The 115,575-nt window shown below is 46.7% G+C and overlaps 3 protein-coding genes and 2 pseudogenes across 3 annotated transcripts; 4 read left to right on the forward strand and 1 right to left on the reverse strand.

Moving 5' to 3' along the window:
* Positions 1-9,445: 9,445 nt before the first annotated feature.
* On the reverse strand, positions 9,446-13,307 carry LOC149330992 (uncharacterized). The gene is made up of 3 exons (XM_089560040.1): positions 12,306-13,307; positions 10,217-10,306; positions 9,446-9,529 (listed from the first exon to the last, which is right to left on the reverse strand). The coding sequence occupies exons 1-3, from the start codon at positions 13,305-13,307 to the stop codon at positions 9,446-9,448; spliced, it is 1,176 nt and encodes a 391-aa protein (XP_089416166.1).
* A 6,575-nt stretch (positions 13,308-19,882) lies between these two features.
* Positions 19,883-36,503, forward strand: LOC149330993 (venom metalloproteinase antarease-like TpachMP_B). The gene is made up of 10 exons (XM_089559537.1): positions 19,883-20,030; positions 26,553-26,677; positions 28,442-28,513; positions 28,567-28,697; positions 30,134-30,180; positions 30,964-31,072; positions 31,402-31,530; positions 34,050-34,200; positions 34,903-35,025; positions 36,477-36,503. The coding sequence occupies exons 1-10, from the start codon at positions 19,883-19,885 to the stop codon at positions 36,501-36,503; spliced, it is 1,062 nt and encodes a 353-aa protein (XP_089415663.1).
* A 2,601-nt stretch (positions 36,504-39,104) lies between these two features.
* Positions 39,105-88,878, forward strand: LOC149330994 (uncharacterized; annotated as a pseudogene).
* LOC149330995 (venom metalloproteinase BumaMPs1-like) lies at positions 52,618-67,426 on the forward strand. The gene is made up of 14 exons (XM_089560041.1): positions 52,618-52,675; positions 54,172-54,362; positions 54,780-54,875; positions 55,572-55,704; positions 57,328-57,363; positions 57,559-57,680; positions 59,647-59,718; positions 59,778-59,908; positions 60,234-60,283; positions 61,925-62,033; positions 62,406-62,546; positions 65,211-65,361; positions 65,855-65,980; positions 67,400-67,426. The coding sequence occupies exons 1-14, from the start codon at positions 52,618-52,620 to the stop codon at positions 67,424-67,426; spliced, it is 1,443 nt and encodes a 480-aa protein (XP_089416167.1).
* A 130-nt stretch (positions 88,879-89,008) lies between the features above and the next one.
* Positions 89,009-95,386, forward strand: LOC149330996 (uncharacterized; annotated as a pseudogene).
* Positions 95,387-115,575: the final 20,189 nt, after the last annotated feature.

Consider the following 115,575-nt stretch of genomic DNA (forward strand, 5'->3'; position numbering starts at 1 on the left):
GCTGTGGGCTTCAGAGGTAAAGAATTGCCTTAGGCATCCATACGCATTACATGTGTCATTTGGCTGCTAGTATACTCTTAGAAAAGGTCTGATCGCGTTTAGCTAGGTGCTGTCTGCAAAACATATGAAAGCAAAACACACCACTGATGTCTGGTAGCCCTACATTTGTTGCGAATTCGCTGTACTGGCATCAAACAATGACGTTGAAATATACAATGCTTACTGTGAATTCATAATTTAAGACGTGAAATTTTAGCACCGAAATTCAGTGCAGGAAACGTGAGAAACATACCTTTAACCCTGCAGCAGACCGCCTCTCGAAGATTCAGCGCTGCCGTCAATTGGAACGCTGTCGTCAACAGCTTCCTAAAAAAAAACCCGTTAAATTATATTAAAACTACGTAAATGATTCGGGTTTTTCTCGCCTTAGTGATATACCAAATTTCACTATTTCGATTGCACGAAACTAGTGGAAGCTCGCCGCCTGTGTCGAAAGTCCTCAGCTGTCTCCCGTCCAACAAGTAGTCCTTTCACATTTGCAGTCATGCAAAATAGATATCCTGCGATATCGTACGATGCCCCGCAGGCTCCTTTCTAGGTACTCGAGTTGTCATGATATGTTCCTCGTTCGGCAGTTGGCTTATCTCTATTCTAGGTAAACGATTGCATTCTCTAGTGCGACTCACTTATTATCGCGGAATTCACTTATATTCAGAGGCGTAGCCTACCACCTGAACAGTACCAAACAATTCAATCAAACTGCAGCACCTGTAAGTGTAGATGACAATTTCTTAGTGCCACTCAGATAATTGGATGCGCTCGGATGAGCTGGCTACGAAAATTTTTACGCTTTCATGACCAGCGAGACCTGATTCAATACATGTGTTAGCACGGCATCTCCTGCTCTTCTCGGTAAAGAGGCCCGATTTCTCTGTCGAAGATACGAACTACTGCTCTTGAATGCCTCTCTGTCCGTGATGTGATATCTTTCTGGTATTGGCCAGCGATGCTGCCTCCTACGTTTTCCTCGTATGACGTTAGCACCGTTTATTTGTACGCATTCGTCACTGCTCCTTTACTTCATTCCCCACTGCCGCTCTTTGAGGCCAGTTTGAAGATTGACTGTCGATGATCGTGTAACAGATCATGTGACCACAACATGAAGGTGCCTCCTGCTGCTTTTGTCATCGTCAGGTGGGGCGCGCTTTTGTCCCTGCTCAAGGGACCACGCGCGGCTGTTCCCTGTGACTCGGGAGAACATCACCTGGACACATCCCGAGCCTCGCACCTCGTGCAACCCTCGTTGTCACCGAGTGGGGTGCGTGGTCGTAAGAACGCCGCCTAATGTTTCGATACGCCTATCGGACCCTCTCTGAGTTTTTTTGTTTGAAGGGGGAAAATGACGCAGTAGCTGGCTCACATCACGGTGGACACCCCACCGCGCCATGAGGGAAAGGATAGAGGGTGGAGTGAGAAGAATTAGGCAGTGGCTTAGCACTGGTTAAGCCTGGACATACAAGCTTGAAGCTGCAGTTGTGCTTGGTTTGATGCCATGGCTGTCGCAGTTGAGGCACAATGCACTGGGAGCACCAAGAGTGGTGGTGCTTGCGACTGAGAGAAGGATGAAAAGAAAAGTGCACGGGCCTGCCTACTGGCTCCAGCCGAGCCGCCACCACTGCCACGGGCAGATAGAAGAGAGTTGAAAGATAAGGGGAAAGCGAAAAAGAGAGAAAAGACACGCGTCGCAACAACCACGCCCGCCGAAGCGGACGCTGGCTGAAAAAACAGATAGGCGGCCGTAGCCCTCACTCGATAACGGTGGAGGCCTGTACGGAGGCGGAGGGGGAGACGCGCGTGTAGTGAATACGGTGCTGTCTTAGAAGGTTGCCTTAGAGACATGTACTGTGGTGTCCATTCCTTTCGGGTGTACGCCAAGATATGAGAGACAGGCATTTGCTTTCCTTAAAACCAATTTTCATTTCGTTTCATTTTCCTTAAGGCCCTTACGCCGCGGCTCGGGTATCCACCGAGATATGAGAGAGACAGGCTTCGTTTCCTTTGCTTAACACCAATTTTATTTTCATTTTTCTTCTCTTACGGCACGGTTCGGGTATCCACCGAGATATGAGAGTTTCCTGGCGCACTGTTTGTCTTTTATTTTTTATTTGTGCCGCGTCTGACGTCATTCGGTTTCGAGCATGGGCAGCTGTGGCAAATCTTTGCTCCGACGGCTCACGCGAAGCGCGGCTGTGGTGTGGGTAGTGATGTTTTTCGCTTCAAAAAGGAAGAAAGGGGTGTCGTAGTGGAGGCTCCGGAATAACTTCGACCACCTGGGGATCTTTAACGAGCACCGACATCGCACAGCACACAGGCGCCTTTTGCGTTTCGCCGCCATCGAAACGCGGCCGCCGCGGCCGGGTTCGTTCAACGAAAGGTCAGTAGTTCTAAGAAGCTGCCCACCGAGATACAACTAAACTATGAAATGTTCTTTCACTCCCGCCTTCCTCTCTTCGCTTACGGCGTGGTTCAGGTGTCCACCAAGATACGTAAGACAGATACTACGCCATTTCCTTTCCTCAAAAAAAAAAAAGATGATGGAACCGAACGCATCAGTTCAACTTCCAACGCACCAAAGAAGCTTGTCATGTGGAAGAGAGTAATAAAGGTCCTGAACTCACAGAGAAACTGTCAATTATCTTAATTCCACTTTCATTTCATGGGGTAAAAGTAATTTTATTCAGAAAAGCCGAGTGTGCATCGGTTCTTTCATTGCTCCAATCCTAAACGATACCGACCTGATATCTACCGGCTGGTCGATGAGCAGCTTTCTTCATCAGCTGCTGTAAAGGTCTTCAGACTCGTCGATGACTACCGACTACAAGGACTACAAGGATGACAACAAGGATTCGTCGACTGTTTGCGCTGACCTACCCGTCTTTCCATCAGCAAGAATAAAATAGCGCTGTAAGAGCAGCTCAAGATTAACTTTCTTGCGCCTTCTACTGCTCGCCAATTCAGTTTTCTTACCCACTTTGACCTCTGAGTCTCCCATCTGTGCAGCTGTAACGTGGCTGAGTCCGTTCGAATATCTGCATGCTGCAATAAGGAGCGCACAGTGTCTTTAACAGTTCCCGACAAATAATTAGTACTTCTACAGGCCAACCTTTCATGACTGCGAGTCAGATTCAATAGGTTTGGTTTGGTTTATGGGGTTTAACGTCCCAAAGCGACTAAAGCTATGAATGTAGCTTGCGAGGGTGGAAGAGCGGGCTAGTTGGTAGTTCATCTTGAGGAAAACACAGCGCACTCCTAAGACACGGACAAAGAAAGGCAAGACGATACAGCGCTGACTTCAGCTGATTATTTTATTGTGGAGCAACATATATATACGTTCAAAAAGTGGGCGGGAAGACATGAGTAACATCTGCTGTGTTTGCACGCGACCGAAAGATAACAAACTACAATTGAAAACAACATGAGGGCAAGGGTGACCCTTGGAGGCAACAAAAAATGAAAACTAGACAAGATAAAGAGACAAGTGTAGGGGCGATTAAACGGATCACGCTTAAAAGGATGACGCTTAAAAGGATGACGCGATGGAGCACTCAAATAATGTTTCTAACACCGTCAAGAAAAACCTGGGTGTTCACTGTTTAAAGTGTCCCTCCGGTTCCTGCGAGCCTTTCCTTCATGACTGCTCGGTCATCGCGAGAAACGCGCATCAATCCACGCGCGAAATTATAGAAGCTGCCCACATTCTAAAGCTAGGTGAAGATTGTGTTAGCACACCCTCGATAGCGGTAACGAAACGTGAGTTAGATTATTTGAGCCAGGCATAAAGCAACTTTAATGTGTAGGATTCAGAAATACGTCTTTTAGCCTTTTTTACCTTTTGGACAAGGTTGTTTTCTGTCTTCTGCTTTTAACGACCCTTTTGGTTCTTTTATCGGTTTTAAAAATTTTGTTAATGGTCTTTTCGACCTTTTAGTGCATTTTTTTCACTTGTTGTCATCTCCTAGTGTTTTTTTGTCTCTTGTACTGCCTGCTTGAGTCATCCTTTTAAGCGTGATCCGTTTAATCGCCCCTCCACTTGTCTTTTTATCTTGTCTAGTTTTAATTTTTTGTTGCCTCCAAGGCTCACCCTTGCCCTCATGTTGTTTTCAATTGTAGTTTATCTTTCGGTCGCGTGCAAACACAGCAGATGTTACTCATGTCTTCCCGCCCACTTTTCGAACGTATATATATATGTTGCTCCACATTAAAATAACCAGTTGAAGTCAGCGCTGTATCGTCTTGCCTTTCTTTGTCCGTGTCTTAGGAGTGCGCTGTGTTTTTCCTCAAGATAAGGCTATGAGAGACGCCGTAGTGGAGGGCTCCGGAAATTTCGACCACCTGGGGTTCTTTAACGTGCACTGACATCGCACAGTACACAGGCTTCTAGAATTTCTCCTCCAGAGAAATTCAACCGCCGCGGCCGAGATCGAACCTGCGTCTTTCGGGTCAGCAGCCGAGCACCATAACCACTAAGCCACCGCGGCGGCTCATATTCAATAGGATATAAATTTATTGCCGCTGACCAATCCAGCAGATGAAGGTGATGATTCGGAACACTTATAGGCTCCTTCCTCACATCAATATCATGCATCGCAAACAGAGGAGGTAGAACGCAAAATTACATATAGTTCCTCACGCTTGTCACGGTGCCCTGAACGACCATTAGTCAATGTTGCTTTGGCGACATGTCTGCATTGCTTCTCAAAGTATTGTGCAAGGAAATTCCATCCGTTTGCGACATCCGTCTACTATGATGCTCATATGCAACCGAGTGTACTCTAACCACAACTTGCACAATCTATTTAATCCAGAGGGCATGAGGTCTGCTTTTTAATCAGAAAAGGATGGGTATCGACATATTAGTAATCCATCGTTGCACGGAAAACCGAACACAATGTCTAACAAACCATATACTAGTTTGTTATGACAAATGCTTTCGGAGCGAAATCTTTCGACTCTGCAGAAAGGAAAAAAAAAAATACTATGGGGGCACTTTGGTAGACTAAAGTGCGCTAGGCGAAAGCCTTTGTCGCGCTACTTCTACGAACCACCTGGCGCGGAATCGCTGCACCGCTTGGGAGCCATCCTATTCCACTAGCTGCCGCACACCGACTGACGACGGAACAGCGCTCGCCGCCGCCGCGCCGACAACTCCACCTGTCGACGAAGATGGCGTCTCCTTTTGGCAGCTGCGCTCATCGATGAGTCACCCCAGGCGCTGGATGTAACGCCGGACGGACGGACGGGAGAATGAGCCATTAAAGGCTTTCGCCTTAAAAAGCTGAGGAGGAAGGTAAAGCACTGTTGGTTCTTCAACGGTTTTGTACTGTAATGGTCACGGGCTGGACTACAGCTGCGATTGCGAACAAAACAAGGTCATTGTCACTTTACCGATGGCATAGAAGTGGTCAAGTTTCTATAGCAATGGGATCGAATTTCTATTCGTCTGTGCCTCTGACAGTTTGCCCCTGATCATAACTTTTTGTGTGGCATGTATCCATGGGTCTAATGAATTAACGGCGCCATTTTCAGCATCACCCTAGCCTTGGTGGAAGTGTAATAGATAAAAAATCAAACAAAAAATGTGTACTGTTAACGCTCAGAGCATAACAGAGAGGACACATACGTAGCAAAGTAGGGAACGGTACCGTAATCATTTTATGGAGCCCCGGGGGCTGCCGCTCACTGCTCAGCACCTATTCAAGAAAGTTGAACGCACTCCTCTGAGGGTCTTCGACTGTTTTATTGAGGGCGCACAATATTTACCACAGACTTCCAGCAATCGACACATCGTGGACCATGTCGAGCACATCATTGGTAAAGACTCGTCTCATCTTCAGCAAGCCATAAGGTCGCTGTGTACGCCGTCTGCGAACATATATCACAAGAGTTTTGGAGGAATCCGTTGGTGCGCATAACTAACCCACTCTGGACATGGTATCCCTCCTTTCTTCTGGTTTACACGCTGTGATAATTCCGTTTTGTTGAATACAGATGTCTGCATTCTTGTGTCCATTTTTTAATAGACTTTACTGCCCTGAAAATGCAAGAAGCTTCGCAACGCGAAGACTTGCCAACAACGCGCTGACCACCTACGAACGCTTGTGCACAGTCGAACACTTCTGGCTTTCACGTGTTTACATGATAGGTGCTTTAGATTCCCGCGCTTGGCGCTTGGCGGCGTTCAGGCGCGGCAAAGAGGTAATTCTTAGCAACCGGAGTTCCATATAGGAACTGCGGTTGCTAAGAATAACCTCTTTCCTTCCTCTCCCCTCTTCTTTTCCTTAGGAATGGTCCTGAGTTCCTGTATAAAGTACTTCAGTACTTCCAGAGCTTCGGCGCGGCTTATCTTTACTTTGGCTCCGATTTATGCTTTTCTTTTAAACTAACTGCCCCGTCAGATCATTTCGCCTAACATGTAAAACCAGTTTTATGAAGGATTTGTTCGTCAGGAATAAATTAGGCTCGAGTGCCTACAGCATTATTCAAACCGAAAGAAAAAAGCTTGCAGTGTACTCTGTGCCCTCCATAGAATATTTTGGTTTTATTCGTGACTGATCTTTCTCCCGAGTTGCAGGCTTTCAGAACAAGACCGCGGGATATTAGCGAAGGCAGCCTTTTGGCGCGCTCTTCACGTCAAGTTGTTTGTCGCAAGATAGCTGATTGTCCGAGTATAAATGGAATTTTCGGAACAACGGACGCGGGAAAGTTGAAGTTGTACATAGTAATCTGAAATCTGCTTAGCATTACGTAACCTCCCCTCAGTGTAGAGACAGATCTTCGCCCGGATCCCCCAGGTTAGTAGACACCGCTATTAACTTCGACATGGGGATCACGGAGTCTTTTTAATGCGTTAGCATTAGAAGGGTATGAGCAAGCCGAATTGGTTGCCCCCCTCATGCGCGGCGTGTCTCGTATTTGGCAACCTGCTTACCGTGGTAGATGCCAGCCTGCCCACCGGAACAGGAGGAGACTACGCACCGTGGCAGGCGGCAGTTCAGTTAGTTAGTGTTCGCAAGTCTTTGCTCGGGAAGAGCAACATGAGTTTCGTAAGACCCACCGTCTTTGGAACAGCCACCTGCACGGGCAGTGGCGCATCGCTTAACCGCTACACCACTGCATCATGGGTGCTGTGAGGACTCCTAAAGATCTGTGAATGTAGAGTAGAGAAGGATCAATGCCGCACTTATGGGCATCAACCCATCCACGCTGTCGCCTCATAACCTTGAGGCGGGGCTACAACAGGATCACCAGCCACAGAAAATGATAGCGCATTCAAATGATTTACCGATGATCGCCTAAGAGTTCTCCGATATGAAAGTCACTAGTTTCAGTCGAGTGGCAAGAGAATTTTAAACGCAATTTTCTGGGCAAGAGGAATGACTTTGTGTAGTGTGAATATCAATATATACAGAAAGAGCTACAAAATCGAATTTGCCTTAGAACAATATTTGATGGATTTCTTACACGGATCCCTGTGCAAAGAATTGCGCTGAGCGAGCGCACCCAAAGACTTCTTTACGCGAATTATTTGATGTAAGGCTTGGGATTTTACTTCTAACTTACCTATAACTGCTCTGTAGAGATGTCTGCGATGCGATTCAGTAATCTGTGCCGTTTTTTTTTTATTTAAATCTTCAATAGCTCCTCGTAACTACTGCTCCTAGCCAGTGCCGTGCAGTTAAAAATGATTCATGCTCAAAGCAACAACAAATATGGCCTGAGATTTTTATCGGTGGTTTGGCTGCATTTAAGCCTATAACAGCGTGTAACACACCGGGCGGCGGGCAGCAAACTTTATAAGGAAGCAAACATAACCAAACCCCCAGGCCGTGATTGGTGCGAGATGATGTGGTTAGGTTACACAGCTAACTTATGCTTGGAGCTATATGCTTACTATATTCCGCCTTAGAGTTCTATTAACTTCCTAACTGCTTACTTTGAGGCGGCACGCATTCAGATCAGTGTGCTAACATCCAAGATTGCAGTTCTTTTGGACGCTGGTACACATAACGTAGGCGCGCAAAAGTGCAAGGGAACAAAATAGAACTTAACAAAAAAAGGATACCACCCTCCAGCGGCTGTCTGCACAAGCGAACTATATATTCAGCGTCGGGATTCTCCGTGAGACTTGATGCTGGGGGGTCTGTCAAGCATTATAGCCCTCGTGCGTCCATTTGAGCAGCCAGAAGTTCACCACGTTGAAGACTTTACTGTGAAAGTTAGGCATATTAGCTTTGCGACGTGATCAAGTAGCGCCACTGCTACACTCGCTATGTCCAGCATTCTTGGATAAAATAGTTGATTATTGTAGTATTGCTAGGTACTGCTAAAAAGAAGTGTTCAAAGTAATGGTCCATTCCTACGGTAGTCAGCAATATCGTTCCTTTAAGATATTTCCATCCATCGCATCGTGCAGTTATAACTGCCCTGGAAAACCAATGGTGCGCGGTTTGAACGATAGCAAGAACATTAGCAGCAAAAATTGCAAGCCTGTCGAGGAGAGACCTGCGGATAGATTGATTATAGAGAAATCTTACAATATATGACAGAATTGCTCTCATAAAATCTTTCCCTTTGAAAAATTCTTTTTTTCCAGGATTTTCGGGTATGTGCAAGTATAAAGACAGTTAGTTGGCGCTCTGTGGTGTTATTCTACGTTTTGTCCTTGTCTGCCGCGCCGAAGCATTTCTTGAAATAAGCAGTATTGGCATTGCAGGGCGATCAATTCAGGCACTTTTCTGATCACAGTGTACCATGGGAGTAGCTGAATTTTTTTATTGTAGAGCCAGCGTCAATATGTCATCGTTAGCTTTTAAGATATTGCGGTATTGTTTCTTCATTAAATATGCATGACAGGGAGAAAATTGTAGCTTTCGGTGATCCCGAAAATTTCGGAATGTCGAAGAAAGCGGCAACTTGTGATAAGAAATTAATTCAATTAATTGATGAATGAGCGTATAATTACACTACCACTTCAGACACATTTGAATAACCATATTTTCTCTTCTGACAATTTTGTTCAATATGGGGCTGTTAGGAAGCGCATCATTGCGTGTCTAACTGAAGAAAATCTTGCGCGAAAATTGGGGTATTCACATGTCAACACTTTTTGCAGAAAAAAACGATATTGCGATAGAAACAAGGAGTAGGCAGAATTTTATTTTGTCGCTTACTGTGTCTTCAACAGTGTTTTCGTCTCGTAACGTAGAAAACATGTCTTGTTTGTCTTGTCATACATGTCTTGTCATAGAAAACGTTTGTTGCTGTCTTGTGTTCAAGCTGTAGAGAGCGTTACAGAAAAGTCTTTATTTTCTTTAAAGCAAACTTTATTGTCATTTCAGCAATGCGAACCCCATCAACGAATCTATCCTTGAGTGCTTGAGGTTCATCATAGATGTCCACAATACGGAGCTTCAGACTTGCGGCCAGTCTGGACGAGAAGAAGTGAGTACGTCATCACGACGCCCACGAACTGCGAAGAACCATAAAAAATGAACATGAGATGGGGCAGTGCTAAAGCCAAATGCGTTGAGTACGCAAAGATACAAATGTTTACAGAGAGAAGACAAACCCCAGTGTCTCTCTGTGCCTCTCCAGAAACACTTCAACTCAGCCATGCCGTTAGGAAAGGGTGATGGCGGCAGTCATAGGAAACGGATACAAATTGGCGCCAAAGTGTGCAGCTCAGGATTATTTTCGACTACCCGAAGTCATTTAACATGTGCAGGCATGCGACATCACACGGGGCCTTTTTCGAGTTTGTCCTTCAATGAAATGAGTCCGCGGCGGCCAGGAATACATTCCGGCAACCCTTGATCAAGAAATGAATGACGTGAGCTCTGAGCTGCAATGGTGGATTGCTTTGTGTGACAGCAAGAAGCATTTCTCCTGGCAGTAAAAGTCGTGCTTTCTTCAGCGTTATATTAAGATACCGGTCCATTGAAACTGCAACCGTCGTCAGAGCAGCACAATAATTGCACAGGCTGCTGGACTTGAGACTTATTGACTGCGACTACAACAAAATTGTTGCATGGCCAACAACGGTTAGTTTGAGGTGTATGGGGCTGCACCGCGGAGCGAATATCTGCAATGTCTTCACCGTGCATGATGGATACTTATGCGGGCGAAAACTGTGAAGTGCTGAGAGCAACCCGCTTACTGAGGTCAGCATTGGTTTGTCGACTTTGAAGAACCCCGAGCCCGTGAAGCAGAGTTGATCTTCGTCAATTGTCAAGGCAAAGAGTTCGATCTGGAAGAGTCACCCCGGAAATAAGGGTCATATAGATAGTGCAAGCAGTTACAGAAGAACCTTCGGTCATGCCGAAGGAAAGCCTCACGCATAAAATAAAGCTTAAAGTTACGCTGCTTACATCTAAGAAGCACAGGTTGTAGACTGCAAAGTACGCTATGTCATACAAAGCGAAATCGATCTTTCTTTAGCTATCGTGCTTTCATAGCAGTAATTTATGACAAAATTTGTCTAAATTTTTTGTCTCCGCTGTGTTTCTTTGACGGTCAATTGATGGTAGCAGAAATTGAGTTGAAATATTAATGGCTTTTTATTCTTTTTAATGCCGGTTTTTTCACAAACCTCTTTGCTTCATATTTGCCCTTTTTGATGTATAGAGAAAGAAGAATGGAAAGGCAGGAATATTAACTAGGCGACGCCCAGTATGCTACCATACAAAGGAGAAGAAGCTGAAGAACAGGAGGGTGAAAAAGAAAGGGTAGAGGGCAGTGAGCGATCATTTTTCAAGTGACCGTAGGGCGTAACTAATAGCGTATACAGACACGCACTGAAAGTTTATAACCTTGAACTCATGCGCATACAGTGGCCCTTTATCCGCAACCTTACCCTGATCCAGAAAGGGAAATAACTTGAAGAATAATGTAGTGGAGCGCATATGGTAGGTTCTCTCAGATCAATGTCGGTTTACCAATATCGCTCAAGAGAAAACTATAGAACAGTATACAACCTTACCGGTACTCACCTATGGGGCAGAAACGTGGAGGCTAACAAAGAGGGTTCAGCTTAAGTTAAGAACAACGCAGCGAGCTGTGGAAAGGAAAATGATAGGTGTAACGTTAAGAGATCGCAAGTGGGCAGAATGTGCGAAAGAACAAACGCGGGTTAATGGCATGCTAGTCGAAATCAAGAGGAAGATAGGGGCTTGGGCACGGTATGTAATGCGCAGGCATAATAACCGCTATTCCTTAAGGGTAATGGAATGGATTTCAAGAGAAGGCAAGCGTGGCAGGGAGCGACAGAAAGTTAACTGGGCGGATGACATTATAAGAAGTTTGCGGGGATGCGGTGGCCACAGCTGGGACATGGGAGAGGCTTTTGCACTGCCCTGGGCGCAATCAGGTTGATGATGATTGTGATGCGTCCATTGGGAACCTGCTCAATTCCAAAGTTGCTCTCGAAAATTTTCGCGTGCTGAGACTTTGCTGAATCGAACTGCAGCTTCTGCCTATGCATCACATCATTCACATCTACTCAGCTTTTAAACATGATTTGCACTGAAAATGGATGTTACTAACGGAAAAAAAAGAGCCTCGGAATATATTTAGTGTCAACCTATAAAAGGCGTCAAGCCTTGGCTCCCTTTCATGGCAAATAAGGAATAAATAGTGTTAATTGCGCGTGGATAAGACAAACTACATCTAAAAAGCACGCCAGAATTCGTGCATGATTAATCAGTAATGCATGGCGGATGTTCCAGCGCTATTAAATGCGCACTAGGTAGGATGAATGCGCTCTGGAACCCGAAGAGTGGTCGTCGTTCTTTACCAGATTGTACAGTCAGGCCGGAATGAAACGCGAACAGAGCATGTCAAGAAAACAAAATATTTTACCTGCCTACTTTCAGCCGAAGTGTACAACTAGCCTGATTCATGTGTCTTGGTAAAGGGCCCACTGAAATGCATAATCGAAAATAGGTTGTAAAGGAATATTTCGCTGCAAAGCAGAAATGTGACATATGCGTGTTCTCGTTTCATTCCGGCCTGACTGTACATAACTAAACCCCACCGTGTCGCGCTGTTCGTATAGAAGATACAGATAAGCACCTGACGGCACGGCTACATACGACTGACCATAAGCTCGCTTTCCGACACAGAAATTTCGGCATACCGTGTGCATCTACGATGAATGGCACCAAAGGAAGACCTGCATACGGCCGGCGCATTTTCTGCTTTGATACGACTTGTCGAAGCTGGCGACAGATTTAAGGAGCCTCCCTTACCTGTAGGCACACACTCTTAGGAAGAGTAAGCGGGGATGCAGATTCCAGTACTGCTTTCAAGTTGACGGCTTCCGCTCGAATGTCTCCTGCTGAAAGCGATACGTCCACTACCGGCATGGCGGTGAAGACCGCGTACAGCACAGTGAAGGAAAGCTTGTCCCAGGATGTTTCAGCGGCAAATAGAGCGTACACGACAACGCAGACTGTCATCGCCGAAAATAGGAAGTTTACGACCACAGCGAAACGGAGGCACTTATCAACCTGCCGCACTATGTCCGTGACGACCGCGAAACCTGAACGAAGCTTTTCGATCGCCCGCGTCATGTCTTTTGCTCTCACCGGCGGGTGAGTACTGCAGAGTACGTGCCTGACACTCTCGGTTTGGAACTTAGTGAAGCGGGAAAGCACAACGCAGAAATACTTCTCGATAAGCAGAACCAGACTGCCTATGACTCCGTAGTACGCAGTGAAGACTATGGCTAGTACATTAAGGCAGAATGCCACTGCGCCCGGCAAGTTTCTGGTCACCTCCGCGATTGCAAAGCCACGGCACAGTGATACAGCTAGCGCGGTCACTGTGAAGAAGGCGATTCTGCAATTCCTCTTGATCCAGAAGTATTCGTCATCCTGGAGGCGGAAGTTGATTGCAAGTTCCAACCGTTTGACCGCCCTGAGTGCTTCGACAATTGTGGGAGTGTTGAAGTTGAGCACAAGGAAGTTCACCAGCACTTTGGTCGCTACGATGAGGTGGAGAAGATTGTACAGGCTCTCGAAGAAGCTCGGAGCACTGTTCATCAATTGTAGGATGCGCTGAATGACCATGAAGGATTCGTACGTGAAAATAGCTACCGTCATGCCAACAACGTAGGCAGCGTACGAGGTGCTGAAGTCCACCTCGTAGCTTTCGAAAGCGCCGTCCCAGGCACGGGAGACGAAGAAACAACAGAAAACTCGCGCAACGCGTGCATGAAGGCGGAATCTCTCTTCGGCAAAGGAACCCATCTATATGAAGCACCGGGCGATGCCAAAGGAGCGTGAAATGTTTAAAGAGGCCTTTTGTTCAGCTTTGATAGTCCACGCAATGCATACAGCTGTTGCGTATTCTGGGGCACCCACAAAACAGCTGGTCGTCTCTACTCAGTAAAATATTATCTCGTTCAGTTGCAAGACGCACAGCTGTTATAGTTTGATGACCGGAAGCCCCTACGGTATGGTTGTGTCGCGATAAATATCCCACGTCGACGATTATTCCTTGGCGCGAAAGTCTGAAGGAAGTGTGAGTACAGGGTTGCAATTTTGCTGCTAACTGTGCACTGCTAGTAGCTGAGTCCGATATTTTTCTGCGACGCGGTTGTAGATCGGGCGCATTTCTATGCGGATCGATACGAATGTCGGAGCAGCCGCTATAAATCAAGAAGATGTAGTTACCACGTCCCAGCAATCCATTTTGAGGTGATTCGTGAGAAAGTTGTCAGCCGAGACAGTTGATAGAACGAGATAGAAGAAAAGTCCATCCATTTTGATGTACAGGATGTCACAGAAACTACCACAATGTTGCATTATACCATGCAGCACTGAGTAGGCTATGAAAACGACGAATGTTTTTATAAAGCCCCGTGCGAACTAACTGCCAATATCAATGAATTCGACTACTCCTTGCTCGAAGTATCCTAGTAGAACTAAGCTTGAAAAAAAGAGACGGCGCCAAGCCTTGAGATTTGAATCGAGTAATGACAGCCACAAACCGGCGAACTCGTAATCTAGAAAAGTTGCTTTAGAAGAGAAGTTATATTTTAGAGCGCAGCAATTTTCCTCTAGAGCGCAACTCTCAAAGCCTGAATCGCACATAGGAATGCAGGTAACAAATTCCAGTATATTATTTTTTGTTCTTGCTGAGGCTCACAATTTTAAGGCAGTTACGTGCTGAAATTGCGCTAAACTAATTGTTACTGAGTTTTTTGTTTCACCAATAAATCCCACCATGATGTTCTTTACCTATTTGCATGTCTGTTTATTATGTGTATGAACGAATTAACTAAACTGCTCTCAAAGCAATGTTCCGAAGCGACGCTCATTGAACAGTTTCTCACTTTGCCCTGCCCCGCAATAGGCAAGCTGTCTCTTCATTTTTCGTAGCAGTGCACAAAACTGGGGCTCTCAAGTGCAACCAACGCGAACTCGTTCCTAACACGAATGGCGTTGAGACGGCGACGGAACTACGCGACTTCTTTCTAGGTGACGTGAGTGGCACGCCACGGCACTCACTGGCCGCATATGTTTTTCAGTCCCGGACTGTCCGGGACTACTTGCGGATTTGAGTCCGGTATTTGTTTTTCTCGGGCAGCCCGAAAGCTCCGCCCACCCGCCTGCGCCGCCATGGCAACGCGTTCGTTTTTCGCCTATGGCAGTTCGCGGGCTACTTGGGGCTGCTGGAAGGCAGCAGACGACAGCTGCACGCCGCGCTGCCAGCCATATTGAGTTAGACTATGTGTGCATTTTGTGCACTTTTCGTGTTCCCGGAGGACGACATTGTGCGTTAAACCTTCACATGAGGTCCTCAGGTGCTCTCTGAGCCACCGTACGACTCTGTTCCTGCATCTTCGTTCTATTTTCTTGAAATCCACCGCACACGGACGCGCATTCGGAGCTGCGAGCGCGTATTGTTTGCTCGTGGCGTCAAGAGGTTCCTGTTCGCTTGTTTTGCGACATGCTGTCTGCGCGCTGACCTGAAAGCATCGCAGGTGAACCACTCGTATACTGCAGCAGCTATAGCGCTTGTAACCAACATTTTTGCCAAGGCTTTCGTCTGTCTGCCCATCCGCGACGAGTTGGACTACTTTGTGCGAACTTCGCCGCAAGCAGTAGCGGCGAGCATACCTCCGAAGCTGAGTTCTGTAATGCACTTACGCTAAGCTAACAGTACGGTCTTAAAATCGACTCAGTAACATGATCGAGCGCACGGCGTTGCTTCGGCGTCGTGGTGGCCGTGGCTTGCGTCGTCTGCTAGCAGATGACAGCTTCCTGGTACGGTAACCGAGGGGGAGCCCGGCTCTGGCGCCGAGTTCGCAAGCAGCCTATGGCAAGTAGTTCATGTTACCATGACGCTGTTTCCTGTCAGAGCGGAAGCCGAGACCTGTCAGCAAGTAGTCCGGGACTGGAAAAGCAAATGCGGCCACAGCCTCTCTGGGGGAGCGCTTTCTCGCATTCACGCAAAATGACAAAGCACTGGGTGCGAAATGGCCTGATCACTCGTCGTAAGTTCTGCTTCGCTGCCATAATTTCATGCGGCAGATTTATTTACTATCACACTTTACCAGGTACACTAACTCTTGTTAACCCTGCTTTTTACTTTTTTTGTTTGCCCTAAGCGCAGTACACTGCTCATAATGTTTATTTTCATAGACCGGTAGCCTCGGGACGAAGCTAGAAAGGGGCGCGAGCTGTGCCAACTTCGTGTTGAATGTCTGGTTCCCGCGATAATAAAACTGCAACGCGCTGCACGAGCGTGCGAGGCTGCAACCGCCAGAGAAAGGCGGAAAAGCGCCCCCTTCACGAACGCGCTGGATACGCGACGATCGGACACATTGGAAAAAGCAGTAAAATAGAACTGCGCGCCAGCCATCGTCACCCGCCATAAACATACTGAGAGCATGCGCAACTGGAGGTTAACGCTTCTTGGAGCGAGCGTTAGTTTAAACCACACTATCCGTCGTTCGCGTTAAACGTGCGGGCGGCTGTACACAAGAAGAAAATGCCAGGACGATGCTAAACACAAGTTTTTTAATAGTTTTGAGGAACGCCGAAGCAGAAGGATAACCAAGCGCACAACGGGATCACACTGCCTCCGTGTTCCAGCGTCGTATTCTGTTCTCTGTTTGGGTACGCGGTCTTTTTTCGTTTGCTCCCTCTTTTTTCTCTTGAGTATATGCACAAACTGGCCGAAAAACCCATACTTCTGCAACTTTATCATTTTCTATTAGAAAGCAGGTACATGACATCATTCCTATGCCAACTGGACGCGACAAGGCTGCTTTCGAACATTCGTGATCTTGCACGACAGCTTCTCCAGTGTTCATCCCTGGTCCCGCGTAGTAGGCACGCTATCTGGAAACCACCCAGCATTTTATACAGAGTGCAGCCGATAACTAGTCTGTAAATGACTATTGCCGAATGCGCTTGTGCCTACTGCTACCCCCGAATTATTTCTTGGTGGGACACAAGTTTGCCCAAAAAGCGCTTCTTTTCAGCCATACGTAATCCCGCCGACAGGAACCTATGCCTGTATCGTTGCCTGTCGTCACCATCACGTAGCAGTGCAAACGGCAGTGACATAGCGGTGTGGCCTGACGATGAGGCAGGCAATGACGAGGCAACTTCCCTTGCGGTGCGTAATTTAACAATAAACGACGCCATACACCCCATGCAGAGTAACGGATAGAAGCGCGTAGTGACAGTTTGAGCGCCATAGCAAGTTTATTGAACAATTTTTAATAAAGTCATCATCATCACCATCAGCCTGACTACACCCACTGCAGGGCAAAGGTCTCTCCCATGTCTCTCCAATTAACCCTGTCCTTTGCCAGTTGCGGCCAATGTATCCCCGCAAACTTCTTAATCTCATCCGCCCACCTAACTTTCTGCCGTGCCCTTCTACGTTTGTTAATAAAGTAACAAGGGCTAGATCGGCATACGTAAGCAGTAATATAGTTTGGTTTGTGGAGGTTTAACGTCCCAAAGCGACGTCCCTATGAAGGACACCGTAGTGAAGGGCTCCGGAAATTTCGACCACCTATGGTGAACTGACATCGTACGTAGGCCGTAATTGTACGTGGGCCTCTACAATTTAAATTGAAAAAGAACAGTCGCAAAAGACAAGGGACAAGAGAAGGAATGTTCACGCCCCAACGACGGGACTATCAACTGAAATTTATTAGAAAATGCATAGTCCCAGCAAGGCCAGCAGAGCATGCGCAACAGCAGCATCACAAATCACAGTTCAAAAAAGACACAAGATATCAGCTCTACCGTGACCGAACTAAAAAAGCGAATTCTTGCTCGAAAGCAAGAGCGAGAAATCTTGGAAGCGTACCATATCAGTATGTATTTTCTAATAAATTTCAACTGATTGTTGAGGCGTGAAAACTCCTTCTCTTGTCCCTTCTCTTTATTGACTGTTTTTTTTTTAATTTACAATGTACCCACTTGCCCGCATTTCTACCCTTCTGCTCTACAATTTCGCCTCCATCGAATTTGTTCCACCTCGGCCGGGACCAGCAGCTGAGCGCCATAACCACTGAGCTACCATGGCGGCGTAAGCAGTAATATCAAGTTTTTTCATCCAAAACGCTCCTAAATACAACCACTATAGTGAACATCTGTTGCCGTCGCTCATGTATGGAGAATTCTTTGTTCGCTTGTCTTTATAGGCTCAGCGCTCATGTATTCGCTAGTTTAAGCTTCTCCTATTTCGTCCCAGCACTGCCAAGTTCAGGAGCAACCACGCCGTCATGTCCGTGCATTGTATCTCTTTGTGGAGTGGAGAGTTGTGCTTGTTGGTGAAAGATCATACTAGGGAAGAGCGCTAACACAGGACGGAGCGAGACACACCGCCTGTGTTCTGTTCTCGCTCCGTCCAGTGTTAGCGCTGTTCCCAATATGATAGCTGTTTGTGTTTGTCACAGTTTTAAGGAGTGAAACCCTTATAAGGATGCGGTGTGGAGGATTATGGCGTAGGAGTTGCTCGTTGCTGTAGACGTTTTGCCCATTGCACTAGCTAGTTTTGAGCTCCGCACTTGAGCTCCGCTTTAGCAGTATGACACGGTAGCTTTAATAGATTAACGCCCAATTGTGCGGATTGGTCATCCTCGACTTTGCATTCAGAGATCCCTGGGAGTCCTCATAACACTCCAGGCGCATTGGTGCAGAGGTCGCTATCGGTGGGTCTTGTGCGGCCAGGGTTGCTGTCTCCGCGCAACCTCTCGCGACCAGTCATCAATTTCAGTGCCACCTGCCACGGTGGTCAGTTTGCTCACAATCCGATGGGCAGGTTGTGATGACGCAGCAAGGTCATGTGACCTAGGTTGGCAATCTGGGGATTCATCGCTCACAACGCCGACACGGACGATGACACCGGATTTTCTACACAGCGGAAGCCTTAAGGCTAGTCGCGTTAATATATGCAGATATATGCAGTTCAGTAGCTTTGTGTCGTGTTATGGTCGTTCGTCGCCCCAGTCAAAGAAGGTCACGGGGATCATTCAGGAGACGAATGCACGAGAAAGGGGAGATTCCAAGGCCCGCACGCATGCGGTACAGTGGCGACGCGAGGCACGGCGGCGTCCAGCGCGACTCGACAGTACAGCTTCCTAAAAGTTGATAACGAGGATGCAGTTGTCTGGCGCATATCGTGGTGATTATGCCGCTGGTCCGAAGAACAGATCGGTGTCCCCACACTCGGAGCCTCCGAGACGGCGGCCGACAGCAGACGTCGACCAGCAAGGTGGTGATCTGAAGTAGTGCACTGCACGGGCTCGGGCCAGCCCGAAAGCCCGGGCCCGGCCCGGCCCGCGGGCCGGGTCGGGCCGGGACATGATTTGTTTTGCCGGGCCTGGGCCGGGCCTGAAGTTGCGGGCCCGGGCCTGGCTCGGGCTTAAAGCTGCGGGCCCGAGCCGGGCTTGGGTCCGTACAGAAACGGCTGGTGTCCGACCTTTCATTCACTATTGCAGAGTGAAGTACACAACTGCGGCATTGAAGCAGCGACACGGATGAGCTATGAGTTTTAGTACGCGCTAAGAAAAAAACTAAGCTTTATTCATTGACTGATTTATTTTCTTATTTCCACACCGCGTTGCAGTAAGAGTGAAATTCATCCGGCCTTAATTGGCCATTGATCGTTCGTCATCCCAAAACATACCTATACACTATGAGAAATGCATTCGGGAAGAACGTATTAGCTTAGGTCGCTTATATTCTTCAATTGCATTCCGTGAAATACTCAAGCCTTTCAGCTTGTCGTTTCTATGTTCGGCTATGAGCTCAACCTGTGAGCTTGCGCTCACTAAAAAAATGTCATCCTACTGCTTGCTAGGCAGCTTTAATATTGTGACGAAGGGAATGGGTTTATTTACAGGATGAACGGGGATATGGGAGCAAACAGTGAAACGGTGAACGGTCAGCGTCGAGCCAGTCCCAGTCTCGAGTACGCGCCCCTTCGTCGTCCTCTTCTCCTCCGCTGCGCCCTTCGTCTTCTTCACTTGCTCCGAAGCGCGGCCCGGCGTAAGTTGCGTAGCAGCCCGGCATAAGTTCCGTAACACTTCTCCCCGGGCAGACGAAGCTCGGCCCCGAGCGAGTTAGGACCTAGGATGGCAGCGCTTCAGTCGAGCCACGTGAGCGACCTGTGTCTTTCGTGAGCGGCGATTCGCCGAGGTCACTTTCGCGATAACATAGGTGACTTCACTCAGCCGGCTGATAATGACAAAGGGCCCGGCGTACTTCCAAAGGAATTTCTGGTACAGGCCCCGACGGCGTAATGGTGTCCAAAGCCAAACGAGATCTCCGGGTGCGTAGGTCACTGCCATATGCGCATCGTCATACCGAGCCTTGGCGCGGCCTTGAGCTGTGATGGTTCGCAGACGAGCAAGTCGACGGGCTTCCTCAGCACGGCAGAGGTGTTGCGAGAGTGTGATGTCCTCATGTCCGGAGAATGGCAGAATAGTGTCCAAGAAGGTCCGCGGGAGGCGTGCGTAGAGCAGGAAGAAAGGGGAGAATCCCGGCATAAGTTCCGTAACAATATTTATACTTCGTGGGCGGTAGAATATAACTGATTAAAATCATGAGGGAACGCAAAGTGGACTACTACGAGTGTATGCGGCCCTTTTTTTTAGCACTCGGAACTTCCGAGTTTATCGTTGCCCACCTGCACGAGATCACTCTCCAAATGACGGGCCCGGTGAGCACTACTCTTAACCACTTCCTACTGGGTTAAAAAGAACAAACTTTCTGGAAGCCAAACTGTGGTTTCAGAACCTTTGTCAGCCAGTTCCTTATCGGTGTAGTAGTAGTCTACTTGCTCAGAGTGAGCAGTATACCTCAAGCGTTACTGTGAAACGGGCCGGGCCGGGCCCGGGCTGGGCTTCACTCCGGGATTCACGGGCCGGGCCGGGCTTGCAAGAGCGATAATTTAGCGGGCCCGGGCCGGGCCCGGGCTTAAAGCCGCGGGCCTGGGCCGGGCTCGGGCTTGAGGTCACGGGCCCGGGCCGGGCTCGGGCTTGAGGTCACGGGCCCGGCCCGGGCTCGGGCCTCAGATTGAGGCCCGTGCAGTGCTCTAATCTGAAGCCGTAACTTCACTGCAGCCCGACACAGTACCCCTCGGTTCCTGCGAAGCAGTCTCAGCGGCACCCTCAATTCTCCATCACAAGCACGCACCGCGTAGTCTTCGTGTTCCCACGCCGACCCGCTCCAGCTGCGCCACCACAACGCCTGTCTAAGTTTATGGTTTATTGGGGTTTAATGTCCCAAAGCGACTGAGGCTATGAGGGACGCCGTAGTGGAGGGCTCCGGAAATTTCGACCACCTGGGGTTCTTTAACGTGCACTGACATCGCACAGTACACGGGCCGCTAGAACTTCGCCTCCATCCAAATTCCACCGCCGCTGCCGGGATCGAACCCGCGTCTTTCGGGTCAGGAGCCGAGCACCATGCCTAAGTCTGTTTATTCGCTAGCAGTCATGAATTATGGAATCTAGCACTTATTAGCCCAAGTAAACGTTTAAAGACCTCTAGGCATTCATAAACGTAAATGTTTTCTTAAAGGTTTTAACCATTTTTTTAATCAAAATCCGCTACCATTTATGTCAGTTGAACAGCGTGCGAAAAGGCAAACCTATTAACTGCTGCAAAAGGGTACTTAAGTTCACAGCGGGGAAGACACATGCGCAGTGCAGGATTCAAGCATTGATTAAGCGACGTCGCACAAAGACAGGCGGGCGCCTTCAAGACAGTGGAGTAAACTCGTCTGATTACACCCTTAGCGCGGATTGGAAATGACTATCACTGTGTGCTTTGTGTTGACCCAACTCGTTGCATCGACACTCGGTAAGCAACTGAATGCTCGCCACAAGCAGCAGCATTATTCCATTTTCAAGTCAAAGGAAAACATATTGCTATGCTGGGCGGATTTGCATGCTCGTTTATGCCTGTCACGTGAACATCGCACCCATCTCCTTGTGGTCATGACATGCTGGCCACTGCGAGTGCTCTAGCTGGACTCAAGGCGGAAAGCTGGGCTAGTTGGTTTGACATAGTTAATTAAAAGACTAGCGCATAAAACTAGGACAAAGACAGAGAAGGAGACAGGACGAGCGCTCGTCCTGTCTCCTTCTCTGTCTTTGTCCTAGTTTTATGCGCTAGTCTTTTAATTAACTATCTAGCTGGACGTTCCAGAAACCTCGCGTGGTTCCTTACCAAAGGCTCTACGTCTTCACGTTTTTTTTTTCATCTATTCATTCATTTCATTCATTTTTTCATCAGTATTTCACCTCTATATAAGCGACGTTGAGAAATGAAGCTTTACCGAGGGTTACAAAGGATTATGCATACGTTGGCAGGAGCCATGTTTACTCATGGTTTATCAATTCATATCTGCCGCACAAAAATTCCTTCTTCGGTTTCAGACTTTCCTGCCCGTGGCGCGGTCAGAGCTTCAGATCACTTGGCCAAGGAAAGGCTATCCTCACGAAACATCCTATATCGTTATCTCGTTATCGTGAAACAGTCATTGTTCGTGTAAAGCGCGTTGTAGGGAAAAACTGTATAGAAAAAAATCCTGAATAATGGTGGAGCGAAACGTTTGCCACCTCTCTACAACAAATTGTACTTGTGCAGTCTCCGCATTTTTTGATTAAAGGATGAATCATTTCCAAGTGGCTGTATCACCTTCTCTTTTGTTATCTGAAATGTAGTCATCAAAAGGATTATCACGAGATTTTAGTGATGAACGGAAGCGGGTAAAATACTAGCCATAAAAGCATTTTTATTTCATCGCTATCGTCATAAGCTTAGCTGCGCCCACTGAAAGGCAAAAGCCTCGCTCATATCCCTCCAATTTACACTGGCCTATGCTAGCTGCTTCGATCTTATCGCATTTTATTTGCTGGGTTTTTTTTTTCAGTTCTTTGCCAACTAGATGATGCTGAGGACTTCGTAACAGTTTACCCTCAGGTGCTGGAAAGCCGTCAAGACAGCTCTGAAAAAGTTGTGTTTGTTGAAGACGGGAACACGCTTAACTTGAGAAAAGCTTCAGTTCTAGCGGACAGTGTCTTACTTCGAGATGTGATGGAAGACCGGATCGTCGAACGCCGCGTGAGTGAATGCCACTTTCCTTTGGTTAAGCTTTGTCTCTGATGCTGCTCATGCCCGGGTCCCTTGCCTGCTTGAAATCCTTTGCGCCAGTACAACTACTCTAGAGAAAGCACTGAGAGATTTAAAAGTAAAGTTCTTTGGCACACCCACATAGTGCAAAGTTCAGGGTAGTACATAGTGCAGGGTGCCTGAAGGTGCAACGCCTTCGTGATTGCCTATGATAACTATCGCACCCACGCTCCATTCCCGACCGGCAGTTTAGGGTTTTGTATGGTCCATTAACGTTTGGTTTGGTTTGGTTTGGTTTGGTTTGGTTTGGTTTGGTTTGGTTTGGTTTGGTTTGGTTTGGTTTGGTTTGGTTTGGTTTATTGGGGTTTAACGTCCCAAAGCAACTCAGGCTATGAGAGACGCCGTAGTGAAGGGCTCCGGAAATTTCGACCACCTGGGGTTCTTTAACGTGCACTGACATCGCACAGCACACGGACCTCTGGAATTTCGCCTTCATCGAAATTCGGCCGCCGCGGCCAGGATCGGACCCGCGTCTTTCGGGTCAGTAGCCGAGGGTCCATTAAGGATCGACTTCAGCCCGTGAGGTGGGCAAGACCACATAGGTGCCGCAGTTTAAGGCCAGTCAGTTGCTCTGGTTACCCGCAATGGCTAATATTTCTCGAGAAGCTGCTGCAAAACTATACTGTCACGTGGGAGAGGTGCCGCTAGGTGTCCATCGGTGGTACAAGAGATACATGGTTTCCCCTGGAATGTTGTTCGGCTTCTTCAAGGTGAAATGCTTTGGTAATGGGTGTTCTACCCAACCTTGAGTTGATGAAAACACTTTTTTACCGTGGGGCTCTTTGACCACAGATGCTTTTGCGCCCTAAAAATGCATATCACCATCGTCATCAATACTGATATTATCAGCTTTTTTTTCTAGGTCGGTGGTGCGCACTACGAGAGGAACTTGTATGAGGACACAAGCAAGCAAGCATCCTTGCTCCTGGAGCCTCAAGGACACTCTGGATACGCCATTGTGAGTACGCCATTGCTTTATATACGATGAGAAAATGCCGCATGTTAGACTGAATTAAATTCGAGCGGCATTCTGTTCGGCAGCATCGCACGGAGACGATGCGCAAGAAGAGAAGAGCACGGAAGGAATGCTGGCTAGTAGCTGACTCTTTATTTGCGAGCAAATGATCTCCGCCCGATTGGTAAGACCAACAAGCCCAAACCAGTATTATAATGATTGCGAACTGACTATTCAAGTTGCTAACTGAACTGAAGCATTATAACGTCTTATGCAACAAATATTAAAACATCTTATCTCAATCTAATTTTATTAGTCAGTAAAACCAATTTCTCCTTTCAAGCAAGTTTCAAACTAAATTTCAGAGCATCGAGCCAAATGAAAATTCTCTAAATACAGCTCCGTACTTGGGTGCCCTCAGTTTCTGTCATTATTTTTTTGCTTCAGTCTCTGAAAGGAGCAATGAAACTTCGTATCAGCGCCCATTTACAGCCGATCTCACAAGCAGACATCAAAACTGCAGGTGCGTGATATTCTCCACGCCTTCATGACGCCGGTAGGACACTGCCAGTAAGACTGAACGGAGCTTGAGGTAGAAGACCGCTCCATAAGTCTCTAAAACCACGCCGCTGTGCAGACCGAGCCTGAGCAGCAGACATCTGACATTTCAGACCTTTCCCTCCCTCCTCGACTGAACCCTAAACCAAGCGTTACATTAAACCGACTGTTACAAAGGTTGCAGCAATTACGTTTTTCTCTCAGTAAAATAGCTACTATTGGAGCTTTATATATGTCTCCGGTAATTTAGGTGATAATATAGTTATGTTTGTTTGTTTGTTGGGTTTTATGGCACATAGGCAACGGAGGCCATCATGCGCCAAGCTCGGGGTATAATATATAATATAATTATATATTATAAATATAATTATGGAGTAAAGCTGCGAATTCTTGGTACCTGACCTTTGCTGTTTCCGTGAAAATCGTGCAGAGAGCCTTTGGATCGAAAGGACAGAACATATATGCCTCAGCGAGGTTAAAATAATTAAATAAAACAGTACTCTTTCGTAAACAAAGCTTTCGTTTCGGTTCCTGCAGACTGTGATGTTGAAAGCCAGCGCACATAACTAGCCGTAACTGATGTGCACTCACAGCGACGGACGAAGTGTTTGCCACAGCAGGTAGCTTGTGATGCTTCTGCGTATTTGCCTCCAACGCCATGGCTGAAATATACAGTTTAGGTTCAAAATAGTGCTTCAATAAGTTTTTTTTTTTTAGCACTCTGGGTCACATATGCAGTTGTCTAGTTCCCATGAGCATGCGGAGTAAAATGTATTGCGCATTGACATCTGCGACCACCAACAATGTTGTTTGTATTGTATCGACAAAGTGCATCAGTTCTATAGTTAAGAAGTTCCCTTTACGTTCCATTCAAAACCTTTTATATGTCGACATGTGAGTACTATGCAAGCATGCTTTACAATACAACCCAAGGCATGAAATGCGGTCGTAATTCTTCAGAGAGGACTAGTGAATTTCACTCATCAAATTGAACCTGTCGCAAGCTTGGAAAAATCTTCATCAAATGGAAAGGCTCACAGATTATCCAGGATTGCCACTGGACCTGCAGCCTGTGGGAATGAAGAGGTAGTCGGTAAGTCCAGAGCTTTAACGCATATATATATATATATATATATATATATATATATATATATATATATATATATATATATATATATATATATATAACGCAGTTTTATACTTTGCTGTTTTACCGGTAGCTTGTTTTGTTTTGTTGTTTTTTTTCGAACAACACTGGCGCATTTACCAGCGGCGACGCAATGCAGCGAAAGCGTTGTCTAAGGGGGCGTTACTATGAGCAGTCGGGCAGCGTTTGAACTGCGCCTGAAGCGGCAGATGTGTCTTTTTTTTTTCTCCAGACGTCATGAAACGCGGAGCTTTCCCAGAGTATTTATACAACCCAGCCTTCATGCATTTCTAAAGCAACAATGCCTCCGCTAAAAATGTTTTTACCCGCAACGGTGTTAAGTAGGTCGGAATACAATGCTTTTTTCCGATTATAAACGAATAACGAAGAGTGCCTGCAGAGGGCTCAGTTATCGCAAAAAGTAAAAATTGAGCAATATTCCAACCAGCTTTTAGCAGCTTTAGCGAAAGACAGTTGGTTGTAGCAAACGTGGCAAATTAACGCACAGAAACTTCTTTTTCTTGTTAAGACATATATACTTGCTTACATAATGGCTTCTCTCTGCAGCACCTATAACAGCAACAGCGAGAGCACTTTATTAATAAGACAGGTTTTCTCAAGCGTTCGGAACCACTCCTGTGAAAACTCTCCGACACCACCAACGAACGTGTGAATGTTCTTTTGTAACTAATAGAAGCATCTGTATGTTTCAGAGGAGGAGCATCTAGAAGATCCTGAACCTCGTAAAGGAGGTAAGAAAGTGTGTCATACTGAAGACTGTGTGAGCAGTCTAGATGCAGCGAAACGTTATGTGTGAACGCCTACCTCTTTTACGGGAGAGGATAAGGCGCTCGTCGGGCCACTTGGCTGTCTCGCCATGTCATGCAAGACCAGATGACGTCATCACTGATAATTTCTCATATGATGATGTCATCACTTATACGTGATGCGTGGTCATCATAAGCATAAAATCTCATGATTCGTCGTGACTTAGCGAGCGTGACGTCACATACCACACCACGTCACCAAACCGGAACTATTCCGACAATGCTTCGACAGGCTCTTTTTGCAGTCGCAATCCAGGCTAGGCAATTTCTATGCATCGGCTAATCCTTGGTGTGCGTGTTCTTTTTCTTTGTTTGTTTGTTTTTTTTTGCAGACTCCAAAGCTCCTCCAGCAAAGTATGAGCTAGAGTTGTACTTCATCGGGGATTTCAACCACACCATTTATTTCAACAACCAAACGGAAGACCGTGTCGCATATGTAACAATATTTTTGCATTCGGTGAGTGCAACATTATCGCCTTGTTCAACGAATATTCAGGCGAGGTTGGCAACAACGTGTCGACCACACTGAAGACCTCAGCGGACTGTACGGCAGACATTTTTAATACATCGCTTATACTGGTTATTTTGTTTGCTACTGTCGTCACCATGCTTTCTTACGATGCTTCCAAACAAATCCTAATCGTCTTGTGTCTATTCTGTGGTCAAAAAGCGCTTAAAATGGCATACTAGGTCAATCGTAGTGATAAAAAAAGGTGCTTCTTTTTGTTTTATCAGGGCAATACACTTCAGCCATATTCGGGCATCCTTACAGGGCGTAGCTTCAGTTACTTACACCGCTGCCTCGCAAGAATACATTTATACACCTATATGCACTTGTTCCGTACATATCATTTCGCCTGATCTTGGTCATATTTAGAGCAGCAAGAAAGATTCATTTCGGGGTTTCAGCGCAACACCGCCTAATGTGCCACTTCAGATGCGCCTCATGTGGGATCAAACGAAACACGGACGCATACTTCAACTATTTGCCATTTCAGGATAAGAAGGGCCCAAATTCACACCGCGCTGATAGTTTTTTCCTCCACAAGTATGTCATACCACCACCTGCAGCCCCCACAGTGGCTCGGTGGTTACGGTGTTCGGCTGCCGACCCAAATAGCGCGGGTTTGACCTAACACAAGTTCGCATTTAGACGTAGGCGAAATGTTAGAGGCCTGTCTACTCTGCGGTGTCACTCCTCGTTAAATACCACCGCCGGTCAAAATTATCTGGAGCCCTCCGCAATGACGTCCCTCATAGCCCGACTCGCGTTGGAACATTAAACTCCATAAGAGCATAAAAAAAAACCCTATACCGCCCCCTGCATTCAATGACCGGCAGCGTGACAGGGCTTCACTATGTGCATATTGTTGATTAGCAGAGAGCAGGTACGCGTTTTTAGTTTCTTATAGCAGCGTTTAAAGACCGTCGTTGGGAACAAGAATTGTACACACATCCAGGCACTTGTCTGGAGCGCTCGAAGTGCCCTCTCTGTCGCGCTTTTGTGACATTCGTGGCTACGGCTGGGCTCAATGTCTCTTTTTGAGACACAAGAAGTGAACCAGAGTCCATGCCAATGTGAATGAACGATAAGGCAATGTTCCAAAGCTTAAGTCACTTGTAATTGGTGCCAGTGTGCTCCGGAGAGCGCCGTTAGAGCCCTATAATCGAGTGTGTTTACGCCCGTCTTCCGAACGGCAGTGGTCTTGATGTGGCCTGTGTACATAAGGTGCCACTACCACACAGTGGTTGCTGAAAGTGCACTGCAAGGTTAGAGTGGCCTATAGCTTGGAGTACCCGCACTGCTAGGCGGAGAAATTTCCGACAGGCCTTTGTAAGGCTAATCCCGCATGAATATTTATGCCACCACTACTACCACCTCCCTCTTGCTGAACCTTCTGCAAGAAGACAGCGCTTCACAGGTTTACTCAGTTTTTTAATATTTCGACACATCGTGAACACACTATGCCGAATTTGCTAATAATTTATCGTTCGTATATTTATTCAGTTATTCAGCGTTATCTTCTCCTCTAGTCTTTTTAAACTTGTGGACTTCAGTAAAGTAACACGAAGCTTTTTGTATAATATCCATGTCCCTCTGGTATAAAAATTGGGGTGAGCTCTTATCTGTGCTTTCTTTATCTTAAAGAGATATTGCCTCTTTCTGATAAAAAGGTCCGAGTGAAGGTTCAGTCTTATATGTTGTGCTTCTAATTCCCAGGTTGGCCTGCGCTTAGCCCAGCTTGATCCGCCTATCGCTGTAGTTGTGACTGCGATCCAAGGAAGCTTTACGGTAAGTTGGACTGTGATAACCGGTCCCTTTTGATAATGAGGCTGTTCTTCCAGGACAACGAATCTTACGTAGACCTGTACGAAGGCGGTCGCCTCGATGCCAGTGGAACTCTGAAAAAATTAGTCAAGCACTTTAATAAGGACACCAACATGAAGAATGCAGACGCTATCCTCATGGCAGCGGGGTAAGAGTAACTCTTTCTTGGTGACGATAAATACGACAACTGGTGAGCCCCGCAACATACTACAGCATGCCAATTCCTTAGATGATTCAAGGGGGCAGCATCTGCCTAAGCATTGTAACACTTGCAAGCATGATGACAAAGATTGTAATCCGCTTTTCGACAGGACTAAGGTAATCGGACGCTCGAGGGATAAGAAAGAAAGTGAAACTATCGAAGCCTTGGAAATCGCGAGATTAGGGCCTCACAAATGTGTTAGCGATGATTCAGTACGCCTGTGCCGTAAGGAGTTGGAGTTCCTTGATTTCACGAGATGAGTGTGGCTTTTGTTTTGGTGGTTGGTGCGCATGCGCTTTGCTGTTGATGGAAAGAGAAGTTGGTGGAATAAATCACTTGTTAGTCTGCGTTTGTCCCGTGTGGTTCTCTTTCTCTTGTCCCGTCCTTTTTGCGCAGTTTTATTTGTTCTCAAAACATAATTGCTAACCGACATTAGCATCTAGCATACATTTAGTGCAGTCATGAACGCATTGTTTAACCCTTTGATACCGAAAATTTTACTTCGTTGTTTAAGCAGCTGTAAACCTGGGCGATAATTTGCAATGGATAAATACATACAAATATGGTGGCAGAAAAAATCTCTATATTTGAAACTTTTGCTGTGACGCTATTCTCCTCACGAGTTTTTCTCTGTCCTCTTTAATCTCCCTTACACAAGCCACTGCTAGGCTATCTAGATGCAATATTCAGCCTTTTTGTTCTCGTACACAATCTTCCTCCTCGGACCGAAGGCCCTATTTAACCCCTGGAAATGACCAACGCATTGCCCAGATGCAAACTAGTCCTGTTGCCTTAACACTTTGGCTGGCGGACCAAGGCACACCTCCTGACTAGTTTTGAAATACCTCACATCCTTATCACCGGTTGGTATTCGGGCTTTGTACGCTGCTCGTGTCTTGCTTTAACAAACTTCCACCTCAGACGCTTCGGCTAGCCGGCACACACGCACGCACCGATCGAACTTGTAGCCTGTCATGGTGTGCTTGGCCGTCGGTAACCTGCAATTTCAGTGCTGCAACATTTTTTATTGTTTGCTGGGGGCCGAAATTTCCTTGAGGGAGATCACGGGAACTGGACAAAGCTCTTCGGCCTCCACGCCAGTTGGAAGCGCGCGTTTTTAGACTGCGGGGGGGGGGGGCACTATACACATTTTGACGGCAACAGCGCCTTCGTTCTTAATAAGCGAGAGTTCGTTATAACTGCAGCCATTATAATTGGGCTCGAGTGCATTCTATTTGCTGCTCCAAGGAATGCTGGGCAAAAGGGGTAGGTGGACTCCTAATTATTGTGTTTGATTTACGGCGTGTATTAACATAGTGTATTTTCGTGTGTGCCATGTTCACGTATGTGCACATGCCTCATATTATCTGTATTTTTTCAAGGCGTCATCTGGTACATTTAGCAGGAGGGAAGGTCTCAAGTTTGCAAGGTACGTCCTATTCAGGAACGCATTCATTACAACTGTGTAAGTACGTCTATATTGTATTTAATTACTTCTTAAACATAAATCCATGCGAACTATTGGTCGCGAATTCTGGGCATGAAATTAAAGCTGCTGCAGCAGAGCTCTTGCTCGACACGCCATAGGCGCCGTTGCTCAGGCAAAAGGTACCTGTGTCCCCGTGCAACTACACGCACATGAAATGCCCTCGCTTTTGAAATGTAACAAATGATTTCTTTTTTTTTATGTAAAAGCTCGTCTTTCGCTCCATGCGCATGCAGTTTAACGCTGCCGCAGAGCACTGTAATCAGGAGGTGGTGCTCCGATAAATATTCAAGTCACCATGCCATGCAGTTAACGTAATGTCGTAACGTAACGTGATGTGTTTCGACATGTATTTGAAGCTTCTCTCGCAATGCCTGTGCACATCACATGGACGTCGTGAGTCACATAGAAATCCGCTGGTTAGGACCATTCTTGCTAGATACCTGCAGGTAAGAAAGATAGAAGGGTCCTCCGGCGTGGTCCGCGATTAAAAACACCAGTGCAGCAAGCCGGCGCCATTCTTAATCGCAGAAAGACCAGAGGCATCTAGCTGTGCCAAGAGTCGCACCAGAAACCTGATTGCGAGGTGGTTGTTCGACCGTCGCTGAAAACTGAGATATTGGAAGTTGGTATTTGAAATGTTTTCAGGCTGAAACTTTGTCAAGCTGAAGCGCTCTCAGTTGAAGCTAGTCTATTAGCGCTGAATAAACCACGTATAACACGCAGGGCGTGCCTTCATCGGACAAGCCTGCAGGCCGAACAAGACCTCAATTGCTCAAGACCAGCCTGGCAAGTTCAATGGAATAAACACCGCTGCCCACGAAATTGGACATCTGTAAGTGCACTCGCACGTTATGTTGAAACCTTCACCAAGAAGGCTCACCACTTTCTTATCTACTAAGGCATAGGAGGAGGAGGAATAAGAGGAAAGGCGGGGGGTTAACCGAAAGCATAAGAAGTTGCCAGCACATACGACCTTCTTACTACTACTTTCGACTACTACTATTACTATTACTACTATTATTACTATCACTACTGCTACTACTACTACTACTTTTCGATGAAATAGGAATTATTAACGAAAAATGGCCACCTCACGTTTCTTTGTTATTATTTCAGTTCTGTACAAAACCCATCGTCGATAATGATTAACTTGCCTTGCAGACTGGGTGCTTACCATGATGGCGATAAGCTGGCACGGAATTGCTCCACGAACGACCGGTACATGATGAGCAAGTTCGGCGGCTTCAACTTTTCGGAGTGCAGCAGGAGGCTGATCGCTGACTTTGTGACGTAAGACCTATAACAGGAATATATTTACGTCTCAGGAAAAATAACTGTTCCATGACTAGATGCGTTGCTGAGAAAGAAGTAAAAGCGACATCAAGTTCACACGCAGCGCTCACTGAGGTTCTTGAGAAAGCCGGTGGGGATGGTGGTGAAAACATTTATTTAGAAGGGACAGGAGGTATGTTTGGATCAGCCCGTAAAGGACCGATCCTTAGAACCACGAGGTGGAGGTCCGTGGTATGAGACCCCAGTGGCGGTAGCCACCGCCCGGGCGCGCCCGACTAAGGCTTGTTGGGCCTGTGAGTCGTGGCAGCCGAGCAGGGTCGCCTCCCAGTCCTCCCGGGTTGGGTTGGGTTGCGTATGGGGGAACTGGCCGGGTTGGAAGGGCAGGCCCACACCATGTGGTAGGTGTCCGAAGACACCGCACTGCAGTGCGGGCACCTGCCGCTAAAGAAGGGGTCAAAATGTTTTAGTGCTGCCGGGCACAGCAATGTATTGGTGAAGAGGCGGAGAAGGAGCCGCTCATCCGCCTTCTTCAGGCCTTTACAAGGGCGAGGGTAAAGGCGATGACTATCTTGATATTAGGTTGTAATATCTTTAAACGTATAGACCGAATTAAAATCTGGTTTCTGATCGGGTGGGGAGGAGAAAACAGCCCGGTGAGAGAGCGCGCGGGCGGCTGCGTCTGGTGCCTCGTTTCCTGCCAACCCCTGATGAGCAGGGGCGCATATAAGGTAACAATGTGCGGGGTCCGTATCCCGTATGCTGTAGAAAGCCGAAGAAGTCAAGAGACTTCACATTTATCGTCACCAAGAAGCGGCTGTGTGCTGCTCCGTCTAGCAACAAAAGCGAAGTACCCAGGCGAAGAAAGGAACCTGTAGCTCAACTCCTGTGTTGTAGTTTACCTCCAATGTTTCGCCTTTTTCTCGTTCGCCATGCTGGCTCCCTCTGCACAAAGGATAAAATCAGGTTTCTACAATCGAGAATGTTCTTTAATTGAAAGTGTTTACACCCGAATGAAGGCTGTTAACACTGGAGAAATTATCATCATCAGCTAAACTTATTTCCCTTTAAGAAAAACGTATTTCACAATTATCTCTAGTTAGCCTTGCTCAGCGGCATTCCCGATCATCTTATCACAGCTCATAATCACTTCTTCCCAAGAGACTGTCCACCTGAATCGAGTTACAGGTTCTTCACCTTTTTTTTTTTTTTTAGGTTCATGTGACTTGGCGCTGGAAGCCATAGCAGACAACCCATTTTCGATGCCGGTAGATGAACACACACAGTTTTTCAGCAGAACAAGCAGCTCGACTTCATACAGAAACTTCAAAAACGATTCTAACAGGATCAGCAGAACAAGAAACAAAACATTAAAAACACAGCTGCCATAGCTGGCGGTATTTCATACGCCGAGGTTCGTCCACATCGCTCCTCGAAGCTTTGGCAAACACCGAATGATAAAGCACAGCACACGCTCTCCTATAGATGTGCGTGGCTGAAATACTCACAAGCTAAAAAACTAATTTCCGTCTGTTAGCCTCCGTCGCCGTTGCGTCGCCCGCCTGAGGGTGGGCGAAAACTAAGCCACTCCAGTTCACAGACGAAGGCTAGGCGATGTCGCTCAGGCTGTCGACAACCGGTCAGATGAGACGCACACCGCTCGGAAAAGAGCACGACAGAACGGGCACGAAAAAAATGTATAAGAGCACAGCTAGCACACGGGCTGGTAACGGCCTTTCTCTGGTGCTTATCTTATGCCTTGTATAGCGTCCTCCCCAGTGTACTGGAACTTAATGTCACTCCTCGATATATACTTAATAGGCCGCCGGGGAAGAGGGTCATAGGCTGCGCACCAGAAGGCGCAAGCGGTTGCTGCCCCTGTCGACAGCAGTATTTTTTGTTTAGTTTGTCTGGCTGGTGCTCCTGAAACGCTTTGCGCAAAATGGTACGGCCTAACAGCAGGATCCTCCCACGTCTTTCTGGCTTGGAATTGATTCTTTAAACATAACAGACGTGTCTAGATTGCGACCGAGAATTTTATGTCGTCGCACCAGATATTTGTTTAGTGTTTTGTGGCATACACAGATTTCTGGATTATTGCGCTGTCTGCTGTAGTAGCGACACAAGTGCGGAAAAATGCCGCAGAAAAATACACAGAAAAATGTTTTTACGACAGGTCGACCAAACATTCTGACGTATTTAGGGCTCGATTCTGTCCTATTTTTCGAGTGGGAGACCAGTCTGTATCATAAAAAAGGAACAAGTAGTGTGGTTACTTTATTTTCAGGTCATTAGGAGCATACAAATACTCCGCCTGCACTTCTATAAAAGCATGGCACTCCCGCCTCACGAAATGAACACTTCGCTACAGTCAAAGGTCATTGCGTGCTGAGCGAAAGCTTAACTTAGTAGCACGTGTGTCATATATTTTAATGGTCAAAACCAACTCGATGTGAAGTCCTTAAAACCCAGAGATTTCTGCAACATATATACTTGCTTCGTCTCTTGTTTTCTCAAAGGTGGCCTTACTCTCGCTGCCTGAAGAGCCGAGCAAAGTGCAGCATCATTTCAGTGCCTAACAAAGCGGTGATGCTTCCCGGTGATGTGATGGATGGAGACGCCTTCTGCAAGAAAAACTACCCTACATACAAAAGCGCTACTTACATTAAGGTGAGGCGACTTTTAGCTATTGTCCAACGTAGCTGGAATAGCGTCTGCGTTGCAGTTTAAGCTCAAAGTTCCCCAAGCCGACAGCTTGCCTTTCAAATCTCAAGAAACGCAAAGTAAACCGACCTTAGGCAAGGCACAGACAGGAGAGGTGCTCGCTTCATGTCTTTCGCTCTATGTGTTTGTTAAATTTTGTGCAGACACCAAATTTCGAACGCAAACGAAATACCCGATTTATTTTACGAGAGGAAGGAGAAGTCCTCTAGCAAGTTTCAGTCGCAGGCGTTGAGTAGAACATAATTTAATATGATTTTCAATCTTGTCCGAGGAGCCGCTCAACATTTCCAGCCATATAGAATGACGTTAACGTACACTTGCAGTCAAGCTGCATCTGCAAACCGGCACACATCACCAGTTGAGCACATTTCAGAGTTGAGATTTATCTGGGCTTCTTATATATGGTTTAAAACACCTGGTTAAGCAAATTGCCGGCCGAGATGTCATTTCTTTATCACTCTCACCAAAAGCGCTCCATTGGCTCCTTCCACAGTGCAACATCCGAGGTTTTCTTGCGACCCACGATCTGCGAAAATTAGTGCTCATATTTTCTTTCCTGTGCTCTCTGTTAGCATTAGCGTTATTTTCAAACATTTTGTATAACTAATTAACACCATCTGTGTAATACTGCATTTTGTTTCCTTGCAGGTGGAGTCAGACCTAAGGCAATGTCGATTTCGTTGCTTGTTGGTGCCTGAAAACAAGAAGGCAAAAAATGTGACGGCTTTCGCGCTAGACGGAACACCCTGCAACACATCTGACCCCAAGAAGGTAGATAGGCGCGTGACGTTTAACATCCCTCATGACGTCACTGCATGCTGGCCACTCAGAGTGGAGCGGTTACGCCAAAATCACCGCCGTCGCCGCAGAGCCGCAGATGTGCCCTTAAGAGGCTGCTTGAGTTGAGATACATATGAACAAAGCCACCCTAGAGCGATTAAAACCAAGGAAATTTTTTTACAGAAAAGATAGGGGCTTAAAGTAGTTAAACCGAGTAGACTTGCGTAAGCAGGTGTTCATTCTTCAAGTGGAGGGGGCACTTAAACTCCGCCTTAGGGGTGTGGCATGATATCTTTAGTGGGTTAATGCCCATGTATGCTGAATTGGTAATCCCTACTTAAGATTCACAGATGGCGCCAAGTCCTCATTACCACTACCAGCGCAGTGGCGCAGCGGGTAAGTGACGCGCCACTGTACTGGCAGGTGGCTGTATCTATCCGAGCCACCCGTCGGGATTTTGCGACCCATGTTGCTCTTCCCTACCAACCTCTCGTGCAGATGGCACGACGCTCATCCGAACTTACCCGAGCCTACCCGAGTTACTACTCGAGCTTACCCGAGTAACTCGTGTAAGCTCGGGTAGTATGGATGGTTGGATGGATAGGAGCGCCCCCTTTGAAACGGGATGGTGGCAATTGCCACCATGCTCAGCTTTTATTTCTTTATTACTTTTTGTTTACTGTCTTGGCAATTCTCATTAAGAATCGCCATCATCTTTACCTACGGTTTCCTAGAATTCTAACCTTATGCCACATCTCTGCAACACGGGTTGCTAGGCGCCATCTATTGGAGCGCAGCTGAAGCAGTTGCTAGGCAACGGCGACTTAAGGTCGTTTGGTAGCCGCACCGCCACGAGCATACGCGACGAGCCGACCTGGGCTCCAGCAGTGTTGCTTTCGCAACAGAAGCATTGCGATCGATCTTTTTAGGCGATAACATAGAAGCCTCACCGCGGAAAAATCATGGCATGCTGTGACGTCACCAGTGATGTACACAGATCATCAGTGACTTCACTGAACCAGGTGAGTCTGTGGAGAGCCTTCTGCCAATCATGGCGGGTTGAGAACAGCAACCTGGTCTAAAAAGTCCGGCAGTCATTCCACACAATGCAGCAACAGCTTCGAATGCTATCGCACTGACAGCACATAATGGCATTAGGTATCCCTGAGTTCTGCTATTGTTCGTCCGAAAGAGAAAGGAAGAGATGTAGGAAGAGAAGAAAATCACGGTGCTTCTCTGAGAGGCAATAAAAAAGATTTAGCAATATTTTTAAGCTTTCCCTGGTATACAAGACTGTTTGCTTTCATGGGCCGCATTCCGCTTTGCGAAGACATAAGAAAACAGTGCTTTGCTTCGCGCACAGTGCGGCTGACGGCGTCACATATCTGAAAAATCACTAACAAGTAAAGCGAACTACACTATCAATCTTTCCTTTATTCCAGGTATGCAGGAACAGCATCTGCGTATGACCAAGGATCATCATTATTGCACCGTAGGCATCTTACATGCACTGGCAACACTTTAGCTTGGCCTATTCCCCACAATATATATTTTCTTCATCTAAATGTTTTCGTGCACAAAACCTACATCGCTTTGTTCTGTAATAAACTTTATTCCACTAAACAGTGAAACCACTGAATGAATCTCTGGAAATTGTCTGTATAGCTCGGTGATAGTCGTTCCTTTGATTTGAAGATCTCCTTGCCACGTATTTGTAGGCTGTGTTACAAAAACGTAACTTCAGGAGAACTTATGAATCATCACTTTACATAAAGCGCAGCATAGTGCCTATATAGAAGCCTATCTAAGGTCTCTCTGTGTGCTAAGGGGCTGGATTTAAAAGCGGATGCTTCTATGCATTCTTCCGTGATTTCGTGTCGCTACTCATATGGATAGCCGATTGCTTAAAGGAGCATCGAAGCACTTTTGGTGAAAATCGAGGCTTGCAGCAGTGCCCTACAGCTTTTCATGTTGCGTACTCGAATATCGAACTGACATTAGGCAAAGAGAAGCATGAGGGATCTATTTTCGCAGAAATGTGCGGCCGGCGCGGCGGGGCAGACCGTGAGTCGCATCGCCGCATGTGATAATAAGGTAATAAGGTATGCTGAATTGTCCACCGGGGGCGCTTGTGTGCGTGCTTGGAGTTGTGTAGGTATGTGTGTGTATGTGTGTGTGTCCATGCATTCGTGCGTGTGTGGGGTGGTAAGGGGGGGGGGGGGGGTCATATGTGTGCGTGCGTGCATCCGTGTGCGCGTGAGTGCATGTGTTGCAAAAACGTGGCAAGAGAACGTTTTTCGTAGCTCGAATCATATCCGTATCAGGAGGAACACCTGTGGAGTAGACGACTTGGCCAATATGGTGATCTGGCATCGCACGAAATGACACTTTGAGTAGTTGAGCAGGAAAGCCGGCATGACGCAAGAGTGAAAGAATCTTGGAAAGGTCAGCGAGGCGAGGTGAAAAGGAGAACGAAAAGACACTGGTGTCATCAAGATAGCACAGGCATGTGGACCCGTTAAAAGCTTGAAAAAGGGCATCCATCATGCATTCTAAGGTGGCTGGCGCGTTGCATAAGCCGAAAGGGATAACTTAAATGGATACACGGCATCAGATGTTACAAATGCTGCTTTCTCATGGCCTTGTTCATCCACTGCTATTCGCCAATAGCCGAAGGGCAGGTTGACTGAGGAAAAAATTTGTCACAATACAGACAATCGAGGGCGTCGTCGATTCGTGGCAGCGGCTTCACGTCTTTTTTTGGTTATCTTATTGAGGGGTCCATAATAAACTCAGAAACGCCAAGAGTCGTTTTTTTTTCCTTCACAAGGACGCGATACGAAGCCCCTGACTATTTGAGGGTTCAATAGTGTTCTTGGCAAGTGTTTTCGCAACCTCGGCTTTTATAACATGGCGCTCAGAGTGGGGCATATAATAGTCGCCAGCGTCTCTCAGACACACCGTTTTTCCACGTAAAAAAAACTGAAAAAACCCGTCAGCAAGACACAGACGGCTCAATGAACAGGCCATTCCTGATCCTATCAGGTATTCATACAGACAAAATATCAACGATAGTGATTAAGGCTCCTATAAGGAGTTGTCTGTTGGATAACTTGGTTCAGCATTCTTTTAAATTCAAACGACAGGAGAATACACGGGACAAGCGTAGCGCTTGAATCGTAATAGCGCTTGTGCTTTCCAGTCCAGTCGTCTCTTGTCTTCTCCTGCCCTTCGAATTCCCAGAATAGCTTCTTGTTATGTCCTCAATGATTTCGTATGAAAATCTTAAGGAAAGCAAGCCGCCGTTGTGGAGACGACATATTTAAGATGACCGTTGAGGCAACACTGAAAACACGAAGTGTTCGTATCTTGGCTGCCGTTATGTAATCGCGCTTCTTGACTGTACAACTGCTTGGTACTGCCGCATGTTGTAAGTAGTTAAACAAAAAAAATAGTTAGCGAACGGGATAAGCAGCCCGACTACACTTCGCCCTAGCGCCGCCTCGTATCAAGAGAGTTACGTACTGCCCAAGCACATCTAGCTATTTTTCCCAGGAAAACCCTTAATCAGTTCTCAAGCATGATCATGGAAAGTAAAGCTTCTTGTTAAGCGGCGGTTATAGGAGAACTGAAAAGGCTGTTACGGAGGTTTTCGGACAGGGACGCAGACGGGCGCACAGTTATTGCTCCATACACAGCGCGTGTCTATGGTCTTTTTACGTCAGCGTTAAAATAACAGCGAGGCCTCTAATTTACATGCATTTCCTGTGATATTTTTCTATGATTCCGACCCCTAATTTATAGCTGGAGAGAGCGGTAGTAATTGCAGTTGAATACTCACCGGCAGAGTAAACTCATAAGTCTTAGGGGCCTGCGCTTTGTGTTCCGCAATAAAAAAAAAACATGTGTAGAGCAGACAAAAATAAGACAAAAGGATGAGCATAGTTGAGGCCTTTCAGACCTGCATCATTATTTGACTTAGTTACGACTTCTACGAAGGTAAGCACGCAGATGCAGCTGTTTGAAGGTAGTGTATTTCCGTTCTGTCAGAAGTTCGCACATAATGGATGATGGTACTGGCGTCGGCCCAGTTCTGCGAATTCATCAACGCCGATAACTCCGGCACCTCGTCCAAGTACCAGGTCTATGAACCCCTCGTGCCAGTCGGTCGGCTTCCGCTGGAACACAGCAGTGACGAAGTCTCGCAGCAGACATTCGCCGAAGTCACCGGAGAGCTGACTTCTGGGGCTTTTTGCGTGCTAAAATTTATTTATTTATTTATTTATTTATTTATTTATTTATTTATTTATTTATTTATTTATTTATTTATTTATTTATTTATTTATTTATTTATTTATTTATTTATTTATTTATTTATTTATTTATTTATTTATTTATTTACAAGATACTGCCCGTCTCAGTTTGAGGCCATGGGCAGGAGGGGGCATATCAATAATACGTCAAGGAAATGCACATAACAAAAGCATCTCAAGAATTCAAGTGAGAAGGAGAGAAGAAATCAAGCAGTAATAATAGTAACGGAAAGTAAAGCGCGACAGAAACAACAAGGCACGTACACAGCATCACGATGCAACCACGCATGCTCAGTCACTTGAGCAAGAAACGAAATATACAGACAATGAAAACGATCACGCATATGAAACACTCAAGGCATTGCGTACAACGACATGATGGTACTACAAGTTTTCTGTGTACTACAAGTTATCTGTATACTACAAGTTATGCACTTTTTTTAAAATGCAGTGGCAGTTACTCTTGCGTGATTCTTTGAAAACTTTCCACATGCGTACGGTTACCGCCCATAAAAAATGTCTGCTCCCATTGAGCCTGAAGCAGAGAATAAGAAAGCAAAGTTATTGATCAAGAGACTGATATTGTAGAGCTACTCCGTTGGATGGATGCCTAACAAAGGTGCAACTACAGTCAACGCCCGCATATATAAGAACAGTCACTCACAGACGTGAGCAATCTGTGCAGCTTGTAAGAGAGTTCGGCAGCTTTAGTCCGAAGCAGTATGTATGCGCTAGGATGGACGCTAATTACAGAGTCTAGCCTCTTGTCTGAACTACGCTCCACTTGAGGGATTATTCTCCTGAACCATTCGACTACCATCTTTAAACGTGACACCGTTGAGGAGCCCGTATCTCAGAAAAGTAGGCGTCGTCGTTGGCGTCGTTGGCCGTGCGCAAACAATGCACGAAAAAAATCCTCAGAGAAGCAGCCACCTAGGTCAAAAGTGGGCCACCTAGGTCACGTGACTTTGTAGCGTCATCACTACCTACCCATCGGACTGTGAGCAAACCGACCACCGTGACAGGCGGTAGTTAATGATTGGTTGCGAGAGTTTGCTAGAGAAGAGCAACTTGGGGCGCACAGGACCCACCGGGGGGCAGCACGTGCCATCGCAGGGCAGTGGTCCATCGCTTAATCGCTGCACCACTGCGCCAGGAGGGGTACGAGGACTCCAAGCGATCTATGAATGCGAAGTCTAGAATTATCAATTCCGAGAAAATGGTCATTAATCCATTAACACTACCGTGTCAGACCCTTAAGGTGGAGCTTAAGTGTCCCCTCCAATTTGTTTTTCGCTAAGACTAACTGACCAATACTGTCTCACGCTGTGGTTGAACGCTATCTTCGTTATCTTAGCGAGTAGAGACTCTGCCTCGGTGTGTCAACAGCCTCAGAATCCAGCTAGAGGCCAAAGTGTGGATCCTCGTGTACTGTAACTTTCTGCACTCACGGCCATGTGGTAGGGCCAGCCGCCGCCATGATATGTGTATTCTCCGGCTCCTGCCAGTTCTTCGCAACAAGAAAGGGTCTGGAATGTTCTAACATATGTTTTCTGTTGGATGAAACATGCGGCATATAAAAATATCTGCCTGACTTCAACCGATTTCCTAGAACTATACGTGTCATATGCATGCACATTTCGAACCCACATTGATGCCCTTTTGAGGTTCGGCTAAGCATCACCAAATTCCACAGGAGCATTGTCAATGACAGCAAATTGTATTCTGCAGTAGATGCGTACAAAGCGCCAAGAAATATGGCGTAGATGCGAGCGCCTACTCATCTCCGTCATGAGGCATACGGCTGGAGCTAAATTCTAGAGCTCGGTTTTATCGCATTAAACTGACCACTGGTGCACCATCCGCCCTACACTGGATCACATTTTTATTAGCATGTGATTCTGGAGAATACGTTACCAACACAAAAAGGAGAAGCGTAAACCACCCATGCATACACATTTGCCTTTAAAAGCGCCATTCACTCCCAGAGTGTTGTCGAAGGCGATGGCGAAATAAAGCGCTGATGGCTGCTAATTGCGAACGAGTTTGTGCATCTAAGTGTATTTGGAAATGTAACCATCATAATTATACCTGTGGTCGGTCACAAGTGTACCAGGCTTACCCTGTTAATGCAGTGTATGCATCGATTTATGGAATGCATCATTCGATATATCTGCTTTCGTGCCGCGTACTTTAGTCTGACAGTTGTAACCGTTCGAATCGATGTTTTTCGCTGCCGCTATTTGATTCCGCCCCATTGGGGTTGAAGTCATGTTTCAATAGAACGGAAATATCAATCGCTGCCAAAAGATAATAGCCACCCATTTCCGACTTTGGGCAACCAAGGTGAACAGACTAAAACATGTGTCGACGTAGAAAGATTGATGCCGAATTCAGGCAATTAATCAGCCGCCGTGTTATTGCTGCGACAAGGTTATAATTCTGAACTCATGTATTCGTTTCTGGGCTTAATATACCTACAGAACATTGAATTTTTGACGGCATTCAACTTTTTGTGGTATGCGCGTTTCCTCCCCAGACAGGTGTGAGATTGCCTCGGCGCTTGCTTATAGAACAGCGCCAACGCGGATTCATCCCAGTGCGAGGTGGCGGTGTTTCCCCCAAAGAGTATGGATTTTGCACAGGCAGTTTTGTTGCTATTAAACGGAGCGGTGGCATTAGCCTCGTCTTCAGGCTTCCCCGAACGGCGAAGTGATCTTCAACAGTACCAAGACATAAGCAAGGTACGCGCTAGGGTGCTGATTAATAATTATCAAACCTATTGACAATGAAGAGCCGCTAGAAATGTTATTTACTGAAGCTGTGAATGTGGCGTACTCTGAAGTTATAATTGTGTCACTTTCAGCCCTATATTTGCCCGGAGATTTGTCTGCGGCGTTTTTACGTTTCATGCCTTTTTTCACCTCAGTTCAAATTTTTTTAGGCTGTTCGGAAAAAAACAAGCTTCTGTACCGTGTAGTCAATAAAGGAGAGATTATGGCATGCTATGAACTAAATATTGCTGACAGTTAAATTTGGGCATGAATAGATTTTCATATTGTTCCAGATCATTGTGCAAGCTTTATTTGGTACGTTATGTTTTTTTTTTTCAATGCGCAGTGCTTCCCAGATATCGGAAAGGTGTACATGATGTACAGGAACTTCTACTCAGACGAAATGTTCGGCGGAGCGGCGAAATGTGTCAGCTTTGAGCGACACGGCACTTATAAAAATTTTAGCACACCAGCCACCTACTCTTACGGCAAGAACGGTTCAACGTAAGAAGCTTCACACTTCCTACGAATAGAATACCCCTGAAGTGAGTTATTTCGCTATTAGACTAAATATTCACAGGCTTGTTGATCCCACATGTTGAGAATTGTAAAAAAGGAAACACTGCTGACGAAATTTTCCAGCAAACTTTGCATACAATGAAATTCATGTTCCGTCTTCGGTCATGCCGGGTAATTTCTGAAGCGCTAATTGTTGTTTATTTAGAGGCTTCACACAATTTTTACGTTTAAGAAGTAAAAATGAATTCACCATAAGTTAACGGAATTTGCAAGCCTACATTGTAGGTTGAAATTGCTGTTTCTGACCTCTTCCAGGAGCGGCCTCGTCAGCCTTGCATCTTCGCCATGCTACACGGGGAAAAACGAGGCCGCTTTTCAACCAGAAAACGGTAGGTATAGAAAAAGATGTAGTACGGAGAGCAGCCTTGGAAATTTTGTCGACCATGTTCTAAAAATGTCTTGCTACTAACAAGTGGCCAGAATTGGTGCCGATGTTTATGCGGTACCCCAGGGGCTCCAATATCCGAGTTTTTTCACATGGGATTACTGTGCAACCTGACGTTCAAAGATGCTTTTGACATCTGACTGTCTCACCAGCCGCCCGTGGTATTTATGTGGAGCGGGGTGTCCTCTTCTATCGGACTCCTCTACTATATGTCTCACCAGCCGAGCACTCGACACAGCTCTTGCTCGTGCGAGTTTCTTCAGTTTCCTCGAGCAAGCCATGACCATGAAGTTTGACCGCCAGTGACTCATCACAACGCCTTACCATCGTAGCCAGTGGATACAGTGCTTATTTAAGAGACAGTGAAAGCAAACTTAACCTATAGACAGAGTTCAACGTTCTATTAACACAAAGCCTGCTCTCATAGAAAAAAAAAGGCGTTTCATAAGCTAGAAAAGACAAAAAAAAAGAAAGAACGAAATACAGGTGGCTCTATCACCGGCCAATTTTGGAAGTAAAATTCTGTAAACGCAAATCTCAGAGGCTCCGTTACACCGCCATTCACTTCAAAATGGTGGCAGCGTGTCCTTTTCGGTAAGACGTCGCAAGTTTGAATCGACTGGTGGGAAGTTTTTAAATCAAATTTTCTAGCCGATAACTGGACGTTTTCCTGCCTGACAAACGAGGACACTGCTAGCAATACGTAGAGAATCAATTTTTTCTGAGAATAATAACTGATCACATTGTCCTCTGCGTCCATTTAATAATGGAAGTCCATAACATACCTTGTTAAAGATGAATGCATGCGGAATGGTTTACCTCCTTTTTACTGCGATTGCAGTATCAGTGGCACTTGGCGAAAGCGCCGGTGTTTTCTGTGTGAACCGTCCATAAGTACCACCCACCAGACACGTCTCCACTGCACCCCGTACAAACCTACCCTCCAGAAACGCCACCCACCTGCCTCCACCCTCCACTAGAATGCCACGCACTGCAAGCCCATCCAGCAGCGCAACTAAACTCGACTGCAAAATCGATTACAAACACGCAGTGGGAAAGTAAGCTGCCTTCCAGAAGCGCCACCCCTCAGCCACCTCCCCTCCCCATCCCTCCAGCTACGGGGCTGCCCACCCACCCTACCTACACCCTCGACTAACCTCGCCACCCCACTTCCACTCAACCCCACCGTCCAGAAGAAAATACGTTGCGTGCGTGAAGCCTCAGCTTATAGCATGAGCATTCGTTAGAGTAAACGCACGAACGTTGACACCTAGGGTAAATCCAACTGCTTTCGCAGCTTTCTCGCATCAAGGTTTATGGTCACACTTTCAGTATATTTAATGCACTCGTAACGGTAAGTACAGTCTTTGTCAAAAGTAACCAGGCTGCATGGTTTGCTTGTCACTCGTATTGTAGAGTCATCACAGCTTCCCTAAAGATCAAAAAGTTCTTTGAAGGTGGCAAGAGGGGTTCTTCTTACCATACAGAGATTTAGAGCTTGAGGGCTGGCATAAGAGCTTTAATATACGACTGAGAAGCAAAACGTGCAGCCTGGTTACTTTTGACAAAGACTGTACGTTCCACAGTGTAGTTAAAGACAAATTGACCAGCATACTTAAAGGTGACATCGACATCATGGAAGTACTTTGAAGCGATCACAGCGTGCATCAGGCAGCTTAAGTTGAGGCATCGTGCAGTAGTTTAGGGATCAAGTCAACGTGGCCCCGCTGTAATGTGCCGTTCCTCGCGGGTGGTGCATGCATTTTCAGCTTCGAAACCCTTGTTTGGAATTGCAAGAATAAGGAATAGACCAGGTTAGTGAAAGAACTAGCCCTCTACAGCCAAGGAAATACACCTTCGACGAAACGTAAGCATAGATGACGCGTAGAAAACCGAATCATTATACATAAGCTCGCTCCCCATTACAGGTTACTCCGATTCTAGACGCGTATCGCTGACACTCGGAAACGAAAAGGGTGAAGGCGGTCTTCACAAAACGCCAAATGTGGTACACAAGAATCCCGGATCCCTCCAATGTGCATAATCAGGGCTTTTCTGGTACTCGCTAAGTAGCAGAGGCGGAGCAGTGAGCCATGTCACCCCGGGAGTAAAGTGGTTTTGAGCTGGCACTGCAGTCTGGGACTAGCTAAGCATTCTAGGTTGAGAGGCAAAGGGAGCCCCGGAATTTGAGTGTTGTCAGGGTAGCATCCAGAGAATTTGCAGCTGAGGTGGCCGAGATGGGAAGTGAATTCCATACCCCGCCAGGAAGTGTTATCTTTTCCACAGAAAGAATGGTTGGGCAAGGACATGTGTTGCATCGGTTGAGCACCGGCTCTCTAAAGACCACTTTGCGTCGATCCTGAGTGCGTTTAATTGCGTTTGAGGGCCATAATGGTTCTGTTAGTAGAGCTACTTCTCACACTGCAAGGAAAGGGTGTTCTTAATTTAGTTTCTTGTTGTCATTGTTTTCAGAGCGCAGCTCTTTGGCGCCCGTTTCTGCGTTTCGCGGCGTCGCCGTCGCCGTTGTCCGTTGTAATCAGCAGTGGTAACCTTAGTCGCGTTTTAAGCTGCGAAACCAATTGAGCGGGAGCTTGGAAAGCAAAGGGAAGGCGCATAACTGCCCTCTTGGAACAGCGGACACCTCAATCGTGCTTTTAGCTACGGGGCGATAGTCACAGATATGTGCTACATGCGTTGGCATTGACAACGTTTTGTCAGAAATGCGGCACTGAAGCCATAAGCCGTCGGCGTTCGTTGTGTTCATTGGCGTTGGCAACGTTTTACACTCCGATCATTTTAAGGAAATTAAGTGGGCATAACTGGCTCCCTCGGTCAGTGGCCGCCTGAATCGCGCTTATAGGTAGTCCGTGGGGTGATGAGAGAGAAATGTGGGCTGCAGACATTGACAGCGCATGAGCGTTGTGCCAGAAAGGCGGCGCTGAAGCCATAGGCCATCGGCGTTCATTGCGTTAATTGTCGCTGGCGTTGACAACGTTTTACACTCTGATCACTTTAAAGAAATGAAGTGCGCATAATGGCTCCCTGTGTCAGTGGACGCCTGAGTCGCGCTTATAGGTACGTGGGGTTATGAGAGAGAGAGAGATGCGGGCTGGGCTGCATGCGTTAACGTGAGAACTGTCGCGATAAACCGTTAACTGCCGCCTGCCAGGGTGGCAGGGTTGGTGGGGACTTTAATGCAGATATAAAGACAAACAGGAATTTCTAACCACTTATACGGGATAACATCCCGTTCCCCTCACTCGTAACGCCTCCCACGGCTGTGACAACCTCGCGAAATGCTTGTGCAGACCTCGTCTTTGAGAACCAGGCATTGGTGCAGCAAGCCGAACATATATCCATCTATTTCTCCGACCACAAAGCTTCCTTCATGGCAATCAAGAACTGTTAGGGGAGTGTTTCTTGAAGAAGGAATATGTGTGAAAAATAACAAGTTGTCCGTGATTCCTTGCCTCAATGTATCTATAAGCTGAAAAGCTGGTGAGCTGCGCTCAAATTTTACGTTACGAGGTAACGTAATCGCTGGCAATTTTTTTTTTTTCCAGGTGCTCTTTTCGAGCAAAATTTCGCCGTAATTTTCACCGATTGCAACTGCTATGTCGGTCGACACCTGTATGTTGGAAACGGTCAGTATTACGCAGCGAACTTACCGCTCTTTTACGCCCGACATGACTGCTCATCTTCAGGAACCTCAATAAGGATCACAGTTCGTACAAAGAACGATGCACGCAAAGATGAAATTGCTCTGCGGTACATTTGCTGTACAGATATGATGCGCACGAAGTCAAGTATGGAAATGTATTGCGCTATGCCTTTTAGATGTTATACAAGCGTGATCCCTGATATGCCCTCTTCCTTCTGCCGCAATAGTGGCCAGTGACTTTACCCCTGATGCATAAATCGGGTGATTTTTTTAACGTTTACAGATTTTAATTTTATATCTGTAAATATACGCGAGTGCAGTTTCGGCAGGTGGATAGCGCAGCACTGCGAACAGTATGCCCATGATCGAGCACAATAACTAATAATTAGACAACTTTAGTGGCCACCATTGCCTTCAACCTATACTTCGTCTCACAAGATGTTTGCAGCACTACGGAAGGTAGAACTCTCTCGTCCAATCAGGGCTGCAGAAACGCAGAAAATAGTCCCTCGAATATTTGAGGAGTGTATGACTATTAATCAAAACAATAAGCATTGCAACTAAAAACATGATTTCGACAGGTATATTTAAATGGTAGGGAGTGTTTCAATCACTGGTGAAATTACCAGACAATGCCCGTACGGACACAGCTCTGCGGAGGCCTGCTGCGAGGTAGTGATGCGTCGCCACTTTCCAACATGGCGTCGGTCGAGTCTGTTGTGTCTCCTGTGTGCTCTACACCGACAGTGCGCTTTTTCCCCAAGCAGGCGAAGCAGGTGGCTTTAAATGTTCTTGAAGCGCTTCGCGTCAAGTTCGGGGGCAGTTGGAGTACAAATGCGCTCATCAAGAGGACGGCAAAACTCACGCAGGTGAGCGAGCGAACGCTTTACAAGTGGACAACGGAGACGTTGAACGCGGGCCGAGTGTTGTTGAACGCGGGCCGTTTAACGTGCGTTGCCTCTCGCGCAGCACATGGGCTTCTTTTGCATTTCGCCACCATCGACACTCGGCTGCCTCGGCACGCTGGAGTAAATAAATTTATATGCACATGACACGATTACTGAAATTTACTGCGACGCGACAAGAGAGGAACTGATAAGAACAGGTTGCGACAAAAAAAAGTGGGGCTAGTCCCTTTGGAACGGGCGTCCGCCTGTCCAAAAACAAACCAAAAAAAAGAATACAAAGACATCAAGCGCCACCTGCTTAGTTACAAAGAAGCCACCTGGACATCAGGTGGATTGAACCACAGGCGCGTAGGAACACACTAATGTAGTGCGCGCCATCCTGATTGGACGAGAGAGCTGTACCTTTCGTAGTGCTGCAAACAGCTTGTGAGACGGAGTGTAGCAGTCTACAAAAGTTTTGAAATTTGCTTAGTCTGCACTGCATTAGAAATATCGAACACCAAAAACACGCTTTTGAAAGCTTGCTGAGTAGGCTTTCGCGAACTGCATATCTATAAAATAGCGTCGCTGCGCATGGTGGAATCGCCAAAATCGTGTAAACTTCTTCTGTATCAACAAATACAAAAACGACGTCTGAATTTTGTGCACGAGAAATGCAAGCGGAGTCATTTTATAAATGTAGAATGCAGGAAAACCAGTTCAACGAAATGAAAATTGGTTTTTGAGGAAGGGAAATGGCGCAGTATCTGTCTCGCATATCTTGGTGGGCACCCCAACCGCGCCGTAAGAGAAGGGAGGAAGGTGTGAGGGGAAGAAAAGGAACAGAGAAAGAGGGGGTGTAGTGGAGGTCTCCGGAATAGTTTCGACCCCCGGGGATCTTTAACGTGCGCTGCCATCGCACAGCACACGGGCGCCTTTGAGCTCCGTCTCCAACGAAACGCGGCAGCCGCGGTCGGGTTCGTTCAACGAACTTTCAAATGCAGATTTTTGACGTTCGATATTTCGAAGCACATTGCTTATTAAGAAAACGAACTTTCATATGCGCATTTTTGACTTTCGCTATTTTGAAATACATTGCTGATTAAGAAAATTTTAAAAGGGGGTTCACCACTGATCTTGACGGCTTTTAATCTCGAAATATTATACTGCCCCTTAAAATTAAGAAATAAAAATTTGATTACCTAATTGTAGTTAATTAATCGTGTAATCATTAATCGTGTAACTAAGCACATGATGTCCGCCATGCTGTACAATGAGCTGCATAGACTGTGCAGACATAATCTCATGGCTTTTGTAATACAAATCCGTAAATGTTAAAAAAAATCGCTGCAAATAGCGAAAGCTGTTCTAATACATGAAAAGATGTGAACACTCACTGAAAGAATAAATAGGCTCACCGCCTCTGCGATGTCATATCAATCTTCCCCGGCATATAACATGCACCAAACTGAAGAAATGAAGTCTGTGCAAGTAGAGACCATTTAAACACGCGTCGTTTCAGTGCGTTGCGACTAGTAGTTAGCAAAGAAACAGAGCGACACTTCCGGTTACAGACGCTTTATTTCCCTTCGTAGGTTACGGATGCTCTTTGTGGCTGGCCGCGGATGCCCTGCACGAGCCCGCCGGATGCTGCGAATTCATCTACGCTGAGAACTGCGGCACTTCGCCCAAGTACCAGATCTACGATTCTTCCTGCCAGTAGGGTGCCTATAGGCGGCCCCGCACTGAAGGAGCGCAATCAGTGGATCCTGCAGCCCCAGTCAATCAATCAATCAGCCACTCAATTAACTAATGAACGAATCACTCAATCAATCAATCAATCAGTCGTTTTATTTTCATCACAATATGATGAGGGTTGACTCAGGCCAAAAGTGGAAACAACTTCCACTTGAAACATCCTGAGCCCCATCTGACAGGCTGCGATTTCGAGTTTTCGCGCGTTAGATGCTGCGTTGGATCACGGAAGACTTTACACATTTTAAAAATAAGCTTTTTTAGTTAGATGAGCGATGTTTCGGCATAGCATATTCAGCGGTTTAGTGCATCAGAATACAGCTTAGACGTGCTGTCTAGCAGGCTTGTTAACTATTATGGAACAGTTAACTTTTTAACGATCAATATGTGGCTCATTAATTACAGAAAGGCGAGCAGCCGACCGTAAGCAACATGCATATCAATTTTTAGAATTTGGAGAACGTCATTAACTCGACGCTGTGGCCCAGCAAAATTTGGCTGTTTTTAGTAGAGTTATGTGCACTGTAGAGGTTGCTTTGCCTGCAGCCTTTTCGAAAACGCATGTAGTTTGGCGGGACGTAAAATTTGTTGGGCCACAGCGCCTAGGGTAACCGCGTTTTCTAAATTCTAAAAACTGATATGAATATTGCTTGCGGTGGGCTACACGCCTCTCAATAATTAAGAATCGAAACAGTGATAGTTAAAACGCTAACTGTTCAGTATTATTATAGAGGTGGGCCAGTATAATATAGAGCTGGGCCGGTTGGTAGCCAAACCCACCATTGTGGAGTATAATTGTAAAATGTAGTAATTATTTAGTAATTATTACAATCCACTCAAGCGCAGCTGTAAGTCTACAAAGAAAAGTTATGAAACTTTTCTTCAAGAAAAACTTCAAGAAAAATTCGTCCTGGTCTGGAGATCGAACGGGGTGCTGAGGCCCTGTCAGGCAACATTGTGCCTTTAGCCTCAGCCTCCTCTTAGGCAAACGTCTAAGCAAGAAAGAAAGAAAGAAAGAAAGAAAGTAAGAAGGAAAGGAAAAATGAAAGAGAGAAAGAAAGAAAGAGAGAAGGAAAGAAAGAGGGAAGGAAAGAAAGAAAGAAGGAAAGAAAGAAAGAAAAAAGGAAAGGAAGAAAGGAAGAAAGAAGGAAAGAAGGAAAGAAAGAAGGAAAGAAAGAAGGAAAGAAGGAAGAAAAGAAGGAAGAAAAGAAGGAAGGAAAGAAAGAAGGAAAGAAAGAAGGAAAGAAGGAAGGAAAGAAGGAAAGAAGGAAAGAGAGAGAGAGAGAGAGAGAGAGAGAGAGAGAGAGAGAGAGAGAGAGAGAGAGAGAGAGAGAGAGAGAGAGAGAGAGAGCACCGCCTTTCCGGGGCAGTCGCTCTACCATCTAAACTAACCGGGACGGCTAGCATTTGCAACTAAGCCGTCGCATGAGCAATTCCAGTTCAGCAGCTGCGACTGCTCATCCTTGAGAGAGCGTCCGGAGCAACGACCGGGAACTGCAGACACTACACGTGCCCTGACCTCGAGTCACTGACACCGGCCTTTTCTTTTCCGCGGTTACTTTGCTAGAATTCCTCAGGCGACAAACGTACAAGCAAGACGAACTTTTCTTCCTCCAGTAAGTTATCTGTTTGGCCGCGGCGAATGATATTAATCTCTAAGGTAAGCTGGTACAGCCGCGTATGGCTCTTTATTTGCCACGAATCAATCCCTCTCCTATCTTCATACCGGACACGTCTTTGTTTCAGTCCACAATAATATAATTCAGATATGAATTGAGATTAATATTAAATGTATCTCATAAACACTAGCTGAACAAAACAGACTCTTCGCTGAACCACATTCTTCTGTGGTGAGCCTATGTACGCAATTTGTAATTTGACATCTCGCACCTTATGTTCCAGATGAGGGTTCACTTTTTTACTACGCTGCAAGCAATACAATACCACGCAGCAAGGATCATCTACTGGGCCTATTCCAAACCCGTGTGTGTCACAGGACTTAAACGTAATGCAAACCTTACCAACCTAGCAAGCGGGCACAAAACTGCAAGACTATGCCTTTTTCATAAATTCTAGTAACGTCCATTCCACCAGTACTTCTCGCCCCATCTACTGCATCTCCAGCCGCATTATTCACAAGGAGATTCTCTACGCTCCCCCTGCCATGACATGTGCCCATCTATCATCGTTTTTTGTTCTAACTGCAAGGAAGTGGAATGATTTCCCTAATGGCGTCCTTCTTCAATCTCACCCATCATCACCCAGAAAATTTATCAAGGAATCGTGTGGTGAGAACCCCAACCACCCCTTTGGTACCTATTTACTAGGTCCTTTGAGATACTGATGAATAAATAAATTCAACTTTGAACAGAACTAAAGAAGATCTCAAGGTGATTCCTCAACAACATCTGGACACGCCTTTTAAACGCGGTGGTCGAATTTCTATGGAGGCGAAATTCTAAGAGGCCCGTGTACTGTGCGATGTAAGTGCAAGTTAAAGAACCCCAGGTAGCCGGCCCCGCCGCGGTGGCTGAGTGGTTACGGCGCTCGATTGCTGACCCGCAGGACGCGGGTTCGGTTCCGGCCGCGGAGGCTGAATTTAGATGAAGGCGAAATTATAGAGGCCCGTGTGCTGTGCGATGTCAGTGCATGTTAAAGAACACCAGGTGGCCGAAATTTCCGGAGCCCTTCACTACGGCGTCCCTCATAGCCTAAGTTGCTTTGGGACGTTAAACCACAATAAACCAAACCAAACCAGGTAGTCGAAATTTTTCTGGAGCCTTTCACTACGGCTTCCCTCATAGCCTGAGTCGTTTTGGGAGGTTAGGCCACAATAAACTAAACCAAATCAAACGAAACCAGGTAGTCGAAATTTCCGGATCCCTTCACTACGGCTTCCTTCATAGCCTGAGTCCGCTTTGGGACGTTAAACCACCATATAACTAAGCTCAACACTTTTTTAAAAATGATTTCAGTGTTCTCCTTGTTGTAATGCAAAGGCTTGCTGAAGGGTTTCGAACATTCTTGCCGTCGAAATATGGACCGACACAGTAATGTCAGTTGAACATCCTAAGAGAGTGCAATGGCATTAGCTGCGGGAAAAGGTGAGTAGATTTTATGCATACTGCGCTGGGTCGAAGTAACGAATAAAAGACACCGAACAAAAGGGGCCGTGCGTCTACAAAAAAAAAGCGGGGAGAAGTACGGCTCATTTCTGTCTGAGCGCGTGATGGAAATGACTTTTGTCGTGTCCTTTGTATGGACGCAGTTTATGTCACCCACATTCGGTAAGTAACTGAATCGCAGCTTCTCGTCGCTGGATAGTCGTGTTTTCAAGTGAAAGAACAACCGTTTTGCCAGGCCGGATGCATTGTTGTTCTCGTTCCTGTTTGCGATGGAAATTCTACACATATGCCCGTATATTTTTGTCTCCCAGACCGTATTCAAAAGATGAGTAGCGTCACATTATATCTCAAGCAGTCAATAATTATAATGGTTATACTATACTGCAAGCTTACTGTGAGCAACGGTGAGCTCATTGTGAGCAACGCGCCTCCGAAACCCCACCGGTAAATATGGACGCAAGCCACCCTCGGCCCAGCTTCCTCTGGAGTGTGCTCTTGGAGGGGGCTCCGCAAATCCCAAATGCGCCCTTTCGGGCGCGAAGTCCGTTTCGAACACTCAGCCTGCAAAGATGGTTCGTGTTTCACGACGAAGAGTTCAAGCTCGTAGGCTCTAATCAACGTGTATCAACAGAGTAACCGATTCAACTGTCACTACTGTAAGGGATCCTTCGCTTCGACGAGAAAACTTCAGAGTATCCCTGCGGTCTTCGGCAAGTCCGGTTTTTCCGGCTGTATGGCTGTCCACTGTTACTCACTGTGAGCAACGTGGCTAAAAGATGTGATCCGAATATGATGCCTTTGCAACGATAGCTCCTAGGAATTGAATGGAGGGGACGGAGGGGGGGGTTGCCGAGGAGTGCTTGATTTGTGTCCGTCGTTCTAACAATGGCTTGACCAGCAGGAGATGCAAGTCAGAGCTACAAGGACAGCCGAGTGTAGTAGTTGTTGTTCTCCTCAGTCAGTTAATGACGCGTACCCATTGCGGGGGATTGGCCAAGACACAGGCGCGGCCGTGCACTCGGGCCTCGCACTACCTTCGTCATCCTCAGGTTGGAGCGCGCTCACCCAAGATCACCTGATCACTCAGTGCAGGCAACCCGTGTCTCACGCCTCATCTGTGTCCGTCGTCATCTGGTGGAACTACTCGGGCGTGGCATGTAAGCGCGAGGCCGGAAAAGATGCAGTTGGTTAAGCACAGGGGGCATGCGTTAGGAACCCTGCTTTACAACACTGGCAAGTCGGTGGCGGCGCATTTCACGGACAAAAAATGTCACTGTTTCACATGTGCTGCCTAAGATGGTAATGTAATACAATGCAACATGTAAAGCGATCGCTGCAAGAGCGTGTGCCAGTCCAGCACTCCTTCGGCGGAGCCATTGCCCAAAAGAGAGAGAGAGTGATCAGGCATAAGGGGGAGAAAGGATATGGCGCCGTTTTTTTTATTATTATTTAGAGACTTTAGTCCTTCGACAGGACGTCTGCACTGCCTCGTTAACATCAACGTCAAAATAGCAAATGTTGCTGTGTAAGCATCGGGATAATTCCTGAGGGATGGTTGGGATCAGTTATTTCCTGCAATTAATTTTCTTTCCGTAGTCCTCTCGAAGTGCCGCGGAGCCGCGATAAAAATGTATAAACATTGGCTTTGTTTTTTTCAGTTTTGGGCAACCCAGAGACTGTCCAGGATTTTATGACTGTCTACCCCCAAGTTTTCGAAAGCCGGCAAGACAGCTCTGAGAAGATTGTGCACATCAAAGAGGGATACACGCTTAACTTGAGAAAAGCTTCAGTTCTAGCCAACAGTGTCTTACTTCGAGACGTAACGCAAGACGGAGTTGTCGAACGCCGTGTGAGTAGACGTCATCTTCCGCTAGCTAGCCCTTTCTTACCACTTACGTAATTTATTGTCACATCCTTTCATATGTGAAATTATATGTGCTAGGAGAGCCACCTAAGTAAAATTAATTTCTCGTTGAACTTCTTTTAGTACGCTGAGGCAAAGTACGAAGCAAATTGAGTAAACGAAGTACACTTATGTTCGCATTTAAGTCTCTTTTACCGGGTTCCATTCATGATCTTTCGCAGCTTCTGTATTCAATAAAGTACTGATTTCAGTCTATATAAGACGTGAAAGAAGCTCGAAGGCCACGGCACATGATTGTGCAGCTCCTATATTTAGCTGCTAAGTGAAGTAAGAATTCAAGTAATTTTTCTTAAGTAAGTAATGTTTACCTTAAATAACATTTCGAATACCGGCTTTTCCTAGATCGGGGGTGCGTACTATGAGAGACACCTGTTCGAGGACAGAAGCAAGCAAGCTTCACTGCTCTTACAACCTCAAGGACACTCTGGATACGTCATTGTGAGTAAGCCACTATTTAACGTGGGCATTACACGTTACCTGAGCTAGAGTAGAAAACACAACTGGTGCCTATTTGCGGGAATGGAATACCAGTAATATTATTTTAGGAGCATCAGTCGAAAATAAAAGCGAGACACAACGCGTGCACTTTTTGAAAACATCATCCACGCCGACTGCCCGAAGTTTGACCTTGAAATAGCCTGAGCTGAATATGATTGCCGGTGAGTCTGGGTGTGCTCGTGTTGAAGACAGAGTGGGCCTAGTCTCAAAATTAAATTAGCCAACTTCCAAAAAGGAGGTTGGCCCACCTCCAAAGTTTACCTTTCCCACCCCCGAAAATTTGAAAATTGAGCTGACCCACGTTCGGAACCGATCTAGGACACCACCGAAATGGGCTTGGCCCAGCTCCGTAAATTTGAAAATTGTGTTGATCCCCATTAAGAACAAAGCCAGAAAACTTATTCTCCCGGCTACTTTATTCAATTAGGTAAGTTGTCAGCAAGAAATACTGGTTTTCCTGTATGCGAGTAACAATGAGGCTACTTTAGTCTAATCTCAGTAAGGGGCAGCAGTAAAATTCATGAAAATTATCACTCAGGTCTCGTGAAATGCCCTTTTACGCATAAAAATCATTTACTGTGCGTAAGAGCCATGCTATATTGCACAATAAACCATTAAAAGATCGTAATTCTTCAGAAAGGACTTATGAATTTCACCCACAAAATTGAGCCCATATCCAGCGTGGAAAGATCGTCAACAAGCAGACAGCCTCACAGAATATCGAGGATTTCCAGTAAGTCCGGAAGTTGTGGGACTGAGGACATAGCCGGTAAGCCTGGAGTTTTGTTCTTCCGCATTTATTTTCTGCACAGTTAACGAAAAAAAAAAACGAACACACTGGTGTTACGGGTCAAAAGCTGAGCGAAAGAAAAGCGCGTTTGACCTCTCGACTTGCGGAGTTTCCTTTTTTTACCGCGCCCGTATGATGTTCCAAGCAGCTTTGTCTTTCTTTCTTACTGAAATCAATTCAGTACCACTGGTACATTTCACAGAGTGACGAGGCAATGCAGCAGAATGTTTTCCAAATCATCATTGGTTCATGTAATCATGGAGTGCTTCAGCCACATCTCAATTGGCAAACGTGAACTTTTTGGCCAAATATTACGTGATGATGCTTCCCCTCGCTGCGTGCTTGAACAATTTGCCCTTCTTGCATTTCTAAATCACCGATGCATCCGTTAAATATCCTCGTACTTCTGGCGTCACTCAGTGCGCTTAAGTACCACTGTTTTTCCGGCCTTATTCATCAAAAATGACTGCGTGCCGCATAGATAAATATCTCAAGCGAGATCACTTCATTGTCGTTAACGCAGTTTGTTAACGCAAGACAGTTGTTAATTGTTTAGGATTTGCAAATTAGGGGGCATGTTTCCAGACGATTAAAAAAGACTGCTTTATTTTTTTGTTGGAACATAGAAAATTCCATACTTCATGATGGGCACAAATACCTCTTAAAGCTGCGAGAGACGCAAAGCTTTTTAAAGGGGCAATGCAGGCAAACTGAAGTTGGCGCGTATAAATAAATTGTCGCGTTGTAATAAAAAAGACTTTGCATTCACTGAAAACAGCGCTTTTATAAAACAAAAAAAAATGAAAAACGGGCATTGCAGGTGTTAGAATATTTTCGAAGTGATAGCACAAGCAAGAAGAAGCACCTGAAGCAGCAAGAAGCACCTGGATGTGATAACTATTTTCCTATGCTTCTATGCGTGTGTGTTCTCGTTTCATAGTTTCTTTGGCTTCCCTGGCATACGTCACCATTACATGTGTCGACAGCCTTGTCCCTCTTGGTATGTAAGCACATGCGCACGTTCCCATTTTCGTCTGTATGACCACGTGTCTGCTTTTTTTTTGTTATTATGCTGCATACTTTTTGTTATTCTCATCACTTGTATGTGACGTGTTTTTTGCATTTTGCATTGTGGTATTTACTCTTGCATTTGTAACCCCCCCACTGTAATGCCGAAAGGCGCTGTGGGTATCAGATAAATAGATAAATAAATAAACGGCGTGCGTCCACATAACATTTACGTGGATCTCAGAGGCTACGTTGCTTCACCATTCACTTGGAAACGACGATCACGGAATCATTCCCGTGTAGATGTCTTGAGTTTTAATCGAGTAACGATAAAATCTTTAAATGCAACTGTCTTAGAAATGAATATATATGACATATTTTTGCTTCCGCACAGTTAATGAACGCAGCCAAGAAGGCCCACACAATCGATTTTCATCAAAAACAAAGCTTCGATGAAGTTTCCCTCAGTGTTCCTTTAGTGAAAGAGCATATATTTTTTTTTTTTTCTAAAAAAGAACGCCCGTGAAAACTCTTTCATCCCGCTGATCCGTTGTAACTTCTTTCTTCATAAATATAAACACGTTTTTGTTACAGAGAATGAACCTCAAGAGGCTGAAGCTCGTCAAGGAGGTGAGCAAATATGAAATATTAAAGATACCGCTGATAATGAAGATAAGGTGCCGACTGGACTCGGACTAGAGCGGTTCTTCATTCGTGGCAACGGCCGGACGTCTAATTGTTATTTTCTTGACCACTAAAGATATTCTGAGCAAACTAGACTTGGCGAAACATTTTGTTTGAACTGCTGCCTTCTTGTTTTTGCAGACGCGAGAGCTGAAAGTTATGCGCTTGAGGTGTACTTCTTGAGCGACTTCTATCACACCATCCATTTCAACAACGATACGGAGGAGGAACGAGTCGAATATGTTACAGTTTTTATGCATTCGGTGAGTACAGCAGTAGCGATGTGTGCAGTGGATTTTTACGCAAACTCATACACTGCAACCGGCCATTTTCATTATGTCGTTCCTACTGCTTCTTTTTAGGCTGTTGTTCTCGTCATAACTTTTGATTTGCGTCCAGATCAATCGCAACCTCCTTCTGCATTAGGCGACCAAGGAGGATTCGGAAAGGTTTACTAGCCAGTTTTGCTGTGCACAAAAGTGCACAACTTATTGCGGCCGTATACCGGTTTCATTACAACAAGTTATTTTATTTAGAGATCCCAAACTCCCGCCACCCATTAAGACATTACACTGCAGCATTAACATTATATTTAAAGTGTTCTAACAGACATTCTTCTTGATGTAGTGTTTTATTTTCTGCTTGTACCCTTTTTATGTCTTTGCGAACCACCTTTTATTGCGTATTATTTTCATATTCATAATACTTCCATCGCAGGGTGTTTGTACGGGATCTAGTCTGTACTCATTAAGCCTGTCAATTGTTGACGCTCATTCAAAACTGTCCAACTCTTCACTTACCCAACTATGTGTGTGTTTTTGTGCCTCATTAACTCGCCAAATGTCGGTATTCTTTCGAGCAAAGGAAAGAATTCATTCAGCAATATGACCTTCACCACAGCCCTCGAGCTTTGGTTTAAATGCATCACCACATAATTAAATGAACCAGAGGTGTGCACTTCAGCCATATAGAGTGCCATTTATACCAAGCACTGCAACCCATACAAGATTCTTAGTTACCTGAAATAAGCCGTATCGTAATAGGCATCCCAGACCAGCGCTTATTCTGACAACATTGACATGCAAGGCTTGGATTACTAATGATGGGCCTTGTCCAAGTGTTTCCATAGATTTCAATGGAGCAAAAACATGGAACGAATTGCTGATCGAGGTAGAAGTAGCAAAAAAATTTAAAATGACATGTAAACTGCATTACTGGTCTAAATACAGGTCTAATCATATTTTTCCTGGAACTCTTGTTTTGTGCATTGCCGACCGCCCATTTTTTCGGTGTTTGGTATTGGTATTTGTTTTTCTTTGTATTCTGTGTATTCTTTTATTTTTTTGTATTTTTTAGTATTTTGTATTCTTTTTGCAGTCTCCTCCCTTGGTTTTTGTTGGGCGTATTTTGTAAACCTATACTATTGTGTACATCACGATTAACTCTTGAGTATTCCGCGCTCTGTGGCTGACCTATAAGTAATTTTTGTATTGGACCGCTCACTAGCCTTTGTAGCTATCGGTCCAAACAGTGTTTGTGCATATCTCTTGTTATCACAATAGAGTTCCCATTGAAAAAAAAAAGAGCAAATAAGCATTTCTAGTTTCTTGCAAAAGCAGCGAAAGAGCAGTATTAGGAACCTGAAGTGTTATCAGAAATGGTTGTGGTCTGTGCGTGACATGTACGCATCTAAGGTGACGTTACGACAGAGAAGCTGCTGGAAGTGTACTGCAGGGCTACTCCGACCAGTAGCTAAGATTAATCTCATGCTCAACCTAATGCAGGAAGACTGTAGAGCAAGCCAGGGATCCTGAATGAAATCAATCAACAACAGTTTCACATGTCGCTCTTATACAAGCACTCTGGAATTAATCATTGCGGACAAATACGTCTAGGATCTTCCCGTTATGACCTAGGATTGTACCTGTGCTTTAGAGCTGCAGTAATTCATGGTTACCCTTTGTTCAAGACTATGCTTTTTACTGTCATCGCGAAAGCAGGGAGTTTTCAGCAGATGCCGCTGTCGCAGGCCCCGAAGCGTTTTTGCCGCAATAGGAAACCGATGTCGGGAAAAAGAGGAAGTTTTATTTCTGTAACGCACACATCGCTCCAAACACAGGGACGGTACTCAGCTCTGATATAGGCTTTTTCATGTCTAAGTGCCAAGACCCCTTTCTGATAAAGAGGCCCGAGGTGCAAGCTGTCTTATGAGCTACTTCTAATTCACAGGTGAGCCTCCGCCTAGCCCAGCTCGATCCTCCTATTGCGGTAATCGTGATTGTGATCCAAGGAAGCTTTACGGTAAGTTGGACAATGATAGCCGTTGCCTCCTGATAATGAAGCAATTTTTTTTTTTTCAGGCTAACGAACCTTACGTAGACCTGTACGAGGATGTTGATCTTATCGGCAGTAGCAGCCTCAATAAGTTAGTCAAGTACTTTGACAAAGACGAATACATGAAGAGATCTGACATAGTCCTCATGGCAACGGGGTAAGGTTGTACCTCTTCTCTGGCAATGTGGCATACGAGATTGCTTGACATCAGGAATCAAGTGCTAACCTACATCAGCATCTGCCCGGCGCTCAGTGTTGTAATTAGGCACATAAACAAGGTGCTTGCATGCATGCATGCAAAAAAAGTTTATTGTAAATATTTGTAGTTATAGTTCGAACAGGTGGATTCGACGTCAAACGGACGTCGAATCCACCTGTTCGAACTATAACTACAAATATTTACAATCACCTTTTTTGTGTGTGTGTGTGCATATACGCAAGCGCGGGTTCGTCACTGACGTCTTCTCATTCTTTCTTTTCAGGCGAGAGATGGTAAAACTGATTGAAGGAGGAAAAAGCTCCACTTTGGCAGGCACGTCTATTTCATACACGTTCAGCCGTGGAGTGGCTTGTTGCAGCGTTTTTGAGACATATAGACACGTACACTATTGGCCGATGACACTGGGCATGGAATCAAAGCAGCAGTAGAGTATCTGCGGAACCGAATACAAGCCCTCGATGCCCAATCGCAAGGTACCAATGTTCATGTGTAACCATATGCACACGAAAGACAGTCGCCGCAGAAATGTGTAATATATCTTTTCATCCTTGAAAAGTTTGCCTTCCGCTTTGTGTGCATGTCATTTATTGCCGTCAGACAGCCCCTGTAAACCACAAGCGGCGCTCATAAATGCTTGCGTTACCACCCCTCGCCGCTAACCTAACTAACGCTTAACGATGTACACATTGTGGGGTATGCATAAACTAGTGAGTTTCATCACCACTAACAAGTGCATATAGCCGCAAGAAAGATAGGAGTGTCATGAGTCGCCCGAGGAGCACCCCACCTTGCGGCAGTGTTACCCCCCCCCCCTTCCTTTTAAAGCGAAAGCTTTACTACTTGCACTTTCAAGCCTTTGCCGTGCGACGGCGGCGCACATGAAATGACCTTTCGCATCACCACTGTGTGACTTCACGCCGAAGAGCTGGACGACCATCTCGTGCCGTCTGCGAGTAGTGGCGGTGCCACCACCGGCGGCCTTAGATTAGGTTGGATTAGATTACATTAGATTACATTAGATTAGATTAGATTGGATTTGATTGGATTGGGTTGAATTGAATTGGATTTGATTTGATTGGATTGAATTCGGTTATGATTGGGTTTGGTTGTATTGGATTGGATTGGATTGGATTGTATAACCGATGCATCACCACAAGTCTAACCACAAGCACCACCACCAGCTACACTACCAACTGAACCATGGCGTAGCTACGGTTATTGCTTTCGCAATTACCGGGATTAACCAAGCTAAGCCACAGCGAATTTTTTACCCTTTTTTTTTATGCACGCCTCTCAAGAAACGAGCACCCAGGCTGGGGAGCATGCATATTTTAAAAAGAAACCTGCTGTATCTAGTTTAGCAATACCACTAGTCACATCCGGCAATTCGTCATTACGGGCTCGTTGTACTACCACAGCAGCACTCGTACGAAAACTGAGAGGTTGCGATTTAGAATCTCTCATTGCGTGAACAATTTTTTAGAGAAAAGTTTAAAGGCTGTTATGAGATACGAGGAATGTACTTGTACAGTTGAGGACAAAAGTAAATAGAGCACGCGATTGCCTTCTAACATTTTTCGCGCGTTCCCTACTTGAAATTGGGTATGTGCATGCTGGTGGGAAGGGTATGTGCGCTGCAAGAGCAAATAATGTTTCTTCGTTTCCAATAAGGAAGGCGTGATTGCACTGAGAATAGCGCGCTCCGTTCACATACGTCCGCACCTGTACCGAAACTTGATCAACTGCCACGCGTGACTAGGCGTGCTGCTACATGCTACAAATTTTCCTTCCTGTGGTTTTAACTGAATATGAGCGCATGCTTTAGGACACGGATTCTTGTTGCATATTCCACTGGCCTCATCTCTATACCCCCTCCCCCCTTTTTTTCTCGAAACTGCTCTGAATGGAGCGAACAGTCAATCACCACTGAACAAACCACTGCGCAATACGCAGGAATCACTACCGTTGGAAAAGCTTGCAGGCCCGGAAGGGCCGCAATTGCTGAAGACAGGCCTGGCACGTTCTCAGGAATAAACACAGCTGCCCACGAAATTGGACATCTGTAAGTATATTCGCATGCGTACCACAAACCTTTGTCCCGTTCGTTGTCCCGCTCTGTCCCGTTCTCTTGTCTTGTGTGTGTGTGTGTAGTGTTTGGCGCCTTTACTTTACAATGAATTACCAACTACCCCAGCAAGAAGTTCTTTATAATAAATGTCTCAACATCTGCAATTTAATTTATTTACTCGTCGTCTGAGAGCACTTGATGTGAAAAAAAATTATACATGCTTTTGCGCTGCAAAGCTATCTGAGCCATGAGGGATGCCGCACATTAAGTGGTTATTCTCATGTAGCTATAATTTACTAAGGGGCATACGTAGTACATGACGTGATGTTTAATTTAATCTTCGATAATGAATGACTTTTCTTTCAGTCTGGGGGCCCGGCACGACGGCGATCAGAAAGCAGAGAATTGCTCATCGAGCGACGGATACATGATGAGCAGGCACACCAAAGGAGCGCGGGCCCTGACTTTTTCGGAGTGCAGCAAAAGGCAGATCGCTGACTTTGTCACGTAAGGCAGGACAACACACACCCAGCAACTCTTGACAAAGGCATTTTTGAGCGAGAAACCTTTTATGAACGCAATTTTTTCATATAATGTATGATTTCACGATAACAGTCAATATATCCGCAGATAAACCGACGGCAGTCCTGAATTTTAAGGCGGAAGCCTTTAATGGCTCATACTGTCGTCTGTCCGTTAACAAAGCGTGTCACAAGCGTTTAACTCGGGAACTAAAAAATATAGAAGAAAACCAATGGTTGCTTCAGATAGAGGGGGAAAAATAAACATGGAAGCCAACTTTGATGACTGTAGATTAATTAGTTAATTCATTATAAGCAAAAATATCTAAATTGCGTCGAAATAGCGCGGACGTCGATATAGCTACGGGAACGATGTGACGTCACATCTACCGGAAGTCGTCACGACATAGTGAAAATTGTCACATAATGGTCGGAAAAACGTCGGATTTGTGTCAAATTAGATGAAAAATGTGTAATTAAGCGTAATTAACACTTAAGACCCCTAAATATGTATAATTTGGGCATCGATATAGCCACGGGAACGGTGTGACGTCACATCCACCGGAAATCGTCACGGCATAGTGTCCTCGGCTTCCGCCTCTCAACCCTTTAGTTGCGAAAGTGTATTCGCAATTTTTTTCTAGTAACGTTCTTGCTACTGTCAAAAGCGTTACCTTTTGGTTTCTATGGAAGTCTTAACTGTTCGATGCGATCGATGGAAACACTTTAAAAGAGAGATTTTGCTGCATATTACAAGAATGTACCATTACCTTCAATATTTCCGTAAAAGTATCTTACAAGTTTTCAGTTTTCAAAATTTTTGTCCGAAATTGTTGGCCATGTTTACTCCTCAGAAAAGCTCCCTGTTCGATGAGACATTGCATCGGCAAAAGAGGGGTGAAAAAGGGGCGTACAAAATGGCACCAATTCCACATATCGAACGCGCCTGTTTAACCTGTTCCTCGAATATTGTTTCTGTGTTATATTAAGACCACACGCACACTTAACAAGCGTATTCTAGTCCGCGAAATGTCGTTAAAATAACGAGCCGTTATCCACGTTATCTTCTTTCGGGCGAGAATGCTAGGAGTTTTGAAATTTCACGCTTGCTTGTTTCTGTAATACTTGCATCCTGCTCCGAAACCTCTGTGATGCACCACCTAGGGGCTCACATCCTCCACCAAACATTTTTTTTTTTTCAGGGGGGGGGGGGGGGGGGGGGGGGGGGGGGCGGGTTCCTATATCGACGCCAATCACCATCTCCGTTGTCACGGTGTACCAGTTATCACATTTTTCTGGCCAGCATGCTCGTTCACTCCGCGGAAAAACGCGAATGAAATTTTCACAGCAGCGACTGGTCTGACTTATAACGAATTTATAATGCGAAGAAAAGCGTCTATAGGCAAGAAAATCCTCACCTTCACCAGCTGGACTGCGTCCACTGCAAGACAAATGCCTTTACCAAGGATCATCCATTAGCCCAGTCCTGTGCCAGCCGCGGTCTCGCATATTTCCTAATTTGATCTTCCCAAGTGACTGTGCGTCGCCTTTGGCTGCGCCTTTCTTCAATATAAATTTATTCTGTTAATCTAACAGACCACAAATTACTTGTTTTTCACCCTGTATGTCCATTGTTAATCATAGAAAAGGAATAGAATATGCATTGTCTCTCGTGGTCGCGAGTAAACGTAAGCATGAATTGGTTCCCAAGGCCGGCGTGGCACATTTTACAGACTGAACCTGGTTGCAAGCTCTCACCTCGACCAAACACAACCATCTGTCCGCAGCGTCACTCAAGCGGTATAGCTGACAACGTAAATGACCGCTACCTTCCGCCTCTCTCACTGTTTACAAAGGGTTCCCCGCCGCACCGAATCCTCACGGCACCAGCGCGCTAGTTGCAGCTGTCTGCGGGAGCGCATGGATTGCGCAACGCGCGCCTGCGCCGCTCCGACTGCAGGATAGAGCGCAGGTTCCTTCGCACCGCGCACTGGATTATTGATGCATGCGCTGTTCCGGTGGCACGTCGGCCCCAGGAGGTAGACGGAAAGTTTCGCGAAAGTTCGCTTAGGTTCGCCTCCATGTCGCCCCTTCAGTTCGCCTCCGTGTTCTCCCTCCGTTCCGACGCCAAAGTCACCAGCGGTGCCCCGACAACAGGAGCTAAAAACATTTCATGCGTAAAACATCCATTCCTTCGCTGTCAGTTCGTGCTAAAACATACAGCGGTAATCTGTTAAGGTGAGGGCGCCCGCCCTGTTAATGCAGATCAGCGGCGTACAAAAGATCCGTCTACATCTCATCTCAGAGAAGGCAAACGTAGCAGGGGGCGGCAGAAAGTTAGGTGGGCGGATGAGATTAAGAAGTTTGCGGGGATAGGGTGGCCGCTACTGGCAAATGACAGGGTTAATTGGAGAGACATGAGAGAGGCCTCTGCTCTGCAGTGGGCGTAGTCAGGCTGATGATGATGATGACATCTCAGCTGCAGCGCCGAATGGACACCACATAGCCATGCAGTACCATTGCGTACTCTGCGAAACAACTGCAGGCTAATAACGCGTACACCATTACTTCTGCGGGTAACCTTGCGATATAAAGTCGTCAACCCGCAGCACTCTGCAGCGCACTTAGTCCGGCCTGTGTTTTCGCAAAGGTGGCCTTACTCTGCCTGCCTGAGGAAGCGCACGACCTGCGGCGCCCTGCCGATGCCCAACAAGGCGGTGATGCTGGCGGGAGATGTGATGGAAGGGGCCGCCTACTGCAGAGTATATTACCCGACATTCAAGAAGATCACTTACATTAAGGTAAGAGGACTCGAAGCTGCTATTAATTCAGCGGAGTTAGTATAGCATCTGCGTTGCGTTTAAAGACCAACGTTCATCAAGGAGACACTTCGTCTGTAACGTTTCAAGGAACCCACCACGCAAAATAATACAGACTACAGGCATGAAACAACTCAACAGGCAGTAAGCTGGTGTCTTATAGCGCTGGGTGTTTTTCTATTTATTGCTCTGTTGTCTTTACGGCTCTTTTATCCGGGTTTCTCTAAGCGATACATTCCGATCCCTGTCTAACCGGTTCTCCTCGCCCTTACATTTAGGCCAACCTTTCTGCGCGTTGTCCGTCCGTCCGTCCGTCCGTCTTAAGCGTGCTCTTTGCGGCAGACTTTTTGTGGCCTAACTATGCAAATCGACCGTCATTTTTTTCTTGTGTGCGCTTTAGTAAGGAATAAGCATTATTGTCATACATTATGCTTACCCGCAAAACGCCACCCCTACTTTCTTTTTTCTTTGACAGGAGGAGTCAGATCTAAGTCAATGTCGATTTCGTTGCTTGTTGGGACCTGAAAATGGCAAGAAGGCCCAAAATGTCACGACTTTTGCGATGGACGGGACACCTTGCAGCAAATCCGACCCAAAGAAGGTCAGTACGCCCACTGCTTGCCTGACCCATGACATGCAATAAGCGTGATTGGGCACATTCTGCACGTGGCATTTCCGATAGAACTATCACGAAAGGCGCTTTGTTCGAACTGCGGTTGGGATAAATAATAGAAAGTTTCTCGTCGATGACAGTAGAAAAACAAGCAGATGAAGCCTGCAACTTGTCGATGAAGGTGAAAACAACAAGATGTCTCATGTACCGGTGCGCTTTTCAGCGCGCTATTCAAAGCATGTAAAACGTATTGGAGCAAAATTTTATGCACCGACACCTGTGTTTAGTGTTGCAGCACTTTCGGTGAGCATTAAGCAGTCTGGAGACAACCATGCGCACAAAGGGATTAAGAGCCCTTTGCAAATTACTTGAAAGAAGGTAAGTCTTGCAAACCAAAGGAACGTTAACAAAATATTTCTATATCTGTTTTTGGTCTCGTCATTTCGAGCAGCAAATCAAAGAAAGAGGACAAAAACAAAATTGTTTTCACTATCTACAAGGCCAGTTTCTTCCTTTATGCTAGTTTCTCAGACCTCGAAATTCAGCCATAGGTAAAGTAAACGTTCTCGGTTTTTTGAATCTCTGCGCCTTTCCCCGTTTGCTGAATTGCTACCTCCAGAATAGAGTCAATGCCCACGCACTGTAAGACTGCATCCGCGCCTTTTTTTTTCCCCTTGTCACTGCTTATAACTTCTGCTGCGACGCTCACACACTATCGCTTCGGCAGATTAAGCATGCTCGTCCCTCGAGTTATGCTCTAAATAAAATGTGAAGCGCCACCAGTGCATACAGGCGTCACTGATTACTTAATGTTTAGCGCATTACGCAGTAGGGTGTGAACGTTGTCAATTTTCGACTAGGAAGTCTTTGGCCAAGCGCGCGTTCCTCGCGTTCAACCCGCCGCATATGCTTGCGAGCTGTCGCCTCCCGGTTACGTGCAGCGTCCGATAGGCGTTTCAAAGCGCTCGGCTTCTTAGACCGCGCGTCCCACCCGGTGCCGACAAAGACTACCAAGTGCGGGCCTCGGGTCGTCATGTTATCGCGGGTAAGTGCGCCCCATTCAAATATGACGAAGGTTGTGCGAGGTACGCGCAAATGATGGACACGTGACCGCGGAGCGCAGTTACGTGCTGTCAGTACTAGGAGCTGTCTCATAAACAGATCTCGCTGTTAAAGCACTAGCGTATATATTTGCACTTTTACAAGGTTTACATGACCTTTAGAATATCTGAAATCTATGCAGAGAGAGAGAGAGAGGGACTCTTTAATGAAAGAGCAGAGAATTTATGCAGAACAGCGCGGTTATGCCGAAGTTAATTTTAAGCTTAGGTCACGGCGTGGTTTAGACCTGTGAGAAAAGGCTAACCAGAGAAGGCAACTCAACAGCGTATCCTTCCTTTCTTCCAGGTATGCAGGAATAGCATCTGCGAATGAACAAGGATCACCATTGTCACATGCAAAGGCTACACAGCGCCACACCAGCACTGGTCTCGTTTCATTTCACCACTGCATTTCATGATATATTTTAACTCGGTAGCGTTAAAGGCTCCGTGTCGCACAAAATCCGGGATCGTCGTCGGCGCCGTTGGCCGTGACCAGAAAATTCACAACTCCCACAGCGGCAAGCTAGGAGGCATTTCGGTCACCTACGTTACGTCACCTTGTGACGTCATCGCAACCTGCCCACCCAATTGTGAGCAAACCACCCACCGTGGCAGGTGGCAGTTCAGTTAATAACTGATCGCGAGAGGTTCCTCAGGAACGCAAAGTACAGAATGACCAATTCCGCATACATGGGCATTAACATGAACTGAACGCTGTCACGTCCTACCCGTAAGGCGGTAGCTTAAGTGTCTCCTCCTGTTTTACTCACCTGCATGAATTTCCTGCGCGCGGCAGCTCTTTCTTTTCCCTAATAAAACTTATTCAACCGATCAGCTTGCTCATATCATTCACACCTTTCACTGCTTTGAAAAATGTGCCAGCGTAGCTGAATCATGCTCGTTCTTTGAGTTTAGTGGTTTCCTTGCTACCTATTTGTAGACTGTGTTAAGCAAATGTGATTTCACAGGAATCTACCGCTGTTTTATTTATTTTATTCTGCGTCAACAAACGCAGCCTGTCACGCGTTAAAGCTAACTCAAAGCTTTCGAGATCTGGCTTGTCTATGCATAGACGGGTCAGTGCATATATACATATGCTAACAACTTCTGTTTCGCTTCTGAATCGCAGGATGTATGAGTAACGGGCAGGTGACGCGGGGTTGCCTTAACGCTTAAGCCAAACACGCTCCTGACTCAATTGAAGTTATACCGCTCAACACTGAATTTTCCTATGCAGGTCTAGTAGACATGCCATCCTGACTGGTCTCCTTTTCGGTACTGCCAGTTATTAGTATTCACGAAAAAGCGGACTTTATATCTATTGTATACTATTATATTACTCAAGAGCGTTGCGAAACAACCACGCGGACACCGCTACAAGGGAAGAATACTGACTCGTTCAGCCAAGGTGGCTGTATTCGGGCAGCCACCGCAGGATGTGACGAGTGTTTATATTACTGCTGCACACGACTCGACCGCGCAGCGGTGTCGCCCGCCACGATTGCCATGTCTCGAGTCCCGTGTGTTGCTCATGTGACTGTTATCGTATATACTAGAAGAAGCGCTGTTCCTGCTCTGTGAGAGTTGTCGGACTGTTGTCATCGACGTAAACGCTCGAGTTAGGCCTGCGTCTTCATTCTTAACAGTATCTACTGTACAGAATAGAGTCATGCGTGTTCTGGATACATATGTGAAAACGTGAAAAGTGGGGCTCTGATTACAGGTGGCCTTGACATTCTACTGTGGCCTAATAGTAACGAGATACCTTTGCAACCCCTGCTCGTGATTTCGATAAGACGAATAGGTGAGTTAAAACCCACCGCCATCGGAATGATGCTATTCTCCGCACTTGTTGAGGCAGCGGAAGAAGTTTTGCAGTGAGCAACACTTACGAGAGAACAGTACAGAGAGGATCCCCCGTCTGAGACACCAGTCTGCCACGTGCATCCCGTAAGGGTTGGATATGGACGTGCTTTTCTATCTTCTCCTGAGACAGGACTGTTGCCTACCCGTTCTGCTTTTGCTTCGTGGAAGACGGTATGCAGATCCATCGCGATTTTGTCGCTTTAAGCTGTGAGTGGTGCAGCGATTCCACCAGTAATAGTAAACATTGAAAGAACACCATAAAATTTGACAGGATGATCATAAAACCTCATGCGAGAAAGCTGCGATAGCAATTGGATTTGCTCTCGACGGTCGCTTGCACGCTATTACTCAGTGTGGGTGGTGCTTCTGGAAAGAAGCTGAGTTTCCCACTAAGTTTTTGAATTCGATTTCCACGTCGCTTTTTAGCTCCCTTGCTGCGTGGGCTTCTAGTGGACTGAGGCCTTGTGGCGGGTTAACGTAGGCGGATTAGGTTAATGACACTTCTTAGTATAGATGAGTATGTGAGGGGTGGCACTTTTGTAGAGTGGAGGTGGGTTTGGGTGGTGGGTTGGGGTGGTGTGTCGTAGATGGTGGTGGACGGGTGGGCTAACCTCGCATGCTCCTAAGCACAAGCACCAGCACCGTAACCTAAATTGTACCCAGAAAGCCACCTTAATAAATATTGGGTTTTCAAACACGTATTCCTGAACGTGCTATATTAAAACCAGCACCCCTCGAGGATCAACTTCGGGGTGGTCTGCATAGATACCTGTTAGCGATTGTAGAACTCTTTTAAAATGCGCCATTTAAGCCTTAAGCTCAGTTCAGGATCAGATGGCACAGTACTTGATGGAGGCAATCCTGCAGAACACAAGTACTGACTTCTTAGCCTATGGCAATCTTGCAAAGTGCCCAACTTGTCTATTGCAAGGTGGGCGCATCTATCCTGTTCATCGAACTGCTGCGGATGCGTATGATTACGTATGGAAGAAAATACCTGCAAAACCAGAAACCAAAAAAAATGTCGTCTGGAAAATATCATCTTCTATCAGCTGGCCATTTAAACTTGAATTTGTGCACCAAACGGTTTTTGTCACACGACAAAAAGAAAACTGTTTTGACTGTTTCTACTGTTTCGATTACTTCGAATGTTAAAAGTAATCGTAAAAAACATGGATTTTTTCAGAAACGGCGTTTAAACGCCATTTAAATACAGAAAAATATCACCTCAGCTCAAGACCCTGACATTCTAAACGAAGTAATGAACCCTGGAAACGAACGGCTCTACACATAATTTTTTCTCAAACTAACTATAGGTATCAAACACGCTATCGCCTAAAAGGAATGACCGTTTGTGAAAATTAACTGCTTCAATCGGCCGCTTTGGCACGCACACCCTTTTTCACCGGGCAGGCAGGGCAAGTGAAAAGTGCGAGCATACCTCGAAGTGCAAGCCCGGCTGCTCCGCTGTGCAAATAACAAGGAGACGATCACCCCGTCTGCTGAAACATCCACTGGCATGAGTCTCTAATGCCAGTGAAATGCGAGCAAAAGGGCACTGATCCTGGATGTGGTCGGGACTAACGGGGCAGACGAAAGACCGCGTGCAGATAAGTGTGCGAAGTTCACAACACGTCGATAAAAAGTGGGTGTTAGAGTCTGAAACTAAGAGAAGGTCAAACTTTTGGGGTTTCGTGATAATGTCATTCGTAGCGTTCTTTCTGTGTGCACTGCTCGTAGCGACGGCTCCTAGCGGTAAGCACTTTAACATGTTTGCTTAAAGCTTTGAATTTCTAGCCTTCATGGAGGCAATTATTGGGTCTCATGGGACAGTTACTTTAGTCTTTCACAAAGCCCATGCATACGTATTTCACTAAAATTTTCCTTCAAATTTTAAAAAAGTGCCTGAATTTTTTTTAAAGCCACACCAGTTTCAGCATCAGGCAACGCAATTTCACATAATAATGATGAATGGTTATGCATTTGAAACCCCTGAAGCTCGCATGTTTTCTAGCGAACGTTGCTGTGAGCTTAATTTTCAAACGTTGGATGCTACCTGCTCCCTGCTACCTCCTTTTATTTTCACAGCCAATGAAGATGAGGTGGACTTGCATGAACGCGGCGTCACGGTGTATCCCCAGGTGCTCGAAGGTCGGCAAGAGAGCTCAGAAAAAGTTCTCATCATTCACGACGGTTACCATCTCAACCTGAAGAAGGCATCGATTCTGGCCGCGAGGCTTTTACTGCGCGATGTGACAGACGAAGGAGTCATCGAGCGGTATGTGAGTAACGGCTGCCTTTTACCATGACACCTATCTATGCTCAGGTTCTGCGCTGCACATGTTGCATGTTTATTATTTTCAGCACGTGCAATATTCTGGCCTATTGTCGTTACCTAAATAGTTCCAGGGTATACTTAAAGGCAAGTTCAGGCAAAACATTGGCAACCTCTGGCAAACGAGTGGCTGTCGGCTCCAGAATATAAACAGATGTGAAATATTGTGAAATTTTGCATAGAGCAGTGTCACTTGTAGCTAACATTTCGATTATGAACCAGATGTTTTCGTGCACCAAAAAAATTGTATCAATTCTTTGCTCAACTGACTTGATTTCATCGACCACGTGTGTGAGGTATGCAGATTCGCGTAAATCTCTGCAGGTAAACGGAAGGGAAAAGTATTATCTGCAACACAGCCACCCTGACACTATCACCATGCGTGACTTCGTTTTTCGGGTTCACTTGCAGGTTGACGGAGCTTATTATGAGAGACATTTGTACAAAGATGCAAGCAAGCATGCCTCCCTGATGCTCAAGCCTCGAGGAAGTGACTATATTGTTGTAAGTGCACCCCTGGTGTATTTGTTTAGCTACAGTGTGTTTCTACAGTCCCGAAGTCATTCTGGGTGTAACCGCAGAATAGCCTACAGGCACTTGGATGGAGGGGTAGAAAGGTGCAGGCTAATTAAAAGGGTTCAGCTTTAAATGGGGACAACGCAGCGAGCTATGGAAAGGAAAATGATAGGTGTAAGGTTAAGAGACAGGAGGAGACCCGGGCGGGTCAAGGAACAAAAGCAGGTAGACGACATCCTAGATCAAGAAGAGCAAATGGGCTTGGGCTGGGCATGTAATGCGAAGCCAAGGTAGCCGATGGTCGTCAAGGCTAACACTCAGGGATCCAAGAAGGCTCGGACTTGAGCTACAAAATAAAAGTTATCTCTCTCTCTCTCTCTCTCTCTCTCTCTCTCTCTCTCTCTCTCTCAGGGCTTCAAGACAAGGCAAGCGTAGCAGGGGGCTGCAGAAGGTTAGGTGGGCGGACGAGATTGAGAAGTTTGCGTGTGTAAGGTGGTCGCCGGTCGCACAGGACAGGGTTAATTGGAGAGATATGGGAGAGGCCTTTGTCTTTCACTGAACATTGTCAGGCTAATGATGATGATCACTGAGGTGCAAGTTCCATTGCTCTCGAGGTGACACTCTAGAAGATCCAGGTAGTGATAGGGCAGTACCAGTCTTGCATACAAAAATTTGTAGCGCCAGAAGCACAGTAAGAGGCACACAGCCAGTTTACTGCGACTGCCAGTTTACTATAGGCTCCTCATACCTTGAGGAGCCTATAGTGAACGCTGAGAATCACTCTGAACGTGAGGCTAGATTTGCGCAACGCATTACTGATGGCCGAATCCGCTTAGACAGGACTCGTGAACCTCACTCATCGTATCGAGCCTGTGGTGAACTCGGAAAGATCGTCTACGACACGAGCACCGCACAAGTTAATCAAGATACCGAACAGCGCGGGGATATGCGAGGATGAGCCACCAATGGGTAAGTCGGGAAGCGTAGAACACTCCATCCTGAGCGATCAGTGTATTTTGGTCTTGCTTGACTCCGTAAACGAGTAGATAAAACACTGCTGGAAAAGGGCGCGTGTCCATTGTAGTTCGGCCTCGTTCCACAGATTCGAAGCCAGGGGCCGTATTCTATAACTTTCCGTTGTCCATTTGACCATCTTGTCATCTGTCATTGGCCAGTGAGACATATCGGCGGTTTTTAAGCGCCTAGAGGCCCGATAATTAAGTAGATAACCTTTGGCTGCCTACTGGAGCCGATGGTGGGGTCCGGGCTCACTGATCTCACTGACTAATTACAGAGGACCTAATGGACAAGTGGACAATGGACAGTTATGCAATACGGCCCCAGGCACGTGGTATGCTGCAAAACTTCAGCATATTTGTTTGAGAAGGTGGTTGAAATTTCTACCGTCTTTAAATTCTCATATAAAAAAGCGCTGGGACCATGATCTGAATGGTACGGCAAAACAGCGCTGACGGACGGGACGGAAGAAGATGAGACAAACACATGCGCTGACAAACACAAACACATGTGTTTGTCTCATCTTCTTCCGTCCCGTCCGTCAGCGCTGTTTTGCCGTACCATTCAACATGAACCAACCAGCCCGACTCAGCCCTCACCATGATCTGACCGGCAGAAGATAAGACGGCGTGCCGTTTTCTTTGCACAAAGCCCGTGGTGGTAAGGCTCCATTAAAGCAGTTTGCTACTCAGCGTAATCCCATTTATCGTGTAAGGAAGCAGCAGAACTCAGAAATCTCAGTCTGTGCTTGCTCCTGTTGTCCAGATGTCAATTAAATGGCACATGCCAGCGAGCTGGACGGGCCTGACAGCGAATAATTGGAATCCTGACCGTACATACTCTATATAGAAAGCGAAGAACACAAGCCCAGCTACCTCACTCTGTATTCTAAAAAAGGGAAGTTCTTGATTCATCGCCTTCCTAAAGGCTGTCCTGATGAATTTTAGATGCATGAATTTTAGATGCATGATGTTTCACTTAACTTGAGGCACTTCTTTGAATACATGAAAATGGCACGACGGTGAACAATAAGTATTTGTTGTCACCAAACTTTGATGTACTACTACTTTTTCTAAGCCTTCGCGTGGAAGATACGTGAAACAGCGTTTATACCGATAGTGTACAGCTGGCTATTTGGTGAGCATAAGGGAAAAATTTACACCTGAAACACACTCAACGCGGAGAGACAGAATGCCCAGGCAATCAAGTATCCTTGAAAGCGAAGTGGCGTCATTCTTGTCACTTGCTTTACTTTCCCCATTTTTTCTTTAGAAAACAAGCTTCCCGAAAACGCAGGGGCCCCACAAGTTGGTGCGTATACACGACACCTCGAACCGCCCTCTTTCCTGGCATCCCATATCCGGACAATTAGGGTGTGTTCTTGCTTCCAGAAATAAGAGGAGCAGTACCGGAGAACTTCGGTGTCGAGCTTCATTTTATTAGCGACTACAACCACACCATGCATTTTGGAAACAGTACCGACGACCGGATCGCGTATGTGACGCTGTTTATGAACTCGGTAAGCATGCCCCTTTGGCGGCAATTGCTGCTGGTGCTCTATCAGGGAAATGTTAGTTTTGCTCTCTAAGTTATCGCCCGCAACGAAGCTCTGACTTATTATACTATCACGCAAATATAATAGCGTAATACATATGGTAATAATGCAATGAACAAATAGCGTAACGTAAATAAAACTTGTTTACTGCCGGAGGAGTGAAATTAATGCAGCTTGAAGTTTTTCACCATTCCTCGCTTTTAACAGCAGGACACCACGCTGGCCGCCGTAATGAACGTAATCCGGAAAGCCACTCGATATGCGTTTCAACCTCGCATAATCCGCGTGAACAATAATCAGTGCCGTGTCGTGAGTCAGCTGTGGCGAAGTATAACGAGTTAACGACTTTTGTTGCGCTGTACTTGAACATCTGAAGAACCCCTAGAATTCTCGCCTCTACGTTTGTTTAAAACTTTACACATTTCGAAGCCAAAGCCAAAGAATGCTTCATCGTGGACTCGGCGTAAGGTGTTCATAAAAGTTTCGTCGTAATAAATCCACCGACAATATGTTTCGCGAGAGAAAATCCGCAGCACTAAATGCATGCTTCCGTATTTTCCATACTAGTCTAAGCAGTGTCTAATGAAGTTTTTCTTCATTCTCAAAAGCCGCTGAAAACCAGTTACAAGCCGCATTGGTAGACATTGTTCCAGTAATTTAGTACATACAGTGTACGGCTCAGCATGGCACAAAAGGTTGGCAATAAAGCCACTTTCCTCCGCGCCACTGCAGTCAACGAAGCAAAAGCCAATCCACTCGACAATGGGAATTTTTATTGTCGAATGCACTTTGTAGGTGAGCCTTCGACTAGATCAGCTTAAACCCCAAGTTCCCATTGGTTTGACAACAATACAAGGCACATTTAAGGTAATTGCTCAAAACGCGGTACTTTCTCAATCATATTACAGAAAAAACATGTTTCCAGGAAAATGAACCATACGTCAAGCTGTGGACAAACGGCGACCTCATCGGCAATGAAACGGTTAAGAAGCTAAACGAGGTGGTAAAGAACGACGCAAGTTACAAGAAAGCAGACGTGGTCTACTTGGCCACAGCGTGAGCAAATTACAGCCTCCTGGTATCCTAGAACACACAAGCACGCTTGTATAAAAAATTGCTCCGTGCAGGAATGCCTTCTTCCACATGCAATTCAGCGTGATTTTTCTTTTTTGAGCAAAGATTATGAATTCAAACCCAGCAATGCGCGTCCCATTATTTGCGCACGTTTCTATATGAACTTCAGGTTAAATGCATTCAACGCGCTCCACATTGTGCTTGCTGAATGAAATCACATAAAACACGCGTAGACGAGACACGAAGACTATTCTCTCTTTTGTAGGTGCTGACCCACTCATTTCACATAAGCAAACATTTAGTTTTAAGCATAACTGGTGTGCCTGACTCATTCTCTCAGTGTCTTCCCGACCGTAGACGACAACCTAGTTAAGTAACCGTAAATTATTTATGCTCTCCTGTTGTAATAATTTAAAATTTTTGTTTTCAATTTTTATATGCTTTGTCTAACAGCACCATCTAACATTGTGCTTCGAGCATTATAGTTAGCTTTGTGGCCAGTGCATCCTTAATTCCTACTAGTGCCCCTATACGCCGTTTGCATGCAAAGAGAAAGGACAGATAACGATGGCAGCAATGCACATCTCTCCATTTTCGATTTATCTTCAAATCAATTGAAACTCTTTCATTATTTTATTCAGGCAACCAAATTTCTAACAGCTTCATTCGCATGATTAACCAGTGCCTACGCTTTCATAGCCAGCTGCCACAACACAGCAAAGCGTTCGCCCATATCACACCGCCTTAGAGGTACAATAAATACAACACTGATCTTGCAGTGTAAATCTGAATCTTGCAAAAGTAAGACATGCAAGTCAACAAGGCTGGCCACCCCCTGTTACACTCGGCGCGGTCCTTGTTTGTGCCCTTCTTATGAATCATTAAAAATGGATGGAACTCTTTTTCTTGCGGGTGGGTATGTAGCATTGTGGGGAGAAGTCTGCTAACCCAGCAAATGATTTCTTTGTTTCCAGAAGGGAAATGATTTCTCTGATTCCTGGAGGAAAGAGCTCGTACATAGCAGGTACGTTTTCAAATTCACTAATATATCTCAGAAGCGTCAGCATGTTGCGAAACCACAGCAGAGGTAGTCGGCCGCTATTATCTTGGAAAAAAAAAGTCTCTATGTGCAGGTCAAAATTTTGCCTGCTGTGTCACAACAGTCAGTCGTTCAAGGCTTCTGGTGCCCCTGAAGTTCTTTGTGGTGACGTCAAAAACAGGACGATGAACCTGGGAGCCAGACTGTATGACTTTAGACACGGGTTAACTGATTTGAACATCGAGGGCGAAACGAGCATCGGAAATTTATTTTGCCTTCGGTTCTGTACTTACGTGAATGAGTGACCGCGGTACGTGTGCCCACGCACACCCGCCATTTTTGGTAAATGAGGAAAATGCAAAAGATTCCCGTGTGGTGTGCTATGTAGGCGCGCGTTAAGAAACTCATATGGCCGAAATTTATTTCCCCCTCTTGCTTATTCTCCTGTAGGCACGTGGATAACATTCTCTTTGCCGAACACGAGAACGTGGCACTTATCCGCCACGACATCCTACCCCGAAAGCGCCACCATTTACAGTGATCGCTGTTCAATGCACGATGGTGTGCTATTGTGAACAGACCTGCATTCTGCTGGAGAGATTTCAGGAATGATTGGGCGGCGATACCTGGAGTGGCGCCTCGTCAAGGCCACCTGCATTGTTGTTTAGGTTACGCGCATGCGCAGCTCGAGCTGCACAGCGCTCATCACGACCGTTTCTGTCTTTCTAGCACAGTTGAAAGTCCTCCCAATATAAGTGTATGACTGCACCTCTCAGCCACAAGTTAAAATTAAGGATAGTACTTAGCTTTCTAGAAAATCCGCTGACATTTCCGCGTAAAGCCAGCAACGACAATGAATTATGAATTAGGGCTGCATTATTGCCATTCGCGTACGCATTTGGGGCGTTGAAACAAAACAGGCTAAGCAATGTGCCCGCTGTGACGAAAGGAAAAAAAAAACGCCGCGCGCCTGATAGGATAAGGTTCTGAGGTTGAAAAAGTAAACACAAAGCCTGCCGGCAATACGCTCGATATTTAATTTATCTTTACGTCATAATATTTTGGAAGTATGATGTTTCACTAAGTATGCAAAGCAGAGCGTCCTTGTCGTATTATGAGCAGGACTGAGAAAGTAGACACGTGCCTAATTTGTACTAAGCTTTAATAGCTCGCACGCAGACTGTTCTGTAGACCCCAAGAATATGCATACGTTCGGCTTGTCCCTCAGTGAGCAAGACAAGTTATCCCGCCTCCTGATAAACAATGATGGTATAGTGCGCAATCCTCATCTATCGTGACCTGCTGACTGCGGGTAGAAACGAAGAAAACGGGCTCGCTATTCCTAACCGTGTTTCTGTGCTTCCACTGCAATAAACAAATTGCTGCTCACTATCTTACTGCCTTCGAACCCCTTCCCCTCAAAACACATGCGCCTCTCCGTGCCGTGTGTTTCTTTTTTTATTACAAAAATATTTCACATGTTTTTTTGTTAAATACGCAGGAACGGCCGGCGAATCACGAGCGTGTAGTGACCAAAAAGGCGCAGTCGGTGAAGACAAGCCTGACAAATTCACCGGAGTGACTATTGCGGCGCACGAGTTAGGACACCTGTAAGTTTGCTCTCGCAGGCTGGCAGTTTTAAACAGCAGCAGCTGTCCAAGGCCACCTTGCCTGGTTCTGAGCGTCGGTGTTGGCGTAACACCGTGCAGCACTGGTTGGTCACTAGGCACAGCCGTCATTCATGACATCGCCGCAACGCACCAAGCTGACTAGTCCGAATACAGTGACACCACGAATGGCCGCTTAGTTATGTCATGCTCAGTCTGTCACAAAAGACAGAAAATGACGAATAGACGTTATTATATTAACCACTAGGAACAGGCTCCTGAAGGATCTTACATTACACATCTGTAACACTCGGGAATCTTTTTTTTTACAGTATAGTGACAGACATACGCAAGTTAATAACTCGTGATTTCGCCCGCTTAGGCCCATAGTAAGGCAATTCTTTATTAAGGTACTTTCTAGTTTACACAGAATGCGATGGGGCTTACATTTGCGAACACAATAGTAGTCCGTTCAAACACTGAGCCAAGAACTGCTGCGTCCACCCCAATCAGGCTTATCCTTTACAAATGAGTATTCACTGTACAAGTGCCGGAACTCAATTTTCTCACCGCTCGAGGCTATGTTGGACGGCTGCGAACGTGCACTTCGCTTAATGACTGAGCCCTAGAAATGCGCACTGCCAACGAGCAAACCACTAAGTATTAACGTACACACCCGTCAAAAGTATACAACCCAAGGAATTTGCTTGCGATGCCTTCAGCGTGCCTGGTTATGCATACACAGCGACCTTAAATGGCTTCGAGTCCTCAGCCCTCCCAAGTTTTGGATTGCTATAGCTGTTCTAGGAATCCCCATTAAACAGCTTAGAAGCAAGACCCTTGGGCTGTATACTTTTGGCGGGTACTGTACTTTTGTCAACCCAACGGTGCCCGCTTCAAGGCGGCTGCGATGCGCCCGCTTCATCTGCGTTTTTTCGTTCCTTGTCCTGTCCGGCGTCATTATCACGTCGTGTGTCCTAGCCCCGTGTGGCTTCTAGTGTAAAGGTACCCCGAACATGCAAAAAAAAGGAATAAGTAAATGGCACTCTTAAAATTTCTTTTTGCTTCACAAATTTTCACACGTTTTACAGATTGAAGTAATGTTTTTATAATGTTTCTAACAATGTTTTTAATGATATTGTTATCTGTAAATGCGGCAAGAAGCATATAACATACGTAGGATCCTACAAAATTTACGCTGTAGGGCACAGCCTCAAAACTACTACGGCGAGACATGATCCGCTTCGAAAGCTTTATTTTTTTATTTTCTGAATGGCGCCACGCCAGAAAGGACAGACGAAAGCCATTTGGTTTTACTCATACGCAAGTCGTGCGGCTTAGAAACCAAAGAACGGGCTGCAAAACACAAACTGCGGTCATTCCAGAGAAACAGTTCGGGTAGTTGTGGAACGAACATAATGCAATAAACCACACTTCAAAGTGTGTGATTAGGTTGTTGCGGTCATCTAGACTTGCTTCCAGACATCTTCACAATTATTCTTGCCCCGGTCGTCTATCTAGCCAAGCAATGAAATGCTAAAACTTGTTCCCGTTAAGGGTTCAAAGGCCTGCAGTGAATTTCCAGCGGGCATGTATGTTTGCAGGTTAGGTGCCCCTGACGACGGCCACGAGTCGGCTGGGAAGTGCTCGACCGGTGATGGATACGTGATGAGCAAGTACACGAGGGGAAAGCATGAATACTCATTTTCTGAATGCAGCAAAGAAGCTATCGCAAAATTTTTGACGTAAGCACTCGTTCTATAGTAGTTAAAAATATTGGCTAAGTTGCGAACAATGCACTTCAACTACAATGCATATAAAATTGACTGAATGTGCCGTATTTGTATTGTTTAAAATAAATTGCTGAAATAATGCTTAGGAGAGACAGTGGCCCATCTGTAAGGCGTCAGCTTGGTTCATCACTTTTTTTTTTTTTTTCATGTGAGATGTGGCCACTTGGCAGTTTGTTAACTGTAGGCGTTCTTCTTGCTTAGAATGGATGATTCAAGCTGCTTGAAGAAACGCAGAAGCTGCCACATCGTTTCCTTTCCCAACAAGGCTGTTAAACTGCCCGGATACGTGATGGATGGAGACACGTTCTGCAAGCAGTTTTACCGCGGCTTCGCAGCCGCCTATTATCTTGAGGTGAGACGAACGTTGGCCCATTCTATTTGTCAAAACAGGTGGCCAAAAACAATGTCCTGAAGAGCATACTGCAAAGACAGCCTGCCTGCGGCACGTGTGGCTGCACAACATCGAATTCTGGAATGTTTTTCTCTCAACGCTGAAAGACAAGCGTTGTGATACGCACGAAACCACATCAGTTCTCGCCCGCTGACAGCGAGCAACACTTTCGTATGCTGATCACATCGATTGTCACTTTGAAACTAGTGCTAGCGTCTCCTCACTTCCTAAAGGTGTCGTGCTTGAGCGACAAGTTGTTACTTTTACCAAATAGCGTCTTTAGCCAATGCCTTTTATAATTATTTTATGTTCCCTCTTTCTATTTAACTCCGCTCTTGCCTCTCCACAGTTGGGTCTAGCCCACCGTAATGGCATTTTAGTTATCTTTCCCCGGGGTTCGATCCCCAGTGCCACCGGCTACCCACCGGTGATGCAATGGGCGCAACCAATCCCCTGCCTGTCGCTCGGCTTCTGTGGGGTGAAATTCTTGGGAAATGGGTCTTTGACCCCACCTTGAGCAAATGAAAATACTTTATGCCGTGGCACTCTTTGGCCACAGATGCCCCTGCGCCATAAAGATCCATCATCATCCCCTTCCTTCCCCTTCCCCCACCTTACATCTCTCTACTAAGAAAGTCAGCAATATCTGAAGCATTAAGCCACATTACATGCAGTGTTTTTACAAACTTCCCATTATATAACAAGCGTGCTCCATTTAGTGCTGGAGCACAGCGCAGGTATTGCTGTTGTGCATTGCAGGTAGATCGGCTCATTCTACGCGAAACGTCGCACACGCCAAAAGCGACCATCGCCGATTGTTTACAAAAAAAATTTCGGCTAGTTTCTGATTGCGTTGATGAACTTCCACCGAATTACGTTAAACAGAAAAAAATCACCCATGTTAGCGCTCTGTGAGGTTTCTGCGAAGAAGCAGAGGTTGGTTGGAGTTTACAAATTTTTAAATCGCGTTAGAGACAGGGTACAATGGCGAATCTTATATTGGAATATTTCAATGACGTTGTTCTTTTCTGTCACTTCCTAAGTGAAAGCATGAAATTATTCTTCGCGGTTTCTTGGTTCCGCAAAAAAAAAAAAATATAGCGTTTGAAGATTTTTTTAAATAAACGTCGGCAATATTTCACCCGCAATAAATTGTTTGCACACTTTCATTCGCTGTTTTACTTTGTATAAAATGTTTTAAATTTGTTAAATAAAGTGCTTTTAAAGCAAATTAGTTCCAAATTTCGCAAAAAGTTATTGTTCCTGAAGTTCAGACCAAAATGAAACATCAAGGCCCTCGAGATAAAATTATTGAAGATGGCTCATTATACTCAATGGATTCTTACCTCGCAATCTAGAAATTTTATTTCAGTAATTGTGCTTGAGTGACGAAAAAATTTTGAAGCCCATAATCAGCCACACCGGCAGTTATTGCCCTACTGCACCTTCACTGCAGAACACGTATACGTGCCACCATGCATTTTTCAGGCAGGAATATTCACTGTAGTTCTTTGAGAAGCGAACGCGGGCTGTTTCGCTCGACATCTGTAGAAATACATCGTAAGTGATATATTTTCTTCAGTTAACCACATCTCATTTTTGAGGCTCGGCTTGGTCAAGCAAGCCAAGGCAGTATTGATGTGAGCGTTTTGCAGTCCCTGTAAGTGCCCAACTTTGCCTAATTTTCTCCGAAAACCGCGCTTGAATGGGCCCATGGGCACTCACAGCAGGAGTGCCATAGCCCGCAAACGAAAATTTCTTCACATTTTTCTTCATTGCCTTCAGTTTTCTAATCGACTCATGTTCCTATCTTCAACACTTGAATTTTCAAGTATCAGATTAAAGCCCTCTAAGTATTCATGCCCATTTTTTTCCATTAAACTCTTGAGTGAGCAAGATATAGTGGCAAGAGGAAGTGTTGAAAGCACAGCGTGTAGAAAGTGGATGAACTGTCGCCTTACTTCGACTGATATTGCCATGGCGAATCTCCAAGACAGTTCTGTTATTTTTCTTGTAACTTGGATATGGCAACCAGATTACTTTCTGTTGTTCATATTATTTTTGTCCCAGGCAAATACATCCTCTGGTGGTTTAATTTGGTCATGATAAGTCCCTGCAGGCTTGTTCTTGCTGCCGCATGTTTAGGGTGCCGCCGACACTGTCCCAATCAGTTTTGCGTTCTGAAATGGCGGAGAAACTTCTATCTGCCGATGCCGTATGGTTCTCCTATAGCGGTATCAGACATTCCAGGAGTTATTTTGTTGCTATTTTGCGATTAACCTTCATCAAGGAATAAGGTACGTTGTTTACTTCGGACAAATCTTGCTTCACTACTTGGAGCCCAGCTCTCTGATATGGACTAGGAGGAGGAAATGGTTTAAAGCAGCCCAAAGGAACCCTCGCCTGTAGCCTTCTCTGTCTGTCGACTGATGACGCGCAGAAGGTCTTCTAAAGTGACAAGCGTGAGAAATACTTCGGATGTGCATGATAGTGTAATGCCGACGCTGACCGCTGATGCCGCATGGGATGAGTCGAGTTAGTGTTAAAATAAACATGGGAAAGTTGTGGCCGAGTGACCATAGATCAGGTTGTTGCATACCCCATCGTATCCTGACACGCTGTACTTACAAAACAAACGAATTAGCGCCGTGCACAATATCTTACGTCAAATAACTCCCTGATCCAGACGACGACCTCGAAGCAGTCATGGTTTACATTCGTCACAGAAAAGTACTGCCTTAAAGTGAGGTTGCGGGAACACCAACATGTATGCCGCAAAAACGAATAATTTATTGCCTGTTACTGCGCAGAAACCATCTGCCCCCATACCATGGATCCTGAGTGCACATGCGTGCCAGAAAAATAGACGGCACTTCCGCGTTCCGCAATAAACACACAATTCGGCGGTGCCTACCAGTAAGGCTGGTTCTGAACTTCAAATTTTTTTTCTGGCCTGAAACGAAAATAACTCGGAACAAAATTTCTAAATTACAAGCAAATAAGTTGGAGTGTATAATGAGTAATCTTACGTAGTTTTATCTGAAAGACCTTGATCCTGAATTTAGATCTGAATTTCAGCAAAGTCGCTCTTGTTTATCCTTGAAAATGATTTCCGTCAAAATTACTCTAACAATTTTAAATTATTTTAGCATAAATTGCAACAACGAATGAAAATGGAGAAAATTATTGAGGCTGTGAAATTAGTATTTATGTCCAAAAAATCTTGAAACTCAATATTTCCTGCTTTTTTTTTACTCAACCAAGAAACTGCGAAAAATTATTACGTTCTCACTTACGAAGTCACAAGAAAAAACAACGCAAGTTCAGTATTCGAAAATAAGATTTGTCATATGGTACCCTGTTTCTCCCTCGATTTAAAAATTTTCAACTACAACCAACTTTTCCTCCTTCGCGGAAACTTCACAGAGCGCTCACAAGAGGAAGTTTTTTTTAGAAAAATACTTTGATGAAACTCGATCTTGTTGACACAATTGCCAACTACCCTAATTTTTTTTACAAAATATTTGGTGGTGGTCGCTTTTGGAATCTGGGACGTTGCGCATGGAATGACTTAATAACTTAAAGATAGCATGGCCCCAATTAAGGCCCCAGATAAATCAACCTGCACGGCCAGTGTTGAAAAGGGCTGTAGGTATAGATGTAGAAATATTTTTCGTTCTTGGTGCTTTTCTGGTTTTTTGCCAACATTACGTGTTGAATCCGCCTTTTTCTTTTTCTCTTCTAGTTGTATCACTTCCTCGCAAAGTGCAAAATAGCTTGCTTGGTTGTGGAAAAGGGAACAAAAAAACTGCGGCTTGAGACGACGTTCGCAGTTGACGGTATGCGCTGCAGCCGTGATAATCCGCTCAAGGTAAGAGGCACCTGTGTGGGAGATTTTGCTCTTTTGGAGGTGCAAATGTTTTCCCACGTCTTTGTCTCAGAAGGCTAGTGTTGGTATGACGCAAGAGAAATTTTATGAATGATACTTCCTCTGATAAGTTGCAGGAATTGCTACGGACAGAACTAATTCTGCAAAGGGTTTTGCGCGTATATGTTGAAGAACCCTGAAGCAGCTTGCTCGCGTCAGATGCCCCGAAGACATTAGGTTCCCAAGAAAACCCTATCATAGTTACCTCATCATGAGCATTGTATCTGTAGGTAAAAAATTATGCAATAGGGTTTGCAAACATATGCGAAATGTTCATACCTACCGCCATACGCCACGCGTTTTTAAGAGAACCAATGAGTCATGAGCAATATTTAAGCGTCCTCTGTTTCCTTGCTGACGGAATGAATGCAGAAATACTGCAATCAAGGCGGAAAGCTGGGCTAGTTGATGTGTCATCTAGCGCATAAAACAAGGACACAGACATAGAAGAAAACGGGACGAGCGCTAAACATCAACTGAGGATTTACTGCGACAAGCAGGTACATAAAAGCACTTAGGTGGCATATGCGCGCACTGAGTCAGAGCGAGCACAAAGTAATCAAAATGTGGCAAACTACTCCTGAGATACATACGGCTTAACCTTGTGCCTCCCCTACCAAGCACACACGTTTGATGCCACGTTTGATGCCGAGCGCTTCAGTGCTCCGCAGACGTTGCGTTTTAGATTTTCAACGCGCTGGCTAAAAAAAAAATCATCCAGCCCTTGCCCGGTGCAACACTTCTGTCGGTTAGCACACAGACGCGAAAATGATCGTACCAGGTACGAAGGCTGAACGATAATGATGAAAATGATTTATGCCCTTTCCCTTTGCGTCCGCGCAGTACGCGTCGCCACCTGTCCTTCCACGCAGTACAGTATACCATTGTCACTGCAGCGCCGCAACTTGTAATCAGCGCGACGACCTGCACTCTTCGGAGTGACGCGTTCAATCTAAAGTCATTCGGTTCGGTCACTTATTTCCTAGCAAGTGCGCTGTATGTATAAAAAAAAAATTGGCATTTGCTTAGCTCAGCTATGCTCGTCTAGTTGTTTTGCTTATCGTCATGGCTACGTGTTAGACGTTAAAGGCGAGACATGTGGTGAAAGCGGCACGTGTTATTCAACTTTACTGACTGCCAGAAATACGGCCCGGTGATCTGTAAAGTAACACGCGGCCGTTCGGTCGGAGGCGAGCGACGTCGGCGCGCGGCGCCGGCAGCTGTGACGTCACTCGGCGGCTCCTCTCGGTCGGAGGCGAGCGGCGCGGCGCGGCGCGGCGCACCAGCTGCGCGGCTGTGACGTCACTCGGCTCCTCGCGCATGCGCACATGTTGCGCCGAAGGTCCACAGCGAAACGACGAGACTGCGGGTAATGTAGCTTTCGCTACAAAAATATCTGTTATAAACATTGTTTTCGTCCTTGTGGCGATGGACGGACAAGCTACTCCGGCCACTCCGGAAAGGTTTGCGAACAGCTCCAGGCGCCTGCGGTATATTGGGTTGACTTGCATCGGAGTTGCCCCGAAACCACTGTGGTGCGCAGGAGTCCCCAGTAATATACCCTTATGTGCGCAGGCGCAATTTATCGAAAATAAAATCCCGCACTGGCCAACTCCAGTGCGAACCGCTGTTTTTTACGGAAGATGCTATTAGGAATACGTTTTCATATATTAGGCGAGTACCTTTCGGGCGTGGCACTTCCTGTATCACAGGACGTTTTACGTCCACCGCTATAGACGAGAGTGGAGCTGTTAAACACTCTCAGGGTTAGATTCCACGCAACACGAATACACTCGAAAGTGTCAAAATGGACAGCTACCACTGTAGCTCAGTTGGTGGAGCACCGTACTTGACATGAGGATTTTGTGAGTTCGATTCTCACCGGCTGGATGGGGTTGGTGTTTTCTTTTTTTTAAATAATTATCTTTAACTTTAAAAATGACTACATTACTAATTTCCGATTGCTCAACTTAATTTAATAAACGCATTCTGTCGGCTTCCTTCAAACGTATGTCATAGCGAACCCCTCATGTCCCCTCCCCTCGTTTCCTCAATGCTTTTCGGCTACCGCAGCTCAGTATTTTCAGCACCGGCCTTCCACGCGGGAGGTACGGGGTCCCCAGTGCCGCCGGGCACCTACCGGTGATAAAACGTGCACAAGCTTTCCCTTGGCCCCGTACTAGGCTTTTCTGGGGTGGAATGCTTGGCAAATAGGCCTTTGACACCGCCTTGTGTAAAGGAGAATACATTGCGACACGGCACTACTATTCGGGTGGAAATTCGTGTCAGTGTTGGCGTCAATTCCGCGGCGATCACGGGAAACCATTCGACGGAGTATGCTGATTCGAGATAAAAGCATCTCATGCGATCAAGGAACAATGAAAGCGCATAAAATGCACGTCATTGTCAAGCTTGCACGTTCATTTGTTTTGGCATGCCACACCTAAATGAGAAGCAAAAATTGCGCTAGAACACGCTAGAAGTATTCCTGAGTGAAATTTAGATCGATTTTAATTTTTTTTTTCGTATGCCGGGCGACGAATAGATTTTCTGTTTTAAATTTCAGATACTTTTTATCCACGGGCAGATATGCGCCAAATGTTCGGGGTCCGTCGAAAGTACATTTGTTGAAAGTTAACGCACGTCCTTTCTTTTTCGCAGCCTCATTGCACATATTGTACACTCTTGCAATCTGTTTATGCTCTAGTTGTGCGAGTCAGCTTTCCCCTTTTATGCAATCAGTGGAAGAGCGATCCAAGCAGTTGAATATTTACTCAATACGCGCGTTTCTTGCGGCTCAGAAATACAGGTTCCTGTGTAAACTACGTACCTAAGCCTAATTTTATACAAACCTTTAAAGATTTCTTTTAGAAGATGCGAAATTGTAATTGTAAACGTAACAAGGACCGCAGGTTGGGCGTGTTGTTACATATTCATTATTTGAAAAAAGCAGTGCGAACCAGACCACGTAAGAAAGCCGAGTATGGGGCCAAAGAAAAGCTAGTGCTTGTGCTCGTACTTAACGTTTCTTTTTTCTTTTTTTAGAGGAGGGCTGGCGATATCGGGGCTGAGGGGAGATCTTGGGGTATCTGTTGTTGCAGCCAGTGTTTTCGCTTCGGCGGACGCGGTTGTTGCGGCGCTCGTCTCTTCTTTCACTCATTCCTCTCACATCTTTTAACTCTCTTCTACCTGCACGTGGCAGCGGTGGTGGCTCGGCTCGAGCCAGTCGGCAGGCCCGTGCACTTTCCTTTTCATCCTTCTCTCAGCCGCAACAACAACTTACGCGTTTTAGTGGAGATCACGCAGTTTTCTCTCTTTTCTTTAATTGTGAACCTAGCTAAACCTGAGACCGGCGCTCATGCAGGTAGCTGAACAGTTTCATGAAAAGAGGCTAGTCGTGGCGTACAAGTATCTATGTGTGGACACGAACGCAAGCAGCAGCACCTGAATGCATGGCATCAAATACTAGCAATGTTAGGAAAATACCCCCCCCCCCCCCTTTGTTTTATTGTGCGCACACCGAGGTGTTGTGGCAGGCCAATTGGTGTGATGGCTGTCTGCGTTGATAGGCTCCCAGGGCGAGAGAGTGACAGAATAGCACCATCGATCGTGCTATCGGTGCTATCGGAATAGCACCAAAATCAGGGTGCACCTTGTTGACCTAAAGTGCGGTGAGGCGAAAGCCTTAAGCGTGGTGTTGCTGCTTGTGTCACTGGTGTGTGGTTAAGGTGTTAAACTTCGCCTTTAAGAGCGGAACGCGACAGCGTCTTGCAACGCTGCCAGGGAGTCCATTCAACGCCATCGCCCGTTCGGCTCTTGCTCGTCGGTAAATTGGTTTTTGAGGAAAGGAAATGTATCTGTCTCTCACTCGTAGGTAAATTGGTTTTTGAGGAAAGGAAATGTATCTGTCTCTCATATCTCGGTGGACACCTAAACCTCGTCGTAACGGGAAGGGAGGAAGATGGGATTGAACGAAGACACCGTATTCACAAGACGCGCCTTTGTTCATTCCAAACCGTTGAAGAATTTAAGCAGTTCGTCAAAATGAGGGCAATTGAAACAAGCAGTGTTATCAGATTTGAAGAAAGGCAGAAGGAAATCCAGCTCCGTGAGCAGCTTGCGCTGCTCATTAATGTTGAAAGCAGTCAGCCAGGAACTTGTTATAATGAAATAAGAAATACAAAAGCGCAGTTGGAAAAAAATAGACACAGATAAGTACAGAGCAGCGGTGGTGCGCGCACGTGCTGAGAAACTGTGGGCAGGGGAATCGCCAACAAAACGAGCATTAGGCGATGAAGGAAGGAAGGGAAAACTTTATTTACACTAATGGTTTTTCCTGCGGTTTGGGGGCATCTTCAGAGACGTCTTGGTTCTACCCCCAGGAGCCTTCTCTGTCGAAGTCGTCCGCCTCTAATCAGTGGTCGGTTGCCCTCAGTCCAGGGCTCCGCTGGCCACTGCCGCCCGTTGAGCTCGCTGTACCAGACCTTGTTGGTCTTCGCAGCCGAGCGGACGCTGTGCGGACGTGTTCCGCATGAGCTCCGGCCTTGAGACCGTTTTTCGGTGGAACGCGCTGTGCCTTGGTCTTGCTTTTTGTGGGATCGTCTGCAGGAAGTTGCCCTGTGCCTGTGGACACCATATTTTGGCAAGTGTTCCCCCTTTTAGGGGTTTTCTTCACGATTTGTACTCGACCACGGTGCGGCGAAATTAGGCCTAATCTGTAGGCCGAGCCGACGCCTGCGGCGCCGGGCTCCAGGGCCGTGCCTTGTGGTTGTGGGCCTTTGCGAGGCTAAAGATGATGGAGTACTCCGTTGAGGGAGAATCTATAACGCCCGAAGAATTCGAGGCGGGAGAATGGGCCTGGGTTTTGAAGGCGCAAGATCGCTTCAAGAAGACTGTGTACGGGGACCACTCCGAGAGTAGGCCTACCGAGAAACAGGCGGGCAGCGACGGGCGTCCGACGCACGGAGCAGCCCAAGTCAAGCGGGGGAAAGCGCCGGTGTGGAAGAAACGGGGACCGTTTCTGAAGATGCCAGCCAAGGATTTCAAGGTTGTGTGCCGGCCCAAGAATTGGGACTTGAGCATAGTGACGCCGAGGGAGCTCGGATGTGCCCTGAGAGCGGCAGCGAAGCTGACGAACGCGACTGCGGTGGAAGAAGACCTGGTGCGGGTGAATGAGACAAACAACACGATGACGGTGAGCACGCCGTGCATGAATCGTAGTGGGGCATATGCGAATGTCAAGACGCTCAAGCTGGGCGGTCGTGACCTTGAGGTTTCGGCGTACGTGGCGGCGCCGGAGAACTCTGTGCGCGGAGTAATTTACAATGCGTACAACGGATGCCCACTGGCAGAAATTCGCGCAGGATTCTTGAAGAGGAATGAAGACATGGAAATTTTGGATGCCAGACCTTTGGGCAAGTCAAAGGCGATTCAGATCACGTTCGGGGGGAAGCGCGTTCCCCGGCAAGTCATCTATTGGAACTGTCTGTACTCTGTGATCCCATATAGAGAGTTAGTCGAGACCTGCTATAACTGCAGACGAGTGGGGCATCGGGCGGACGTTTGCTATCGTCCGAAGACTAATTTGTGTCGCCGCTGCGGGAAAGAACATCCTGCACCACCGGAGGGAGAGTCGCTGGCCTGCACGCCGGACTGCATCGTGTGTCATGGGGCGCACAGCACGGGAAGTCGGAACTGCAAGTTTCGCCTAGCCCGTCAGCAGCCGATGGGTCTGCAGCAGAGCAACGAGGACAAGAGCCAAACTGGCAAGGAGGAGCGACGTTCGAGGCCCAGGAAGCGGTCATCTAGCGGTGTGAGAGGCGATAGCAAGAGCAGGGACCGGTCAGCTTCCTTCCCGCCACTGCCCGGACCCGAGCCTGGCAAAGGAGGAGGGCAAGGTTCCGGTCATGGACGAAGCCCAAGTGCCACGAGGAAAAAGGTGAGCTGGCCCAACGCGGGCTCCCAAAATGAGACTGCTCGAGAGAAGGAGCTACAAAGGCAGGTGCTGCAGCAGGCCGAAACTATCAAAAAGATGGAAGCTAGGATAGCAGAGATGGAACGCGCGCTTAAAACCGGCAGAGTAGAAAGGGTACAGACGCCGTTGGCCCAGGCCCCACAGCAAGCGGCGCAGGCGAACGTTTCTCGCGTGGACGATAACACAGCTATGGAAGTGGAGAAAATGGAGAATCGGGGGACGGTCAAAAGGCCACCTCCGGCAGATGAGGGAGCTCAGGCAAAGAGAGTAGCAGAAACTTCGGCGGCGGACACGCCGCAGCCAGTATTTAAAGTCACTTGTCTTAAGAGGGACATGCTTACCCTTGCGGAGAGAGTAGGAAAACTGGAGGAAATACAGGCTAGGTTGGAAGGCCGGGTCGACAGGATAGAAGCTAGACTAGGCAACATTGAGCAGCGTCTTGACGCCTTCACCAATGACATGCGGGGTTTCCAGACCCAGGTAATGGACATGTTTAAACAGCTAAATGCTATGCTAGAGGTTAGATTGCCTCCCGTAGTCGGCCAAGCGCCGATGTTAGTGAACCTAGGGCCTCACCATGGCCCCTCGCCAGCAAATTGAGGTTTGGCAGTGGAACTGCAGGGGCTTCCGTCGCAAGCGGGGGAACCTGCAGTTGCACATACAAAATCTGGATAGTAAGCCGGACATTATAGCTTTGCAGGAGGCTAGCGGCTCGGTGAAATTACCGGGATTTAAGACATTTACACCACCAGAGATTGATCGAGGGGGCGTATCGAGCGTCTTCACGGCCGTGTTAGTCCATCGCAACACCACAGTGATTCAGCATACCATAGATAGCAGCAGGCAGGACTACGTCCTGCTGGAGATTTTGCCCAAAACAAAGGACGATAAGAGTCTATTTGTTCTTAATGTGTACTCTTCTCCAAAAGATAAGGGGGTGGGCTTGCCAGACCTTCTGATAAAGACGCAACGGCTAGCGGCTAGGTCTCAACTCATCGTGGTGGGAGATTTCAATGCGCCTCATCCGGAGTGGGGCTACATCCGAGCCAGCCCGAAGGGAAATAAGCTTTGGCAGGTTGCCCAGGACCTGCGATGGACGATCTTGAACAACCCGCTAGATCATACCAGGATAGGCAACAGCGTGAGCATAGACACCTCTCCAGACCTCACATTTGTGAATGGTATCAGGGATGCAAAGTGGGTAAACACGGGACAGCCACTTGGAAGTGATCACTATATCCTTTCCACGATATTTAGTGCTGCTAAGCACAAAGACACGGTGAAAGGAACTCGAGTGACGGACTGGGACCGATTTCGGCAATACAGGAATGACACAGTGAACGGGGAAATCGAGGACTTAGGAGCCTGGATTGTCACACTCAAGCAGGCCGTGAAGAGTACCACAGAAGAGGTTCCGACGGAGGAGGAGGGCTTTACGGCTGACTCTAGATTGTTACACATGTGGGAAGCACATGCGAGTCTCCTTCGGAGGTGGAGGAAACAAAGGCATAATGGTGTCCTCCGTAGGAAGATGGCCAAGCTAGAACGAGAAATCGAAACGTACACATTGGAGTTGCAGTGCAAACAGTGGGGGCAGATTTGTGACCGGATGAATGGGCAATTCGGATGCAAAAAAACATGGCAGTTGTTGAGGCACCTTTTAGACCCGGCGGCAACCAAATCTGCGCAGAAGGGGCAAATGGCTAGGTTAGTGCATCGGTATCAAGGCACGATTGGGGAATTTATACATGAACTCCGAAGTCGTTACATAAACAGAGAGGCGGGCGGTTGCTTGCCGGATTATTCGGGGGAGGAAAACCTTGAATTGGATGCAGACTTTACGGTGGCGGAGGTAGAGTTTGCAATGGGCCAGCTTCGTACCACGTCAGCAGCGGGTCCGGACGGGGTTACTAATAAAATGCTGAGGAACCTGGATTTCAAGTCAGTGGGGGCACTCACGAATTTAAGGAATAAATTTTGGGCGGCCGGGGAGATTCCGCCAGAGTGGAAGCATGCTAGGATTACATTTATTCCTAAAGCAGGGAAGAAGCTCTGCATTGAGAATCTGCGTCCCATCTCGCTAACGTCGTGCTTGGCCAAATTGATGGAGCATGTAGTCCTGAACAGGCTTCAGGGTTATGTAGAGGACAATGAGTTGATACCTGAAACAATGATTGGCTTCAGGGCTAATTTATCGACGCAGGATGTCCTGTTACAGCTCAAAAAAGACGTGGTTGATCCTGGGTACGGCACGGGCACCAAGGCTATCTTGGGGCTCGACCTCACTAAGGCCTTTGACAATGTTACCCATGAGGCAATATTGAGGAACCTATCGGACATAGGACCGGGGGGTAGAACCTTCCGGTACATCAGATCGTTTCTGGAGGGTAGGACTGCGGAGATTGTAGTCGGAGAAATGAAATCGGATCCCTTCCCATTGGGGGGCAGGGGGACACCGCAAGGGTCGGTATTATCGCCCTTCCTATTTAATCTCGCCCTGATCGAGATACCACCCAGGCTGCAAGGGATATCGGGACTTAAACATACATTTTATGCGGATGACATTACTCTATGGGTAACAAGAGGCAGTGACGCACAGTTGGAAGAAACTCTACAACAGGCGGTGGATATTGTGGAGGAGCTAGCAGGGGAAGCAGGACTCTCGTGTTCTCAGCCCAAGTCCGAGCTTTTTGTGCTGAGGGATAAACCAAGAGGGATACATGCGAGGCACTATGTGCCGCCACCACCTTTAGAGGTGAGAGTGGGGGGAGTACCGGTCGCTGAGGTCCAAACGATCAGGATCCTGGGTATGTATCTGCAGACTAACAGGAAGAATAGCGAGTCATTGCAAAGGCTTAAAAATACGGTCAATGCTACCGTGCGGCTAATCAGGAGAATCGCCAATCGTAAGAGAGGTGTTAAGGAAAAAGACTTGTGTAAGCTAGTGCAGGCATTTGTGCTCAGTAGAATAGTGTATGCGACGCCTTATTTGAAGCTGGACGCGGCGGAAAAAGGAAAGGTGGAGGCTATGATTAGGCAGGCGTATAAAGCGGCCCTTGGGTTGCCTCAGAATGCGTCTACCGAAAGGCTGCTGGGATTAGGGGTGCACAAAACCCTAGAAGAACTACGGGAGGCGCACTTGGTTATGCAGCTCGGTAGGCTTTCAAAAACAAAAGCAGGGAGGGACATATTGGAAAGGATCGGCATTGGAGTTGACGTTCCAGCCGGTGACACGAAAATTCAGGTGAGGCGGGAAATGCACAAGGGCTTGTACATAAAACCTTCGCCCAAGAACATGCATCCAATACATCACGAGGACCGCAGGAAGGCAAGAGCCAAAGCTTTACATGCTAAGTACGGGAAGTACAACGGGGCAGTCTATGTAGATGTCGCCGAGTATAAGAACAAGGATGCATTTGCAATTGCGGTGGTGGACGGGCGGGGCCACTTGATCGCCTCTGGATCAGTCAAAACCCGCTCCCCAGAAACTGCAGAGGAAGCGGCAATAGCACTAGCTATGACTAGTAGTAATGCTGACCTGATCTTCAGCGATTCAAAAACAGCCATCCGAAATTTGGCGAGGGGCAGAATATCTGTCACAGCGGCGCGGTTGTTGAATCGGGCCACGGAGCGAGGGATTACGGAGGCGGAAATTGTCTGGGTACCTGCACACTCTGGGAACCCTGGGAACGAGACGGCTCACATGAATGCTCGAGGTTTCGTCAGCCGAGTAGGTGAGCCGGACGTCCCGGGAAGGTCCACGAGAGATGGGCTGGTATCCTTTCATGACATTACTACTCATTTCAGACTTAACCGGAGGATTTACCCACCCCCGGACAAGCAATTGGTGAAGGCGCAGGAATGCGTCTGGCGCCGATTGCAGACCAGATGTTTCTTCAACCCATACGTGTTGAGCAAAATCTACCCGGACATTCAGCCGGAGTGCAAATGGTGTCACGAATTGGCAACCTATGACCACGTATTATGGAGCTGTAGCATAGCACCGCCACCGGCGGACATTATGCGTGATCCTTCCCTCGAGCAGTGGGAGGCCGTGCTGGCCAGCTCAGACCCGGTCGTCCAGACCAGGGCCGTGGAGTGGGCCACCCAGGTCGCCGTCAGCCACGGGTTGATGGCCATCTAACACGGAATCGTCCACACATGCTCTCTGACGAAAATAAAGTTTTTCCATCCATCCATCGCAGCGGTCGCTGGACAGCAGAGTCTCCCACTGCTCCGCACTCGGGTTTTGTATTTTGGGGACCACGTCTATGTTTTGGCAGGCCCATGTGATGTGGTATAGTGTAGGTTTTTCGTCGCACCAGGGACATTTGTTCGTGTATATCGTAGGGTGCATTTTGTTTAGTATATGTAGGTTTGGGAAAGAGCCTGTTTGTAATTGTCTCCAAGTGACAGCTTCCTCTCTGCTGAGAGATTTGTGCGGTGGGGGATATCGTATTCTTCTGCCTCTATAGTTTTGTAGTATGGCCGAGTATTCCCTGGGTGCTGGCGCGAGTTCCGCGGTCTCGTCGGAAGCTCGGAAAGTAATGTATCCTCGAGCTATCCTGTCGGCCTCTCGGTTCCCTGCCACCCCCGTGTGCCCCGGTACCCACACAATTTTGTGTCGGATCTTGTCGTTTTGTTCTTCCCGGTTTTTAATTCTGTCACTCGCTGCGAGGAGTATACGGAGCGCGTGACGACCTATCCTGCCATTCATGTAATTTCGATGAAAAAAGATACGCTTGTCAAAAAGAAATACGCCAGATACAAAACGGTGACGAGGTATCGGCCGATAGCGTCATTATCAAGGGCGTAATCAGAGACCATTTCAGTGACTTGCTGGGTCACACGCGAAGGGCGGAGGGCAGTTTCCATAACGATTTCCTACCGTTTATGCCAAGGCTCGACGATGAAGTCAGAATTCGTCTTGAACAGCCAATAACCGTTACAGAGCTAGAGGAAGCAATATATCAACTGCCATTGGGTAAAGCACCCGGTCCTGATGGTTTAGGAGCCGCCTTTTACAAATATTTCAAGTCAGAAATCGCCCTAATTCTGCTGAAAGTTATTGTCGAAGCGTACGAGAAAAAGCGTACGCCATTGTCATTCACAACATCGCACACTGTACTCATACCGAAGTTTGCTGAGCCAGAAAAACGACTGTTGGTGGGGTCTTATCGCCCGATAAGCCTCACCAACGTAGATTATAAGATATTCATGAAGGTTCTGGCAAAGTGAATTCAGGGCGTCATAACCACGCTAGTGGGGTGTCATCAAACTTGCGGTATCAAGGGTCGGAGCATAGCCACTAATATACACATAGGTGGTGGTGGAAAACATTTATTTACAGATAAACTTCGGGAGGTGAGGTATGAGCTGACCCAAAGGGGGCCAGCCCTCACAAGTACTAGGTGGAGGTCCCTAGTTCGGTACCCCAGTGGCGTCGGCCGCTGCCCGGGCTCGCGCGACCAGGGCCCGTTGGGCCTGCAGGTCAGAGCAGCCGAGCAGGGTCGCCTCCCAGTCCTCCTGGGTTGGGTTGGGGTGAGGGGGGATAGCAGGGTTGGAGGGGCAGGCCCACACCATGTGGTAGATGTCCGAAGACTTCTCCGCACAGTGCGGACAGCTGCCAGAGAAAGAAGGGTCAAAGTGTTTTAGAGCTGCCGGGCACAGCAAAGTATTTGTATATAGGCGAAGCAGAAGCCGCTCCTCCGCCTTTGAGAGACCTTTACACGGGCGGGGATAAAGACTATGGCCAGATTGATAAAGTAAAGAAATGTCTTTAAACGAGTAAGCTGGAGAGAATTCGAGTTCCTGATCGTCGGGGTCGGAGGGGAATGTCCGGTGAGAGAGCGCGCGGGCGGCGGCGTCAGCTGCCTCATTTCCCTCAAGGCCCATGTGAGCAGGAGCCCAAACGATAGGCCGGTGAGCGGGGTCCCCGGTATAGACGCTGTTTTGTAGAATGCGGTAGGCTAGATACGGTACCCAGCCCTGCTCGACGTTCCGACATGCCCCTCGCGAGTCGGAAATAATTGTTTTTGAATTGGAATGAGATGCAGCCAAAGCAATGGCGACCTCCTCCGCGTGTGTTATGTCACGGGCTCGGAAAGTAAGGCCGTTCACTGTTTTGGATTCGTGGACGACTGCGGCCGTGAACCATCACCCATGGTGGGGGCCGGAGGCATCCACGTAGAATACGCCGGGTTTCGATCCATAGTGGCGGGCCAGGGCTTCCGCCCGCGCCAGGCGCCGGCCATTATGGTCCTCACGGTTCATGTTCGCGGGAAGAGGGCGCACGTGGAGGGCGCATCTCCACTGGGATGGAATACGTACGCGCTCTTCCATGAGAGTGGTGTGTTGGATGTGTAGTCGGGCAAGAAGGCGGCGACCCGACGATGTCTTCGAGAGACGTGTGTATTGGTTGGTCAAGTGAGCTTCCCGGAGCTCCCGAAATGTGTTCACCATGCCCAGCCCCAGGAGGCGTTTGTTGGAGGTGGTCACGGGGAGGTCCAGAGCCCGCTTAATAATTTTGCGGAGGATGACTTCGAGTGAATCCTCGTCTTGCTTCCGCAGGTGGAGGTATGGAGTCGAATATAGAATTCGACTGGTTACAAATGCATGCGCCAGCCGCAAGGCGTCCTTACATCGTAACCCCCCGCGCTTGTTAGAAACCCGGCGGACTAAGCGGCCCACCTGGTCCCCCACCTGACGGAGTTTGGCCAATGTTGTTTCTGACCGTCTGTCTTGATGTATAAAGAGCCCCAGTACCCGGACTTTGATTTTTTCAGGGATTGGACCTGTCTCAAGAGACAATGAAATTTTGGCTGTGCACTTTGGTGAGGGGCGTATGTGCACAAATTCAGACTTTTTAGTGGAGCATTGGAGGCCGCAGCGGCGAGCATAACGGTCCACTATGGTCGCCGCCTCCTGCAGGTTGGCCTCAATGTCTCCAAGGCAACCCTGTGTGGCCCACAGGGTGATGTCATCGGCGTACAGCGCATGCTGTACACCGGTGACAGCGCCCAGCTGGGCCGGTAGGCGCATCATAGCCAGATTGAATAAAAGGGGAGAGAGCACCGCGCCCTGTGGTGTACCCCTGGTTCCTAAATGAAAAGGGCCATGTTCCTTATCCTGGATTCGAATGTAAGATTGTCTGTCTGTCAAAAATTGCCGAATGTATTGAAAGGCGTTTCTGCCGCAGTTAGTTTGAAAAAGGTGGGTGAGAATGATCTCGTGGGTAACGTGGTCGAATGCTCCCTTCAAATCCAAGGCGAGTACGACCTTGTCATTGTGAGCGCATTCGACGGGGTCAAGGACAGCCCGATTGAGTTGTAGCAGGACATCCTGTGCAGATCTCTGTGGGCGAAACCCGAACATGGTGTCCGCGAAAAGATGTTTGGATTCCATGAACTCGGACAGCCTGTCGCGTACCATCGTCTCCATGAGTTTGCCCACACAAGAAGTCAGAGAGATGGGGCGGAGGTTGTCCGTGTTGATGGCCTTTCCAGGTTTAGGAATGAAGGTGACCAGGGCGGTCTTCCAGTCGATGGGGAGTGGTACTTCCCCAAGCCAGATTGAGTTAATGTAATTCAGTAAAGACAAGTATGTCGGGTCGGGGAGGTTGGCTAACAATTTGACTGTAATTTTGTCCCGACCCGGAGCGGTGCCACGTTTCATTTTTGCCAGGGCCGCCCCCAGGTCATGGAGCTGGAACGGTTGATCCAGCTCAACGTTCTCAGAACCTGCATAAGAGTACGCCGGCCCGCGGGGGTCCTGGGTGGTGCACAAGTACTGGTCCCGGAGCTTGTGCGCCAACTGAGTTGTGTTGCCCTGAAAGCTGTGTATGGCTCTTTGGAGGTGTTTTTGAGTTTCCGTGCGTGTTTGCGTGGGGTCAATTAGGGCACGAAAAAGTCGCCACGTGTTCCGGCTGGACATTTGCCGCGCGGCCGTGTTGCATCGTGCCACCCAGTTGGAGTCGGCGAGTTGGGCCGCATACTCAGCCGCTCGTTGAGTGAGCTCGGCGATGCGAGCTTTAAGTTTCCGGTTGTGCTTCTGCCGACGCCACCGACGGACGAGGCAATGCCGGGCCTCCCAGAGGTGGAGCAGGTGGTTGTCCACATCAGAAACCGCCTCTGAGAGCTGAATTTGAGTTTCGGAGGAGCGAACGCTAGAGACCAATTGTTGTGACCAAGACTGGTAGCCTTGTTCATGTATTGGTGTGGCAGTGTTATAATTTTGCCTGAACTTGGTCCAATCTGGGAGTCGGGCTTGTGTTGTTGGTCGCGCGAAAGGATAGGTCCTAATCGTAATGTTCAGGAGGCAGTGGTCGCTGCCGAGGGTTTCCTCGGTGTTGACCCAGTCTGCATACTGAATGTTGTGGGTGAAGGTCAAGTCCGGACACGTATCCCTTGTCACGGAGTTGCCTATACGAGTTGGATGGATGGGGTCAGTGTGAAGAGTGAGGCCCAGCGTTGACGCAAGCTCCGCCAACTTGCGTCCCCGCTTCTCTTCACGGCAGTAACCCCACATCCGAGAGGGAGCGTTGAAATCGCCCACAATCAGGAGGGGGTCCCGACCCGCAACTCTCAGCGCGCGGCTAAAGAGGTCCGCGAATGATACATTCGGCAATTTCGGATTGCAGTATATATTGAGTATGTGTAACGGTGGGTCCTGCTTGCGGAGTGGGAGGAGGGTCACCATTACATAGGAGTATTCAAGTTGTATGTCTAAGTCGACCTGGTTGGCTGTATAATTTCTATGAACGCAGAGACAAGACGAGGGGTCCTGCTGGAACGTCGTATAATTTGTTAGTGTGGCGCCTTTCCCTGGCTCTTGGACGGCAACCACCGCTGGCAAATGCTCAAAGGTTGATAGGAAAAGCCGGAGGTCGGCGCGCTTGGAACGGGACCGGAGCCCCCGACAGTTCCATTGAGTAATCGTAATGGGGGAAGCCGATTTGGAATATACACATAGCGCGAAGTGTGCTTGAATGCTGCGATGCACTAGGCGACAGGGTGGCAATGATGCAGCTAGATCTCGCAAAGGCCTTTGACCGTGTATCTCATGAGGTTCTGTTCAGCTTGCTAGATCAGGCTAATGTAGGCTGTGTAATAACGGAGGGCGTACGAATGGCGTACGCGAACTGCACAACGCGCGTCATTGTTAATGGGGAGCTGACTGAAAGCCTACACGTACGATCTTCAGTGAGGCAGGGATGTCCTTTGTCACCCCTATTGTTCGCAATCTATCTTGAGCCCCTTTGTCTGGCTATACTAAACTCTGAGTGTATAACCGGCTTCAGGTTACTGTCAGCGCATGTTAAAATCTTAGCTTATGCTGACGACATCGCCGTGTTCTGCTCAAGTAAACAGAGTATCTGTGAAGCCACGGCTGTTGTTGAGAAGTTTTGCAAATGCGCCGGGGCGCAAATAAATTGGGAGAAGAGTTATGCATTCTGGCATGGTGACTGGGAGGAAACGCCAGACTATTACTCCCGACTTCGGTGGGCCACAACTCCGACGACGTATCTTGGAGTACCGCTGAACTCTTATAGCGACCCCGAACCATACTGGAATGAACAAGTGGCAATAGCAAAGGAAAAGGCCAGTGGGTGGCAGGGGCGACCACTATCAATGTTCTCGCGCGCCACTGTGTGTAACCTGTTCCTCATCTCCAAGATATGGTATGTCATGAATGTGTTGAGCGCCTCGCGGATCAATATTCAAAGGATCCATCGGGTTTTTGCTGTATTTATTTGGGCGTCGACATGGGAAAGAACTAGTCGAACAAACTTATTCTTGCCCGTGAAGAGAGGAGGTCTCGGTCTTGTTCATTTATTTGTACGACAAATCGTGTCCCGCTTTATGTTTCTTCGCGACCAGAACGATATTTTTCTTCGCACAGTTATGCGAGTTCGTTTATGTCGATTGCTACCAGGAGTTGGAGTATGCTCTGTTGAAAACATGCGTGGTACAGTGAGAGGTTATCTGCGTGAAGTTGTGCTTGCGTGCAGAATGTTACAAGGGCGATTTTCAATGCAGTACCTCTCCAATGTCACTAGAAAAAATCTGTATAAAGATTTAATTGAATCAATGCTCCCTGTACCCATTTACCGATTGTCAAACTGCGGAGGCCCAGGAGCAGATGTGCTCAAAAGGGTTAAAAGAATGCCAGTTTACCCATCTTTGAAAACTTTCTTCTTCAAACTTCATACCGGAACTCTGTCGGTCAAAACATGGAAGCATGATAAAGGATTCTTTGTCCCTTGGTCAACAGATTGCTTTCTATGTAAAAAACCTGAAACAATAGATCACGTTTTTTTAGATTGTTGGGATGCGGTTTTTTTTTCTGGGATGTGCTTCAAAGAACATTAAAGAAAGATTTACCGCTACACCCACATGGCATCAGGTTCTTACCGGTAGGAAAACAGGACATCCCTTGTGACACTATTATGCTCCTTGGCCTCCATAGTTTATGGAAAACAAGGACACAATTCAACAATGCAGAAGTAGTTGTGAGATCTCCACGCGAGCATTTCATTGAAGGTGTCATACGTCTGAGGGAAGTGTATCAGGCACTGCCTGATCAGCCAACTTGGTTAAATGTGTTGGATGACTTAGTTGAACTGAAAAAATTTTAACCTGCTGTGTCAGTGCTAGTGTTGCTGACAAGTTTTACTTCTTTGTACCCGTTGTGAAAATGCAATAAAGAAAAAAAAAGCTGGCATGGCGGAGTGGTAGCGTGCTCGTCTCGCACTCCGGAAACCGGGGTTCGATTCCCGAGCTCGGCCAATTTCCTACTCGGTTTTCTTTATTTATCTGGTCTGACTAGAAAGGTTAATTAGGCTAATTGGTTAAGTAAGCAATCAACAAAACTCAGTCCCACTTACTTGGAACATCACTATACGATCCCTTTAATTGGTTGCATGGTTACTAGCCAAAGTACAATTGGCCCCGTTTGAAATTCGCGCACTGTGACGTCACGACCGTTTCGGCCAATTGAAAAGCGTGACATTTCTGTCGACAACCCCTGCTTACAACGATGAGGCATTAAAGGCTTCCGCCTTAAAAGTGCTATCGGCAGATCTGGGCTGAAGCCGGTGCCAGACTGTCGATGCTGTTAGCTCTGACATGCTATGCAATAATGCTTAAATCAGGGCATTGATAAGCTGCGCATTAATCTAAAAGAATTACTCAGTTTCCATTGACTTCAATATAATGGTCTTGTTAAGACTTGCCCTGAGATAACCTGGAAAATGGTAAAAATATTTGCGCCTTTTAAACTAACGTCTCGACAGAAATGTGCATGATGACAAATGAAAGCGTTCCGGTGACATACCTTGCTTGTTTTTATTTTCCAGAGGTGCAAAAACGCCATTTGCGTGTAGACAAACAATATTTCTGATCTGAGAAACCGCTTGCGCACCAATATATCGTCTACCCTTCCAACATAAACATATCTTTCATACACCGTATTCAAAATAAATTTCTTCATTCATACGGCGTGTTGTTTCTGTGGGAGGCTGGAATGCTGGTAGGTTGCAAGGTTGTTTCACTCTTCAACACTGTTTCGACCGCGTGCAAAAATTATTCAAGCTTTGAATTTATAGACCCAGGAGCAATGTGAGGTGGAGGTTTAGAATTATCGTCATGCAGGAATGTGCAGAGGGGACAAACCCGTCGCAGGGGGGCACCAAGTGCTCTGGGAGCTTCTCTTGCGGGTATTAGCTCTATAACTCTATGTCCACTTGCTTTGCACGGGCCCTGCAGATACCGGCTTGCACGTCAGCGGAGGGTTCGAGGTGGCGGCGGTACACGAGTGTCGGCAGCGCACCAGCACGCGCCTCGAACAGCAGAGCGCTGCCCCCGTTGTTTCCGTGCAGCGGCTCCATTCGATATTTTGTTTATGCGCGCGTTACAGTTGAAGCGTCGCCTTCTTCTGAATAGCGGATTGCCAGTGAGCGGTTCCCGCTGCCTACACCTGGGCCCGTACTTTGCGGATCGGTTGGCGTTCGGTTTGTTCAGTGTTCTCGATGGACTGGGAAAAGAAACCGATTTTTCCGGACGCAAGCACACCATTGCGTTCTGGTCCATTTACAGTGTAGGTACCGGAACTCTCGGCGCACCCAGCGGCTATGCGCAGCTGCTACTCGAAGGCGACTTTGCTGCTGGCCTCCCGAGCATCGAACGATGACCAGCCCAGAAAGCCCTGGATTGCCACAACGGCGACTCGACCATGGCACCCCAGGGCCACTCAGCCAACTTCGTGTTGTCCGCACTCTAACCAGGCACGTGTGGAGGCCGACATGCCCACGACGGCATTTGCAAAGTTTAGGCACAGACGTGAATGGCCTTCCCTCGCCCACAAACCACACATGCCGACTACACCCGCGTAGACAACGCCTGCGTATTATGCAGCAGGCGCGTTGGGAGGTGAGTCGTACGCGCTCTTCGTGCGCAGCGTGTAGGTCTCCTTGGGCACGTAGGCTAGGGCGCCACCTGACGGCTCACACGGCCCGATAGCCTGAACAGCGTAAAGGTAGGTGCACCAGGTCTTTGTTTAGAATTTCGTTGCACGCGAAGGCCGAAAGTTGCAAGTCTGCTGGATGTGCGATTTCTTTTAATGTTAATTTCTCGCTCCCTACGACCTCTTCTGCCGCGGCTCCATGCTTAATATGAGCAAAAGAAAGTTCTGAACATTCCTGCAAATAAAACTCGGCTACATTACGCTCCTTCACATAAATAAAGCCAAAAACTTCGCAACTGCTTGTGATCGGCGAGTGCCGTTTGCTAGTGCTCAATGGGCGAGCTCACCGTTCAGCAACCAGCGTGCGTCTGTAACGCCACCTGACAGCTCACACAGCAGGATGACCTGAAGAGCGCAAAGGTGGGTGCACCAGGTCTTTCTTCAGAATTTCGTTGCACTCGCAGACGCTAAGTTGCAAGCCTCGTTGGATGTGCGATATCTTTATGATTAATTTTCGCTGCCTACGACCTCATTTTCCGCGGCTTCATGCTTAATAGGAGCGAAAGAAAGTTCTGAAGATTCCGACAAATAAAACTCGGCTACGTTATGCTCCTTCACATAAATAAAGCCAGAAACTTCGCAACTGCTTGTGATCGGCGAGTGCCGTTTGCTAGTGCTCAATGGCCGAGCTCACCGTTCAGCAACCAGTGTGCGTCTGTAACGCCACCTGACGGCTCACACAGTAAGATGGCCTGAAGAGCGCAAAGGTGGGTGCACCAGGTCTTTCTTTAGAATTTCGTTGCACTCACAGACGGTAACTTGCAAGTCTGGTTGGATGTGGTATTTCTTTTATTGTTAATTTCAAGCTACCTACGGCCTCTTTCCCCGCAGCTCCGTGCTCAATATAAGCAAAAGGAAGTTCTGAACATTCTGACAAATAAAACTCGGATACAGTACGCTCCTTCACCTAAATAAAGCCAAAAACACCGAAACTGCTTGTGATCAGCGAGTGCCATTTGCTACTCTTCAATGAGCGAGTTCGCCGTTCAGCAACATTGTGAGTCTGGAACGCCGCCAGACGGCTAAACAGCAGGATGGCCCGAAGAGCTCAAAAGTGGGTGCACCAGACCTTTCTACAGAATTTCTTTGCACGCGAAGGCCGAAAGTTGCAAGTCTGCTTGGATATGCGATTTCTTCAATGATTAGTCACCACCTTTTATTTTACCTTTCTTTATACTACATTCCATTCCCCCCTTTCTTATACCTCACGGCAGACTTCTCGAAAAAAAATTCTCGCTGTCTACGGTCTCTTTTGCAGCGGCTCCATGCTTAATAAGAGCAAAAGAAATGTCTGAATATTCTGACGACTAAAACTCGGCTGCATTATGCTCCTTCACATAAATAAAACCAAAAACATCGAAACTGCTTGTGATCGGCGAGTGCCATTTGCTCCTGCTCAAAGGGCGAGCTCGCCTTTCGGCAATGAGCGTGCATCTGTAACGCCACTAGACGGCTCAACCAGCAGGATGCCCCCAAAAGCGCAGAGGTGGGTGCACAAAGTCTTTCTTTAGAATATCGCCGCGCACAATCAATGAAAAGTTCAAGTCTGGTTCGTTGCGTTACAACTTTAATCGTTAATTTCTCGCTGCCTACGGCCTCTTTTGCCGCGGCTCCAATGCTTCATAGGAGCAAATAAAAGTTCTGAACATTCTGACATGCAACGACATTCACGAGTCAGACTTGGTGCACCCACCTTTGCGCTCTTTAGGCAATCGGGTTGTGTCAGCAGCTAGGTGCCTCTGCAGACGCAAGGCGCTCGCTAAACGCCGTGCTCACCCATTGAATTCTTAAAGAAAACGCTCGCCGATCACAATCAGTTTAAACGTTTAAACAGGAAGCATAATACAGACCACTTTTATTCCTAAGAATGTTCAGACCTTTCTTTCGCATATATTAAGCACAGACCCGCGGCAAAAAAGGCCGTAGGTAGTGAGAAATTAATGATTAAAGAAATCTCACACCGAACCAGACTAACACTTTTCGTTTCTTGCTTGCAATGAAATTCTCAACAAAGACTTGGTGCACCCACCTTTGCGCTTTTCAGGCTATTGGGCTGTGTCAGCTGGTAGGTGCTGCTGAACACGCATGCTGCTTGCTGAACGGCGTTCTCGCCCATTGAATTCTTAATTAACGACTAAAGAAATCGCACACCGAACCAAACTCGCACTTTTCGCTTCTTGCTTGCAATGAAATTCTCAAAAGGTACTTGGTGCATCCACCTTTGCGCTCTACAGGCTATTGGGCTGTGTCAGCCGGTAGGCGCCGCTGCAGACGCATGCTGCTTGCGGAACGGCGAGCTCGCCCATTGAACACTCAAAGAAAACACTCGCCGATCACAAGCAGTTTCAAAAGTTTCCCCTTTATTTATGTCAGGAAGAATAATACAGCCCAGTTTTATTTGTCAGAATGTTCGGAACTTTCTTTCGGATATATTAAGCACACAGCCCCGGCAAAAGAGCCCGTACTTAGCGAGAAATTAATGGTTAAACAAATCCCACACCGAACAAAACTCTCAGTTTTCGCTTCTTGCTTGCAATGAAATTCTCAAGCTTAGAGTATGCAAAACAAAGCTCTGCTCAATCTGATAAATAAACCTCGCCTGTATTATGCTTCCTGAAATAACTAAAGCCGAAAACTTGGAAACTGCTTGTGATCGGCGCGTGTTTCCTCTAAGAGTTCAATGGGCGTCCTCGCCGTTCAGCAAAAAGCATGCGTCCGGAGCGGCACCAAACGGCTAACAAAACCTGATTACTTCAAGAGCGCAAAGGTGGGTGCACCAAGTCTTTCTTGACAATTTCGTTGCACGCAAAGAGCGAGAACTGTGAATCTGGTTCGATGTGCGATTTCTTTAATCATTAATTTCTCGCTGCCTACGGCATCTTTTGCGACAGGGCTTAGCTTAGAATATGCAAAACAAAGCTCTGCTCAATCTCACAAATAAACCTGGCCTGTATTACGCTTCCTGAAATAAATAAAGCCGTAAACTTTGAAACTGCTTGTGATCGGCGCGCGTTTTCCCTAAGAGTTCAATGGGCGCGCTCGCCGTTCAGCAAAAAGCATGCGTCCGGAGCGGCACCAACCGGCTAACAAAACCCGATTTCTTCAAGAGCGCAAAGGCGGGTACACCAAGCCTTTCTTGACAATTTCGTTGCACGCAAAAGGCGAAAAGTGTCAATATGGTTGGATGTTAAATTTCCTTAATTGTTAATTTCTCGCTGCCTACGGCCTCTTTTGCGACGGGGCTTAGCTTAGAATATGCAAAAAACAAAGCTCTCCTCAATCTGACAAATAAACCTGGCCTGTATTATGCTTCCTGGAATAATAATGCCGAAAACTTTGAAACTGCTTGTGATCGGCGCGCGTTTTCCCTAAGAGTTCAATGGGCGCGCTCGCCGTTCAGCAAAAAGCATGCGTCCGGAGCGGCACCAACCGGCTAAAAAAACCCGATTTCTTCAAGAGCGCAAAGGTGGGTGCACCAAGCCTTTCTTGACAAATTCGTTGCACGCAAAAGGCGAAAAGTGTCAATATGGTTGGATGTTAAATTTCCTTAATTGTTAATTTCTCGCTGCCTAAGGCCTCTTTTGCGACGGGGCTTAGCTTAGAATATGCAAAACAAAGCTCTCCTCAATCTGACAAATAAACCTGGCCTGTATTATGCTTCCTAAAATAAATAAAGCCGAAAACTTGGAAAACTTGGAAACTGCTTCTGATCGGCGCGTGTTTCCTCTAAGAGTTCAATGAGCGTCCTCGCCGTTCAGCAAAAAGCATGCGTCCGGAGCGCCACCAAACGACTAACAAAACCCGATTCCTTGAAGAGCGCAAAGGTGGGTGCACCAAGTCTTTCATGACAACTTTGCTGCACGCAAAAGGCGAAAAGTGTGAACCTGGTTGTATGTGAGATTTCTTTAATCGTTAATTTCTCGATGCCTACGGCCTCTTTTGCGACGGGGCTTAGCTTAGAATATGCAAAACAAAGCTCTCCTCAATCTGACAAATAAACCTGGCCTGTATTATGCTTCCTGAAATAAATAAAGCCGAAAGCTTGGAAACTGCTTGTGATCGGCGCGTGTTTCCTGTAAGAATTCAATGGGCGTCCTCGCCGTTCAGCAAAAAGCATGCGTCCGGAGCGCCACCAAACGACTAACAAAACCCGATTCCTTGAAGAGCGCAAAGGTGGGTGCACCAAGTCTTTCTTGACAATTTCGTTGCACGCAAAGAGCGAAAACTGTGAATCTGGTTCGATGTGCGATTTCTCTAATAATTAATTTCTCGCTGCCTACGGCCTCTTTTGCGACAGGGCTTAGCTCAGAATATGCAAACCAAAGCTCTGCTCATTCTAACAAATAAACCTGGCCTCTATTATGCTTCCTGAAATAAATAATGCCGTAAACTTTAAAACTGCTTGTAATGGGCGCGTGTTTTCCCTCAGAGTTCAATGGGCGCGCTCGCCGTTCAGCAAAAAGCATGCGTCCGGAGCGCCACCAAACTACTAACAAAACCCGATTCCTTGAAGAGCGCAAATGTGGGTGCAGCAGGCCTTTCTTGACAATTTCGTTGCACGCAAAGATCGAAATCTGTGAATCTGGTTCGATGTGCGATTTCTTTAATCATTAATTTCTCGCTGCCTACGGCATCTTTTGCGACAGGGCTTAGCTTAGAATATGCAAAACAAAGCTCTGCTCATTCTGACAAATAAACCTGGCCTGTATTATGCTTCCTGAAATAAATAATGCCGTAAACTTTGAAACTGCTTGTAATCGCGATCGGCGCGTGTTTTCCCTCAGAGTTCAATGGGCGCGCTCGCTGTTCAGCAAAAAGCATGCGTCCGGAGCGGCACCAAACTAACAAAACCCGATTCCTTGAAGAGCGCAAAGGTGGGTGCACCAAGTCTTTCTTGACAACTTCGTTGCACGCAAAACGCGAAGAGTGTGAACCTGGTTGGATGTGAGATTTCTTTCATCGTTAATTTCTCGCTGCCTCGGCCTCTTTTGCGACGGGCCTTAGCTTATAATACGCAAAACAAAGCTCTGCTCAATCTGACAAATAAACCTGGCCTGTATAATGCTTCCTGAAATAAATAAAGCCGAAAACATGCAAACTGCTTGTGATCGGCGCCTGTTTCCTCTAAGAGTTCAATGAGCGTCCTCGCCGTTCAGCAAAAAGCATGCGTCCGGAGCGCCACCAAACGACTAACAAAACCCGATTCCTTGAAGAGCGCAAATATGGGTGCACCATGCCTTTCTTGACAATTTCGTTGCACGCAAAGAGCGAAAACTGTGCATCTGGTTCGATGTGCGATTTCTTTAATCATTAATTTCTCGCTGCCTACGGCATCTTTTGCGACAAGGCTTAGCTTAGAATATGCAATACAAAGCTCTGCTCATTCTGAGAAATAAACCTGGCCTGTATTATCCTTCCTGAAATAAATAATGCCGTAAACTTTAAAACTGCTTGTAATCGGCGCGTGTTTTCCCTCAGAGTTCAATGGGCGCGCTCGCCGTTCAGCAAAAAGCATGCATCCGGAGCGCCACCAAACGACTAACAAAACCCGATTCCTTGAAGAGCGCAAATGTGGGTGCAGCACGCCTTACTTGACAATTTCGTTGCACGCAAAGAGCGAAATCTGTGAATCTGGTTCGATGTGCGATTTCTTTAATCATTAATTCCTCGCTGCCTACGGCATCTTTTGCGACAGGGCTTAGCTTAGAATATGCAAAACAAAGCTCTGCTCATTCTGACAAATAAACCTGGCCTGTATTATGCTTCCTGAAATAAATAATGCCGTAAACTTTGAAACTGCTTGTAATCGCGATCGGCGCGTGTTTTCCCTCAGAGTTCAATGGGCGCGCTCGCCGTTCAGCAAAAAGCATGCGTCCGGAGCGGCACCAAACGGCTAACAAAACCCGATTCCTTGAAGAGCGCAAATGTGGGTGCACCATACCTTTCTTGACAATTTCGTTGCACGCAAAGAGCGAAAACTGTGCATCTGGTTCGATGTGCGATTTCTTTAATAATTAATTTCTCGCTGCCTACGGCCTTTTTTGAGACAAGGCATAGCTTAGAACATGCAAACCAAAGCTCTGCTCATTCTGACAAATAAACCTGGCCTGTATTATGCTTCCTGAAATAAATAATGCCGTAAACTTTGAAACTGCTTGTAATCGGCGCGTGTTTCCTCTAAGAGTTCAATGGGCGCGCTCGCCGTTCAGCAAAAAGCATGCGTCCGGAGCGGCACCAAACGGCTAACAAAACCCGATTCCTTGAAGAGCGCAAATGTGGGTGCACCATGCCTTTCTTGACAATTTCGTTGCACGCAAAGAGCGAAAGCTGTGAATCTGATTCGATGTGCGATTTCTTTAATAATTAATTTCTCGCTGCCTACGGCCTTTTTTGAGACAAGGCATAGCTTAGAATATGCAAACCAAAGCTCTGCTCATTCTGACAAATAAATCTGGCCTATATTATGCTTCCTGAAATAAATAAAGCCGATAACATGGAAACTGCTCCTGATCGGCGCGTGTTTCCTCTAAGAATTCAATGGTCGTCCTCGCTGTTCAGCAAAAAGCATGCGTCCGGAGCGCCACCAAACGACTAACAAAACCCGATTCCTTGAAGAGCGCAAAGGTGGGTGCACCAAGTCTTTCTTGACAACTCTGTTGCACGCAAAAGGCGAAAAGTGTGAACCTGGTTGGATGTGAGATTTCTTTAATCGTTAATTTCTCGCTGCCTACGGCCTCTTTTGCGACGGCCCTTTGCTTATAATATGCAAGAAAAAACTCTGCTCAATCTGACAAATAAACCTGGCCTGTATTATGCTTCCTGAAATAAATAAAGCCGATAACATGGAAACTGCTCCTGATCGGCGCGTGTTTCCTCTAAGAGTTCAATGGGCGTCCTCCCCGTTCAGCAAAAAGCATGCGTCCGGAGCGGCACCAAACGGCTAACAAAAATCCGATTACTTGAAGAGCGCAAAGGTGGGTGCACCAAGTCTTTCTTGACAATTTCGTTGCACGCAAAGAGCGAAAACTTTGAATCTGGTTCGATGTGCGATTTCTTTAATCATTAATTTCTCGCTGCCTACGGCATCTTTTGCGACAGGGCTTAGCTTATAATATGCAAAACAAAGCTCTGCTCAATCTCACAAATAAACCTGGCCTGTATTACGCTTCCTGAAATAAATAAAGCTGTAAACTTTGAAACTGCTTGTAATCGGCGCGTGTTTTCCCTCAGAGTTCAATGGGCGCGCTCGCCGTTCAGCAAAAAGCATGCGTCCGGAGCGGCACCAAACGGCTAACAAAACCTGATTACTTGAAGAGCGCAAAGGTGGGTGCACAAAGTCTTTCTTGACAATTTCGTTGCACGCAAAAGGCGAAAAGTGTCAATATGGTTGGTTGTTAAATTTCCTTAATCGTTAATTTCTCGCTGCCTACGGCCTCTTTTGCGACACGGCTTAGCTTAGAATATGCAAAACAAAGCTCTGCTTGTTCTGACAAATACACCTGGCCTGTATTATGCTTCCTGAAATAAATAAAGCCGAAAGCTTGGAAACTGCTTGTGATCGGTGCGTGTTTCCTCTAAGAGTTCAATGGGCGTCCTCGCCGTTCAGCAAAAAGCATGCGTCCGGAGCGCCACCAAACGACTAACAAAACCCGATTCCTTGAAGAGCGCAAAGGTGGGTGCACCAACCCTTTCTTGACAATTTCGTTGCACGCAAAGAGCGAAAACTGTGAATCTCGTTCGATGTGCGATTTCTTTAATAATTAATTTCTCGCTGCCTACGGCCTCTTTTGCGACAGGGCTTAGCTTAGAATATGCAAACCAAAACTCTGCTCATTCTGACAAATAAACCTGGCCTGTATTATGCTTCCTGAAATAAATAATGGCGTAAACTTTAAAACTGCTTGTAATCGGCGCGTGTTTTCCCTCAGAGTTCAATGGGCGCGCTCGCCGCTCAGCAAAAAGCATGCGTCCGGAGCGCCACCAAACGACTAACAAAACCCGATTCCTTGAAGAGCGCAAAGGTGGGTGCACCATGCCTTTCTTGACAATTTCGTTGCACGCAAAGAGCGAAAACTGTGAATCTGGTTCGATGTGCGATTTCTTTAATCATTACTTTCTCGCTTCCTACGGCATCTTTTGCGACAGGGCTTAGCTTAGAATATGCAAAACAAAGCTCTGCTCATTCTGACAAATAAACCTGGCCTCTATTATGCTTCCTGAAATAAATAATGCCGAAAACTTTGAAACTGCTTGTGATCGGCGCGTGTTTTCCCTAAGAGTTCAATGGGCGCGCTCGCCGTTCAACAAAATGCATGCGACCGGAGCGGCACCAAACGGCTAACAAAACCCGATTCCTTGTAGAGCACAAAGGTGGCTGCACCAAGTCTTTCTTGACAATTTCGTTGCACGCAAAGAGCGAAAACTGTGCATCTGGTTCGATGTGCGATTTCATTAATCATTAATTTCTCGCTGCCTACGGCATCTTTTGCGACAAGGCTTAGCTTAGAATATCAAAAACAAAGCTCTGCTCATTCTGACAAATCAGCCTGGCCTGTATTATGCTTCCTGAAATAAATCATGCTGAAAACTTTGAAACTGCTTGTGATCGGCGCGTGTTTTCCCTAAGAGTTCAATGGGCGCTCGCCGTTCAGCAAAAAGCATGCGTCCGGAGCGGCACCAAACGGCTAACAAAACCGGATTCCTTGTAGAGCGCAAAGGTGGGTCCACCAAGTCTTTCTTGACAACTTTGTTGCACGCAAAAGGCGCTAAGTGTGAACCTGGTTGGATGTGAGATTTCATTAATCGTTAATTTCTCGCTGCCTACGGCGTCTTCTGCCACGGGCCTTAGCTTATAATATGCAAGACAAAGCTCTGCTCAATCTGACAAAAACCCCTGCCCTATATTATGCTTTCTGAAATAAATAAACCCGAAAACATGGAAACTGCTTGTGATCGGCGCATGTTTTCCCTAAGAGTTCAATGGGCGCGCTCGCCGTTCAGCAAAAAGCATGCGTCCGGAGCGGCACCAAACGGCTAACAAAACCCGATTCCTTGTAGAGCGCAAAGGTGGCTGCACCAAGTCTTTCTTGACAATTTCGTTGCACGCAAAGAGCGAAAACTGTGCATCTGGTTCGATGTGCGATTTCATTAATCATTAATTTCTCGCTGCCTACGGCATCTTTTGCGACAAGGCTTAGCTTAGAATATCAAAAACAAAGCTCTGCTCATTCTGACAAATACGCCTGGCCTGTATTATGCTTCCTGAAATAAATAATGCTGAAAACTTTGAAACTGCTTGTGATCGGCGCGTGTTTTCCCTAAGAGTTCAATGGGAGCGCTCGCCGTTCAGCAAAAAGCATGCGTCCGGAGCGGCACCAAACGGCTAACAAAACCGGATTCCTTGTAGAGCGTAAAGGTGGGTCCACCAAGTCTTTCTTGACAACTTTGTTGCACGAAAAAGGCGATAAGAGTGAACCTGGTTGGATGTGAGATTTCTTTAATCGTTAATTTCTCGCTGCCTACGGCCTCTTCTGCCACGGGCCTTAGCTTATAATATGCAAGACAAAGCTCTGCTCAATCTGACAAAAAAACCTGCCCTATATTATACTTTCTGAAATAAATAAAGCCGAAAACATGGAAACTGCTTGTGATCGGCGCGTGTTTTCCCTAAGAGTTCAATGGGCGCGCTCGCCGTTCAGCAAGAAGCATGCGTCCGGAGCGGCACCAAACGGCTAACAAAACCCGATTCCTTGTAGAGCGCAAAGGTGGCTGCACCAAGTCTTTCTTGACAATTTCGTTGCACGCAAAGAGTGAAAACTGTGAATCTGGTTCGGTGTCCGATTTCTTTAATAATTAATTTCTCGCTGCCTACGGCCTTTTTTGAGACAGGGCTTAGCTTAGAATATGCAAACCAAAGCTCTGCTCATTCTGACAAATAAATCTGGCCTGTATTATGCTTCCTGAAATAAATAATGCCGAAAACTTTGAAACTGCTTGTGATCGGCGCGTGTTTTCCCTAAGAGTTCAATGGGCGCGCTCCCCGTTCAGCAAAAAGCATGCGTCCGGAGCGGCACCAAGCGGCTAACAAAACCCGATTCCTTGTAGAGCGCAAATGTGGCTGCACCAAGTCTTTCTTGACAATTTCGTTGAACGCAAAGAGGGATTTCTCGCTCCCTACGGCCTTTTTTGAGACAGGGCTTAGCTTAGAATATGCATACCAAAGCTCTGCTCATTCTGACAAATAAACCTGGCCTGTATTATGCTTCCTGAAATAGATAATGCCGTAAACTTGAAACTGCTTGAAATCGGCGCGTGTTTTCCCTCTGAGTTCAATGGGCGCGCTCGCCGTTCAGCAAAAAGCATGCGTCCGGAGCAGCACCAAACAACTAACAAAACCAGATTCCTTGAAGAGCGCAAAGGTGGGTGCACCAAGTCTTTCTTGACAACTTCGTTGCACGCAAAAGGTGAAGAGTATGAACCTGGTTGGATGTGATATTTCTTTAATCGTTAATTTCTCGCTCCCTACGGCCTCTTTTGCGACGGGCCTTAGCTTATAATATGCAAAACAAAGCTCTGCTCAATCTGACAAATAAACCTGGCCTGTATAATGCTTCCTGAAATAAATAAAGCCGAAAACATGGAAACTGCTCCTGATCGGCGCGTGTTTCCTCTAAGAGTTCAATGGGCGTCCTTGCCGTTCAGCAAAAAGCATGCGTCCTGAGCGCCACCCAACGACTAACAAAACCCGATTCCTTGAAGAGCGCAAAGGTGGGTGCACCAAGTCTTTCTTGACAACTTTCTTGCACGCAAAAGGCGAAAAGTGTGAACCTGGTTGGATGTGAGATTTCTTTAATCGTTAATTTCTCGCTGCCTACGGCCTCTTTTGCGACGGGCCTTAGCTTATAATATGCAAGACAAAGCTCTGCTCGTTCTGACAAATAAACCTGGCCTGTATTAGGCTTCCTGAAATAAATAAAGCCGAAAACTTGGAAACTGCTTGTGATCGGCGCGTGTTTCCTCTAAGAGTTCAATGGGCGTCCTCGCCGTTCAGCAAAAAGCATGCGTCCGGAGCGCCACCAAACGAGTAAAAAACCCGATTCCTTGAAGAGCGCAAAGGTGGGTGCACCATTTCTTTCTTGACAATTTCGTTGCACGCAAAGAGCGAAAACTGTGAATCTGGTTCGATGTGCGATTTCTTTAATCATTAATTTCTCGCTGCCTACGGCATATTTTCCGACAGGGCTTAGCTTAGAATATGCAAAACACAGCTCTGCTCATTCTAACAAATAAACCTTGACTGTATTATGCTTCCTGAAATAAATAATGCCGAAAACTTTGAAACTGCTTGTGATTGGCGCGTGTTTTCTCTTAGAGTTCAATGGGCTCGCTCGCCGTTCAGCAAAAAGCATGCGACCGGAGCGGCACCAAACGGCTAACAAAACCCGATTGCTTGAAGAGCGCAACGGTGGGTGCACCAAGCCTTTCTTGACAATTTCGTTGCACGCAAAAGGCGAAAAGTGTCAATATGGCTGGATGTTCAGTTTCCTTAATCGTTAATTTCTCGCTGCCTACGGCCTCTTTTGCGACGGGGCTTAGCTTAGAATATGCAAAACAAAGCTCTGCTCAATCTCACAAATAAACCTGGCCTGTATTATGCTTCCTGAAATCAATAAAGCCGAAAACTTGGAAACTGCTTCTGATTGGCGCGTGTTTCCTCCAAGAGTTAAATGGGCGTCCTCGCCGTTCATCAAGAAGCATGCGTCCGGTGCGCCACCAAACGACTAACAAAACCCGATTCTTTGAAGAGCGCAAAGGTGGGTGCATCAAGCCTTTCTGACAACTTCGTTGCACGCAAAAGGCGAAAAGTGTAAACCTGGTTGGATGTGAGATTTCTTTAATCTTTAATTTCTCGCTGCCTACGGCCTCATTTGCGACGGGCCTTAGCTTATAATATGCAAAACAAAGCTCTGCTCAATCTGACAAATAAACCTGGCCTGTATTATGCTTCCTTAAATAAATAATGCCGTAAACTTTGAAACTGCTTGTAATCGGCGCGTGTTTTCCCTCAGAGTTCAATGGGCGCGCTCGCCGTTCATCAAAAAGCATGCGTCCAGAGCGGCACCAAACGGCTAACAAAACCTGATTACTTGAAGAGCGCACCAAGTCTTTCTTGACAATTTCGTTGCACGCAAAGAGCGAAAATTGTGAATCTGGTTCGATGTGCGATTTCTTTAATAATTAATTTCTCGCGGCCTGCGGCCTCTTTTGCGACAGGGCTTAGCTTAGAATATGCCAAACAAAGCTCTGCTTATTCTGACAAATAAACCTGGCCTGTATTATGCTTCCTGAAATAAATAAAGCCGAAAACTTTGAAACTGCTCGTGATCGGCGCGTGTTTTCTCTTAGAGTTCAATGGGCGCGCTCGCCGTTCAACAAAATGCATGCGACCGGAGCGGCACCAAACGGCTAACAAAACCCGATTCCTTGTAGAGCACAAAGGTGGCTGCACCAAGTCTTTCTTGACAATTTCGTTGCACGCAAAGAGCGAAAACTGTGCATCTGGTTCGATGTGCGATTTCATTAATCATTAATTTCTCGCTGCCTACGGCATCTTTTGCGACAAGGCTTAGCTTAGAATATCAAAAACAAAGCTCTGCTCATTCTGACAAATCAGCCTGGCCTGTATTATGCTTCCTGAAATAAATAATGCTGAAAACTTTGAAACTGCTTGTGATCGGCGCGTGTTTTCCCTAAGAGTTCAATGGGCGCTCGCCGTTCAGCAAAAAGCATGCGTCCGGAGCGGCACCAAACGGCTAACAAAACCGGATTCCTTGTAGAGCGCAAAGGTGGGTCCACCAAGTCTT

Source organism: Amblyomma mixtum, chromosome 9 (assembly GCF_055824585.1).
Source record: "Amblyomma mixtum isolate Tamu chromosome 9, ASM5582458v1, whole genome shotgun sequence".
NCBI classification, from domain to species: Eukaryota; Metazoa; Arthropoda; class Arachnida; order Ixodida; family Ixodidae; genus Amblyomma; species Amblyomma mixtum.

Coding starts and splice junctions, on each gene's coding strand:
- LOC149330992 (XM_089560040.1), bottom strand. CDS start 13,307: ATGGGTTCCTTTGCCGAAGAGAGATTCCGCCTTCATGCACGCGTTGCG. Junction 10,307..12,305: donor CTAAGAGTGTGTGCCTACAG/GTAAGGGAGGCT, acceptor TGACTCTTCCAG/ATCGAACTCTTTGCCTTGAC. Junction 9,530..10,216: donor ACAAACCAATGCTGACCTCA/GTAAGCGGGTTG, acceptor GGTTCTTCGCAG/TTCGTGGGCGTCGTGATGAC.
- LOC149330993 (XM_089559537.1), top strand. CDS start 19,883: ATGCGCATCGTCATACCGAGCCTTGGCGCGGCCTTGAGCTGTGATGGT. Junction 34,201..34,902: donor AAAGCGCTACTTACATTAAG/GTGAGGCGACTT, acceptor GTTTCCTTGCAG/GTGGAGTCAGACCTAAGGCA. Junction 35,026..36,476: donor ACACATCTGACCCCAAGAAG/GTAGATAGGCGC, acceptor CCTTTATTCCAG/GTATGCAGGAACAGCATCTG.
- LOC149330995 (XM_089560041.1), top strand. CDS start 52,618: ATGGAAATGACTTTTGTCGTGTCCTTTGTATGGACGCAGTTTATGTCA. Junction 54,363..54,779: donor ACGGAGTTGTCGAACGCCGT/GTGAGTAGACGT, acceptor GGCTTTTCCTAG/ATCGGGGGTGCGTACTATGA. Junction 57,364..57,558: donor GGCTGAAGCTCGTCAAGGAG/GTGAGCAAATAT, acceptor TTGTTTTTGCAG/ACGCGAGAGCTGAAAGTTAT.